The 114957-nt window shown below is 40.9% G+C and overlaps 6 protein-coding genes across 11 annotated transcripts; 4 read left to right on the top strand and 2 right to left on the bottom strand.

The window, feature by feature from the left end:
* Nucleotides 1–2364: 2364 nt before the first annotated feature.
* LOC125018395 (myelin and lymphocyte protein-like) lies at nucleotides 2365–8296 on the bottom strand. Of its 2 annotated transcripts, none has more exons than XM_047602227.1 (4): nucleotides 8140–8296; nucleotides 4222–4386; nucleotides 3495–3635; nucleotides 2365–2787 (listed from the first exon to the last, which is right to left on the bottom strand). In XM_047602227.1, the coding sequence occupies exons 1-4, from the start codon at nucleotides 8224–8226 to the stop codon at nucleotides 2713–2715; spliced, it is 468 nt and encodes a 155-aa protein (XP_047458183.1). In that variant the 5' UTR covers nucleotides 8227–8296; the 3' UTR covers nucleotides 2365–2712. The 2 variants fall into 2 exon arrangements, with proteins under 2 accessions (XP_047458183.1, XP_047458184.1); XM_047602228.1 differs by lacking the exon at nucleotides 8140–8296 and adding an exon at nucleotides 7689–8103.
* A 9360-nt stretch (nucleotides 8297–17656) lies between these two features.
* nphp1 (nephronophthisis 1) lies at nucleotides 17657–25776 on the bottom strand. Of its 2 annotated transcripts, none has more exons than XM_047602536.1 (20): nucleotides 25218–25776; nucleotides 24631–24692; nucleotides 24446–24506; nucleotides 24083–24216; nucleotides 23613–23784; nucleotides 22760–22861; nucleotides 22468–22589; nucleotides 22246–22291; nucleotides 22040–22127; nucleotides 21518–21612; nucleotides 21222–21350; nucleotides 20922–20996; nucleotides 20689–20799; nucleotides 19979–20061; nucleotides 19702–19778; nucleotides 19499–19598; nucleotides 19280–19392; nucleotides 19119–19192; nucleotides 18978–19022; nucleotides 17657–18074 (listed from the first exon to the last, which is right to left on the bottom strand). In XM_047602536.1, the coding sequence occupies exons 1-20, from the start codon at nucleotides 25281–25283 to the stop codon at nucleotides 17796–17798; spliced, it is 2034 nt and encodes a 677-aa protein (XP_047458492.1). In that variant the 5' UTR covers nucleotides 25284–25776; the 3' UTR covers nucleotides 17657–17795. The 2 variants fall into 2 exon arrangements, with proteins under 2 accessions (XP_047458492.1, XP_047458494.1); XM_047602538.1 differs by lacking the exon at nucleotides 25218–25776 and adding an exon at nucleotides 24997–25078.
* Nucleotides 25777–25993: 217 nt separating this feature from the next.
* Nucleotides 25994–28078, top strand: zgc:65997 (uncharacterized protein LOC794398 homolog). The gene is made up of 4 exons (XM_047602541.1): nucleotides 25994–26381; nucleotides 26969–27146; nucleotides 27299–27393; nucleotides 27498–28078. The coding sequence occupies exons 1-4, from the start codon at nucleotides 26055–26057 to the stop codon at nucleotides 27687–27689; spliced, it is 792 nt and encodes a 263-aa protein (XP_047458497.1). The 5' UTR covers nucleotides 25994–26054; the 3' UTR covers nucleotides 27690–28078.
* A 2001-nt stretch (nucleotides 28079–30079) lies between these two features.
* pank1a (pantothenate kinase 1a) lies at nucleotides 30080–54186 on the top strand. 2 transcript variants are annotated; one of them, XM_047602539.1, is made up of 8 exons: nucleotides 30080–30995; nucleotides 41735–41881; nucleotides 42094–42299; nucleotides 43375–43628; nucleotides 45779–45955; nucleotides 47407–47530; nucleotides 48992–49117; nucleotides 49238–54186. In XM_047602539.1, exons 1-8 carry the CDS (start codon nucleotides 30725–30727, stop codon nucleotides 49295–49297), a joined length of 1365 nt encoding a protein of 454 aa, XP_047458495.1. In that variant the 5' UTR covers nucleotides 30080–30724; the 3' UTR covers nucleotides 49298–54186. The 2 variants fall into 2 exon arrangements, with proteins under 2 accessions (XP_047458495.1, XP_047458496.1); XM_047602540.1 differs by lacking the exon at nucleotides 30080–30995 and adding an exon at nucleotides 31508–31742.
* A 1193-nt stretch (nucleotides 54187–55379) lies between these two features.
* Nucleotides 55380–64295, top strand: LOC125018415 (monocarboxylate transporter 12-B-like). Of its 3 annotated transcripts, none has more exons than XM_047602275.1 (9): nucleotides 55380–55582; nucleotides 57447–57696; nucleotides 58973–59076; nucleotides 59445–59588; nucleotides 59973–60068; nucleotides 60280–60436; nucleotides 61326–62045; nucleotides 62130–62389; nucleotides 63810–64295. In XM_047602275.1, the coding sequence occupies exons 3-9, from the start codon at nucleotides 58983–58985 to the stop codon at nucleotides 63998–64000; spliced, it is 1662 nt and encodes a 553-aa protein (XP_047458231.1). In that variant the 5' UTR covers nucleotides 55380–55582; nucleotides 57447–57696; nucleotides 58973–58982; the 3' UTR covers nucleotides 64001–64295. The 3 variants fall into 3 exon arrangements, with proteins under 3 accessions (XP_047458231.1, XP_047458229.1, XP_047458230.1); XM_047602273.1 differs by having other exon boundaries at nucleotides 55382–55582; nucleotides 57447–57662; XM_047602274.1 differs by lacking the exon at nucleotides 59973–60068 and having other exon boundaries at nucleotides 55383–55582; nucleotides 57447–57662.
* A 22303-nt stretch (nucleotides 64296–86598) lies between these two features.
* On the top strand, nucleotides 86599–112379 carry bcl2l11 (BCL2 like 11). The gene is made up of 4 exons (XM_047603684.1): nucleotides 86599–87028; nucleotides 89445–89854; nucleotides 95733–95851; nucleotides 107256–112379. The coding sequence occupies exons 1-4, from the start codon at nucleotides 86985–86987 to the stop codon at nucleotides 107415–107417; spliced, it is 735 nt and encodes a 244-aa protein (XP_047459640.1). The 5' UTR covers nucleotides 86599–86984; the 3' UTR covers nucleotides 107418–112379.
* The last annotated feature ends 2578 nt before the right edge of the window (nucleotides 112380–114957 follow it).

Below are 114957 nucleotides of genomic sequence, written 5' to 3'. Positions count from 1 at the left end.
GCTCAAATGACTGCGTGCAGTGTGAAAGGTGTAATTCTAACTGACAAAACCCACAGAGGATTGTCATCCAGCCCTGCAGCGTCCTTCGGCTCTTGTCATGTTTTAAGACGTTTCCAGACTGCGTTGTGGTTTTCGGAGTTAACATGTAACTGACTTTACCTCTGTTGCTATTACCAGATGTTTGATGGTCTGAGATCAGCAGGATCCCAGTCACTTATTTTGCAAGGGGGTCAATCCAGTCAGTGTTATACAGTATTAACTTAATAGTGTGATATATTCAGGTTTTACTGGGGGAAACAAAACATACTGTAATCATTCATTTTTTACCCACAGCTTTATTCAGTCTTGACAAATAATTTCCCCACAACATAAAATCAGTTTTTGTTTTTGTTTGATGGTGATATGTTGTTGATCATGAAACTGAACGTGTGATGTCTGAATGTCAAAATTACCTGTGAAGAGAAAATCTTCTGATTGCTTAGATTCTCACACTTCAAACCGTATTCGTATCGTACATAAAAACAACTTTGAAACTGAAAAAGGACAAATTTGTAATTGAACTGAAGCCGAACAAAGATGAATAGAGGTCATTAGTGGTATCCTAGGCTATATTAGAAATTTTAATGTGCGACCAACATTAGGCTCTACTCCTAAATGAGATGCACACTAGGGTTAAAGGTCCAGTGTGTGGGTTTTTGTGTCATCGAGAGGCGAGATTACAGATTCCAATGCAAAAATGGGAAAGGTCATCTCTAGGCTAGATCCAATTATAGTTATAGTTTGCTATCCAGTTATATCCAATATCAAACAAATTCTGATGCTGTATTTCTACCAGTAAAACCAACGTAAATCATGTACACTGGGTCTTTAATGTCTCCTTGTTGGATGCTTTTAAATTTCATTACCCATTATTATTTAAGTCTGGGTCATGTTACCGTAGAGCAGTCATGTCAAACATACGGCCTGCGGGCCGGACCCGGCCCGTTGTTTCATTTAATCCGGCCCGGCATAAATTTCTGAGTATGTCAAAAAAAGAAGCGAGTCTCTAGCTAATTTCTATTAAAAGTTATGATTTTTTAAAATAAATACAAACCAAATGCTCCCTCCGGCCGCTAGAGGGCAGTAAATGTGTAAAAGCGCTCACGTCAAGCATGCGGCACTGACACGAGTTAGTCACAGGAAATAAACATTCGCAACGTGATGTGTCCAAGTAAAAATAAACCGGTCACCATTCACCACTACTAAACAAGTTATCGGTCAACACACCCTTCCCAAAATGGCACTGTCAAAAAAAAGAAGAGTGGACACGGAGTGCAGAGTTTTCCAGGAGAAATGGACCGAGAAGTATTTATTCACAGAAGTGAATGCAAAACCAGTGTGCTTGGTACGTAATCAGCAAGTTGCAGTGTTCAAAGAGTTTAATATTCGGCGCCACTCATCATAAAGACAAGTATGTCATATTAAAGACAATTAATATTGTGCAGTATATTCTCAACTTCAGTAGGCCCAGCCTAGTAGTTTGATCTGATGTAGTCTAATCCTATTGCCCATGCACTGCTATAACTTTTTTATTTATTTTATTTTATTTTGTATTTCTTTTTTCATTTATTTCAAAGCAGTATGACAATTAAGGCGAAAATATTTTTTTATAGCTCCCACTTGAGTTTGTTTGTGTGGTGAGTTGGTTCAGGTGTAAAACTGCATTCACTCAACTGTTAAAATAAACCAGTTGTTAACACATTCACGGCCAAACATGAAAAATCATTTTTTTTCCCATTGGTTTTGAATAAATGTGTTGTGCTTAGAAAAGATCCCTTGTCATCCGTGATTATAATATGTAGGGTAGGCTACAAATGTAGGCTGAATGATAAAGCATAGTACTGAAAAACAAAGCTAAATATTTGGAGTTGACATTCTTTTGCTGATCCGGCCCACCTGAGAACAGAAAGTCTGGATCCGGCCCCAGAGCCAAACTGAGTTTGACATGCCTGCCGTAGAGTGAAGACATCCCTGCCTCTGCTGTTTTAGCTTAAATAATTGTTTTTGCGTAGCTTCACGTAGCTTCGTGTAATCAATAAACATTTTCTAGTGACATATCTTTTAATATACATTAAAACTACTTTCTCTAACCAGTCAGATGGTTAGTGTTGTATTGTCTAGATTTTTCCTAAAATAAATGTATGCCACCGCATCAAAGCAATGGCAGTGAAGAATGAATTTACTCTGAAAGATTCAGCAACATTGTTCTTGTTTCTGTGGATATTCTTCAGAATATGCGGCATGTTAGTCCCAGAGAAAACTTGTTAGTGTGTTATTGATATAAGGTACAATGCACAGTGATTTAATTACTTATTTACACTCATCCACCGTCTTTATATCACATTTAATTCTGACAAATACAGTCTTAAACATCGTTACATTGCATACATTTACTCTACCACACCACGGCATCTCTGATTAACAAAAAAGAATAAACTGTCTTGCAGCGTTTTGCAGTCTTTACTTTACAGGACCAACATTTATCAAGCACATGCTTGTTTTCCTCTCGTTAATATGTGTCAAGTTGGGCACTTTGGTTCAAAGGTCGTTCTCGCTGACATGAAAATAAAAAGGTTAAACAACTAAGAACAAAATATTCTGGGATCAGTCAATTGAGAGCATGTCTGATTTCTTCTTATTTTAATCTTCTCTCTCTGTGCTGAGTGTTTTATTTTAGGACCTCTTCCATCGAATGCCAGAGAAAATGGTGTGAAGGAAGTAGAGCAGTGTGGCCAGATAGGACATCACCTGAAAACAGACAGACAGAAAAGGATGTTATGTTATACTGAAATGAGGATGTCTCCTTTTTCTTATTTTGACTAATAATTGCTCATGTATTGCACTTTACCACAATTTTACATCACTTAGACTTTACTGTCCCATCCCCACTATCTGCCATACTTTATTCTTCTACTCCATAATAGGATCTACTGTCAATTATCTGTTTTTCACCGGCAAAAGAAATATTTGTTTAAATAGTGAAACAAAATGTGGTGGGAAAATTTCAGACCTTTTTGACATATTTCTGATTGATCGCTTGTTCCGATTTCTTTCAAGATCAAGATTGTCAGATTTGTGGTTCTTTTCACTCATTTTAGGAAAGAAATACAATGGCCATAGTCAGATAAAACTGTACATCCACCCTTATTGGATATATCAATAAAAGGCTTCTCACACTGTACTTGAAGGTGATAGAAACACAGAAAATACTCGTACTGTAATACTTGTACTGACATAGTTTCTAGAAAAATACATAAACAACTATATAGTAGATGAGATGAGATATTTTCTCAAACCCAAGCATGAACTAGTAGGTGTTGATGTGAATGGTTGGTTGTCTCTGCCTTGTCCCCAATGCCTACTAGAATAAGCTCCAGCCCCTCACAACCCTCTACATGGATGGATGGATGGTCTAAATGGAAGTTTCACTTCTTCTTTGTGTGTGTTTTACATACCACTGCAGAAATGTCCAGTCGGTAGATTTTGAGTAATTCGTCAGATATAGATGCAAAATTGGCAGTACGAAAGGTGATATAGGCCAGAATCACCGAGGCACTGAGGTAGAAAACAGATGCTACAAAATGATAGGCCACATCCTGCAACAGAAGAGATGATGGGGATCAATACTGGAGAAAAAAAAAATATTTTAAGAAATTATGACAGAGATGTGAGAGATCTACCTCTTTGCCAAAGAGCAAACAAACACAGTTCACAAGATTTCAAAACTATTTCACACTTCATGACTAGAAACATGAACTCTGCTTAAAGATTGATGCTAAAGCTACACATCCCATCCAAAATGTCAGCAGCTAAGCACAAATTAAGAAAGATTCTTTCATGTTGGGTACGTAAAAAGTTATTATTTGATAATATTTAAAACTTCTTGCCCAAATGTGGAGTATTTGTAAATTACAGCAAACAATTAGATTATAGAGAGTGTGCTTCCAATATCGACTATATTTATTCAACAGAATGATTTGAACTAAGATCTATGTCTATGCATTTTAATTTGGTCCCATCCCAACCAAGCAGAAGAGTGGAAGCTGAAATGTATTACTCCTGAATTTGAGTTACATGTACAACTAAATCATCTGGGGAGGATGTTTGCACACATCTGGCCTTTGTTCTATTATCTCATCATTAATCCAAATAATCAGTCATTAGCTGGTGGGTGTGTCTCACCAGGCCGGGCCAGATGCTGCTCTGATTGGCTCCGCAGAGGAAGAAGAAGAACCAGAGCGTCGTCCCTATGAAGCAGAAGACGGACACAAACATCACCCAGCCCAGCGGGTTGGTGTCGGGGATTTTAGTCGAGGCCACAAGGATCCACACCAAACCTCCGAACACCTGCAACGTCACACAGGAGAAGGTAGAAGAGGCTGGTGAGAGTGATGCATAGTCTTAAAAACCCAGTTCTAGCATCAACAAAGCTACTTCTGATGTGAAAAGAATAACATATACATATTGTTGTTTTACTTGCCACAAGCTAATACCAGAAGACGGGCACATACACTGGAAGTGACTAGCCGCTATCTGGCAACAAGACACCATGAAATGTTTTTGTAGTTGTAGCGATGATGGAAGGAAAAATCTTTGACGATATAAAGTGTGCAGCTGCCGGGTTCAACTAATCTCAATGCGATTGAGGCAATAACCATTGAGATCATCTGATACGTTTACCACAGGGAAACACCATGCACAAGTTTGGTTCCTACCACTTCATTAACCATGCAGACAGTGCGGGCGTGGCGGGTTAGCCAAATGTACTGGCAGCATTGATGTTAGGTTCAAAAAGCAAGGAAGAGCTAGTATATTTACTGTTCCACTTGCTTCACAAACATTTGGGGTTGGGGAAACATTTTGGAAATATGCAAAAGGGCTACCATGGCAACCAGCAACCTGGAATGTCCATTTGGGACAGTCTTTATTAAAATCTAAGAGTTTTTAAAACGAAAAGCATTTCCATGAAGGCGAAATTCAATTTTAAGACAGATGATAGACAATTTTAAGGCTAAACTGACTAAAAATATGGCTATTGTCCAGGCTTCAGTATGGTTCTCCTGCTTTATATGAAGGCCCTATGAAAGAAGGTTTGGCATAATGCATTCCCCAACCTCAACCATCTCAACTTAACGCCTAACCCTAACCCTAACCCTAACTTAATTGTAACCTTTAACCTAAAACTGAGTTTTAACTCTCAAGCAGCCTCGTAAAGAAGTGAGGACCAGCCAAAATCTCCTCACTTTGCACAAATGTCCCCAGTCTGATTGTGTAAAACTTAAACTGGTCCTCGGAAAGATAGCTGTACAAGTACACATACACACACACACAATATTGTTGCACTTTTGTGCATTGTCTCAGACTTTCTCTCTCCTCCTTTGACAAACATTGAGCTTGAAAGAGTGTGTGGTATTTAGATACAGCACAAACCTCCAGCATTTGATAAGAGGCTCTTTGAAACATTTTATTGTAATGTTTTATCGTTTAGTTTTTATTGTGCAATAAAACCGTTTTTTCTTGGCATCATGAGACATGTTTCGACCTGTTACTACTGGAATCCATAAAGCTGCTTCAGTTTGGAAGGCGTTGGTAATGTGCACTCACTCACACTCACTCTGACACAGAGTGCTTTTCTCACCATGACGAGCGAGGCGAAAAAGGCCTATTGTGTCCTTCCTTTTAAGTTGAAGGTTTCACACAAGCAATCTGGGCGTTTCAATCAGCCAATCAGCATTATGTTGTCGAGTATCAGGTGTGTAGGAGTAAAACCGGAGCAAACACCTGCTGGGAAAAACTTTGGATCCAAACTAGCAAGTTTGCTTTCTGGAGGGGAGATTGCTTTTATCATGGGAAAGTAAAAAGGGAATTCCATTTTAATTTTTATACTGTTAGAAGAAGATTTTGAGGGTAACTGTCTAAGAGTATAAGAAGAACGTGACCATGTCTTCTACCTTGTAAATTCAACAGGATAAAGTAATATAATAAGATTTTTTTTTCTTCTGCATAATGTCGTTTGTGGAATCAGCTTTCAATCAGCTGTGTAAACACTCTGAGTTCACAGCATGGTCAGTCTATTCACAATCTAACCACTATGCATTTTTCTTAGCACAGCGACCAACATTCAGCCTGTCCAAGAAGAATGTGCCACGCCCAGCAGCTCAAATCTAGCATTAACATTCAAAGAATAAGAGAGGCGTTTTCCCTCTTTCTTTTTTTTAATGTGGCTTAAAGAAAAAATATGCCTTTTCATGTGAGGAATACATATCTGACAGTAATGAAAGATGCAGTTGAAACAACCTGAGGCACACGAGCGCCATGAGGAGCAAAGGAGAACCCCCCGGGGCACCCGACCATTGCTGTGAACGCAATGCGTCACAGCATACAAATTTAAGCGGCCACGTGAAGGGATATCGGCAAATATTGCACAACTCTTATCGCTACAGCTCCATATCAGACTTATCTGTCTCCCATGCTGGAGAAACATTATCTGATTGTATCAATTCCATACCAAATAAAAGGGAATGTAGCCTGCAAGCCATTCTACAATCTACTGTATCCCTGGAGTGTCAAATACTCTCAGTCCTGACATGTTCCCACTGAAATGGATTCCAGCAGTCACAGCAAGAAGTTTAAAAAACTATTATTACATCTTCCAGTGATCCAGAATCTTGATGATCCACAGGTTCAGAGCAGGTGTCGGGTTTCCACTACACAGCTAAATATGATACTTTTGGCAGCAATAGAACCCTGGTTGCATATATGTGGACACTAGTACTCTGTTAATAATCAAAATAAAAGCTCTGTCAGAATTAAACGTGAACCATGTCACCACAACAGTCTACGCAAACTGGACTGAAAAGAAGGACTCATGGGGTGGTGTAAACATTTTAGAGTCCATTCAGTCAGAAAAGTGATATAACGTAATATCAGCGCTTGATTGTTACTCTCCAGTTGGAATGAATCCAGTCCTTCTGCTCATACTTACCCCATGTGGAGTAAAAATCAGTTAATATGTTGAGTTTTTTTAATGGGACTGAAACAACCAGTGTTAAACAATGAATGAAGCTGGAACTGATGTGGGCAGTAATGCTGCAACCAATTTACACAAAACACCTAGTGTAAAACATGGCTTGTTTAGACATTAACATTTTCATAACTGTCATCTTGTAAACATTCACTTTTATTCTGGGACAATGAACATTTGAAAAGTTGCCAAGCCCTACTTTCTTTTTCTTTTTTTTATGATAGCAATGGTTTAGATTCACACCATGCATTTACATTCCTGAGATTATTTCATGAATAGGTGCGAGCCAGCGGATAAAGCCTGTGTGCTGTGGGCTGGTTTTTATTTACACCTCGCTCTGCAACTAAACCTGTGTGACAACTGGGGTTTTCAACCACGGATACAGCCTTCCAACTTCCTTAAACAGAAAATAAAACAAAAATACCAATTAAGCGCGGCACTTATGGAGTTGGTGACAAATTTAAAAGGGATTTAGTTCATATTATTAAATTAATGCAAAATGTTTTAGATATTAAAACTTTTTTTCATTATTTTGTGTTATTGCAAATAGCTTCATTGGCTCCAATGCCCACAAAGGTGGCATTTGTCCAGGAAGATGTCAGTAATAATCATAAAGTATAATCACCTTCATGGCAGTTAGCGATAAGATTTAGTAGACATGTAGGACTGGATAGCACAGGTGTTCCCAAAAAGTGCCTGCATGTTTTTCTTCTTCTTTTTTTTTCTTTCTTTTTTTTCTTTCTAAAAATCAGTCCCATCAACCCTTCTAATCTTCATGGATCATCAGCTGGCCCCGTCCCTGTGTGTTTGCTCCACTTGTTCAAAAAAGGCAGATTCTTATCTGAGCAGAGACTCACCGCAGCGGAGCAGTGATGAGGAGACGGAGACATGAAAAAGGAAACAAGATCGTAGTCTAAATGGTGCTGACCTGAGTGGTTAGATAATGCACTAGAAGCAGATGGGCAGCTTAAATAAGGAATAAGGTCCTCTGGGTCACTGCAGGAGTCTAAAACCAAGACATGTCTCAAGAAAGCGAGATGGAGGAAACTCCCAAAAGGAACAAATGAGAAACTCACAAATTCAGGGAGGAAGAACAAGTCAGGAACGGTGGAGAAGATCTTGCCACCCGATGGCAGAACATCACCGGTGCTGGTGGAAGCCATAGTCCCAAACGGTGTGTGTGTATATGTGTGTGATTTCCTGTAGAATGAGATGCCCAACCAGGTGTAATCGGCTTTTTAAAGGTCATCTTTCTCTCTCCTCCCTCTATCTTTATTCCACTCCACCTCCACATCTATTCCTCCCAAACTACCAGTTTGACGAGTGTTTCTTGGCTTTGTTTGTGATGATGTCTCATGTGTCTGTGTGGGGTTTGTGCCCTGCCATGTGCAGTTTTTGTGCCCGCATAAGTTTAAAGTGTTTGTGTGTGTGTCTATAGATGGCAATGCCCTCATTTACATATATACAAATAAAAACGCTGGCGAGGCAACTGCTGCAGAGCCTGTGTAGGATTTAAATAAGTTGATAGCCATCATAATTCAGTACCGCCTCCAAGGTTAGTGTTAATATCTTTATTTAATGGCAGTTAATGGCATCAATGTTTTTTATACTTGCTTATAGTTGTAGACAGACACAAGACACAGAAACAAGCATGTAAAAATACTTCTACAACTGAAACTACTCAAGTGTTGCCCACAGTATGTTGGCATCATTCTTTAAGTTCCCCACTGAAGTCTGCAATTTTTCAACTTTGATGAAAGTCTCTATGTCCTTCAAACACTAGCTGGGTTTACATGGAGCCAAATATTCCGATTACAATCGGTTTAGAAGCCCAGACCGAATGAAAATGCTCCATATACACACCTCAATTGGAATAGATGAACTTTCATTCGGTTTCACAGCAGTAGAATATTCCTTTTCCCGAACCGATCGAAAAGTCGTGTAAAAGGTGAATCGGAACGAAGTCAGAGAAAATAGGAATATCGAACTGTTCAAAAAGGTCCATCAAAAATTCACTGAAGCCGAGATAGACCGAAGCGCCGAACAAATTTGGAACCACTGGGAAACCTTGAAGACCGGCTACAATAAGGCTAACACAATAGGAAGCTGTTGCTTTAATGATGAAACTGTAAAAACAATAGCAACTCCTATGCTGATTAGACGAGAGACCTCCATCTTTGATCAGTTTGATCACGTGACTTTTTCATCAATCTGTACATGTCACACGTCTGTGAAACGGCCGTTGCGATTAAAAGCAGATGTACATTTAAACATCAGATCGGAATAGATCACCTCACGTGTAATCAGCTGATCTGACACCTTCAACTGGAATGAGTTTAATCGGGATGAGAACAAAGTAAACCTGGCTAATAGTGACTGGGAGTGAGCAGACATGGGGCTAATAAACGTTTAACAATAGTTTTTTTTGCGTGGAGATGCTGATAAGAGTGCGGTGTCAGTATGGCTTAGGTTGGGGTGTAGGGTACACTGTGGGGTACATCACAGAGAATGGCGTGAGACACGTGTAGTATGTAGTATGGCTTAAGGTAAGGCGCGGGGTGCAGTGTATTCGTACGAGGAGACTTTATGTGTATGTGTTTGCAGGAGGATCCCACTGAACTGCCTTCCTGATGTTTTATGTGAGGCTAAAGTAAGGCTAAAATATAGACCAGGTAAAGAGGGAAGATGTGTTTGGTTTGTCAAAGTACACATGTGACTGAAAGAGAAGAGACGAGGCTTCGGGACGGCAAGAGGATGGGCTGGGAAATGACAAATAGGGACACACCAGCAGGTAAAGTGGTTTGGAAATGAAACACTGAGCAAACACGGAGGGAAAGAAAGAGACTGGGAGCGGCTGGGAATTTATTTATGACCTGTTGCACCATAGTTTTCCACCTGACAACATAAAAGAAACAATCCATTCAACTCTTTCCAGAATATAGGAGGGCATCGTTTAAACTGAGGTATAATGCGTTAACTAGTGCTAGGCGGATTTTGTGATCTTTGCACCTAGTAGTTAACCAGCTGCCCAGTTTAGTGTCATATTTACTTTTCATGCAGGAACGAGTTTCACTTCTTTTCATTTAAATCTTGCGACAAAAACTGTTCCTACACTTTGTTTCATCTAAAATCAACAATCAGTCAGGTGTAAGTCACCGTGTGTGTGAGAGCAAAGTAGCCTTTGTTTTCACCTCGGAGAGTGTCCAACTGCCAAACACAGCGTGATGGTTTCCAAGCTGAGGGATTAAAAGTCCGCACAGCATACGAAACCTATTGTGTGGGTCGAGCTCTTCCAGCCTCTTTATCGCTGACTCAATTCACTGGACCCGCTTTGTTGTTGGAAAATAAATGACAACGCGCGCGCACACATGCACGTGCACACACACAGAATTTTCATCAATGTGTGTATCACGTGGGTGTCTTTATGGTTACGCTTTATAATAAGTCAAATATTATATAATAAAGGGCAGTTCATCATAAAAAGTGCCGTGAGATATTTGACACCACCCATTCCATTCATGTGATCACAGCTTCAAGATTTCAGTGTGTCGTACTAACAATGGAGCTTTTAATTAGCTTAGGTTCTGGAATTTAATTTTGTATTACATGAGAATTTCTAAGCAGCAGAGAGACAAAGAGGGCTGTTTATTGGGAAATACTGTTTATTTTAGTGCTAATGATGCATTTAGCTAGTTATTTAATTGTAATATTGTGCAGCGAGTCAGAAGAATAGTTTTTTCTGTGTGTAACTGGGGGGTGCTTCTTTCACTGACAGAATCATGCTTCGTTTGAGTCAACCTTTTGATCTGTTGGCCTCTGCTGAGGTCACTAAAGTGTGTCGCTGCTAAACTAAGGGTCAGGGACACCAGCAAGTGTAGATGGAGCTCCATGGTGATCTGGTCCAGTCAAACTAACGTGACCACAGAGAGAGAAATTTCCAGAACCATACAGGTCATTGAAGCTATTATTTGTTATTTCATCTCAAGTAGAGGAGGCAGGGCATTTTCCATTCATCCTGCCGGTGGCATTGTTTGCTTCTTCAGTTGTATTTGGAAGGATACGCTAGCAGTCATCTCTGTCAAATATGTTCTCCTGCATGTTTTATAGCATACAGACACAACCATCAACAGCATTCTCACATAAGAGGCTGAGAGCTGGAATATTGGGTACCAGCTGCATAAGGTTAGGTTCATGTTAACTATGTATGTGTAAGAAAACGGTAGAACCTTTTCTGTCAGACTGCCTGGGCAGACCGTGTGCAGTGGGTTGAGCTGACCTTTTACACCAAAGAGCAATGACAGTGAACCAAAACCGAACCAAAACAATCAGCCAAAAGATGCTGTAAAGCAGCTTTAACATGAAAACACCCTTCGCTTCAATATAAACGTTCAAATGTGTTTTCTCACCTTGTGATTTCTGTCTCCAACTGCTGTATTCATTGTAAATCTAATATTGTAAAATATATCATGGTAGTGTCTCTAAATACCTATGCTGTATTTAAATACAAGGACGTCTGATGAGTGTTTGTCTTGAAAGACACTTGCACGCTAAAAGTGATCCTTCAGGTTGAAAGCAAGTTAAACGACCAGTCTCCGTTGAGAGTTTTTTTCCCTCATAGTTTCGATGTGAGTCAGCACCAATAATAATGTGGTCTGTTGATTTTGTGACAAACACGCCAAAGTTCCACTCTTAAAACTCTTTAAATTCTCCCGCTGAGCTGTAATGGTTTACGTTATCTTGTGGCATAGTGAAAAGTGAGACTTGTAAGACTCGTAGGCCTGTCTTAACGGCGAGACAAACACGGTCACAACAAAGCAAGCTGTGTTACTAGAGACACACCTTGGATTAGCTGCTCCGTTATGGATCTAGTTGCAGGTGCAGGCGCACACGCGCACGCACACACACGCACGCACGCACCCACGCACGCACCCACGCACGCACACACACACGCACTCACACACACACACACACACACACACACACACACACACACACAAACACTTCCATGGGAAGCCCTGCCAGCTCTGTTGAAGGACAATAGATATTTGTTAGTGTCAGGTGCACTTACACACACACACATACTAGGAATGCGCAAAACCAAAATATTGCCATAAAAGACTGGTGATGGAAACACCTGCATTTTGAAAATATCTGTCAAATATCGTTAAAGCACTTTTACGGTCTCGTGGGGGGGGGTTGTCAGATGTATCGATATAACAGTTTATCCCAAAAGTGCAACGGAAACACCTTTTCCGAAATTCCCATTCGCTGGCGTCACTGGAGAATTATGGTATATTGGTATATCAAGATGAGACCTAACAGGAGTTACATCTCATTCACAAAAAGCATTTCAATGGAAACACGTTCAAAGCGCAATTGTACTTTATTGAAATTTCCGAAACATCACTTTTGTTTTGCTAGTGACACATACACAGACAAGGATGAGGAATGCACTGTGTTTTGTATCCTGAATGACAAAACTATTCATGTTTTTAATTTTCTATAAGGATCTGATTTGTTATAAAGGGTTACTGGAGCCTATCCCAGCTGGCATCGGGCGAGAGGCAGGGTACACCCTGGACAAGTCGCCAGCCTATCACAGGGCTAACACTGAGACATACAACCATTCACACCCACACCTAAGGTCAATTTAGAGTCACCAATCAGCCTAACGGGCATGTCTTTGGAGGTGGGAGGAAGCTTTACAGTAACATAACTCTGTGCTTTGTCATTACCTACTGTCATTTCAGTTCAGCATCAACATCCACTACTTTGACCTTATGACATGAATTTAGGGTGTTTAAATTTCTAACCAACAACTCTAATGACTGACATTAGCTAACGTTAGCCTCATCGTGATTACGTGTTTGCCGCAAACGTACTCATATTGACAATCAAGGTCCCAATCAGGCTTTCCATCTGAAGCCATACATTTCTATGGTTTTTATCCTACTTTTTTGAGGGGAGCAGAGTTTTATCTTTGAAATGGTTTGAAGAACAATACAGAACACAGCAACTTCTCCTCTGTTTCCACCCATAAGGGGGCGTGGCCTTTTCAATGACGTGGGGTTACTCTCTTCCGTCCCATGGTCAATCATGCTTACAGCCTGGAATTTAACAATACTATCATAAAAACATCTCCTACCTACTTTTATTATTCACGACAACTGTATGGGCGAGAATTTTTATATAACTGACTTTACAGAAAATCAAGGGTGTGGCTGTCTCAACTGTGGATGTCTGTGATGTCCCAGCTTGTTAACTGCCCCACCTACCTCACCTCCACTTGAGCTCTGACTCTTTGCCCATTTTTGAATCAACTGTAAGTTAGGCGCTGTCAAAACCGCACTTCAGGAATCTTGTAGGTGGTGTTAATAGGATTTGTTCGTCTTTATATGCAGCCAGCAAATTTGGGCACAAACTCCTTATGACTTTCTACAAAACATTGTGCATTTGAACTGCTTTCATGCATAAGTGACCAATCCATAACTCAACCCACAAAGTCCATTAGAAAATGTACCAGAAAGTGAGTAGCACTGCACTGAGAAGATGCAACAATAAGGCCCAGTTCAAAGGTCATACAGTATATCCAATAAAACTTTAAGTATCACAGTACTGAAACAACTCTGGTTACTATATTACACTATGGTAAATTTCAAAATAAAGCATCATCATTGTATATGATTAGATCAGATTTGTGTTGACCTGCAACAGTCAGAAGTATTTTACACTTCTAGGGTCTTTTCTGGATCAACTTTCCAGCCGATTACATCTTCACTGGAAATTCCCACCCTCCTGCTCAGCTTGCGTCCCTTCATCTACTTCTTCCTCCTTCTCAGATACAATTGTTGTCCCGGGGCACAAAGGGAATGGGATGAGAACGTCTCAAGTGTTTCCAGTCAATAATAGTCATGTCTAGATTTAGGAGATCTGCAGAGGGTTGGCCTTTCAGCACTCTCTTCACATAAATAACTTCTTTGGGAGAAATAATACAGGCTGAAGATTTCAAGGTTGTTGCACACTTTTTAAATCTTAAACTGAAAAGTATCTCATGGTTTCATCAGCTGTGTAAGATAAGTCTGTATCACATCCACGGGCTAGTGCTTGTTTGCTGGTGTTAGCCAGCGTTCCCTATAAAGCAATTTATCTATAGACTACAATTATTAAAAAAAAAAAAAAAAAAAAACGTCCGTAGAGCACTATCACTTTTTATTATAACATTTTATTGTTTTGTGTCACAGGTACAATCTAAAGTCTAAGGACAGAGCCAGTGGGAGTGTCACCTAACCCAGAAGGTAGAAACTATTATTTAAATTCTATGTAAATAGATTTTATTTTTAGTATCTGTCGTTTCTTTTTCCTGTTTGTTAACGTTTACTTTTCCAAAGTGGTTGAACTCCTCTTTGCTTGGCATACTGTGACTATAGTATGTTTATCATTACTGGTAGTCTTTTTTATCCCTGCTGATAGATCACTAATGAAAGTAGAGTTTTTGTTTTGCAAAAAGATTTCTTCTGTCGCTGATTATCTGGTTATTGTGTAACCTATCTGGTGGTTTGGATATATTAAGCAGCAAATTCACATTTTATGCTCAGAGTTGATTTGAAAACAGGAAAAATGGACATCTAGAAGGATTTGAGTGACTTTGACCAGGGCCAGATTGTAATGACTAGACGACTGGGATAGAGCGTCTCTAAAACTACTGCTCTTGTGGGGTGTTTCCGGTCTGCAGTGGTCAGTATCTGTCAAACATGGTCCAAGGAAGTAAACTAAGTGAACCAGCCAGGAGCAAAGGCTGCCTGGTGTGGTCCCATAAAGTGTATCTCAGCGGAAAAAGTTTTGAACCGGTTCTGACAGAAAGGTTTCACAACACATGGCAGTTTCTTTTCACTGGTGTGGTGTGGGCGTGGACCAGTCAGGCTGAGCCTTATATCAGAGAGAGTCTGGCCAACTCAAATCATGGGCACCATGTTAGGTACCTCGGAGGGAAGATTCTACAGTGTAACCCTATGGGGCAGATGTGCTATGTTGAAATAAATTACTTATTTTCACCATTAACAAGCCTATAAATGTTATTGCCAACATCTGTCAATATGTAAAAGGCCCTCACTCCTCAATATCCCAGCGTCTACTGACTTTAAATATCTTAAATGAGCCTGTAAAATGCTTTGTAGCCCAATCACCTCATCAGTCTCAGTCTCTGTTCATCCATCGCTGTTAAAAGTTGGAAATTACTCCGAAAATATTATAAATATTAATATAAATACTCAGAAATAGTGAAAATTAAACTAGTCTTACTGTTATGCAGTATTATCATCAGTATTATAATTATAACATTAGCACGCTAGCCATAATAACTTATTGGTAATCCAGGTAAAGTTATGTCAGTTGAATTTATCTATCTACATTGACGTAAATTACACGCACATGTGGGTTTCACAGTATATATGATGGCAGCTGCTATTTTTCTAAGCTTTCAACTAGCTAGTATAAGGCTAGCATAATGCTTGGTTAACTTCAAACTTAATTCATTTGTAAAGCGGTGTTGGGCGGACGGTGTTCATGTGGTGTTACACGTCAAAGTAAAACCAGCAGAAATGCCAGGAACTGTGTTTCCAGGAACTATGTTACGTCATAATGAAATCACCTCAAACTGTGGGACTGGCGGTAATGCTAATGGCCGGAGTCTTGTTGCATTTGATCGGCAACCCTGTCAGTAGTTTACTCATGAGTTTATACAACACTGCACGTGTGTAAGTAAATCCACTATTTACTATTACATTTATCAGATTTTATTCTTTATCAGCTTTGCCTCAAGACTTTATTGATTCACAGTGCAAGGAAAAAGTAGAACTAGACTAGATGCCAACATGAAACCACAAAATAATCTTGGCTCCCATCTGAGTTTCCTCCTCCTTTGTCTGCGGCTGCTCTCAGTTATTCTACCATTGCCCTGATGTTGATCCAGCTTTTTCAACACAAAACAAGCCTGTCAGCCGCAGTCGCCACGGCAACAGTGCTGGAATGTGGAAAGACAGGAAGTGCAATACGATTCACCTGCAGCCTTCTGCGGCAAATAAAGACCAGGTGTGTTTTTCTGTGCATGCTCAGGATGACCATTTCAAGTCCTGGACTGGGGACACTGAGGCGTGCTAGGAGGCCGTTTGACACGGGTTGAGTTGTGGTTTAGTTGTGTGTTAGTGGTGAAGGGTGTTAGTATGTAATAAATAAATGAGTTTTGCAGTTACTTTGGCTTTGGTTTATTGCCCCGAGTTAGATGAAAAGGTGAACTTGGCTGTGTCCATACATGCAAATATGACTCACTAACGGTCTGTCTTATTTGTTTAATCCATACAAAGACAAGGGATGGGCCAGTTTAAGTGGCTGAATGTGTTGCGGGTACATGATGTGCCCAAAGGACAAATTTTTGTCATGTTTATGACATCACTTAAAATTCTTATGTGATGAATAAAACCCCAGATTCAGAAGGAATCAAGTGTCTCTCTAATGTTCTGGCCATCCACTCACAGGTTTCACAACATATTTCTACATAACAGTGGTTGTTATGTAGGGACTTAATTGTCACTTGAAACTGCAGCTCTCTCTCTTTCTGTTCTGAGGCAACCTCCCGCTGCTCCTGTCCTTTTATACCCGCCTAAAAAAAACCCACGGGAGGCTAATTATTAACTCTTTACACTGTTCTGGTGTCCTGTAACTCTACACTCTCTACACACACAGACTGATGTTGAAGTAATGGGTGGAGGTGACTGACACAGCTCACTGATCGCTCTGATGACTGGGTTGAAAAGGCAGCATGTGCCCAAGTTAACAATACAACCGGGTTTATTACTAAATGAAAACATGTGAACAGTGTTGCTATTATTGCCAAGATTGATAGTCATCTTTTGTGACAAAATGTTTTGTGTTTAAGAGGAGCAAAGTGGCCGCAGAAAATAAATAAAAGCCTTTCTTTAACAGCCATTCCAGGAATCTAATAGAAGCAATTAGCCAGTTCATTCATTTACATGAACAATATCTCTCCAACCTCTCCATCTTGTCCACGTTCAGGAGGAGGTGGTTTGCCTGGGACCACTCCACAAAATCCAGGATCAGTGTCCTATACTGCACCTCCTGCATCTCTGACACACTCAACCACTGCAGAGTCATCAGAGAACTTCTGCAGGTGGCGTGACTCAGCACTGTATTGGAAATCAGAGGTGTTAAGAGTGAACCGGAAAAGAGACTATGACTATAACTGTTTCCACAAATGAAACATTGACACGGTTAATGAGAACTAAAAACTTCCTATTGAATGGATTTTTAAATGTTTACACCACACCGCTCAATCCACTTGGAACGGAAGTTGAGGTGGTTAAATGAGACATTTTTATTGTTATTATTAATGTAGTTCCAGTGTCCATGTAACAGGTCTCATATAAAAACAGAAAATACAAAAAGATGTTGTTCTGAGTCGTCTGTGTCTGTGCCACAGATCACTGTTGTGTAAAACCTAGTAGAAACACATATGTGAGCCCCAAGGTTGCAGAGGCGACAAAGAACAATGGACTCTTGGACAGAGGAATCAGACACGAATGCTGGGTTTGGTCTTTTAATGGACAAACATAATGAATATTGGCATCTTTATCATTTACGCATTATAGAAATCTTCCAAACGTGTATTCATGGCATACATAAGAATCTGAAATTTTTTATGAATTACATTTAACTCATGTCACCGTGCCACTCTGAGAAGGTCAAAGGTCAACTCTGCGACGTCAAAAGCGAGGTGTGTGTGTGCGGGGTCGGCAAAGATCTCCGGACCTCCTGATTGGCCGGTAGTGTGCTGGTTGTGTTTGAGAGCTTCCAAGGTGGCGTAGATGACTCTGGCCCGCTGCTCCTCCGAGGCAGGGTCTGCCCAGCGGTGTCCGGGCAGCGAGGGCGAGTGGAGGAGGAAGTAGACGGATGACATGTAGACTTTACCAAACTCCTGCTTCAGATAGGACAGGTCTCTCTGCAAACACACAGGGAGGAAAGTTTATAGTCACTTCTCAGCAGCAACTCATTTTCTGATCGTTCATACTGAGAGCGCCCTCTGCAGGCCTGTGCTGATATTACATGCACAACTTTCCCACTAGTCATTGATAGCACCCTCTCCTTCACTGCCCATATCAATAACATCACCCGGTCTGCATACTTTCATCTCATCTCACAATATCAACTGCCTCAACGCCCTTGTCACATCCCGTCTTGATTAATATAATGCACTTCTTCATGGTCTACCATAGAAATCCCTCAATAAACTACAATTAGTCCAAAATTCAGCTGCTCGTGTCATTTCCAGAACCCCGTCCACACAGCACATCTCTCCCGTCCTCAAACAGCTTCATTGGCTTCCGGTCCACCTCTGCATTGAGTTCAAGATCCTGCCCCTCACCGAACTCCTCCATACCTACACACCTTCCCGCACACTCAGGACCTCCTGTGCTTCACTCCTCTTTACCCCTCCTGCCCACTTTGCCACAGTGAGAATGAGATCTTTTAGCTGCACTGCCCCTTCGGCTCTGGAACACAGTCCCACAGCACATCCACACTCTAACATGTCAACCTTCTAATCACATCTCAAAACACACCTGTTCAGACTGGCCTACCACCCCAACATGTTGCTTTCTCTTTCGTTGTTCACTGTTGCTTATTGTTTTATTGTTGTCTTTTATTATTGTTGTTGTTTTATTGCTTCATTTTTGTTTTATTGTTTTACTATGTGTTTTTAACTTTTTTATTGTAAGGTGACCTTGTGAGTCCTGAAAGGCGCCGATAAATAAAATGCAGTATTATTATTATTATCATTATTACTCTAGTCTTCAAACTAAAATGTAGTATTTGTGTTATGGGGGTGTCTAGTTGACACACAGACCTTCTGTGCTCTGCTCATGTTGCTCTCAGCATCCAGCCAGGCACTCTGAAAGAAAACACATTTATTTCAATATATTATTTCTATAATGATACAGGAATAAATGACAGTTCGAGATAACTCAGTGACACCCTGCATTTTTACCCTGAGAGCGTCCAGCAGGTCAGTCTGCTCCAACAGTACAGGAAAGGTTGAGAGTATAGGACTGCATATCAGATCTGAAACAGGCAGAATTTTTTATTTTTATTTTTGAACAGCCATGAATATTATCAGTGCTGATGAAATGCAGTGAAGCTGTGTGTTACCGGCATTCTGCATGGTGGGTCTGTCCATGAGCAGAGTGTCGGCGAGCAGCTGCCTGTGCAGAGCCAGCAGGTGGACACAGCTAAGGCAGTGCAGTAGAGTATCTGGAAGGATACTGGAGAGGAAGACACACTTGTTACAAAGCAAATGGGCAAATAAATCTAAAACTGAAACTGAATTTGACCTCATGATGCGACCAAGCTTCTCACTCATCCTCCCACCTGAGCTGCGTTCTGGTTCGACTGTTCACCGACTTCAGTTTGACGATCAGTTTGGGATGCCGCCTGGCCTGGAGCATCTGCTGGAAAACACTGGCTGGAGCTGAGAGGAGAGGAGAGACTGAGTGTAACCTTTCCCATTTAAGTAAAGCGGACCTTTTCATGTACATCTATGTAAATGTCTTCAGTCTTTTGTGTCTTCTTACATCCTCTAGTGGCTGATGCTTCCAACGCTACGTCCCTCTCATAAGGCGTGCCTCCGTTCACTGGCAGCTCATAGGTCCTACACACATCACGTTACATTAGTTTTTTCATATGGGACATAGTTAAAGAAGACAGTGGGTAACCAAATATTTAAAATGTGTAATTTCATATTTAAAGGTGGCTCTAACTGTGTGTATGTCTATTTTACATCATAAAAGGTGGAGTCTGATTGTACAAATACACACATAATGCCTGCAAGTCTATTGTTTTGGTTTGTACCTGTTTGAGAGTGAATTCCCAGTATCATCAGTCAGTTTGAGGAAAGCCCAGCCACAGCTCAGGTCTCCTCTCTCACCTGTTGACTAAAACACACACACAGGATCAGACATACGTGCTTAACAGTTACTCTCTGGCTTAGCAGTAATGGTCCGCTTCTACATTTTTTCTAGAATGACAACGTTAAGAAATGACTTTCTACCAAAAAGCTAAAGCTAAAAGGCAAAGACAAAGCTACTGGACGACTTCAGATGGCTCCTTGAGTTCTAAATGATTGGTGGGGAGTTAAGGTTTTATTAAGAATATTTATGTTTGGTTCCTTTCTGATACTCGCATGAGTATCTATTCAAGACAGGTCGTTCACCTGCAATTAAAAGAGGTTATTAGGATCGTCTTTTCCACAATTACAGGATCTCTAACAACTCATTATCTAATTCAAGATTCAAGATCACTGTATTGATCCAGGAGAGAAATTGTTTTGTCCAAGTGTCTCAAGATAACAGAGAACATAAATGTGACCAGACACAAACATAAGACTACAAGTCAAGGAGAAAAAATAGAAAAAGATAAAAAATAAAATTGCTGTTGAGTTGCCTTTGTTCTGCTTTGCCTTTTTAGATATAACATGACCTCCGTGAAAGAATCTACACAAAGTGTTTCCTAGTTCACATGTTTCATCCTGTGTCGTGAGTACTTCTGCAGTGTGTCCTTACGATCCGTATAAAAGTGACTCCTAGTTCAAAGAGGATACCGAAGTCGGGGGATGTAGAGTTACAGCGTAGGAAACAGTCTCCATCCATGAGGGTGGGCAGGATACCTGTCATCTAAAGGAAACACACTGGATTTCAGACTCCAGCCATTCCAGCTTTGATTCAGAACCAAAAAAAGTCAGGAATTCGGTGTTGACAGTGTTATAAACTTAAGAGCCAGCAGTTCCTCCTCATACCCTCGGAGAGAAGCTCCAGGTCTTGGGGCTCTTGGGGTTGTAAGCTGCCCTCACTGTGTGGATGTTACTCAAAACCTGGAACATGAAAGAAAATTAATAGAAACAGTGAGTGGAATTTCATCACATGCCAATCAACTAAGCTAACAAACCAAAGGTGATCAAGCAAATGAATGGGCTTCTTTAATATAACCACAAAGAGAAACACAACTGTACAGCAGCACTAACTGAAATGTACTATTAGACTTGAGGAGGGTATTTACAGTAAGGCAAGAGGCTGCCAGAGATCGGACCGGAGTATACCTGAGTTCCATCAAAGGCACAGAGGCGGACGTGTCTGCTGAGGACTTGAACTCCAACCCCGGGAGTAGGAATCATCCTGCAGCTCCACAATGTGAAACAAACACAGGTTTGGACCTGACGGGCACGAACCTAAACAGGAAATCACAAGTTTCACAGAAATCTGCCACATTATATACCTTTCATGTATACAGTCACTGGACACTATATTAGGTACATCAGTTCAAAACATGTACACACATATATATATATACACGCACACACACACACACGCACAATATATAGAGGAGCATGCTCACCCTGCCAGTGTCTGCGTCAAGGAAGAGGTCTTTAAAGGAGAGCTGTGATTGGCTGAGCTCAGGCTGAATATAGTGACTTCCTCTATATGTTACACCTGGAAAAAAAAACACTTTATTGATGGTATAGAGGCGATTTCAGAGGGCAAGATAACGCAAAACCATAAACCACAAAACTATAAAAATAGAAATAAAATGGGAAAAGTAAATTATCAAAAAAAAGCTAATGGACATTATGAGCATCATAATCATGAGTATTGTACTGACAACTCAAAAAGGAGTACTGCACCAAAACAACAACTAATATTATGGCACAGAATGAAAGGGGAAATAAGTGCATTCCCTGAGATACAGATAGATAGATCAGGTCATTTAAATTCAAATGTGGCAGCCTTAGTTAATCAACCTGTATTATTATTGCTGTGTTTGTCTGTAATCAGTGGACCCATTTACTGAAAGCTGTCAGTGAGAATATGTGTGTTTCTGTTTTATAGTGAACACCTGCGTGCCACAATCTTCACTGACCTTCCTCCACCAGCAGTTTATTGAGAGTTGATGGTCTGAATCCTGAAGGAATAGCTCCCATGGCGGACAGCACATCTGTTGCATCAATCTGGCACACACACACACGTGGTGGAGAAACATCAATGTTTTTTATTAATACACAGTTTAAAATGTGTATGTATTACTGTAGTTGCTGATAGGAACAACATAGTACAGGAGAGTTTTACCTCAGTCAGAGCCTTTCTGACGGTAGACCAGTTAGAATGTGAAGCACTGGAGAGGACAGAGAAAAACCACACAGATAAAATTAAAACATATAATTAAATTACTTTCAAATGAATGATATTTGTACAATGTATCAAGAATTTTTTTAACTAATCTGAGGGGGGCCACGTCCAAGAACATGTGGAGGATTAATGTAATGACATTTAGACAGTACTATACTGAACCTCTGTTTGTCTCGGTCATTGGTCAGCTCTGCGCTATCCTGATCCTCTTCCTCCTCCGACTCCTCGTCCTCATCGTCCTCATCTTCATCTTCACTGTCTTCATCGTCAAGACCAGAGCCAATCTAACACATTACAGTAACATTTTAAATGAAGCACACGATGAATGCATATTTAGTACTTAGAAGAACTTTTCCGTGAACAGTTACTGGTACAAAATGGTAAAAAGATTCAACTGAATTTTGCTTTCAAAGATCCACATTTTAAAGTGAGATATTTATCCAAATGCTTGTACCTTTAGGAAGGTTTTGGGAACGACTCCTCTGTTGCCTTTAGTGTCCTGAGCCAGCCACCATCCATCTGCTGACTTCCTGATAACCCTCAACACCTCCCCTCTCTGAAAAAGTAGGCACAGAAGCAAAAACTTCCCATTAGTTACATTTGGCTTTTTAGTTACTTTTTAAGATTCAGTGAAATTAAACTACACTTAAGACTAATGGGTCAGATGGTACTTCCTTTAAACATATATGTTACAAATTACATTTTGTGCTATTCCAATAATGAAACATTTATATAGAAACAACTCAAAAATACCCACATCACATGTCTGACAGCTGAACAGTTCATTGCTTTATATGATGACCAATAAAGCTTTTGATGTGTTGCCAAGATCTATTAAATTATACCACACAAAATAAATAAAGTAAAGCTAAATATAAATACACAGGTAGTTGAAAAGCTCCAATACTTGTCCTCATTAGACTTTTCACAATTACGATCCACCTGGAAGAGTGTGGACCATGGATTTCGAAAGCTAGGGCGCCATCTTGTGTTTGAATCAAACACCACTTTTAAGAGTAAAAATAGTACATGTTCATACAGTCCAATGAACAGCTGATAAATTTGTCATATATAATGTTATATGATAGTTTAGTAGATGCAGGAAACAGTGAACAGAGCCTGAAATCTCTTGTGACTTTTAGTTTCCTTAACCTTCAGTATTCAGTCACATTTAAAGAGCATGAGCCCCGGTTGAACCCCAGTTAAAATATAAGGAAGCCACATGGTAAGAACTACAATAGCTTCTATAGACTGACAGTTACCCAGTCTGTGCTTTATCTTTGTCTCTGAAACAGGAAGTACTTCACCCGAACAGACAGATCTCCTTCCTGCTCTCCTTTGAAATCGCTGAGGGCGGTGTAGATGCGAGAGTCTGACTGAGGAGGTGGCTTCACAGCTTTCTTTTCATCTTCATCAGAATCATCATCACTGTTGTCTTCATCATCATCTTCATCAACGCTATCTTCGCGTGAAACATCGCTGTGGATCAGAGCATAGAAACATAAAAAATTAAATTTAAGTTCGGGGTGAGATGTCAAACTTAGGGGTTTTATTTTCATTTTGCTGCCTTAAAACAATGAACTTAAAAATTCAGATGTACTTATGATCAACAATGTAGACTGAACACATGCAAATATTCTCTGCACAGAGACAAGATCTATCTATCTGAAATGTATCTGTAGTGTAGCAAAAGTGAGCTGCAGCGGCAGGAAATGTCAAAATAATCCATAATGTTTTTTTCTTTTTCTCTGCAGTGAACAGATGTACACATACTGACCCTGCTGTGGCGCTTGGCCCTGGTGGTGAAAGCTGCAGAGAGAGCGTGTTCAGACGCTCCATAATGTTTTGAAGCCGTCTCTCCTCTTCCTGTTTCCTCTGATCATAGTTCCCCACCGGAGCCAGCTCATCAGCCTGGCAAATCAAGCAACGACAGAACAATACACTATACACAAAGATTAGACTGATGTATTGCTGGTTAATGAGAGTATTTTAGAGTATTTTATCTGCAGCATTGAGTTGATTTTCTTATATTCAGTTTGAACTATATACTCAATACTATTCCATTATGGATGGCCCCAAATAAAAAACTGTACAAAACAAAAACTTTTTACCAAGTTTTTACCAACATCAGAACACAAACCTTTGTCAGCTTCTTAATTGTCTTAACCATCTTCTCTGCCGACATTTGCAGTTCTTGACATCTGATGGGAAGAAACCATTTAAACTTAAACCACTTAAAACAACTTAAAGGAGAGGAACAAAAGCAGCTGTTATTCAGCTGGAGTTACAGTAAGGTAAGCTAGTTAAGGAAGCAGTGCTGTTTACCTCCGAAATGTGTCTTCGGTGGATCCGACCTGGCTCTCCACATCTTTCACTAAACTTTCCACCTGTGTGAGAGGAAAAGTAGAGGAAAACGAGAATTGTTTAGAACGTAAATATGTTTTTTTTTTCTTTTTCCCCCTATAGTGCTTCACTGATTGTAGCTTACAGCCTTGCCTTCGTTCAAAATCGGTTGTTATAATGTTTCACTTCTTTCTGACTGTGTACATCATAATAAAGGCCATAAGACCTTTTAGTGCACTCCAGAAAACCCGGCAACAACTTAATTAACCAAAAATCATTTATGTTCAACATATTCTCGGGGTTTACCAGTACTTTGCTAAGTGAATCTATCGAAGTACAATTGCTTACAGACATTTATGCTAAATCAAGTCACGCCATGTTCAGGTCCAAGCCTTGGGATTACTGCTTTTCGAAAGTGGTCGGTTAGTGGACGAACCGGTATAGCAGGTGGGAAAACGTGCATAATCATCTAATTTGTGTTTGACATCCACTCTTGAATTGTTTGCTTTGGTTTAGTCATAGCTGAATTTACATATGACTGTACTCGCAGGCGTCATTGTTTACCGGACCTGTTTTTTGATTTCGTCCACTTCTCTCTGGGCGAGCTGCAGAGGCCCTCTTCTTTTTAGTGGCATGTTTGTCGCTGTTTATTAATCACATGTGCTAGCAGTTAGCCTAGCCTGCTAGCCGACGCTACATTTCCACTGGTCGCTAGGCAACCGCCTTCTTCTTCTTCTTTTTGATTCAACCGTCTACAACCTCGTTCGGTGACATTTTGTTTGATTAGTAGTTGTAAATATCGTTTATAGTTATGCGTTTAAATTTTTTTTGTATTCATAAAATAATTCAAAATACGTGAATACAAACACTATTCGGTCTGTCTTTTCCTGCAAATACTTGCCGTTGACATTAAACTACCGCCACCTATTGGGATGGAGGAGGGAGTTGTAAGAAAAATAATTAAATGTTTAATTAAATTACTACAGTCACAAGTATATTCATTGCTTCATCGCCCAGTGACCGAGGGAAAGTCATATTTTATTTCGCCGGAAAAAAAAGATCGGGCCAATACACTGGATTATCTAATATTATGCAAGCTTGTTCAAAGTTGTGTAAGTCCCTTTAGAATGACGTGCAGGGGGCGCACTTACTTGTTGTGAAACGTGCTACCTTCAAGTACCCACTGTTACATTTCCCATCAAATTTATGTTTTTAAAATATATGCATGGTGTAGTAGTAGTTTAGCAATGGAATACAAAATAATACTCAAAATAGTTTACAGGCATTGTGAAGGGCACTTGTCTTTAAACATCCGTGCGGGTTTCTAACTCTTAACTGGGGGTGTTACTACCCTTTTAGAAGGACTTGAAGGCAGCAAACACTTCTTGTTATGTCATTTTTCTACTATGGCTGCCTCCATCGCTCTCATTCAAGGGGCCAGTAGAGGACTGGGGCTTGAATTCTGCAAAAATATATTAAAAAATAAATCACTCGCTTCTGTCATAGCGACATGCCGAAACCCTGACGGGGCGGCAGAGCTGCGGGGCCTGGCCGGCCAACACCCGGGCAGACTGACGGTCCTCCAGCTGGATGTGAACCATGAGGAGGACATCCGCGAAGCTGCGGAGCGGGTGAAGAAGAGCTTCGGTCGGCTGGATCTAATCGTCAACTCCTCTGCGATGCTTCACCCCTCAGGGAAAGGAGAGACTAGCCTGAGGGATGTTTCTGCACAGGTAAAGAGTACTTTGAATTTATTTTAGAAGCTGTTATCCAGAAGAGCTAGAAAACTGAGCAGGCTTCGAAGTGTTCTCCAGTGTCAAATCAAATTTATGTAATTTAATTGAGCCATGTGCGGATCGGTCACAAGATTAAAACAGACACAGACAGTAGAAGTAAATAAAGTTGACCATCTTGTGACAATTCAGTGTTTTGCTGGGAAATTTCTGGACCTGTCGTTCATGTGGATGTTACTTAGACACGTAGCACCCACCTAGACCAGACCAGGCACCCCCACCCCATGTTGCTTGACATCTTTCAGCAACACAGAAAAAATGCAGCAGACACACTTTACTCTTCCATAAAATTTTGATTCATACTGTCCTGGGGGTCTCAAACCGTTCTGAAGTCTAGGTAACTACGGTGACCTTTGTTGATGTTCTTTAGAGTCAAAAGGATCACAAATTATAATTAATATCAATTTAGTTTCTTTTTACACTCGACTGATTATTAATTCTCCTCACAAGGCTCCACCAGACAGCTTCCATGCCGTGAACTTGATTAAACTGTTAATCGTCATTGTTCAACCTATTGTTTGTTTCAGGGTATCATGTCAACCCTGATGACCAACACTGTGGGGCCCCTGGTCATGGCCAAGTATTTTACCCCCCTCCTTCAAAAGGGAGGTGGTGGCTTTGGTCAACAGCCTGCAGAAAAAGCCAAGCAGCACAGCGGCATCATCGTCAACATCACAGCCAAAGTGGGATCCATAGGAGACAACGGTATGTATTGTGTTACTGAAACACTTTCTATGCACATATTTTAGGTAACCTACACCACTGCGGCAGACTTAAGCAGAGAACGGGCAGATTTACAAAATGCTAATGCTAGCACATACAATTTCCCTCTTTTGACCTCCAACCTCACCTCCCAGGTCTTGGTGGTTGGTACAGCTACAGAATGTCTAAAGCAGCTCTCAACATGGCCACCAGGAATTTGTCAATAGAGCTGGGCCGCAGTCGTCCCAAGGTAAGTGCTATTTCAGGTAGCCCCTGTCGCTCTTCTGGACTGTCTTCATCACGAATGTGTCTTTGAACTCATTTAAAGCCATTTCCATTCGCTTCTGTTTCCAGGTGGTGTGCGTGTCCCTGCATCCAGGAACAGTCGACACAAGCCTCTCCCGGCCTTATCATAAGAATGTGCCAAAAGACAAATTGTTCAGCACTGAACACTCTGTGAACTGTCTGATGAGCATCGTAGACACTCTGAGTATCGAAAAGACTGGAAAGGCATACAACTGGGACGGGGCTGAACTACCGTGGTAGAACTACTACTCTACTAGCTGTGCTGAGACTGTGCTGAGATAAACTGGACATTACACTGAAAAATCTCTGGACTTGTGTTGTACAGGACCTTCCCACTGAGTCACAGACTAAATAATCAAAGACAACTCAGGGTTGAAATCGACTTTTATGTTGCTCATGATGTCATCACATCAAGACCTTATGAGGCCTTAAGATATGATGCAATTGTAACTATGCTTTTGATCTAATGTTTTGCCTTACTGTTGGCTTATTTTGGTTATATGAAAAATTTAATATCACACTAATCTGGATGATTTTGTTTTGAATTTGTTTTTTACAGTATTAATTATTCATGCAGAGTGGTTTATATTAAAGAGTATAAATTAATTACATAAACCTTGGCAAGATAACCGTACCTGTGGTTATACTCAACACCCAGATTTTCTGTCGTCTGTGAGAAGAGCTTTCTCATAAGGATAAGACAGAGGATCTTAAAACACAAGTCCAGAAAGCAGAAAACCTTTACCATCCATGTTGATGTCCAACATGAGAGGCTCCCCACTCTACTTTACCACAGTGTTCGTTTTGCTGCATGTCTGAAGAATGCAAAGCAACATCAGCATGGGTGAGAGATATTTTAGAAGCAAAGAGTTATGAACAGAGGAAAAATACTCAGAGTTGCCTAGCAGCCAGTGACACAGGAAACATTGGACAGATAACAGGTAACAGGTGCTAACAAAGGAGGGTTAGCCTTAAGCAAAGATATCAGAGCAACTTTCTCTTACCATTGTTTGCAAACAGCTTTTGGAAAACCTAGAATAATGTGCAAAAAGTGATTTTTTAAATATGAAAAACAACACCTGCATATGTGATTTCAGAAACAGTTGCAGATGATAATTATTTTGCTCTGGAAGCCTGTGCAACAAGAAAGACTGAAAGAATGGATTATATAAAAGAGCAGCAAATTCTGTATGCAAATACCGTAAAAAAAAACACCATTAACTACTTGCAATGCAAGCTGAACCTTTTTTGAACCTAAGTAAGATATTTTTAAAATCAATCAGAGAAAGGTCCTTAGTTTGTTATAAAGTACAAATACCAAAGTTGCACAAGATTTAATACGTGTTTCTTTTTTGTTTTAGAACGGTGAAATAATTGGTTAGCACGTCAACATTTGAGGAAAAGGACATTTTAATATAGTACTGCAACAAGGATATAACTTCCACCAGGTTCCAGTGGTACAAGCAAAGTTAATCAGAGCACTTTAGATGATTTCATGCAAGAAAATAAACCCACAAGCCTTACCTCCACAAAAACTAGGATATTTTTCTTTAAGCAGCAGCACGTACGTATGTACATATGTATGTATGTAAACATGTATGTACATACGTATGTTTGTATATGAGTGTGTTATGTTTGTGCAAGCCACACACTAAGTGAGTGGGCTATTTAGCTAAGTAATGTCTGAACTCAATCCTGTTTGGGGCTTCTTATACAACATTTACCTGACTCCTACCCAGTCTATTCTGTTAGGCTTATATTAAAATGTTTGGGTTGCAAACAGTTAAAATATATCAATTAATATCAATTAATATACCTGACTCATACCCCACCAAATCATATAACCTACGGTCATTCCTCACATTTAGTCCTGTCATGATATATGTGAGATGTTTGGCCAGAAGATGGCACCCTTTCAATATTATGTTAAAACCGATTGGCATCAACAGTCCAGATTCTCCAACAGTTACATAATGGCATTTTTCACCTGTAGTAAGATGGTCTTATAGGGGTAATAATGGTGATCTTATAACATGCAGTAATATATCAGTGATTGAACCCGCGTTTGCATTGCAACTATTAGCTACAAACGTTTCAAGTGAAGAAAAAAACAACTTTATTTACTTTACAATAATGAACTGCTATTGGTGTGTTATACTTATGTTTTATGGTATTGCAAAAGGGGCTTACAAGTCATTCCTGGTTTCTTTTTACTGACAATTATTTAATAGCTTAAACTGTGGTATGTATAGGCTCAGAAAGAAAGAAAGATCTGATTGTTTTGATTTATCAAGCTGAGATTGGTGTTTGACCTTTGTATCTTGGCTGCGTTTGATAACGCTGTGCTTGTTATCTAATGCTCTGTTTTCACTTTACACCAGGCATCTCTTTAAATATTAATATCTATTTAAAAAAACATAGCTTCATTGTAGCTATATATGACATTTTAACACATATATTTTATTTGATTTCGCCTGTGGCCAAGATTTGAGATTTTAAATGCTCTTCTGCTTAACAGGCGATTTGTTATCAGAGGATATTCCTTAAAAGGACCCAATATCTGCCTGTGTTTTTGTCCGTTACTAGAGGGTTACTACAGTTCATGTTCCCGGCTGGTGTATTGACTGGCAGCTCTGTGCGCACATCACGCGTGGAGAGGACTGCGGGGAATGAGAATGACAGCGACGCTATAAAAGCGACCCTCAGCTGCACGGACCAGAGCCGTAGACGGTGATATCCCAGCGGGGAAGCCGCCGCTGCTCCGTTGCAACAGACACGGGACGAGCCCATTCTTGCATCTCTTTCTGAACAAGTGTTGGACTACGGTGTCTTTTTTTCTACTGCAGAGGAGAGAAAACCGGTCTGAGGAGGTGAACGGGTTCGGGCCTCGAATGGAGGAGGAGTGACGTCGCAGTCCATGAACACACACACACATATACATACACACAGACCCACAGGCTGCTGCTGCTGCGCCTGCCAGGATCTCAATGAGGGGAAATGACCGCGAGTGACCTCAACGGAAACACTGTATTTTAACGAGTGTTCGCCCCTTTTTATTTTAAACGGCATTGCGGTTTAAAATGTGCGCCACCATTTAGCTTGGTATTGTAGGGTGAAAGGGGGGTATAATAAGGCGTTAGCCGGTCGCACAGCTGTCTTATTAGCTTAGCTTGCTAATATTAGCTAGCTAAGCTAAAGTAGCTTGGTTACTGTTGCTGGCGGCCGGGCTGTTTCCTGCTGATGCTAAATTAGGCTAGGCTAGGCTAGCTGCTGCCATGGATAAAGCCAAGTCAATGATGGACAAGAAAGGAGCGTCGGGACCTTTTCATGTCAACAATGGGCAGAGCCAGAGGGGGTTTCTCGGCCACGTCGTCGTGGCCGCTAACGGCAGCGGCAGTGCATTCGGCACGGGGTCCGGACCCAACAGCAGCTCGCTAGAAAACATGCACCACCTGCACCGCGGAGAAGATGCGGAGTGCAACGGGTCCCCGGCCAAGAGGTGCAGGCTACGGAGGAGGACGGAGTCCATCAGACGGCATAGACCCCGTAAGTAAAGCCGAGTTATTTTGACCGCTGTTGTTCAACAATTCACGATCATTGCTCTTGGCATGATTTTTCTCATGGTGTGTTTCTTGGTTGACACAAACCGGGTTAACCCTGCAGCTACTGTGCAATACCAGTTAGTCGGGGTTTGCACAAACGTTTTTTTTGTAATACAAGGGAAACCACCTCTGACACCCAGTATTCACCGCCTCCTCGTGTACTTATTTTATTATAATTTAGTGATTACTCTATGTTCCAGAAAACAATATTGTCTCTCCAGATCTCCTGTTTTTGATCAGGCTCGTCTGTCCAATCTACTAGCCTGCCGTCGTCAGGGAGACCCCCTTTTGTTTTTATGCACCCTCAAGTTGCATTTGGAGCGCTGTGATTGGTCGTTCTCTGGTGGTGAAAAAGCTCCTGATAAGTGGGCTTGGCTTGCCTCAGCCAATCAGCGCTCGCCTCTTGGCTACAGTAAGACGTGTGAATGGGCCGGAGCCCCGCCCCCTTATTTACCGAGCCTTTCGGATGATGTGAGGCTCGTCCTGTTAAAGTTTGCGGTATTAACGAAGAATGTGTGAAAGTGTCGTTTTCTTCGCTGAGTGAAGTGTGTTCTGACATCCAGGACTCTTCGAGCCTCTGTATTTTTTTCTCCGTTAAGATTGTGTAATATATATATTTTTTTTTTACTCACCTGTGACTGAGAGCCGATATTTCACCTTATTATGAAGCTTATAAGTGAAAAGAAACCAGGTAAGTCTGGTTTGGTTTCATTGTATTAAGGTTATAGAATGAATTTAAATCTGTTAAGTCATCAGGGCTCATTCCATAACTTGGTGTCAGGCTGGTGAAAACGTCTCTTAGTTTTTACTGATTACCATCATAGTTTATCGTTTGAGTCGGGCAGCTTACTGAGAGTGTTGCTCATTTAAATCACCTCTTTGAATGTGCTGTTTAAAGTCCTACTGCTGCAGACAGCTGACTGCTGTGAGGTGTGACTCTTCCATCCCTCTCTGATGTTTAGTTGTGGCAGTGAGTGTAAAACTTGTTCCTGTGTCTATGGAGATGCAGTAGAGATGTTTGCTGAGAGATCAGCTACAGGCCTAAGAATTGGTTTCCAGATCACTCAGCATTCCTCCATTCTTTCCATCACAACATTGTTAAGGCAAAGTGCGAGAGAAAGGAAAGGGCGAGGGCAGAATTCTTTCCCTGAAAAACTGTTCAGCGAAGACAATTTAGCAGTTGTAATGCAGAGAAAAGCATGTCACAGTATAATCAATATAGTTTAGGTTTGCAAGTGACAACGTTTAATACTTAAGTATTGTAAATATTGTAATCCATGTCAGTTGTTGCTTGTCACATAATGGTTTGCATTTTGCTGTTTCTGGAGCAGTTTATCATTTACCACTACCATAAACTTTGGGTCTCATAGATTATTATTAATACCATTAGACTGCAACCTTTGCTTAATTTGTTTTATGTGATGACTATTTGTTCAGTGAATGGCATGATTTATTCACTGGAAGCATCAAATTCAGCCTGTAAAAAGGAGCAACCTGTAGAAAAGAAACAGTGTTTGCAGTGCAGGTGAGTTCAGTGTTAGCCACCAGCTGTTTTCTTTAACTGGATTGTAAAATTAGTTTAAAGCTGGTATCAGTGGTCTAAAAACACAAAATACACATTGCATTATGATAAAGCAGAATTACTTCTTTTGCTCACAAAGACTCATTGAAAGACACTACAGTATGTACTGTGGATTCTGTATCTGTGACTGTGATGAGATGATTCACTTCAGTTTTACCAAAGCATTGTAAAGCTAGATAAAACACGAATACCACCATGATAAAATTTCACTGTACGCAAGCCTAATGTTTGTTTCTTACATTGTGACCTATGATGAAGAATTGACTAATTATTGGATAAATGAGATGCTGTAGGGATCAGCAGGAAGACAGCAATGCGTTGCTATTTTTCTGACATGCTGAATAGCAAGAGAAATAAAGCCCATACACCACAATTTGTCTAAATTACGTAAGGGCAACTCTCATCAGTAAACTTATGAAATGTCTAAGCAGAGGTCCTCAGCTTTATGGTAGCGTTATCCTTGGATGAAGGCTAGTCGTCCCCATAAACCCGGATAACAGACTGAGCTATTCTGCCCTGGGGACCCTTTCGTTCTCAGACTTTTTCCCTAGACAGGGTTTGAGGTTTTTTGGGAAGTAGGGTTATTTAGGGTAACCTGCCTGTCGCACCCCTTGTTTGAGACAGGAGTAACTTTGTTTTTGCAAAAACAATTTGTGCAAATTAACTTTTTATTCATAACGTTCTTCTAGGATATTATTATATTTTTGAGACACCTTTTCCTGTCTTGATTGACATCAAAATGATAGTATGAAGTCATTTTGGAGAATTTTTATAACAGAGCAAAAATGTACCAATAATTATACTGCATACTCTTCAAATCATAGTATCATGTCTTATTCAATATAATCTTGGTCATCCATCATAGGGAATTCACCAATAGTAATGGAGCAAGACAAGAAACCTATATTTTTTATTATCATATTCTATGAGCTTCTTTTTGTGTGTCTGTGTTGAACTACTGTTGCAGCCCACTACTTGTGTGTCCATGTGTCAATGGGACACGTGTCTTTGAAGGAGCAGTATTGCACCATTGCATCTGCTGTGTGGGGTCACCTTAAGTTACAAACAGCTCAGCAGTGTTAGGAACCTATATTTTTGTTGATGTTTAGCTTTTAGAGCCATTGCAGCTCACGAGTTAGATGAAAATATACACTACCAGTCAAAGGTTTGGACACACCTTCTCATTCAGTTCAGTGAGTGGGTGAAAGTGGGTTCGAACGTTTGACTGGTAGTATACATATTTATAATACCGTAACAGAATTGTTAAACCGCACTGGAATTTGCACTACAGATAAATTGAGCTGATAGTGTACGCAGTGTTTTTGCATACAGCGTTATAGTGATTTTAGACTGGAATCGTACGTCTGACTTCTGTACTGTAGATCGACACAGATGTTTACATACGTCTTTGGAGAAGCGTAACTCTTGCATTAGGCGACAGCTACCCAAAACAACACCAATATGTTTAATTTGCAAGGCCACCAGTGGATTTTGCTATGGTAGAAAAATGAGTGCTCGTAAAAGCCGTCTGATGCCCGAATGCAGTGTTTGGTCTCAGCTTTTTAGATGTGACTCAGTGTTTTGACTCAGTTACAGATAATAGAATGAACAAAAACATACTTGGAAATAGGATAGATTTCATAGTAACACAGGTGTTGTGAGTGTGCTTGGCTGTACAAGGTTGGTTTCGGTGGGGGTGGAGGGGTCACCAAATTCAAATTAAGACCACAATTGAAACTGAGTGGATGTTTCTGAGTTAAACTGTTTTTTTTTTTATTTAAAGAGAGGATCTTTCAATTAAGTACTATGACACACCCAGTTTCCAGCTCGTTTGGTTCAACCTTTACAACCTGTTAAATTAGTAAACGAATAACTCCCATAAAGAAGACACATGTTTGCCAAAAGGGTCTGTCTGGTCTTGTCAATGTTCTACTACTGTTCTTTGTGGCGTTAACAAGTATCAGTAAGGCTTTAGGCAATTTGAGGAGGGGGAGATTCGGTCAGAGATCATGTAAATTAAGATGAAGGGAACTGTACAGTCCACCCAAAGACCGGCCAAAACCTCTCCTCCTAGCTGAAACTGTGCAATCCTGAATCTGTTTAGTATTCCTGAGAAACTAAAAAGACCTCACATTCTTTCTTCCTCTTGAATCTTTCTTATTTTTAGTAGACACAATAAACTTGATGCCAACTTCTTCTTATAATGCCATTCACATAATTTCATCATAAACGTAGATATAGTAGCAGTAGCTGCATTGCCAGTGCTAGCTGCAGGTATTAATGTAATTGATATATTGGTCATAGCCATTTTTCATGATTTTAGGGATTTTTCATATTGCTTTTGTCTGGACCAAAATGTGCCAGCAGGCACATAAGTTGTGCACCTCAATGAAAGGAAATATCTCGTCACACCAGTAGTGGCGATAGTCTGTAATTGTCTTTCGAAACCTGAAGAGCTACAAACCGTTAAACAGAACTAGCCTCTTGTTGAGAATGCTGATTAGTTGGTCTACAGTTTATTCATTTTATATGAAAATATTGTTGTGTATTATTTCTAAAATATTTAAATTGTGCACTGGTTCACTGATAAGCAGTCAGTGTGATCCCTGAACAACTCGCTCTAGTTCCAGTTGTCTGACCGGTGTCAGCGGTGTGAGCGACACAGCCAAAACTAGAGCCGCAGATACTCATCAATGACCCGACACCTGCCAACAGGGACCATCAGTTTGGTGTGTCACGGCCTTTAAGTGCAGGACTTGGAACGAGGGAATACTTGGCAATGAATTGATCGTTACAACAGTAGTACTGCCATTAGTACTGTATTAATAATAAGAACTGTGTTTGTTAAGTAAAACTGACACACACACACCAGAACAGGGAAGGACAAGAATGACGAAACCCTGAATCAGGACAAAACCTCCTGTGATGTTATACTTTGCAGTGTACTGTGTTTCAGCTCCCTGCTGGTGCATTTTTTTGTCTTATCAAAGAACAGGACAGCTAAACTTGAATGGAAACGCTGCTCTTCACTCTTTGCAGTGACACACACACTAGGCCTTTCTTAGAAACCTAGGGTTGAACCTCAGAAAAATTCAAAACTCAAAAGGACGATTGTGTCTGATGTCCTGTTGGAACAGTTATCATAGTGAAAAAATGTATTTATTAGAGCTTCAGAACTGTAATTAAAGTCACACTATGCCCTCATACAACTATGTCTTCCATGCGGGCATGCAGTGTGAGGCAGGTGTGTGTAAGGCCAAAGACCTTTCACCTACATGAAAACAAATCACACTCCAACCCTGCTCCTTGCCACACTGACCTTTGGCTGTGTGTTTGTGCAATGTGTGTCTCTGATTTTTAAATAGAAAAGTGGGCACTTAGGATAACTGTAGGACACACTTGAAAGGGGGAAATATGATTTTATTTTATACTTTTCCCTTTTTTATAGAAGAAAGTTTAAGGATTGAGGTTTCTTCAGTTGTGCATACAGTGTTTGCCTCCAGGCAGCAACACTCAAGAGGATTTAAATGCCTTGGTGAACTTAAGGTTGACTGCTAAATGAGTTTCTGCTTGTTTTTGTTGTTGAACATATATCTGTAAGTGCAGCCATATTTCCTCACATCAGTGACAGCGAACCAGAAATGTTTCCTCCGGCGTCATGTTTTGTTTTGTTTTTTTTTTATATACAATTTCTTATCTTGCACACTGGGAAGATTTATTAATGCTGCTAGGAAGTTAGCAGGCTGTTCATTATTATTTGCTAAGCTAATTTCTCCCAGGACAGCATCCGTTCAGAGGAACTGAGACACCGAGGACAAAGCAATTACAGCCCAGTAATGCATTTTTCATGATGTGGAAACTTTGGACCAACATAGCTAATGTTGACCCTCTTGAGTCAGGAAGGTCTCCAGAGTATTTCACAATGGGTCTAATACTGCCAAAGTACTGATAGATGGGAATGTTAGTGTCAACATAGTCCTCACATTCAGTTCAATTTCTTTGATATCCTTTCCATGATATCATTGACACATATGGTGGGAGAGATTTACCATTTTGGAAGCATTTACCAGTACTGTGCTGTACTGTACTTAAATGGTTTTTGGACATTAAATTAAATTTTCAAAAAGTCCCTGTAGAGTTCACAGCTGCATTATTAATGCATTTCTGTACATTTCCAAACTGACCAAAGAACTTTGTGCATATTCCTAGCCGTCTGACTCCAGGTGCCTGGCAATGCATCTCAGCTCTTGTATACAACAGTGTAGTGTTTTCCCCATCAGCCTTATTCTCTCTAAAACGTTTCACACAATCTTTCTTATTGTTCAGTCAGATAAGACAATGGAGGTCTTCTTCTTGCTGCCTTTAGGTCGCCATCTTGTCTTTTACTTCACATACAGTAAGTCAAACACAGCTGCATAGCAGGCCTGTTTATAAAACAGATGTAACACAGACATGTGTGGCATGTTTGCACACATTCATGGGTGTCCACATGCATTGAAGGCTGTGCAGAAGCACATGGGGTTCTTTAAGGCTTTAAACTTCGCTGGTTACATCAGGGCTGAAGGTTGAAACCTTTCCTGTACAACGACTTTTGGCATATTTATTGGATAGGAGTAGTCGTTTACTGTAATAATCTGTCCATATTTGGTCATTGATTGTGTAATTAAGTATATGGATTTCCTCCTTCCTTATAAATGTCTTCCTTATCATTACTGCTTTCAGTGTCAGGGTACTCCATTATGTCAACATCAAATCCTGACAAAGGGAAACCGAAGGAAACTTTATTTTGTAAACGCATGTTAAAGAGGTCACAGGAATGTCATAGATTCAAAATACTGTCTCCTAGCATCTCAAAATATCAATATAATATTTATGTCAGACCGATAATAATGTCAGGTAATGACATGCTCAAAATAAAGAATTTACATTGTTTTTATATTCATAAATTTTAATCTTGTCACGTGCTGGTTGCAAGTGAGTTTTGGCTGAGGCTGTGGAGGAAAGTGTGGTTGTCACTTGAGGCAGACACCGTCATGTACTTTGGCTGGCCTACTTGTTTGCAGTGTTACCTTTCATCATATCAGAGGCAGGTGTAAGGCACAACTGTGAAATGTTCCCAGCGTTTCTCAGCCTTGAGGCTCGGTACAAGCTTTGAAGGTGAAGCAGCAGACCTCATTAGAGAAACTCTTGTATATTGTCCTGATGTTCCTACTTTGTAATAAAACAGAACACTTAAAGAACCAAAGATTGATATTGTCACAGGTGTAAACTCTGAAAGCAGCCATAGAATAAAAACACAACAAATCTATTTTTGGTAATGTTGTGGACAAAAACGGTGGAAACCAGACGGAAGATGCTGCGTGTTGATCCTCCAGCGTGTGCACTCGGTCAGTCTATACAATCTATGCGCTTCACTTCCTGTTTACTGACAATAGTGCAGGTCAGTGGGTAAGAGGGGACTGAAACAAAGGGTCAAATGATGTTGTAGGTGACCCCGGCTTAAAGTAATGTAACTAACCAGTGCAGCTGCAGTACCGGCAAGTAACATTAGCTACTGTGGCGTTAGCAGTCATACACTTGGTTTAGTTACTACCAGGTACTAAAGGGGGTGTTGAAAAAAGGACTAATCTCTTTGCGATGTCTAGCAAGATTTGCTTGGTGAAACCAGGCTGCGGTGAATAAAATGAGAAATGAAACGATGGAGGAAATGGCATTTATTAAAAAGAATCTAGGCTTTTATGAATCAGTATCGCGTCTTTCCAATCAATATCGATTACATAAAATCTTTTTTTTTTAAGCCTACGCTAATGGTTTATATTGTTAGTTTTAGACTTTTTATTTATTTGATAGGGTCAAGACTGAGAGACCCCACCACTGATGAGATCTTAAGCTGTAACCCTCCTCAGAGTGTTCATCCTGTATGTATCTATATATTGTATCCACCTTTACTAGTGAGCTATCAGGTTCCCTCAGTGATCCAATAGTTTGTAACTGTCTGCGGCTCCAAACACTCTAAGTTGATACGACACATTCACTTTTCTCAATCACAGCACACAGTATCATATCAAACACGATATGATTCACAATAAACACTAGATTTAGAGTTGTGTAGCACTTGAAGGCTGTGACTCGCAGCACATGCAGTATACGCCACCACTGGGTATCCCAATAAAAGCACTTTCATTCTTATCTCTATCTAAAGGGCAGAGACAACAAGCGATCCTGACTTGTGTTCCATGAAATCTGTGTTTACAAGCGCTTCTCCCGTGACCTGGAATCCCCAAACTCAAATTTGGTGGCTCTAATCTACAGGTGGACTTTGCCTCAATAAGCCAGACAGAGTCACTGTGTTCCCTGCTGCAGTCTGTTGTGAAATTGTCCCATCTCCTGATCGTCATGCCAGGGCCACGCTGAAGGCACAAAGAAGATCAGAATGTCCACATGCTGACTTTTAGTGCCCGCTGCTCTTGTCTTCCAGTGAATCCAGTTGACCTTTTACTAAGAAAATTATCTTCAATTATCTTATTTTACTTTTTTATTCACATTTATTGGAATATTTGTAAAGAAAAAAACACTGATGGTTGCAAAAGCAGTGTTTAACATACTTTACCCGTCTCTTGATAGGCACCAGAATATTTATCACTGTTTATAATCCATGTTCTGTGTGTCATTGCAACTGCAGCATCAGAAAAAGTAAAAGAAAAATTTCTATTTTACTGTTCGAATTTCTTTTCCCATTTTCGTCTCTGTAGCTGAATTTAGAAGTTCATAATGTCTTTAAAATTCTATAATGGTGTATTTTATTTAATAGATGGTTTTAGGGCAAGATAAAAAAAAAATAAAAGTCTAACCAACACTGGAGACCTTTCAAAGACAAATATTTACATTCTATGAGTTATCACCTATCAAGTAAAACTTCTTAGTGCCATATAACTAAACCCTCGGCCTAAGTCCAGTACAAAAGTCCAGACTCTTGAACTGCTTGTTCTGTACTTATTACAGACCACCATTAAAAGGTTACGTAGCAAGAGAAGGGGAATGTCTGATGTATATAACGTCCTAAACATATATATATACACAAACACTTTTTCTTATTTAATTTTTTGTGTCTGATTTTCTGAGCTGTTTTTCTCTGGGGTTGTGTTTCCTGTGTCTTGGTTTCTCTCCACCACCATGCACTAAATACATGAATTCAACACATTCTTCACTTAAATGCTGCTTCTTTTCACAACAACAACATGTTTAAGGGAACACGTGTTGTCTTGCACAGGGCTTTCATTGTTCCAAACTGTAGACCAACTGGCTGGTCAAAATGTCTCTGCCTCTTTTAAATGTCATGCAATAAGCCAAACTTGTCATTCCCTATGTCTCACCTCCGTAAAGCTCAACTAAAAAGACTCACAAACTTTAATGTCAGAGACCGGGAGAATGCTGGGAGGTCCTTTCTGCTTTGACCCTCAGTAACCTCGCTGTGTCACCTGGACTGTTATCGCACCATCTTTTAGACGCATGCTCAGTGTTCAACCAGAACTTTGGTATTTGTTGAACCGCCAATGCAAACAGGAGCGAATCGGTGCAGGTGGTTTCTAAAAATAGCCGCGTATGCACACCTAGAAGAGAAGAATGAAAATACAGTTTGATTTGGGCATTTAGTAGCTCTGTGTCTATTCTTTAACTTTAGAATCAGTTTGACATGCTGTCTCTGGATGCAATGTGCTTTTGTTGATCCACAAATATACCACATGAACTACAAAGTGGCCCCAGTGTTCCTCTACGTTTTTCAGACAGATTGTCTAGTTAACTGGGATTCTATTTTTTTAGTTTCTCTTATATTTTGCCAGCCTTAACACTTTTTATTTATTTATTTATTTGACAGTTATAATCTTGACTAATTGTTTGGTTTTGCAGTTATGTAATAAAAATGACTAAATCGTAATAAGAGCATTGGAATGTGCCGTTTATATTCGAAAAACTGGCTGAAGTGATTACAATGTGATCTGAACTGAAGAACTGAAAATGGCAAATGTATCTGCAAGTTAAATGTATTTGTTATTTAGCAGTGTGTAATAAACATCCTGCAGTATCAGTTCTCTTCCATCCACGTTAGTCAATCTCACTTTAATTGAATTAAACCTACTGAGAGATGTAAAGCTCAAGTACACAGGAAGAGGAGCATGGCAGAATAAAAATAGAAATAAAGCGAAAGGGAAAAACAAAAACTGAGGGAGCACGAGAGGAAGATGCATGTTGAAGGTGTGGGGAGATGGAGAGGAGGAGAAAGGAAGATGGATGTTGTGTATGAGAACGCGGTCGATGCTGTGTGAGAGGAGAGGCTGAGCGAAAGAGCAAATGGGAGGCTGAGAAGAGGGGATGCTGATGGGAGGGGGGTTATCTGTTTCCATGGCAACTTTAGGTATTGTTGAGCTGTGGTGTTTTATTTTTTTTTCTATTCAGTTGTGCTGGAAGATTTTTGTGCTGAACTCAATGTTCTCACCAAGTTACTGTCAAGACCCTTCTCAGTTCATCTCCAGCCTCCTCTGTGCACCGACATCAGTGCCGCTTTACAGGCGCATGTGCACGTAGGATGTGAGTTCATACCAGACATACGCTCACTTGCCTTTCATTAGGTACACCTGTAAAAACAGTCTGCACGAAATGTTGGCGTCATTTATGGTATTTTGTTTTAAATTACTGAGAGGCTGGTTTGTGGTATTCTTGTATTGTATTATAACAACACATGTTGGTATTATTTTGACAAACTCTTTATAGTCAGTGGACTTGGATAAATAACAGAAACAGAAACCAATTTGGTTGGTTGAGTGCATTTATAGAAAAGGGAACTGAATTTTAATATGATGCTCACTAGAAGGACCTCGCATATTTGTAACCAAGCTTAATTTTTTCTCTCGTACTCTTCTTATTGTACGACCTCATTGCATCCACAGTATATTTATAGTTATCTTACAGCAGGTTTAGCTCTGTAACTTTTTAATGCACCAAGTGAATAGTCTGTTTTAAACATGCAGATTTGTCATGCTGATCTGTCTGATGTCTTGCTTTTTAAAAGCAAATGGGTTCATTACAGTCTCTTTTCCTCTCAGCCTTCCCCTGGTTTGGTATGGACATCGGTGGAACCCTGGTCAAGCTGGTGTACTTTGAGCCAGTCGACATAACTGCAGAGGAAGAACAAGAAGAAGTGGAAAACCTCAAGTCCATTCGCCGCTACCTCACCTCAAATGTGGCCTATGGTATGTCTGTTCACACACACATATGCGCATATAAACTGTAAACGTTTCTGCTCTGGGCTTTAGGTAAACAAAACGACACGTATTTAAGCCAGATAAGTCCTGAAGCTACAGCTCACCACATACATAGTCCTTATGTCGTGTTAAAGTGAAACCACAACACCAGTCAGGCCAGAAACCTATATTTTAAAAACCACTATTGGTTGCTCTGTCAGGTAAAACGGGCGTCCGTGATGTCCACCTGGAGCTGAGGAACTTGACCATGTGCGGCAGGACGGGGAACCTGCACTTCATCCGCTTCCCAACGCAGGCCATGCCCCGTTTTATTCAGATGGGACGCGACAAGAACTTCTCTAGTCTGCACACAACACTCTGCGCCACAGGAGGAGGAGCGTACAAGTTTGAGAATGACTTCAGAACGGTGAGTGTACGACCAGACAACAAGTGTGTTTAGTACAAAGTAGAAACCTTTGTTGAACGTCTGGTTGCAACAGTCAACTGCTTAATATATTAGCTGATTGTGCTAAAACTACTCTGCAATTGTGTAAAAAAAAAAAAATTATTACTCCTAAAACTACTTTAACAAATGTGTTGACATTTGACTATAAAATAAACAGTCAGGAAAACAATTCTGACTGTAAATTGATGCTTAAAACAGTCATTCTTTGGAGCCACAGTTACTGCGATACTTATCAGGCCTCGTAGACATCTCGGTTTCATTTACGGTAAACAGCGTTATATATCTTAACAGTCAATCTAATTTGAGCTAACATTCCTTTCTGACTCGCAAGTACCTTAACGCATTTGTCTGGTGTTTTTCCAGACGCTTAACCCTTTGGTTATTGGTGCTTTTTATATCTGTCACTACCTGAGTTCATTGACCATGTCTTGTGGTGCAGTAGGATCAATGAACTCTCTTGGCACTGCAGCATTACAGTTCAGTTAATGGAGATCAGATCTGCCACATGTTTGGTTCTGTGTCAGATAGGCAGGTACCTAAGTCTACTATAGTTCCATACCCCACGCTGTAGTTTATGTCATAGCTTGTCAGGCAACTCCTCAGAAATGTAACTCCACGCTGCAGAGATTCAGACTAAAACAGCAGTAATTGATCTGAAATGAAAAATTCTTCCCTCTTCTGTCTCTTACCCATCTTCTAGGAGTTCTTCTCTCTTCCGTGTGTTGCAGTGATTTAAGTAAAAGTAACTGTTTAATATTTATTATCTCTATCTGATTAGACGGAGACTAGCGTTTTAGCAGCGTAATTACAGATCGAGGCCAACGCACCAGCAGAAGTTTGCTTACACCGATATAGGCTTAGACGGATTGTGGGAGTGTAAACCAAGCTTTAGATATTAATTTTTAGCTTTACAAACTGACAAATCAGTTCATCCAAGGGATATTTTAATCTTCACCATAAGCTGTTTAAATCCCAGTGTTTAGCAGCTAAAATGTTGTCTTCTCAATTTGTTAAGCCTCCTCATTTTGTGCCGCAGATGGCCGACCTGGAGCTGCTGAAGCTGGATGAGCTGGACTGCCTGATCCGTGGCCTGCTGTTCGTCGACCGGATGGGCTTCAACGGACACCCGGAGTGCTACTACTTCCAGAACCCCTCAGACACTCAGAGCTGTGTGAAGAAGCCCTGCACGCTGGACAATCCCTTCCCTATGCTGCTGGTCAACATCGGCTCCGGGGTCTCCATACTGGCCGTGTACTCTGAGGACAACTACAAACGGGTGACTGGGACCAGGTGAGGGGGATACACACCTATTTATATTTATATTATCACACATCAATTAACAGCAGCAAAGTCACGGGAAGAGGGTTCATTATTCAGTCTCAAGATCAGGATGGGAGGGAAGGAGTGTTTGTCAAAGAGTGAAATAAGAGTGTTTGTTAAGTTCTGACTGCAGTTTGATGGAAGCAAAGTTTCCAAATTGAGCCAAACTTGTTTCTAAGAAAGCTTTCTTGAGCATGAACAGTTAAAATATACAAGAAATATAGAAACTACAGGTGCAGAGAGACAGTTCAGTCCGTGAGATGTGTGATGTAGTTGTTTGTAGAGAGTGTTCATAATGTGAATGAGGTGGAGGATATGGTAATTCCCCAAACTTATGGAGAAACTAAATACGGACCCTCTACCTATATAATACTCGGCCAGTGTCTAATCAAGCAAAGATTTTGTAACCCCCCTGCAATTTAAAGAACAGTTGAGCAACATGCTGTGCAAGTACAGGACATTTTTAGGTTATAAATAACAAAAAATAGAACAATACAAAGTATGTACAAATGACTATGTCCTCAAAAAACAGACAAACAAAAAAAAAGTTTCAACTTTAAACACTGTCCGTGGGTGATGTAAACTTGACTGTATGAGTAGATTAAAGTGCAAGTGTAAACAGTAGTTCCAAGGGTTATATATTTACACGTTATTACAGTGGTACTTTGGGTAATAAATGTAAAGAGATACATCTGTGGTGTGTCAGGTTGTATCTAGTGTCCTTCCATCTGACTGAGCTGTCTGGTGTTGGTTGCAGAGGATGCTCTGGTCCTTTCTCCTGCAGCGCTGGCTGTACAGTGTGCAAATAAAAGGCACTAGCTGATGTTGACTTAGATCTGTGCGTGAGGAGGAACAAGTGTTAAGCAAATGAAGGTAAAAAATGAGGATGTTAAAAAAAAAAATGGAAAAAAACAGCATTCACAGTAAAGTGCCATCCACACTTTTATTTTTTTAAACCAGAGCTCATTTCACCTTCGCAACCAACCAGAAAAAAAGGTATCATATTATAGTCCTTTCATTTTTCCCTACAAATCAAGCAGAATCAAAAATATACACATTTCACTTGAAGTCAAATAAAGCTACAGTAACCACCAGTGACCAGACTCTGAAATGAAGGTGTTAACTGAAACACTGGGGTGAAAGGAATTACACAAAAAGTTTTCAAGATTGGGAAACGGGTGCTGGCGAGAATGGTGGATGATTTCCACAGATACATTTTACAGCATGTTGCCACTCTGACCCAGGTTTTCTTCAAATCTAAAAAACATGTTTCATCATCAAGAGTTCTGAACATGACGTAACAAAGGTGAAGGTGTAGCTCCTCTGCCTGAACTAGTTGTTTGAATTCCAGCAGTAGCATCTATTATCACCTCGTGTACCTTCGTACTTATGTAACAGTTGTACTAGATGTGATTAGACAAGAACAGTCCCTCCCAGACATGCTGAGAACCTGTTGTTGAAGAGAAAGATTTCATTTAAAAGTTGACCAGTTTCTTAATCTCTAAAACTAGTCCAACCAACCAAACGGCCATTCTGTGCATGAGGTGTCATACTGCACCACCACTCATTTACTTCCTTGTACTGTAAATGGTGCGTCTTGTACCGGCTGTTCACCATGACGTCAGTGTGTGTTTACTTGTGCAGCTATATTTGTGAGGGCCAGTCTGAGTGTTAGATCCATCAGAGTGAGGACATTTTGGATAATGTGGCTGGATAATGGCTGCCTTAGAGTTTGACTGTGTTTCTCCTCCCTTAACATCCAGATGTTTAGTATTTTGTCACGTTTTACAGTTGAAAATGACCAATGTGACATTTTACGTGATGTGTGTTAAACTGATAAACCAGGAAGTGAAGCATTCTTGGAGTTTGAGGATCAGATCTGCATTGTCATTGTCTTCTGTCACTCTTTATTCATATATTTATTTATTTATTGCAGGCAGAAAACAATCACTGCTGTTTATTTTTCTCTCCTTCCCTTTTGCTCCCACCTACTCATTCCTGCCTCGTTTTGTTTTTCCTGATAGTCTTCCCCACTCTCAACTTTTCCAAAGCCTTTTTAACCTCGTCAGCATATTTTTTCTAGTATTGTGTGTTTTAACCTCTCTTCCTCTCACCTACAGTCTGGGAGGTGGTACATTCCTGGGCCTTTGCTGTCTGCTGACGGGCTGCGAGACGTTCGAGGAGGCGCTGGAAATGGCCAGCAAGGGCGACTCTACAAACGTGGACAAACTGGTCAAAGATATCTACGGGGGAGACTATGAGCGCTTCGGGCTACAGGGCTCTGCAGTGGCGTCCAGGTGAGTGTGACAGTGTGGTAATGGTAATTCATTAAAAGATTGTTGTTATAAGGTCATTTATAGACAAAGATAACGATAAAAGATAAAGATGAAAGATAAAAAAAAAAAAAAAACTCTTTGCCAGACATGGCTGTGATCGGTCATTCTTTCTATTGATTAGATCATTGTTTTGTCAAGACTGCCTCCTAATCATTGTTGACTTAAATAATAATAATAAAGTCACACCCAGTTCTTTAAAGCTAATGCAGCTGATAACCTACTTTTAAACAGAAAAGGAAATGGAAAGGAGAGTGATGCACATAGAGGGTAGAGTACTGTAGTCAAACCTTTAGCTCAAGTTAATCAGTGGACACTGATTTTATCACTGAACCATCACCAACATGCTTATATTTTACTTCTCAAACTGTGAAACTCAATTTTTTTGACAATAAAAGACACAAAAGCGTTCACCCAGGAGTTAACTTTCTTTTGTCTCGTACACATGGGCGACATATATTAATGATAAAATTAGTTAAAAAGCTGAATATTCACCACATCACCTGTCTGCATGAATGCTGCAGGGTGACTCAAAGCATGGTATCACGAAAACAAGCAACGCCACAATGCGTTTCCTTCTTAGGGCGGCTGGGCTCAGCCTTCAAGAGATGATTAGGAGCTCAGACTTTGGGAGGGATCTTGGAGTAGAAAGGCCAGTTGAAGTGGTTTGTGAATCTGGTTCAATTCAATTCAGTTTTATCTATGTAGTGTCAATAACAATACAAATGGTATGAAGACGCTTAACAGAAGCCAGAGCCATCTTTTGAGGATGCTTCCTGGGCGCCTGTTGAAGAGTTAACATCTTAATTGTTGAATGCCTTAGGATTGCTTATGTGGATCCAGAATGCATCGCAAGGGAGAGGGATGTCTGGAATATCATGCTTAGCCTGTTATTAGAGGACAAAAAAGGAAGGATGGTTGTTCATGGTTGACTTGGGAAATAGTATGAGAACCCTAGAGTGACACATCTGTATTCATTACCCCTCATCAAAGGAAATCCCAACATAATGGTCAAACTGTGTTGACGGAGTTAAGAACAAAATACAAGGACTCCTTATGCTGACATGCATGAAATACTGGATGAAATGAGCAATACTTGCTAATCTGGGTTTAGCATATATGTAATAAACCTACTGCAGCTCTGGGCTCAAAGGTTGATCCATAAAGCAAAGCAAAACAACAGATTCTGTCCCAGTGGTCAGAGTGTAACCAGTGTTTCTCGCTGTGGTGTTCCATTCTGTCTTTTACTGAATCCAAATGCACACACGGTGACAAACAGGACTTGTTTTCTGTTGCTTCCGTCGTTTCTTTTGTTTATTTTCTTTCGACTGTTGAAGAATTCGTCACTCTACGAGGAATGCGTGTCTGTGTTTATATGTAAACTGACAGCTTTTGTGTTACGTGTTGTCTTACAGTTTTGGTCACATGATGAGCAAAGAGAAGCGAGACAGCATCAGTAAGGAAGACCTGGCCCGAGCCACGCTGGTCACCATCACTAATAACATAGGATCCATAGCACGCATGTGTGCTGTCAATGAGGTACAGTCTGCACACCCTGTTATGTAATGACAAACACATAAGGTTCTTGACCTGGGAGTATACGCTGGTGTTGAAATGCTTAGAAACACAGACAGTGCCGGCTTAAACTAGTCCGCATATCAGAAATCCACCAACACCTCACCTGGAGCTTTTTCAGCCAATCAACGCGACCCAAACAAGGTTTTATTTAAGCAGCCTCAACAGCTATTTGTTTCCTCCCAGTTCATGTCCAAGCTGTCATAGGTTTTAAATAACCCACAATGAGCTGTCAGGCAGTTTGGGATTGTGGGTGGTACCAAAACAGTTTATTAACTTAGAAGATTTCAGTGGGAAGTGTATGCAGGCGCTCGATTTGAAACGGTCTCACTCAGATTTCCTGGATCAGCCCGAGTCTTTCTGTGTGCTGTGAGCTTCTTTACAGTGTTGCCTTGTGGCATGGCGATCAAGCAGCATTGTACAGGGCTATCACTGCACGCAGAGCTGCAGCCAAGACAACCAGGCCCACCGACTGTAGGATTAAAGTGGGCCTTTCTGTACAAAGCTAAACGCTTTCCTGAAGGGTTTAAGGATTAAAAAGCAGACGGAAGGACATCACTGAGCTATGAACAAATAAAGAAACACGCAGGAAGGGACCTCATGTCTATTAGATACACAAGTTGAGCTAAGACTTTACACCCATAGTCCCTTGTTCTGAAGTGAACTTCTGTCTCTCGTTAAACAGAAAATTATTTAAAAAACATTTTTAAATTCATTGTAGCGAGGATTTATTTATCTATTTATTCTATCTATGATTTATCTATCTTGAAAATATTTTATTGTATCTATTTACGTAGATTAATCATTTTATACTTATTCAGAAATCCAAATGCCGATCTGATCTGGTTATTTCTTTGAAATATATTTAAGGAAATTCAATTATTACTGAGTTATGACAGAAAAATGAGAAAGTCATAACTGAGTTCAGCACTTCTCAGAATTGACCAGACTTAAATTAAAGGTTTTCAGTTTATGGTGCACAATTTTGTGAACATTCAGACAGTATCAGATGTAATAGTTACTGTGGTTACCTTAATAGTACTGCATAGGATACTGGGTAACCAGTTTATTGGCTCCCCAGCACCATCTTGTGGTGTGAACATTGTGTTGCACTTTTTGGAAAACAACATTCGGAGCTATTTAAATGACTAGCAAACAATATTATGCCTTTCATATTTCCATTTCCTTTTTTCTTCATTTTGGTCTTTATCAATCAACCTGTAGGTGGATCAGAGGAAATAAAAGGAGAGAGAAATATAAAAAATAAGGTTAACTCATGTCCATGGATTAAAACAAACCAAAAACATTGCGGTTCATAATCAGTTTCCATTAGTATTTGAGTAATGAGTATGTTGTTGTTTAGTTGTCACACCCATGAAAGGTTTTTGAATTGTCTGAATGTTTGTACGTCTCTCTGCATACCAGAAAATCGAGCGCGTGGTGTTTGTGGGGAACTTCCTTCGTATCAACACGGTGTCCACAAAACTGCTTGCTTACGCCATGGACTTCTGGTCTAAAGGACAACTGAGAGCGCTCTTCCTGGAACATGAGGTGAGCACTTGTCTAAAAGCTGTAGTTTAATATGATGGAATGAAATTGCGTTCAGAAACCTGCAACACTTGTCTTAAAACCCTCGCAGCATGTATTTACATGTTTGTATTTTTGCTCCAGGGTTATTTTGGCGCTGTGGGTGCGCTGATGGAGCTGCTCAAGACAACAGACGACCTGTGAAGGAAACCTTGTCACGACATCATCAACGGTCGACGAGACGAGGTCCCCCCTGAACGCTGTGATGTCACCAACTGTCAATGCTGTGACGTCACTGACTTTTTGACGCTGCTGAGCGGTCCCATTCACAGAGACCACTAAAGGAACACTAAAAGAAAGAGAGAGAAAGGCAGAAACTCAGAAAAGCCATTTTAATAATTTAACATTGTAAATATTGATAACCTCTAACATCCCTCTCCTAGATTTTTCCCTATCATAGAGGTTTTAATATTGTAATCTTTAATTTATGGTTTCCTGTAATCAGGTGCGTTGATTCCTGTAATCAGCCCTGCATCAGGAAGCAGAGACTTTATTTTTGTGTATTTTTAGTTTTTTTTTGTTTATTTTTTTTGTTTTGTTTTGTTTTGTTTTTTTTTTTTTGTTTTTGTGTGAATAGCTACTGTAGCATTAGGTCCTGGGGATGGTAGCGTGCCGGGTGACTATTTGTGCAACGGGATAAAACGTCTGCACAGAAAAGAAGTAATTTTTTACCACCAGCGACTCAAGGACATACTTTTTCTGTGACCACAGAAACATCAGTAGAGGGTCAGGACGTAGTTCGTGCTTGCACAAAGCGTTGCCCGCCATGCTACAGTCTTCTAAGGAGTGCACTGAAGCCAAATCCTGTTGAGATTCATATAATACCTGCCTCCTTCAGCTCACATGGGAAAAACCAGTCTTTCTTTTGCTCCGCTACATTTGGCCTTTGCTTTTTTTTTTCTCTCTCCTCCGTCTGCCTGCTCATACACAACACTAACACCACCATGTTGCCACGCACGCCCAACCTGCTGAGTTTAGAGCTCGGTGACGGGACCAAGGCATTGTCCTCCGGCAGATTGGAGTGCATTGTTGATTTCTGTTGACTGGCATCACTACAGCCACGGTGTTGCGGTTTGCAGTCCTTTGCTATCTGATTGTGTCCTTTTCCTCCTTCCCTCTGACTATTGTGCCACCCTGCTGCCTTGCTCGGATGTTGCAGTGTGATTTGATGAAGCGTGACGAAAGGAACAGCATCTCAGCTGTTGATGCAGAAGGATGGTGTCACCTTTTAAGAGAGCGTGAGGTTCAAGATGCTTTTGCCTAGTGTCACGGCTAATGCAAAATGCACTAATTACGCCACTTGTAGAATACGTTCACCTACTGTCACCTACAGATATCGTTGGTGGTTGTTCTCTAAGTTCAGTATCCCCCATCCCCCACAACTTTACCCCAATGGAAGTTACTTTTCAAATACTCTTTGCTTCATTTCAAACCTGGAATGTGCCCAAGTCCACATAGCTTCAGTTAAAGGGCACCGGGTGAGAAGTAACCACACTTATGCAAACATAGGTGTCTGAAAGGACACTGGACAGGGAGATGGCCTCATGTATTCAGTTTGCATGCCTCTACCTAAGAACAATGTGCCAGGGAAGCCTTGCCTGTTTCTCCACACTAGCATGTGCACCCCAGACAAAATGAAACCAGTTTTTAAAATAATCTATAAACAGGATAAAAATACTTGAAAGTAGCATGTGTGTCTGCTAGTACGGTCTTATTTTAGAGACGCCATGGCCTTTTTAAAGGAACCTGTTCCGCAGCAATGCTGGGGATTGTAAGTTACATGCACGTCTCATCTTATAAGAAATGTGTTTTACTATGCGTAGCAACGACAGGCTGTCAAGAGGCTTCATTCTCAATAGGCTTTCGACTCATCGTAATTGTAGAATTATTCAGTCATAGCATTTTTAGAGAAACACGGACCACAAGTGTATTTCTTCCTGTAAGGTCTTCACATGTTCCCTTCCCAGCCTGGACCTTTGCCGCCTTTCATTTCTTTTTGTTGTCAGAGCAGCCGAGCTTCACAGCTGTTCAGTGTGTCTTCGGTACCGCTGTCTGCATGCCTTCACTTCCTGCAGAGAAACTGCTCTTTCCCCAGTTTGCAGTTATTCTTAAGTCACCCGTACCTCCAAATCATCACCTACAACAGTTCATCTGTATTACATCGGGGAAACATGTCAGCAAGTATTTTAAAGGTCTTATTGACGAAATGGAGCTGCTGCTTGTTGTTATCTCTGCTTCGAACATACACACATACACACATACACTTTGACCCTGACTAAACATGTTTGTTGTTTTCATGGTTAATTTGAAAAAAACACATGGGGCACTTGGGTTGTTTCACCACTGACTTCTTATCAGCTCATTTAAATGTATTTTCTGTGTGTGGCTGAATCACCATTTAGTGGTCATGAAAGGTTCGTGTTGTTTTTCTGCTTCATTAACCACCCATCGGCTTAAATGACACCAATGTTACGAGTGTTAAAGTGCAGTTTGAGTCATCTCATTCCACACTGACACAAACTCTGTTTTTCTGTTTTTACTTGCCTTGCTCCAGCTCATGTTTGGATGACAATAGTGACCTCAACCTGTCAGGTGCCACTCCGCTTCTTTGAAATCAAGCTGGTGTTGGTTTAATCTTGTGCCACCCCCTTCTTTTAATCTCAAAAAGCCCAATCGGTTGCCTTCAGTGCGTACGTGTGTGTACGTGTGTGTTATCCTGGTTGCATCATGTTTGTGCCCTTCAGTTTCCTGTGTATTTGTCACCTGCTGAACGTCCTCTCTGTGTTTTTGTCTGGTTCGCATTCTTGCTTTGCTGTTTTGTGTGTTTTGCCATGGTACTGTAACAGAATATTCAGTGGCCCCATGTGTGTCTTAGCACAAAAACACCGTTAATTTCCTATACTGCAGTGGTTTTCACCATTCTACATCTTTTCCAACCTCTTTTCTTTTTCTTTCTTCTTTTATTTTGTTTGTTTTGGGGAACATTGTTTTTAATGTACTGTATGTTCTTTTAATATTTTTATTCTGCTTTTTTTTTTTTTTGTGGCCAGTGATTAGTAATAATGTGAGTTTCTTTTTATTGTTTTGGTTGGCACAACAGAACCTGTGTGATTGCTCCCAGAAATCCCTTAGATTTAGCCCCTGTTCAGCTGCAGCGCTCTTTTCAAACATTTACAACCTTTTTTTTTTTTTTTAAGCCTGCAGTGCATTTAATCAGTGGAGTTTGCATAATCTGTATTAACCTGTTTAAAAACAGATTAACACATTGTCACGTATTAGTGGATATCAGCAGTGTATCTCTTTACAGTCTACTGCTTGCTGCTCGGCTCAGGCCTAGTGTCAATTCTACCTTTTATTGACATTTTAATATGAAACATGGCCTCTGCAGAACTTAGAGGTGATGGTCATTTAAAGTGTACCTGTATGTCTCCACTGACTGTATAATTGCAGGTTATAACCTAATTATCATGTTACACTAATCTAAGACTGTTCAAGCCAGTGTTACAAACTGTCCATGAGTTCAGACACTTGTATTATTTTCAACCTAACTAACTGTCGCTGTTGCTGTAGTATCACCATTTGAGTCAGACTCCAAATAAGACACGAAACCTGACAGTGAAAGCAGCATTTCTGTATGTTAAGTACTTCCTGTCACTCTAGCAGATACAATGTGAAACGAGAATTCAGTCCTTTAAGTATATTAACTTCTACGCAGTGGGGTTTGACACTAGACATCAGCGTGGGCGTGTGTTTGCTTTAAAAGTGGTCTGAGTTGTTATTTTAGTGTTTGCTGTTAAACAATAACTAACACTTTTGGGGTTTGGGGTTCATTTCCTTTTGGGACCATTTATGTATGTGTTTCTCTGTACTGTAAGGAGCTTCGGGGCAAATATGTCATCCATGGTGAAATCTAACCTACAAGCTATGCAGTAACTCAACCATCGATCTCCTCGTCCCTTTCAGACTCTCATCTTCCCTGTCAGAGTTGATTTGACTTGTTTGTAAATGTGTTTTAAAAAAAAATAATAATGATGTTTGAATCTCGATGGAGAGTGTTTCTCCTCCTGGAGTTTCTGTCCTGCTGATTCTGCTGTTAACACTTTTGTAAGGTGGATGCACATAACAGGATGTTTTGGACATGATTATTCACCAGAAGGTGTGATATGTGAAACGTGTACACACTGAGGCACAGTTATTCTTGGTGGATAAATGTGCTAGAGCTTTGTGACTCATCAAATCGTACGAGTTACTGTGACCCGTTGATCTCAATCTTGTCACGCATCCTGTTACCTGAGCGCATCCAGCCTTCAGAACAGTCTTCTGGAATGCTTGGCAGGCAGGACAGACCTTTTCACCCTTGTGTATTTGATTGTAAAGAGATTTTTGTAAATAATAATAATAATAATATGATATATTCTACACCAGCAATCTGTCTGTTGAAAACGTCGTTGTAACTGTTCAGGGCCAGGTTTCCCTTGCACGATTCGGCACTGTATTCAATCCCAACGCAGACTGAAGACGCATCGAGACAAACCACTTTTGTCACCTTTAACAGTAATATTACAAGAGCTGTGATAAACGGTGTTAGTAAATACTTTTAGAAGACTGTTTTAGTCTACATGTGGTATATGGTTTATGAGATTCCTCATTAGATGCATTTTCCGATAGCTTTCTGTGATTGTCTAAAGTTTATGCCATCCATTGTAAGTTCATGTGCTACCGATACTTCTCTCTGAACGGTGGCTCGTTGAACCAGACCTTTCCTCTGAGTTGTTTGGATGCTCTTGGTGGCCACAGTCTGGATGCATATTTTCTGTCTGCTGGGTTTCAGTGCCGGTGGTTCGTTCGGTTGACGTTTTGGGAAGCCCAGTGCTGGTTGTTAGCGTCAGTTCTGCTGCTGCTTTTAACTTTGGTTTGAAAAAAGAAAGGGTTGAAAAGAAAAGAAAAAAAAGGCTCCTAGCCTTGTGCAATGTGTATGTACTGAAGTGAAGACATTTTTCTCTGAAAAGGAATTAAACTAAAACTGGATGAGATGTGTGTCTGAATGTTTTTTTATTCACTTGCATATGGAGAGAAAGAACGGGCAAGAACAGAAGCAGAGAAATGTGTAGTAAATGAGATGAAGTATAAAATGTCTTTACTTACTAAAGTCATAATTTATTCTTGCACTTAGTTGAGATAAGTTTTAGTTATATTCACTGTTGCTTTGGAGCTACAAGGTAATTATTTAAAATCTTAATTTGTAAATAAAGGCTACCACTAAATAGATAATGGTCCACAAAAGCTTCAGCCATTTTAGCAGCAGCTAACTTTCACCAGATAGCCTTGTAGCTAACATGCTGTAGCTAAAAGTGTTTATTGCTAATACTTTTACTGTGGCTCTGTGAATCTGGCCAGTTTAGTTTGTTTCAGTTAGCTTCAGTTGAGACTTGAGGCCAGAGGAGATGACAGTTAGCTTAGGTACTCTGCTAGGTGGCTAGCTCTTTAATGGCAACTATATGGAATAACAATTACAAAATCTTTTTTTTTTTTTTTTTTTTTTTTTACAGAGAAAGCTAATTTCAACTGTTACTTTGCTTGGTATAAAGTGAAAGAAAAACTTATAGGTGTTTCTAATCAATGTTAAAAAGAAACTTATAGCTTTATGTTAGCTTCAGCTAGGTTTTTTTTTTCTTTAGTCGCTGTGCTAGCCAGCCTTGATATACCACTGACCTCTGAACTACAGAAAAACAAGTGTAAATTGACACTGGTTTGCTCTTTTTAAGCGATAAACGATGAGAAAATATTATCCAACTGATCTGAGTTCTCTGTTAGCTCTTAGTTTTCTGTTATGTTCAGCTAGTTGATTATAAATATACCTGCTCAACTGAAAATGAAAGGAAGGAAAATAAAACAATGAAAAAATAAATAAAAGAAGCAAGATAGATAGATAGATGGATGTTGTACCTAATTATCTGCCAACTTTAACATAGTACTTTTTTCTGTTACAGGATAGGACAGAAGCATTATCTTTACTACAGGAAATAAAATATGTACATATTCATGTACACACCCATCTTGTGGCTGACATGCAGTGTTCTGTTATGGGATCGTTTTACAGCACAGTGATAAAAAAACACACCATCAAGTTAAACAAAGTAAAACAAAACAACAAAAAAAAACCTTACCATTGAGAAACACTTACCATATCTGTGGGAGTATTTAGGGACCTCTCCTCCTCCGCTGCCTGCTCTGGCTCCTCCTGCCTCTCCTCATATCTTCAGCCTGCTCACTCTGTTGTGTTGCAGAGCACCTTCACGGTGTTTGCAGTGGAGGCAGTGACAAGAGAACTTTCTAACATTTAGTTTTATTCATGACATTTCTTTGTGTTTCTGATGAAGACCTAAGCTATGTAGCAGTAACACAGAGGAGCAGAGACTGGAGCCTGATGTAAGTAAAAACACTTTAACATAATTTTTTTCTGTTCTTTTTTTTAAATCTTGTTCAGCTTGAACTGAACAGTCTGTCTCTCTTTCTCTGTCTACATTTTACTTTTCCATCAGTTTATTCTGTTCAGACTAATCTTATTTAGTATACTGAGTCTTACAACATCCCTACACTGCAAAAGCCTACAAAATATTTGTAAATTTGCATGTAAATCTTGGAGACTGGAGAACCAGGTTTAGGGCTTTCATATACATTTTCAAATGAATGAAACGTTAAATTAAACGTGAATCAATGAATCTGTTGCAAAGTCTTCTGTTTTCAACTTTACCTTTCGGTAATGGTCCGTTCTGTGACGTCCTCATGCTGTCACTAAACACACATGCAAACTAACAACTTGTTAGTTTAAGAGGTAAACCAGAGCAACACTTGACAAAGCAAAATAAACTGGACAGAAACCTTTGGACGGACACACGAGAGTAGAGGGACAGATAGCACAGCTCTTCATATTTGCCCCTTTTTATGTTTAAAATAATATTTGCAGTGGAATTATTTGTAAATTCAAATCGGGTTCAGCTCTTTATTCTAGCTTTTTTTTTTTTTTTTTTTTTTTTTAGCAACATGCTGCTAAATTCCAGCCTAGTAGCTGAAATGGAAAAACAGCTCAGCTGGTGCGAAAGCCTAAGCTTTTCAAATGTTAACGTACACATGCATATAAATGGGAACGGCCTGCTTCGCTGTTGCTGGCTCACACCGAGACAAGCTCGACACTTTGAAGGGGGTGGAATGAGAGCAAAGAGGTTCTAACGGCCAACACCAAACACAGGAAAATGTGGCTGCATTTTTATACGTGAAGATGAGGCTGTATCAGTATAAATTGAATTTGCCAACAGGATATATATATACATACGAGAAAGTAACATTCACACATGCCTCACCACCATAAACATGGTCTTCACTCACCATTAGAGCTGTTTTATTTGACTCCTTTGACTAGCTTCCCCTCAGGGAGTTGGCTGCTGTTGTTAACTGAAAAATGTGGCTGTGAGCTCTGTGGTTTTACTCTGAGGGCATTCAGAGAGACTAAAGCCCAGTGGTCAAAATCATCTAGTTGAGAAATAAGGAAACACACATCACACATGCAGGTTAAATCACATTTTATACCGCAGGTAGTGTTAAGCTAACTCTTTGTTGACCCACTTAAAAGAGGACAGTAAAAAGGTCTGAGTAACAACAACTGCAAGAGCAAGAGTTTGCTTTCTGAGATGGAAATAAGAGGACAGGGGAGAGCTGTTATTCAGTGGCTGTTCCGGTTGCTGCTTGATGCCAGTAGTTTGTCTTTCTGTGTGACACAAGGAATCATACCAAACTCAAGCCGTATATCTTTGTCTGCATCCACCGACATAAAGTGCTCACGCTGTTGTCCAGGTGTCCTGATCCCATATGGAGGAGTTGGAATCACTTTAGTGGCACCCTTGTTTTATGACTGAAAATGGACTTTGTTCCATTGAGTCTCGGCTGCACTTAGTGAACTGTTAGTGTTGTCAACAGTGGTGTTCATGTTCGTTTCGCACTGTGTTAACGTTGCCACTGTAAGCATTTTTTTAAGTTTTAATCAGAAATCAGAAACCTGCCATGTATTGACAGGATAATGCTGGTATACTTCCATTACTGATGCTAAATGTGCTGCCACCGTCTTCTTTTGCACTGGATATACAGTAACACGCACGTTTCTTTGCGCATATCTGTACATAATACTCGGGCATGCACTTGCAGATGCATGTTACAACAAAGCCTCAAACTAATTGGCAGCGAATTAACTCGGTAAGGTGCTGGTGTTCATAATTTCATTTATTTTCTGTTTTCTCAGTGGCCGAGGAGGAAGAGGAGGAGGACGACGAAGGAACCCAAAGAAAGGGGATAAGGCTCGTTAAGGTTCCTGAATGGCCAGAGCGATGGCAGTTTCCGAGGAGGAGAGGATTAAAGGAGGCAGACGGCTGAAGACGACCCTGCCTGAAGGCGGCTGGGGTTGGATGATTGTCGCCAGTTGTTTCCTCGCCACCATCTGCATCCGCGCAGTAACCAGGTGAAGAGTGTGTCATGCGTGTTTCTCTCTAGAGGTGTGAAATTCTTCATTATCCTGACAAATTACATACACCCACACAGTACATCTACACATCTACAGACTTGCTGAGGTTTTCCCAGAGTTTGAGGAGCAACAGATTTGGTCTGTTTTTAATGAAAGAGCAAATACATGAGATTTTTACCCGCTGGATTAAAACATGTTCTCAGTTGTGGTCATTAACTTAACGCCTATGTGTTCTTACTTGGCACCAGTTCATTCCATCTCAGCTCAAAGTTTTAACATAACCCAGCGGCCACCTTTTGTTTTTCCATTAAGACTTCCAGCTGAGATGTTTCCATGTTCCCGGCTTTGCGCAAGCAACACGTTGCCTCCACTTCTGAGCCGACATCTGGCATTTTACTTGCCTTAAAGGCGTTTACATTTACACACAACAGTTGGCTTCATAACTGATTGTACCTGTATGTATTTAACTCCTAATTTGAGTCTATTTCTCAAAATCCTGATCTGTAAAAAAGAAAATCTGTAATGCTAGCTGTCCCATGAAGTAGAGACATGGAGTATTTCAGAAATGTAATGAAGATCATTCCACCAATTTACTCACTGTGATTTTATAGTTTGAAATAATAATTGCGATAATCGATTTCAGACAAAAGTTACTTGCATATGTGACTGCTGCTGGTGTCTTTTCATTACAAATGACAAAAATTGTTCTTTTGTCGATTCAAAGAGAGCTTCCCCACCATGGAGGAGATAATTCCACTTGCATATTCAACCCTCATAAAGCCACATTTTCCTTGATAGTTGACAATATCTTTGATGTTAAACTTGTGAAGTTGCAGAACAGATCACATCAACTTTTACTTTATGTTGTGGTTGGCCTTTGCCAGCAGCATTTAACATAGTTCAAGACAGAACAATACCGTTACTGGCACCTTACCTGTGCTGTGTCTGCAAACAGATCAAGAAAAGACAACGGGGTATCAGATGAAGATGAAAAGCACACTGATAAATGATAAGGAGAGTTATTACTTTACTGTATCAGTGGTGTTTTGTTCTTTCATCTGGCCACTCCACCCTGGCCCATGTTATCTGCAATTATATAACTTACAATGAGAGTCATAACAAAACAGGTCATGAAGTGCAGATCAGTCAGACTGCTGGATCCAAATGACAGCCATCAACCGACTGCACTGACGCAGGGAATCCTCACCTGCAGACCAATATCTTTTCTCTTTCTCTTCCTCTGCCTCATTAAAGTATATTAAATCCAACTAAATCCAAACCTTCTCTGCTCTGGTCCCTGCATCCAGATGTGTTTCCATGTTCTTCGTGGAGTTCCAGATGCACTTCGAGAAGGACTACTCCACCACCGCCTGGATCCACAGTCTGATCGACTCCACCACCATGCTTTGTGGTAAGATCGACTTCTGCACTAGCATCTGCGAGTCTGGCAGTGCCGCTGCTAGACCAGATTTTAAAAAATGATTGCTACTTGGACATGTTGGTAAAAAAAAAAGCAAGCGGGCAGATGCAAAACAAAAACTGCTATCAAAGGCATTCAGCAAGTTAAAAATTGTTTACGTCTGTGTGATGTTCAGACAGTTAGAGAGTGTGAAATGAAGGTCGCAATAAAAAGCAATAAAAACCTATAGTCAGATATGAAGGAACACCAGTGGTATTGCACCATATGCACATTGCTTTAGTCTGTTTTATAGTTCATTCCTCAACACCACAGGAGATTAGAAACACCCTCTGTGCAACCTTTTGTCTTTCTGTTTGCAGCTCCTCTGGGCAGTTTCCTTGGCAACCGTCTGTCCTGCAGAGCTACGGTGGTTCTGGGAGGACTGCTGTCGTCAGCTGGCCTGATCCTCAGCTCGTTCGCTACCAGCCTGGAGTACCTCTACACTTCTATGGGTGTCCTCACAGGTACACAAGCACAGTAACTTTTCAAAATACCTGGATGATTTATTAGCATCATCTGTCCTTGCATGCTTCATTAGCCCTGATTCCATAGACACAATAAAGAGTTCAGTGATGGACCAAAGACAAACATGCATCATATTTGAGTGGTTCACACAAAGTTTCAGCAACTTCAGTGTCTTGAGATTTGTTAATTTCTGACGACAGTTCTGTTGTGGAGAAGTTGTTCGTAGCTACTGTTAGTCCATTTGGACAAAAGCATCTTCATGTGTAGTAGGGAATGTCTGCATGTTGTTAAATCCTTTTGACACCCCAGAAACTACTGCTCAGATTTGGCAATACTTGGCAAGCTCTTGCCAAACTCCAAACCCCTTTATCCATCCTCAACAGGTCTCGGCTTTGCTCTCAGCTACACACCAGCCATAGCGATGGTTGGGAGGTACTTCAATGAGAGGAAAGCTCTGGCCTATGGCATCGCCCTGTCTGGTAGTGACATCTTTACTTACCTGCTCTTTTGTTCTCTTGTCATCTACACCTCATCTTCCCACCGCTTCTCCTCACTCCTCCCCTTTCCTTCTTACTAACTTCATTTGCTGCACTTTTCTCTAGTCTGTTTTTACGTTCCCCTCCCAGTTTCTCCCTTCTCCTCTGCCTGCCTCGTTTCGTTCCATCAAATTCAATTTCACCTCATCCTTAGGCAGTGGCATCGGGACTTTCCTCCTGGCTCCTGCAGTCCAGCTGCTCATAGAGTATTACACCTGGAGAGGAGCTCTGCTCATCCTCGGAGGCTTTGTTTCCAACTTGTGTGTTTGTGGCGTTCTGATGAGGCCGCTGGAAACAAGAGGAGGTGAAAGGTGAGTCCTTATCCTCTTTGATTTGAAGCCAGAGTAAAATTCTGTTCATTCCTGACTATGCAATTTGTTCTTAGTCAAGCTCAGCAGTTAATGGCTGACCAGTCACATATTCTCCAAAGAGAATCAATTAAGTGAAATTTAAATGAAATTTTAAATATTGCTGCCTGAGGCTCCTGAGATTGTGCAATAGTTATATGATGTTTTAATATGGGATGTATGCAAAATGTATACAGCCTCCTAGGATGTGGCACTAGACACATTTACCTACATAGGACATCAAGCATATTAACACTAAATACTGCAAAGAAATATAACTTGATTTGATAACTTGATGACTGGATTTAAAAATGTTGAGATGCCACCACTTGCTCTTGAGCAAACCCAAAATTAACAAATGGCTTCAAACTTAAGATACATTTAATATAGAATTAAACAGAGATTAGCATGGTTAGCACTGTGCTGATGAATGAAGTAACTATTTATTCTACTCTACTCTATATGAATCTTTGCAATATTTTTTTTCCCAAACTCTGTGTCTGTGGAGACATTCTGCGGTAGCTATAGATGAGAATGAAACAGAAATCTTTGAGACCAAGTGGAGGTCCCTAGGCAACAAATGGAAACAACAAAAAGGAACTACTTCTGTTCATTAATGGTTTTGATTGAATTTGGATCAAACAAACATGTCAAGATGAATTTAGTACAATCCACAAGTGCTGATTAGTGGAGTTTTTGACTGTATTACTTAGATTCCAGTTTATAGGCTAAGCTAAGCTACGCTAATGGTTTCATGGCATAAGGTTGACAATTAATGTAGAGAAAGAGAGTGGTATTGATCTTGAATTGAAGAAATAAAATAGACCTAAATGATTTCTATTCTCTACTGAAGGACATGGGAGAACAAGATGGCAAACCTGGAGAAAGACTGCATAACGACAACGTTGGACACCACTAAAGAAACATCCACCGATTGCAGCCAAGTCGAGACAAAGCAGCTAGGGATAAACAACTTGAAGGACACTCAGGGGCTCCTCATAACCAATGGAATATTTAAAAACTTTAGATTTGACACAGATAAATTGAGTCAGGGGAATATGGCACTGCTACCAAACCCAAGGCAGCCTGATCCAGATCTGAAGCTGGCTGAATGCATTTTATTCAGCAACAAGCTAACAAAGACAGTGTTGGGGGAGATCGAATTTTCAGCTCTATCCAACAGTAGCACGACTGACAACTTGAAATTGATGGAAAACACAAAACCCAATAAGTTAGCAGATGTAGATGCAAAGATAGACGACTCTGGACCGACAGATGATTCTCATAAAACCATTCCTCCACAAACTTTACTGAAGACAAGACCTTCATCCAGAGGTCAATGTTTTTGCCTGGAGTCCATGGAGGAGTTTGGCTTTCTTGTGATACCCAACTTCCTGATTCTGTCTGTGTCCTTCCTGTTTCTGGCGTACGGCTGCAGCGCTCCAGTAGTTTACCTGGTTCCTTACGCCCTCAGTGTCGGCGTGGAGCATCAGCACGCTGCTTTCCTCATGTCCATATTTGGTGTCAGCAGCATTGTTGGTAATATTACTTTCGGATGGATCACAGACAGGAAGTAAGTACGGGTGTGTTTTGGTTTGTTAAATAAATGTTGGTATTGAATTTAAACCTCATATTGATTGGGTTTCCTTGCCCCTAGATGTCTGAAGAAGTACCGCATGCTGAGCTACATGGCGGCGATATGCATGGAGGGCCTCTGCTGTGTGTTCATGCCCTTCCTCCACTCCTTCTCCCTGCTGGTGCTGTTTTCCGTACTCTACGGGTATTTTGATGGTGCATATGTTGCTCTAATGCCAGTTGTTATCTCTGACACTGTGGGCTCCACCTATCTCACCTCTGCTCTGGGTGTGGTCTACTTCCTGCATGGCATCCCCTACCTCATCAGCCCACCAATTGGAGGTAAGGCTTCGTGAATTTACTGCTGCTTTGTTTCAGTCTGCATGTTGTTGTTTTTTAATCAGATGGTATTTGAAGTCCCTCTCATTAAAAAAAAAAAAAAATTGACTTACATATTCTTAAGAAAATGATCATAATGCCACTTAAACATTCTCGTGCCCTCCAAATTTTTTTTTTTTTTACATTATTTCCACATCAGTCCTGAAAGGTTGACAGAGAGAACCCAATTAAACAAAAGGAAGAAAAATATTGTAGTTTGAGGTCGTTTTTTCAGGACAATAGCCCAGTAACATATAGAGGGTGCCAAGGTAAGTGCACCTCTAGGATTACTAATTCATTTCAAGAACGAAAGAGTCTATCAGTTCAAAAGCTCTTCAAAGAGAACATTTCTATGCTGAACTTTATGTTGACAAGACAGAAGCCTATTGGGAATATATGGTTAGATGAGACCATAGTAGAATTTTTTGGTATACTGTATATAGTATGATTTATTCATGTCTGGAAATTAACCTCATTCCATCCATGAAATATTGTGTTGGTAATGTACTTGTCTGGGTCTACATCTTGGCCATCTTTTGATGCACGTGGCCCAGGACGGCACGCCATCCCCAATTACACAAGCCAACTCTAAAAGAAAATGTCAGGACATTTGTCTGTTTTCTGAACCTTTAGAAAACTGGATCATGCAACAAAGAGAATGGTTAAGGAAGAAGAAAATGAATGTTTCAGAATGGCCAAGTTGAATATTATGTGAGGAAACCCACCAACATCACAGAACTGAAATGGTTTTGTACTGAATGGGCTAAAACTCCTCCCAGCTGCTGTAGACAATTGATCGGCAGTTACTGGAAACTAGAGATGGGTGGATGAAGACTTGTGAAGCTTTTGGGGCTTAGAAGCTTCAAAGCTTCAAAGACAGACACTACCAATGACAATATATAAACTTCCAAATGATTCACACATCCCGTTGATTCCAGTTCCAACAAAAAACATTAAACTTGGCCGTGTCTTCAAGTCAAAGTGAAAACAGGTATTGCAGCATCATTGTTTTGGAAGAATGGCTAAAGGTTTTCTGAGAAGTTCTTATCTATGAAGCTTGGAGGAGACATCAAGCATTTTGCGTGTCCCTATGATAAATGAAGCATCCTCACTTACAGTGTCCTCACTTACAGTTTTGCATTTTGCATATGAAGCTTCAAACATCATCGGTCAGGAGATCACGGAGCTCTGATACAAGCCTCGACACAGTGCTTCGAACCGGTCTGCTTTAACAGACTGAAACAGGCTCACACCAGAGACTAGATGGTTATTAGGTGGTAGTATTTTGATACCAACGGTTCACAGTGTAGATACACTCAATTGTGTCTATACTAAGTGAAAATTGTGTTTTCCCCACTGACTTTTCTATCCTCCCTGTCTCCAGGTTGGCTAGTAGACCAGACGAGAAGCTATGCAGCGACTTTCTTCCTCAGTGGGGCTTCCTTCATCTTCAGCTCTGTGATCGTAGCATCTGCCACGTTGGTCAGACGCTGCCAGAGGTCCAACTCAGTGGCACATTTAAATCCCAGTCACAGTGCTGCTGCTGCTGCTGTACTTCAGCAGGGCATCATATGATCACATACGGGGTGCCAATGTAGATAAAGAATATAATTATGCGTGGAACAGTGGCCAGTAGAAACAAAGTTCTCAGAACTTGTGCCTCTATGTTGTGCCTCTATTAAGAGGTCGCTGCTCAATGTGGATAGCGAATAGTGTTCAAGTGTACAAGCTGTTAACACCAATTTAATTTGATTTCTGTTTCACTTTACGAATTTTAATAGTTTATTGAAAATATATTCTTTGTTTAAACTTTTTTTTTTTTTTTTTAAATTTTTAACTTTGGTCCAGCAATAAAATTGTTTTACTACTAGTGTTGCCCTGTATTGTTGACCTGATTCTGTTATGGTGATGCTGTCTTTGTTTATTGCGTGATAGTCCTACAACCAGGTGGCACTTCCTTGTTTTGGTGGCCATAAGGAAGTGCAAGAGAAATGTTTCTCTTTCGTAGAATGTTTAGTGTTAGGGCTAAATCTATGTGTGTGGTAAATATGAACGCTGATGTCAACAAACAGTATTTCAGTGAGAACATATAATTCCTCAACCCTCTGTAGCTTTCAGTATATATATAAGCAACAAAAATATATCAGTGTTATAATGCATTAAAAATTGCAAAGAAATCCATAACATCCATAACAAAAAATCACAAAGAAGATTTTTGTATTGTACTTTTTTTTTTTTTTTTTTACCTATTGCCACTCTACAATTACATCTGCCCTCTCCCTTACGTAACTCTGAGGAAGAAAAAATAGATACATCGGTGGCAAACAGATTTTTTGATATTTTCAGAATTCCTGGTGGAAATAAATTAAGGTGAACACCTTTTCTAGAGTGGGCATTAATCCTTTCAGAAGCCCCTAACTTAGGACAGAGGTCCACGTGAAGTAGGTATTTTCAGCCACTAGGGGGCATTAGCCATGGTTTAGCATCAGCCAGCTACTCCTGGGCTGTAGGAGAGAAAAGCCGAGGAAAGCAAAACAGGACAGAATGAATAAAAGTGTACTACAAACATTTCTTCAGCTTTCTTCTTTAAATAATGTGACCACGCTTCTCAGTCTTCTGTTTAAGATACATCTAAGCTGGGCTGAGGAGCAAATCAAATCAAGCTTTTTTTTTGACATACATAAAGCTAGGTGACAGAATGAAATTGCGTTTCTCTCTGGATCGTTGCAGACTTTAGCAAAACGTCACAGATCCCAAGAGGGGTTGCTGCAGTCATCCGCGCCACCATCTTAGCACACGCCCTTTGTAGATACATAGTCAAGCGGATGTATGAACATTGGAACTACAGTCTTTTTAGTGGACCAGAAAAAATGTAAATTTTTTTGTTATTTCATTAACACAAAAATAATGTTGTTACAAAAAGTCAAGATGTGCAGGAATTTGGACCTTGACGAGTGGTAATTGTCCAAGCGTGTCTGTGAACTGTGCGTTGCCCGTTGACTCTTAACACACACACACACACATGCCTGTGCATTGGGACGAGTGTATTTGCTCAAGCGTTTGAGTTTTCTTTGATTGTGAGAACATCCCGTTCTGTGTGTTCACACCCCCGCACGGGGAGCCCTGCATTGTTCCGCTGCTGCAACCACCGTTGTGTGCGTTTTCTCTGCATCCTCAGTGGTGTGACGTGTGTTTGTGTCGTAGTCTGTGTGGTCCATTGCGTGACTGTTAGTCTGGTGTTTTATTTTTGTGTTTAACTAGTAAGAAAATAAGTCATCACACAGACATTGCACCGAATTACACCCCTTTCAGTTCTTCAAAATATGGCCTTTTGTGCATGGCAACAACAATCAACAAGTATTTGAATTCAGGGGTGATCTATGCGCATATGCTGTGAGAAAGGTTTGGTAGCACACGGTCTAGAAGAGGAGAGCACCTCAACAAAGCCTCTTGTGGTCTCTCTGTTCATGCATTCAGTGATGCTCTCTTTGAAAGTACGAAATCTGATAAGCTATGATTGTGTTTCCAGTAAACAATTTTGTGTTTAACTCTTGTCTGTCATCTGTCATCATGACTTCTGTAATGGTTTCGATCACGCATCAGATAAATCAAAGCTGAGCTGGCACAGCTTGCTATGAATGCAGTTTCCCCCTTTTTGTCTGAAAGAAGTTGGCTCAACGTCACTTTGAAAAGCAAAAAATTTGATGTGCGTTTTGTCCAAGCAATCAAGCTAGTTACAAATTGCTGATCATTGTGATGTCCGGTTCTGATGAGACAGTTGAGTTTTGGAGACGTGGTGCAGATCAGTGGACAGTGGATGATGCGTTCAGGCGCTTCAACTCCACCTTTAACTGGAACTCGCAGGCAACATGAGAAGTCTGCACAACATGTATACCTTGTGAGGCTGTGAATACCACATCTAGCACATGTATTATCAGAAAAACGTTTAGTCGACATTAAAAAAAACAAACATTTTACAGTTAAATGAGCATCTACAGGCTTAAAATTGAGAAGTATGGATTAATCAGCAGCTTATTTTAACTTCTTGGTTTGTGTAATGAAAAATCACATTTACCCAGAGCTCAGTACGAAGCCTTCAGGTCAAACTCAGATAAACAAACCAGTACAGCTCAAATGTTTTACGTGAACTGCACACGGATACACTGGAAGATACATGTGGTGTAGTGGTGTAGTGGTGCAGTGCAGCAGCCTTACTAAAGTGGGATTACTAAAGTGAAGCACAGATGACTGTACTGACCTGCATCGTTCAAGTTAATACACTCATTTACTTGTAATCCACGGCTGTTAAATCATTTCCTCAGAGAACACGACTTCCAATATGGTTACCAGAAGGTGCGTTACGTCACTTGACAGCCTCGGCAGGTGGCCTCCTTCGCTGTGTGTGTGTGTGTGTGTGTGTGTGTGTGTGTGTGTGTTTTTCAGACAGTTTCCACTGTGTAGGTGGATGCGTGGGAGGCAGGCAGAGGAGGGGTTTCCTCTGAGGTTGGCATCCCCGAACACTAAAAAAAAAAGAGGACTTCCCCTCTGCTTTTCTGTCTGTCTGATGTTCACGCTTGAATCCATTTAACTGATTAATGACTGTAGAATTTGCAGCAGAGGCTCAAAAGCTGCCAAATGTGATTTTCTTCTCCTTCAGCCCCAGTGTGCTGCAAACACACGCGTACAGCCTCTGCCTGCGTAGCGAGCACGCATGCATCAGCATCGTCGACTCAGGCTGCTCTGAGGTTATAGACTGCTGATCCACATGGGGGAGGCAGAGCCAACGTGATGCTGGAGCGCACCATTTGAACACTGCCGCCATGAGGGAGAGCGTGCTTTGAGCATACTTTTAACAGCTCTATTTGAATATGAATTGTTTCCACTGAAGTTAATGTACTGGTTCTTGCCTGCAAATAATAAAAAGGTGTACGGGAAGAAAGCCATAAATTGTGGAGATATTCAAAACATTTGGCAACTTTTGTCAGTCCAAAACCTGTGTTTACTGGCCATTAGGAATTAATGTTTAACAGTATATAAAGATTCATCGATAAGGGTCTTTCATTAACCTTTTAAAGTCATAAAGCATGGTTGAACTAAAGAACAGCACTGCTGGTGTCAGCGAACTCTCTCTCTCTCTCTCTCTCTCTCTCTCACACACACACACACACACACACACACACACACACACACACACACACACACACACACACACACACATGCACACACACACACAAGACACCTGCGTTGTTGGTTTACACTAGATTCTCCCTCTGATAAACTTTGTCATGCTGCAGCCAGGTGCATAATGCCACTGTGTGTGTGTGTGTGCGTATGTGTGTGTGTGTTTGTTACCACATCACTCACACACACTTCTCTGTGGGAAGGCAAACACTGTACAAAACACAAGACACTCCCGAGGAAGCACAGATGAAAAGGACACATGTAGACACTTCCACTGTACGTTCCCTCGTCTTATCTTTATCCGGTAGACTTTATTTGCCATCTGTTATCTCGTTCATTACTTTGTAGTATTGTAGCTGGCGTATTTACTCTGAAAAAGCTACTGTAGTCAGTACTCTGGTAGATAACAGCGCAGGATAAGCATATCACAGCAATGTTTATGTTTGAAGTATTCCTTCATGGTTTAGGCTGCAGCTTTAAGCCTGCCAATTAGTCAAAGAAACAGTTTTCTTTGTTAGTATAATTAAGCTCTGAATGATTTCTTCTGCGTATGCTGTGTAGTCCTTTGTGTAATGCATCTAAATATCCATCCGTCAAACCAACCAGTTTCTCCATCCATTCGAAGTAGGGCCGCAGTGGCGGCAGAATGAGCAGGTATTCCAGATTTCCCTCTCTCCAGGAATTATTCTTCTTCCTGATGAGGGATCTCAAGTTGTTCCCAGGCAAGACAAGATATCTAATACTTCCAGTGGACTCTTTTCAGCTCCAAGAGGAGGGAGGAAAGGTGCCAAAAAGTCATCCTGACCAGATGACTGAACCACCTTAAGTGACCTCTTTGGACGCGAAGGAGCAGCTGCTCTTCTCTGAGCTCGATCAGGGTATCCAAACTCCTTATCCAGACACCCCATGGCTTTCAATTCCATGCGGTAACTTGCATCCACACTGAAGTCTTTTCAGTCACTACCCTAAGTCCAGTTGAGTGTTGGCAGGTAGACGAGATGGTGGAAGGCTTTTCATCACAATGGTTTGATATAGTGTCTGTGTCACTGCTCCCGTCGCACCAATCCACCAAAAACCTTGAACTCCTTTGATTAGGGCAGAAACTCAGGAGGCAATTTAAACACACAATACAAAAAAGTGTCTAAATAGGATTGATATTCTCAACGTTACACAATGCATTCAGTGATATTACCCCTTCCTTAAAGATGTGCATGATTTACGGTCACACTCTCCTCTCTGTAATGATCAGGAATGACCCTTAAGTGGAGGACACACCAGCATGTACTCATGTCATGTGTCTCACCCACGAATTTATGACTCTGTAATCACCTAATCTGACACCGTGAACCTCTTATCAGACAACATGTTGTTTGAGTCATTGGACGGTCACAAGCAGAGCTTCATCTGAGGATAGTGACTGAAAGGTCCGTGCTCCAAACCGATCGCAAAAACCCAAGAATATTTGGAAGAAACGCATCTAAGATGAACATACCTCCGGCTCTAATGGAAACCCGAATCCCTGCAGGTCTGTGGGGTTTTGAAAGCATGCAAAGTTTCCCAAAGTGGTCCTGTTGACCACTCTCAACACAATTTAAAACAAAATGAACAAAAATCCTCTCACAAAAGTGATATTAATATCAGGCCTATGAAGCCACATCTGGTAACAGGTAGATATATTCACACCAGCAGGTTACTTCATCGTCACTGCTTGGGCCTGAAAGCAGCAGGAGATCATGTGGCACCTTAGATCAGCCAACATTTTCTAGTTTTGTACTGTACACATTTATCTGATGGTAAACAAGTTATCAAGTCACCACAACTGTGTGTAGTATATGTGGTGATTTCAGAATTTTAGATTTTGGAATTCAAAGCTTCAAATCTCTAATATGTCATCGGACACAAAATAAACTGTCCCGCACTCACTTTCGATCCTATGTGATTTACTAGGCCACCTTTTCCTCACACATTCGGAGATTCACATTCTATATGCTTCCACTTACACCGACGTACTTTATATCCTGAACTTTTGTTTAGTAGTTATATTGCCACGCTAAAATCTTTCTAGACTGCTAGCTCCATTTAGGACTCTCCCATCCTTTGAGACAGACAGTCCTGGACGAAAAGATCAAGAAAATATTAGTGAAGCAGCTGTGTTGTCTCTAATGGACGTGGAACCAGATGTGCATTGACCGCACTAACAAGGTATTCTTCATTCTTGAGGATTAATGATGATGTTTCTTTTGTAAAACCAAATAAAACAGCAGGTCTAACAAAGACTTGCAAAAAATTAAAAAAAAAAAAAATGTATAGATTGGGTTCATTCTTGGAGGACTCAGGGTCGCTCCAGGACACAATGGAGGGATTCTATGTCTCGCCTGGCCTGGAAGCGCCTGGGGAGCTAGTGGAAGTGGCCGGGGAGAGGGCCGTCTGGACCTCCCTGCTGAGGCTGCTGGCCCCGCCACCCGGACCAAGATAAGCAGGAGAAGACAAGATGAGATGAGACATTGTCAGATGTGTATAGAAAAATGATAATTAGATTAGTTGTATGTAACTTTAAATGGCTGTTAAATTCATTTGAATCTGGTCTCATGTCTTTATTTTACAAGTATTGAGTTATGAGTTTAGTTTTTGTAATTATCCCATTAGGGAGAATGGCTTCTTTATATGTTCTGGTGTTTCCGGATAATTTAAGGTCATGTGTTTAGGATCAGAACAGTATTTCGAACAAAGCAGCTGTTTATTGCTCATTCTGAAAAATAATTATAATAAGTCAAAATAAAACATTTAATTGGATTTTTATGTTTTCTTTTTCTTTCTTCAGAATGTGTTGCGTGCCGGCAGACAGGGGGTAACGTATTTTTCTGTGTTCCTCTGTCTCTCATTCTCCTCCCCTGTTTGTTTGTTTAGGTGTTCATTTCATAATTGGTTTCTGCCAGGAGGACCCAGCCTCATTTCCTGTTACCTGCCTTGTTAGTTATTGAGACATGTGGACCTATGCTCCCTGTTTAGATTAGTGTCAGGTGTGTAGGTGTAAGGAGTGGCCTGTAGGTGAGATGGTGGTACCCTCTACACCTCCTCACATAGGTGACTTTTGTTGACACACACTAGGATTATTGGTTGGTGTGACCCATGTATTTTTGATTAAACCTTTTTGTAGATAAGACCATCTGACCACCGTGCTTCAAGCATGTTTCAGTTAGTTTTGTTTTAGTATTAAAACAAACTTGTCAAGTTTGCCTTACACTCGACTTCCTTGTTTTTCATGTGTAGGGATGTAGCAAATGCAAAAACCTTTGAAACAGACAGGTTTGCCCGTTGTCTCCATCACCTACTGCTCAGCAAAGGGTTTTAAACCCTGTCCTTAAAACCACAAGCAGTGCAAGCCAGTAACTTGGAGGCGTAACCGAACTCTTTGTCCTTGTGCGTTGCTGAACAATCTTCACATTCAGTCACAAGGCCTCTCTGCCCCACTTTACATTTAAAGGCGACCTTTGTCACCCTCCAAAGCCAGAATGCATTAAGTGACCACTCCCGATGCGGGCAAATCTGATTTTTCTTGCATGGAGTACAGGCAGCGTGAGATTCTGCAGGCCTGTGTGGTGGGGGCTGTGTTCACAGCATTTGTGGAGATACGGCGTTGTAATCAGGTTAACGCGCCACTCAGAGCATCTCAATAAAAACAGTCATGAGAGGAACATAAATTACCTCTTCGGGCCAAGTGAGGGCACTATGTGGACGCTGTTTATGTTGGAAAACACCAGATGTTCATGGGTATTCTTAAAATAATTCTCACCAAAACGAGGTCAGGCGGCAAGGAGAAGTGGAGTGTCTGTTAAAGGAATAGAGATGATTTATATGACAAATAAAATATTAATCAATTTAAGTTGTAAATGATGGCAACTAAAACATGTATGAGAATGTTAACAACAGAAATAGGCAAAATGTGTTGTATTTATTTTGCATTGCATTTCTTTTGTTTAATATACCTACACTAAAGTGATCTGGTTGCTTTTGTGTTTTGCTGTGTTTTCCCCTAAATCCAGTGAAGCCACCATTGAGGAGACATCACCAAATCACTCTCTGGGTTATTTCTCCCCATATTCTGGTGTGTTCTTGTTCGCTGAAACCAGTGAAATGGTTTTCTAACATCTTAAGAGAGTTGGACGTGCGTTTGGACACTACATGAAGTCATTAAGAGACACGTTCTGTCCAGCTGAGATGGGTTTGCGTTGAGGAAACACCACCGCATCATTATTTCTCTGCAGATTCAGGGGAGTGATGCCTACCACCAACCGTACTCAACAACAATAATCTTTATGCAGCATTTACAGCAAAAGAGTTGAACCTGCAGGGCAGAACTTTTGTCTACACAAACACGGTATATGAGGAATACCCACGTCACTATGGTTACTCCCAGTCATCATCTCTAATGATGAAAAAAAAAGCTACAGTTGGTTAATATCTAACTCATTGTCACTGATGTGCCAACCCACTAATGTCACTGCAGAAAACATGTTTTAAACTCTGGTCCATTCTAATTAATAAACATGACAACCAAAGTACATAAAAAAAAAATAAATAAAAAAACTGAATAAAAGCAAAACACATAAAGGTTTAGAAAATAAATACATTTATCATGAAGTAATTCTAAAGTTGCTTTTCTTGTGTACGTTACTTCCCCTTTGGAACAACAGTATTTTATAACAACTATTTTTTTTTCAATGTGATTTAATTAAAATTAAAATCTGGCCTTTAACAAAAGATGAAGTGGGAATGCAGAATGAACATTCACATAAATATCTGGCGGTTAGATGAGCGAAACGCAACATTATCATTGAGTTAATAATTCCAGACGATGACTGAAGATGGGGACGGGGGTCCAGACGCACAGGTGACGGTGGAGAAGCAAATTAAGACAGCTGGACCTCTGGCGTAGACTGCTTGGAGGACCTGGGAAGGGGTGGAGATGGGGAGGGAGAGGGCTGCACGACGGACGCCTGGAGGCAGAGCTGCAATGAATGTGAGGCGCAGACGCTGTGGAGTGAATGACGCGGCGAAGTCGGGAAAGTAGATCAGTTGGATGAGAACAGTGACGCAGAAAGTGAGGATGAAGTGAGCCTGATGAGGAAGTAGAGCAGCAGGAATAGCAGTATTCACTGTAGCGGAGGGGAAACAGAGAACACACATTTTCTCTTCAAAGTCCACTCCACCAAAAATAACTTCATGAACAACTATTTTCCACTCATACAAGTGTAGCTTATTTCCACTGACAGAAAGCTCTAGAATTCAGTCATTCCAGCCTGTTCTGTCTTTAACAAGTGTGGCTGTCATGGTCATTTTTTGCAAACAACATGCTCTGGAGTAGCATCTCTAATACCACTCACTGATACTAATATATTACAGTGACTTACCAGTGTGTTATCAAATTAGGCTCATTCGTGAAGAAGGACAACCCTGTCTACAGTCACTGGCGTATTAGAAATGATTGTAATAAGCCTTGTGCACACTTTAATTTGACCTCATAATTATTTTACTGGAGACAATTCTCATATTGCGTGTTCGCGCGTACGTGTGTCTTTGTGATTTATGTCGCTGTAGGTTGGTCACGCAATTATTTTGGTTTTCTCTCACCTCCTTAAAGCCAGTCGAGGTAAAAGAAAGCCGCATACTTTTTCACACCTTTAAGACCATAACCTTTCCACTCCCTCTCCTCCGCACTCCCACATACATACACACACACACACACACACACACACACAATTTTGCAGAAAACTGCCTCGGAGGTTGAGACCGAAGAAGAAGCTGAGGAATCTGGAGAGACGGACGGAACAGAAAAGAAATGGTGCGGGTTTGGATTCTCAGTTTGACAGAGTGGACCTCCTTGTGGCCGAGTGTGTGTGTGTCGGAGGGGTACCTGCGTTTAAATATTAAAACCTCACAGTGTGTTAAAACAAACACAGATAAAAAAAAACAAGCAAGGTTGCAGCAGAAAGAAACGCAAAAAGAAAAGTTAAAGATGTGCGGCTTTGTTGTGGCAGATTTCTTCGTCTTGTAGGCTGTTGCCTTTTCTCACCTGCTGTTTTATGTTCACCACAAGAGTTTTGATTACAACTGTATTTAACTTTAAGAAAACTGCGCTTCACAGAATGACTGCCGCTCCACTAAAAAATTTGGGAGAAGGTTTTAGTGCAAAAAACAGTATTTGCCCTGTATATATTTATGTTTCACACTTAAACTTCATTGAACTTCAGTAGCTTTATGATAAAAAATGTAGCAAATTTAGCATGACACACAGAGCACAGAACGAGTACAATTTTCCGATAAATTCTTTTTGCTATGCTGTAAATCATGACAATGACCTTTTACGCTAATTTCCAGCCCTCTGCCCACTTCACATAATCCTTATTACCCCACGCTCTTTGTTTTACGACCGCAGAGTTCAGCCTCTGCTTGAAAACTGACACAAGCAGTTAATTATTAGCACTCATTAGCTCTTAAAAGCTCAACTATGGCGAAGGCTTCGCCCGTGAGCTTTTTCTTGCTCTCTAGAAAGCAAGCTAAAGCGTTTCTCATTACACAAACACAACGACTTCTCAAATACATGACAGAGTGTAAATAAAGCATATTTACCTGACATCGGTCCAGAATGGAGCGTATACATCTGCAGCAACAAAGATAAAAAAAATAAATAAAAAAATCTCTTATCGTATTGCTTGACTTAACCTTGACTTAACCGGTGTTATTTGCTCTAAATGAATGCAAAACCAAACAGACTTCAGTGTGATTTCTTAGGCGAGTCGTGCACAGAGCAGATGTCCATCTAAAGAAATTTAGGTCGATAAAAGTGTAAAAACGTTTGGTACAGTTTATGTCTGCCTCATCAGTTGAAACTGTGGCCATATTCAACACAAACATCTGACATTGTAATTGTTATTTACTGTACATGACAGAAAATAAAGATATGCCTTTAAATGGTGATGTCAACCTGGCGCATTTAGGCTTCGACTTTATTGTCATTCAGGTATACAAAACAGAACAAAATCTTGCACTGGCTCTGCACAGTAATAGTCTGGCTATGTATGAAAGTGGATACTCTCTCAGTTGTTTTAGCAGAGTACAGAATAAAACCAAGTGAACAAATTCAGCGGTGCAAGAGTAGTAGTTGTAGTGTTGACGGCGGTGCAGATAAAGTGCTCAGTAGTATTATTAATAGAGCAAATAGTGCATTTCCCATCAGGGTTGCTTTCATGGCGCAATGTTTCATGTTAACTTCGACTCTCCGTGTCACTGTTTGGGTCAGGATGATTCCTCATCTGTGGAAACTGGCACCCATAAACACAACTGACCGATCGATGGAAATTACATGCATCTGTACAGAACAGTCTGTCACTGTGTTCAGAGAGTGGGCCTCGCACATGCCTCAAAGCCGCTGCTGACAAAGATTCCTGGATGGAGAACCCCGATGCATTTACCAGAGGGGCTCATATCTGTGCGTGTTTTTGCCGAGACTCAAAAACATTCATCCAAAAATGAGGCTTAAATAGATTTTTGCCGTTCTCATGCTGTTTGGATTCCACAAAGTTCTGCAAGTAAGGTGGAGATTACAAAGTTACCCATAAAGCCGCTGTAGCTATATTAAATATTCAGATGAAATAAATGATCTGGTCTGAAGAGGTCGAATTTCTCCAAGATTGTGTAGTTTATTTAGCCCCTCCGTGTGTTTCTGCGCAGTCAACCTGAAGAGGACGTTGAAGAGGATGACTGAAAACACCTTAATAGCAAAGGTGTGTGCAGGTGTTACTGCATGTGTACAATAGGCCTACGCTGTGACTACGACTGCTGCATTGCATCAGTTTTGGTGCATATTCTCTGTTGCCTGTGTGTGTTTGTATTGTTTCGTAGAATACTGCGCTTTGTGTGTTACTGTGTCTGTGTGTGAAACCAGTTTTCCACTCGTCTTCTGTCTCGCAGGCTCGCAGAGGAAACCCTGAGCTCTCATTTTGAGTCAGCCCACTGTTCTCTGTGGAAACTTCACACACACAGGCACACACACAGGCACACACACACACACAAACACACACACACACACACACACACACACACACACACACACACACACACACACACAAACACAAACAAACAGACATGGCACATGGTGGAACATGCACTCAACATATGTGCATCTCAGAGGTTTGTTGCTAATAAAAGGTATTGATCTAAATATGAAAAACTAAAGAGGGCGATCATGCGGTGTCCCACAAAGTTTTAACTTCTGTGTTTTGTTACAAAAATACTTGCGGTCGATCGAACGCATGAAAACAAAAGGAGAACACTTCAAGAAAATGACGAGCTTTCTTCCAGAGCTGGGTTTGTTCCACATAAACCTGAAATTGTCGGATTTGCGACATGTGCTCGTCTTCCCATTAGCGAGGAGAATGAGGCTTGTGCACAGCGCAGGTCACGTGCATCACAACAGTTTCAGCAACCTGTGATCAAAGCAAATAAGTGAACTTTCCATCATCTTCAACGGCAGCTTGCCTCTTCTTCTCTGGTGTGGATACCAGTTAAAACTGCATGAGGTCAAAGGAAAGCCCCAGGCCAAGGCTCAGTTGCAAATTTTACAGCCTCGATTTCCAACTGTCATGTCACGGTGAAGGGTTTCTTGTCTATTCTGAAATATTGTTTTTGTGGTTTGTGTGGTCAGTTATTGCTTGGAGGAGGCGGCTTCGGGGAATGGGTGCAGAGGGGCGTACACTACTTGTCTGATAGCATCTTTGCTGCCAGGTTGCTGCAAATCTCTCACTTGGTTTACGCAAAACAATCCCACATCAGTGGAGATCGCAGTTGTGATACTGTACAATGAAAACACTGCACTCGTGTCCAGACCGTGTTACATGTACTACTGTGGAGGCTTTGATTGTTTTTTTACTTGTACGGCATTTGCAATAAATGAACAACTGACCAGCGATAAAGTCAGCCCCATGAAACCTTTATTAATGAGATTCCTTTCATTCATTAAAACATGTTCGTCACCGCAGCGTTAGAAGTGATGTAATAATGGAGCCAAGGCCTGTTTGAGTGGAGCCTTCCTTTAATTAAAACACTCTCCAATTATGAGGAATGACACCTGTCTTAGGTTTGGTTTCATTTCCTGTTCTCGGTTGGCAGTATTTTTATTCCTGATAAACAAAACTGCCGCTTGTCTTCATTGAAACCCTCATGTTTTGTGTAGAGAATTTAAATATTCTCTACACAAATATTGCAAATTATATTTTATATAATTTGCAATGCAAATTATGCGTAAGGTAATGTGTGAATCATACACAAATCACGTGACTCACACAGTACAGTACAAATACAAAATGCTAAATACTTTTGGTTTTTAAACCCGCTTCGAGGACATTTTGGCTCACGTGAATAATTTAATGTCTCAACGTTGTTGTATTGACTCTGTTTTTTTAATAAAAGAAGATCATCCTGATAATGACATTTTACAGTAGTAATAGTTTTTGGTGCATATCTTTTTTATCCAACCCTCTGCAGGGGAAACACCGAGTGCAACATTCTTCTGCTTCTGCTTCTTTCATCTAAATATCTACATCCTGCCTCTGAAATATCACATATTTTTTTTTCTTTTTATTCACCAGAGTCTGTGGTGGGTTTTCTCTTACACGTGCACAGGAGAGGAATGGAATTTAATGAGGCGTAGAGCAGAAGTCAGTGTTTCAGGTGAGAAAATGTCATGAGGCCATGTTGTTGAAATCAGGTGGCTCCTCCCCCCATGCGCACCCACTGTTGTCTTTGCCTGACATTTTGCTTCAGCACTGCATTATTTTGTTTTGCACGTGTAGTAAAGCGGTGTCAACACTTCTTATACGGTATATCAGTATTTACAATTTTAGCATTTGTACATTTGCTCTTTTCTTCCACTGCCTCATTTCCTGTCACTTTGCACGCACTTAAGGTTTCAGTTCATATGGTGTGTCGTCCAACCATGTCTGAAGCTGATAGAGTTTGTTGAGAATGGCCCCGCATGAATCACTTAGCTCTCTCAACAATGTATTCTTAGCCTTGATGTCATGAGTCGTACAAATGGAGATGGTCACACAGGTTCTATCTATTCTCGAAGTTCAAATAAACATCTTTTCTCAAACTCTGGCACATCTGCAGTTAGAGGAAGAATTCTGACACACTGTTAGAGGATCACTTGGTTTGGTTCCCACACACTATTTATGGCCGTCCAGGCTTTAATTTAGAGAAGGAATCGTTTGGTCCTCACAGGTTGCGTGTTTCAGTTTCAGTTTCCACTTGCTTCCATTTGAGACTGGATTAGGGCATTTTGATGGAAGATGTTACGACACCTCTGGGAGTATAAATAAGGCTGAGATGGCTGGCTGATCATTTCAGTCAGAACTGACTGTGACAGTCCAGATGTTGAGATTAAGACAACAAGTGTCAGAGTTTGTCTGAGGAAGAGATGCATGGAAGCCTACTGGTCTGAAGAGGAAGTCCTCCTACTTTTAACACTATGGCCACTGACAGGTAACATCTTGTGACAATTCAATGTTCTGATGGGAAAGTTTACGACCTGGCATCCATGTAGATGTTACTTAGACACTGAGACACCCCCACCCCATAGCGATGACACTCGTTGATGGCAGCAGTCAACCCCAGCAGGATGCAGCCTCACACAGACACACACAAAATGGTCGCTAGAACCCAAACTGATCAAGTATCTGTGGGATGCACTGGAACAAGGCTGATCCACAGAGGCCCCTCCCCTCAACCAGTAGGACCCAAAGGCCCCCACTAACAACATTCTGTTACCAGACACCACACGACACCTTCAGTAGGCCCATGTCCATTCTCTGGCTGGTGAGTCACAGTCACACAGTTTAGGAGGTACAAGACATGCACAATATTAGGACATAATGGTCATAATGTTATGGCTGATTGGCGTATGTTGAAAAATACTTGGATATTAACAAAAGGATAAAGGTAGTGAAGTTCAGGGCCATGTTTGTATGGAAAAAAACGTTTGACCAAGGTAAAAGATAAAATCCTGTTGCACCTAAAGACAAACTTTTGTTAAATATTTAGTTTCATACACGTGGACGTGTCATGTGGACAGATTTTCCTTCTCTCCTCCCTCTTTTTCTGTCTCGACCTCAAGCAGAGCAGGGGTCCTGCTCAAGGTTTGGTCCTGCTGAAAGGGAGTTTCATCTTTAGTGTCTGTCTATGGTATCTTGAGACCAAAGAGTTTATGGTACCATTTAAATCAAATTTAATTCAATTAGTGAGAAAATGATCTTTTAAGAGCTATTATGTGGTCTTATTTATGGGTTGTTAGTAACTGTGCTTTTTTTGTGAGAAAAAATAAGGTCTCATGTGAAAAGGACCCTTTGAAATGTTGGAATATATGGCATTTTTGTAGCTGACACCAACTAAATGCTAAAACCATTGACAATGTGTTCATTTGTATCACACTGCATAGCCTAAGTAACTCTATGTCTCTGCCAGTCAACACTTTCACACAGAAACTCATAAAACCAAGCAAAGCCCCTCTCAAATCCACCATTTTGAATGCATTTTTGTAGCTGCAACATTTAGTGCGTCATAAAAACATCTCAGCACAAATCAAACTAAGAGTTTATAGTGTGAGAGACATTTTTTCTCCAATTATTGAGTTAGTAGTGATATCAGCACAAAGGTGTGTGTTTGTGCACCTCACAGAGAATTTTTCCGCTCTTTGATTTGACCTCATGTGGCAGTTAAGACAAACACACACACACCAGCACTGTAGAGACCATCTATTAGAGCCACCATGTCTATTTTTCCATTTCCTCTCTTCACACTGAGCTGCTGAGGTATCTCACTAACCACGTGTTCTTCTTTTCCAATACCCAAATTTACTTTCTGCTCACAAAACGCTGCTCATTGTGTTTCTTTACCTCACATCTGTGTGAAGATTTGCATGTGCACTCTACACAAACCACCTGTTGGTTTTCTTACTGTTTTTGAGTCTCCACCGGTGTTCTCAGACTTCTGATGGTATTATATGATCTTTATCTCCTGAGTTTGCAGAATTCATAGTATGAAATTGAAGAGCCCCCCATTCATACTCATGTTCAGTTCAGCAGTTGAGAAAATGTCATCTCTAAACATCTGTTGTGGAGCTTTTGATTAAACACTTCAGATGTTTGTCTTCTATTTTTATGTCCAGTGATTTTGTTGCCAAAATGCAGGAGATAAGCAGATTGACACTGCTGCAGCTCCACTCACATGCTACTCACACTCTGTAGACCTGTGTTCCTCTTTGTGTGCTGTATATTTATACAACAGTTGCTTCATGAGTGACACGTGGGTCATATCTAAAACAAAGCTAAAACAAAGGCAGCAGGACTTTGTTTGAGTTTTCACCTCCCATCTGAGTGGCTTCTTCAGTACTCTGAGCAATGAAACGTCTTCAAGGACACTCAGGCAAGTCGAACTCTCTTTGCTTTAGCTTTGTTTTAGATATACTCTGGTCGCACGTGGGTCGTTACGAGGAAGCGCACGGCAGAGGAAAACGGTAGCATCAAGGAAGCATCTCTTGTAGCAGGCTTTGACTAACAGAAACAGTCTTGACTGAAATTACAATGAAAGACTTCAGAGGTTTAGATTCAGTGAGGCTGAATCGCTCAGTTACTGGCTCTAAAATTCCAGATGTCAGAGCTTCATTCTATCAGATAGGACATCTCTTCGTCGTGTAAATGTTGCCTCAAAGGTATTAACTGTCTCAACAGCACTGGGCAGGCTGTTGAAGCTGGTGGAAGGGGTTGGTGTTGATTACAACTTTGTAATGGCGAAAGGGGTTGGTGTTGATGACAATGTGATGATGTTGTCATCAACACTTCACTGACACGGGGCTGGCCCAATCATATTATAAAACGCCTTAACAGCTATATATAGTATATGTTCTGTTATATAGTATGTATGGTATGGTAGTGCCTGTACATTGCTGCTGCAACTGTGAAATTTCCCAGTTTGGGATGAATAAAGCATCTATCTGTTAGGATCTTCTGAGATGGACAGAAAGCATAAAGGAGGTGAAGAGAAACTGTGAACGCTTGCCATATTTGCAGACATTTTCCATGACAGGGCCTTCATCAGCTCTCGTGGCTGATGACAGTGGTGGCACAGTGTCAGTGGTGCTCACAGTGAACAGGAAGTATGGTTAACTGGACTGCTTTCACAACACTGAGGCTATGCAATGAGTGGGCTAAAGAACCCAATCCCTTGGTAAATCTGATAACAGGATACCAAGTTAGTTTGGAATATAAACGCAGGTCAAATTAGTCAACGTCCTGATCACTAGTGGCTGTTTATAAGACACTGAGTAGATGAGAAAATAAGGCTAGGTTAGTACTTTTCTGTCTTCCAGCCTGAACTAAATAGTATTGAATGTAAGAACACTTCTTAAACCCACCATTCACCAACAATAGAGTAAATGAACAATTTTCTGATTTCATTATTGGACTATTATAGTTTGTGGGGTGAGTAGCAGGCTAGCCCAAGGCTAGGCTACTTTTTGCCCAAGAAAAATGTGTCAGGCAGTTTTTATGTAGGTGGTTATGGACAATGTACAGAAATGAATCATTTTGTCTATTGCTTATGCTATGCCAATAGAGCTGTGTGCCTCTTTACAAGAAAATGCAATAATGCTATGTGTATTTGTAAATGTAAAGCCACCACTCACCAACATGAAACGTGAGTCAGGGGCAGCATTCTGATTTCGATATTAGGCTATTTATTGTTTAAGTAGCAGGCCTAGGCTAAGCTACTTTACGGGCCTGGAAAAAATGAGTTTGGGACAGTTTCTATGTAGCTTACGTGGCTAAAGACAAGGCTACAATAACACAATAACAATTTTTAAAATGACATAATTTTGTTCATTGCCATCGTTATGCCAATGCTCCTACGTCTGTTTATCAGAGAATCCAATAATTCTGTACCTGACTACATCATTATGTAAAAAAAAAAGTTGACTAATTGCATGGCTTAAGGGATGTGGTGGCCAATGCGGTTTTTGTCCCAGTCCGCCTCTGCTACAGTCTGATCATTTCCTGTCATCACTGCCAGCTATAGTGTCTGCGTTGCGTTGAATTGCATAACATGAAACATTAGACAGAGTTTCTGTCTAAGGGTCTGTGTCAATGCTGGTCTTTGAGGTCTGTCTGGTGTGTCAGGACCTGAAGGATAAACAGCTGAACGGATTTCAACCAATTCTAACAACACTACAGTAAAGCGTTTAAATAGCACAATGCAAGCCAGAAGTCGTGTGTGTGTGTGTGTGTGTGTGTGTGTGTGCACAGGAGTGTGTCTGTCAGTACTATTTGATAACAGCAAAGTGAGAACAACTGTACTATCACACTGCTGGAGGCAATCAACAAGGAGAGGACACACACACACACACACCCGCACACATCCAGGGGTGCTTGAGTATAAGAGAAAGGTTGAGAGACGAGACAAAGAAAAGACAGACAGGCAAACAGGGTCTGCATTATAGATTAGCTACAACAAGCATCACTTGACAGCATTGCTTCAAGTGAGCCTCTTGTATGTCTGCACAACTGGTTTGTTGCAAATGAATAACCAAATCCTAGTCATAGAGGTCTTGCTGTCAACTGTATGTATCTAATCAAAGCATTTCTTTCCAGGTAACAGATTTCATCTGTAAAGTTGCTTCATAAGAAAAAAAACCTCTTTGTTTCCTATAACAGGACCTACTCTAACACTGTTGTATGCTTGATCCCTATCACTCCAGTTCACTTCAGTGCACAAGAGTTTTTAAATGAAGAAGAACAAAGATTGATATCTGTGTATCCAACCCACTGTCTTCATCTCTTCGTCACCTCTGCAATAGACGTCCATTGTAGTTGAGGGACTTTTAAAAATGTATTGTTTGTGCTGGCTGACATGTTCAGTCATTTCTCACACACTCATCAAAATCATCCACAAGAAACAGTTGCAGTTTGCGTGTTTGTGTACCGTTTACTAAGAACTACGTACGGTAATCGGACGATTTTGGCAATTACTCAGCCTTCTTTTAAAAATGGGAAACTACATATTTGTAACGCTTAAAAAAAAAGATTTAGACTTTCGTGATTAATCATGGATCAACTTAGATATGTATAGTGAGACGACCTAACGCGCTGTTCAGGTTTTGTCTTTTTATTGGATTAAGAGAAACACAAGGTTATGCTTTGTGCTTTACTTTTCCTCTTGTCACATTTGACATGATCTAAATAGAGGTTTATTTTGACAATAAAACACTGCTGCATGGCTCATAATTGAGTTTCTGAGAGGTCTTCTGAGGTGATGGTCATGTAGTCTTGGTTGTTGACAAGGAAACATGTACGCCTACTTCCTGAAAAGCAGCCTTGACTTGCCGTGTACTCATAAAGGGTTTTTTTCTTCTTCACCATTTGTCTCTCTGCAAGATTTTTTTGCTTCTATTTTGAACCTCATGCATTGATCATCACTTATGTTAGCGCAACGCTAACTCTGAGTCAACTTTGAGTGTCGTGTGAGGCGAATCTGCGTGAATTAACTTTAAAATGATGCAGAAATAGCATCATTTTAAATCTCCTTCCTGTAGTGATGTAAATGCACTTAAATTAAAATTGATCCAGTTTGCAATATTTGATCTCAATCAAACAGAACTCAAGGAACCAAAAAAGTGGGTAGCTGTATAAGTGTGTGTGTGTGTGTGTGTGTTGTGGTGGGGTCTGTTTGACATGTAGCTGTGACCTCTCTCAGCATGGTGTTAGGTCTTCAGAGTCGCAGTGCTATTGTGTCCTGACCTCTCACATTACAACCAGTCAATATTATGGACACACATGCACGTTATTGGTCCAGGTGGTCAGTATTGACTTATTGGGGGAGGACGGGGTCACGCCTCAAAGCATGGGAACTAACTGGCTTTCCATTAGCACTCAATGACCGGGAGTCAATATCTGTTAAACACATGCATACACACACACACACTTTCTCAAAACCTAGATTTAATTAAATGCCAATTAAATTAATTACATTTGAAAATAGGCTGCATATTACAATAGTCATAAAGTAATTTTAATATATAATAACATATAATAACATATAATAATAACATATAATAAAAAAATTAGTCAATAAAATGAACCAAAGTGGCAACAACCAGCAGTTTAATGTTTTGTCTACAATAATACAAGACTTTGATAAGAAGCAAGTGTTCACATTTTAAAGATTTTTTCTGCTTAAAAATCTATTAACTATCTCAACTGTAGGGAGTTTCCTCTATATGCTGCACCCATTTCATCTTATCTCTTATAAGTTCACTGTTCAGTTAACGGTGTTTCCTGCCTTGTTTTACTGCTATAATGAGGCAACACATCCAATGCAGCTTTAATGACTTTATTATACTCTCATATTTCTCAGTATAGAGCTAATGTTTTGTGAACTGTCTGTGACTAGATTTTATGGACACACTGTGAAATATTTGTCAAGTCTGGTCTGAATTTATCTCCGGAGGTGACCTATGCCAGTGATGCTGTTTGCTCAGTGACATAAAATTCTCGACTTGGCAAAACAGTCTAATTTACAGCCCCTTATATTTTATTGCGCGTAACGTCGTCTGCTGCCGTGAGTAATCTGTAATTAGCTGTACGGTCCCTGAGGGCGGCTCAGTGATGCTGTCAATCTCCAGGAAGGTTTTGATCTTCCAGCGGTGTTGAGCTCCAAACATGATTTGCCTGTTTAAACAAATGTACTGACGAGTGACCGGGCAGCCATTACCGTAAAAGCTGGAAACATTTCAATGCATTTAAATGAAATCAACCATGCAGGAAAAACAACTCATCTCCCTCATCCTAATCTCCCTGTAAACTCCCAGATGCAAGAACGGTCGGTTAATTCTTCCAAGCAAGACAAGCACTTAAAAACATGATAGAATCAATACACGCTAACGCTATAGACACCAAAGGAACATGAGACGGAACATTTTATAACTTTATTGTCCACAACTCTTTTTTTTTTTGTTAGATAAAGGCTAGCATCAGTAAATGCTAACATGCTAATGCTCATCAACTTATGGACAAAACAAAAAGTACAGTTGCGACCAACAGATAATTTCAATGTTAAGTTATAAATGAAAGCATTTTAAATTGCTAAAGCTGTTATATATTGACAGGACCTGACTCAAATTCTATGATTCGACAGTTATTGAGGTATCAACTTAAGTTGCATCTTATTTTCATGAGTATCATTCTTGTCACTAAGTTTTGCCTCTGTGTTCTTGTATATTTTTAAAAGAACTTTAAAAGTACTTTTTAAAGTCCTGCAACACCTCCGATTTATCCGACAGGTGCTTCCTTGATCGCATCTTTCAGTGACTGCAAAAGCTGCCAGATTGCCCTCAACTCCTGCCTCCAGCAAATCATCTTCTCAGACGTCTTCACTCTTTTCTGCGTCCCAGTGATTTCAAGTAGCTGTTGTTTAAAGTTTTATTAGCTCCAACTCCACCAGATTTAGTTGGCAACGCTTGAAGGACACAGAGAACCTCAGTGCAGCTGACTAACCGTACTCACAGAACGATGCTGACACAGCAGAACACAACTACACAACTAACACAACTAATTCTGACAGCGGCCATGCACATAGAAGACAAAGTAGGTTCTGTGTAGAACCTTTGAAGAACTATAGACCATCATTTAACATTTCATCTCATCTTCTGCTACCGCTTATCCTCACTTGGGTCGTGGGGGTTGCCGGAGTCCATCCCAGCTGGATTATTTTGTATAGATTAAAGTCTCTCTAACCCAAATGGAATCACAGTAGTCAAGTAAACGAGCAGATATTCACAGACAATCACACACATTTTCCCACACTCTGAGGAATTGATTGCTGTTGATCTCATGTAAATGGTATGGATTGTGTCTCTCTTTCCTGTCTTTATTGATTTGTGTGTGTGCATAAGTGTTTACATGTGCGTGTGTGTGTGAGAGAGACTCCTCTCTTTGTCCTGTGCCCCTGCTGTTGTCAGGTTAATGCACATCGGACCTTCTTTTTGCGGAGATGATTGGCTGTGTGATAGATAATGTCAAGGTGTAAATATGGAATATCAGTTCATTAACAGTATTGACCTTTTTCTAAACAAATTCATTGCCAGTCATTACAATATATTGTAATGAACAACTGGACGATGTTTAGAATTTGTGAAACAACCTTTCCTGGCAAATGCTGTTGGTGTCATCCAAGCATGAACGTTTCAGCACATTTAGAGTCTTCTAAGAACTAAACTGATACCTTAGAAGTACACGAAGAGGAAGGTGACGCCCAGTAACTGAAACCTTTGAATGACAGAATGATCAGCACTACGATGACTGTAGCGGACTTCACGACTCACGGAGCAAAGAAAACCCACAAATCTGCAAGTTCACTTGTAAACTTAACCCTGGTGATAAAATTATAAGAGCATTTGTCACAGTTTGGCTCAAACGAAGGACAAAATGTGGACCCCTATTAGTCCTCGCCTGCTTTCCCAGGCACGCCGAGGGAAATCCCAGGGATAAATAGTCAGTTTATGACATCAAATTAAATGAACTGTGCAGTCAGTAAAGCAGTATTATTTGTACTGTGAACTGGAGTCAGTGATTGCTAAAACAGGAGAACACAAAGTGAATGATGGTTCAACCAAACACCAACATCTATAGGTGTCTGAGCAGTGTCTCGGGCAGGTCTCAGCCATCAGTCCTCATGAACCACCCCACACCAAATGAAGGATGTTGTTGGTCTGGAAGTCTGGGAGTTCTCACAAATTAAAGTCACTTTCTGGTGCAAATGAACATGCGTGATTTGAACACAGCTATGTGCACAGAAAGAAAATAACGGGCATCGAATGAAGAGATAGAAAAAAACATGTTTTGATGTGATATAACTTCTGTATTCACTGCCCTTTTATGACGACAGACGAGTTCCAAGAGAGGCTCTTTTAGATGAGTGGTAGGGGAGACAAGGCTTGCTGTGAAAGACAGAGGGAGATAAAGAGCCATAAATTGTAGTAAGGCACAGAGACAACAGTGAGCAAAAGAGAAACCACACCCACAAGTAGGTGGATCTTTGCATCTCAGCTAATCATATCACCAGAGCACAGCGCGTTCCAGTCTACAGTATAACACGGACGGTGGAGGAAGGGAAGCTCTGAGCAAACAAGACAGCGCTGCCCGCAGTTTCCTATTTATCCTGTGCTCCATCATTAGCCACTATTCAGCCGAAACCCTTGGATTTATTCTTACTTTTTCATTAATTTTTTAAAAGTTAGCGAGGTGCCTCATTTCGGTCTGCGGATGCTACGGTGATGCTATCGCGATGTCCCGCCACTGAGATGCGACGTCCGTCCAGGTGAGTGTGGGCGCAGGGAGCAGATGGAGGGTGCGTGTGTTTGTGCAGACAGATACTTTATGCGTGTGCGGTTTCGTTGTGCTCACCGGCTTGTCAGCTGTCACGCTGCATACAGACGCAGTTGCGCCAACCTAATGTGTTCTGGCACTGTTTTTTTTTTTTTATTAGCCAGGAAATTGATAATTACAGCTTTGCTGTGTCATTTTAATGCTTTGTCTTACTGTGACATGTCCTGTAATCTGCGTAAGAAGTATCAACTTGTGTAAAACATTGTCCCGAAAACAAAAGTAAACTACCACACCGTGATTTATTATTATTATTATTATATAATTGTAATAATAATACAACAGTCAGGGCTTACAGAGACTTTTTCCTATTATTCTGCTACTACATGGGACTGGATTAAGGTGTGCGCTTTGCAGCGATCCTCTCACTTCGGCGGCGTATTTTGGCAAAGCAGCGCGCCGGCTTCTGCTCCATTTCTTAACCCGCTGGAATGAGATCGCATTTCAACCCGGGATAAAGATTGCGCTTGGTCTAAATGACGGCCTGTCAATTCCAGTAAAAGTCGCTTTGTCTGCGAGGAGGCAGGGGATAAAGTGGGATTTATTTCCTGAATAGTGAGTGTGTGCAGTTTGTGTGACAAAGAAACGCTCAATAATAGGACGGTTTGTGCGACAATAGCTTTTTTTTTTGCTCCATAACAAAACACAAGAGCTTATTTCTGGACGTTTTACTTTGTGATCAGCGACGTGACATTTTTCATCCGCACTTTCATTTATCAGGTTATGGATTTAAGACCTTTTAAGGGTTGGCTCACCTACAGTTTTTCTTAGATTAGGATTTAGAACTCTTAGGGAGAATGGGTAATCGTAGTTGTTCATTTGCTGTAGATTATGTTGGCTAATTGTCCTGCGGGAGGCGCACACGCACTTAGTTTTGAAGATGAAAGCTGCAAAACAGACGGCACAATCCGGGCACGCACCTTCCATGTGACAGCTGCTGAACTATTTTAACATTTTTTTGGTCTTAATAGTAAAGCGAAACCTTATCGCGTAATCTGAAATGTCAGTTTTAAAAAATATATATCTGGCGAGACTGCTCTGCCGTCGCCCACAAACTACAACCTCCCTCTTCATGTTAACTCGATGACGGTGCAGAGCGGATTTCGTCAAACGTTTAGCACCTCATCAAATGCCGAGTTTGTTGGTTCGGTGGCACCGGCCCATCTCTCCGTCTGCCTTTCCCTCTTGGCAATAAGCCTTTGCGTGTCAGTAGGCAACCACTTCTCTGTGTGCCGCCTCCACGATTATCTCCCCTCCTATCGCCCCGGTCTGCACCGAAACCCACAGGAAAAGTTAACATTTTCACATGGCTGAAGGAACTGTCGCGTCCGGTTGATGGGCGCTTGTTGTGGCTTCTCGTCTGTGCGTAAAACATGCGTAAAAAGCAAAATGGTCAAGATTTCCCTTAAAAGTGTGTAAAAGTGTGTTAACGAGTAAATGGGGACTTTGGACTGGAAACCAAGGGGTTTGATTTAAGGTTATTTGGGCACCGAAGTGGGTCATTGCCGCTGGGAATCCGTGCGCTGAAGTTTTCTGGACAAACAGGAAGCGCTGCTACAAAGGATCATTTTAATGATTCCCTTTAGTAAAAGCGTCACACCGAGGGTCTAAATTTTAGGTTATTAAAAGGGGAAATGGCAAATGTTTAAGAGCTTTGTTGACGGTGCAAACCACTTTAAGTGTTCCCAAGTTGTACTTAAGCACGATTCCATAAACTCTTCGCTAACTGCGAATACGGAGAAACGTCAAATCAAACCGAAAGATTGTTTAGGTCGATTATTAAACACATCAGGCTTCCAGGCTGACTCTGTGCGTTTGTCTGTGACGCAGTAGAAGTTACTCCAGCCGCTTCCTTCATGCCGGATTATGTTTTTCCCAAAGTGAACACAAGATCTGTTGCAGTCAGCAATTTCTGTCAAACAATGAAGTCGCACCAGGCGGCCTGTTTGGACAGGAAACATGGGTAATGCCTGAACAGGAATACATTCGGTGCACTTTAACTTGTCAAATAGTCGCTACACTACTCCTAGCGCTCCTGTTCGTATCAGCTGTTGTGGGAAGTATACTAGAATATGGTAAGGTTTCAGAAAATCGGTCATTCTTGGCGCGCATTGACTTATCCTTCTAAAAAGTCAATCAGTTTCGCCGCGACTGTCTGAAATTCGTCATATTAAAGTGACAGAAATCCCACAGCTTTACAGGACAATTTGAAATCTACTGAGCCGGGACGCGTCAGTGCGCTGCGACACATGCCGCTGCAGCTCCAGATGCAGCGAATCCGTGAGGCTGTAGGCTGCTCCGTCAAAGTAATGAAAGCCCAGGCTGACGGTGCCGTTCTGTTCATCCAACAGACCACCAAATCCGACCGATGGCTCGACCGCAATAACGGCATCAGAGGGCAGCGAAGGAGATCCACAGCCCGTCGGTGCCGCTGGAGCCTCAGCGCCAACATCTCGATCGAAAAACGTCAGGGAGCGGAGCTCCACCGGAGAAGGAGAGTCGGACTCGCCGTCCTGGTGCAGACCCCGATCCAGGCTAGGCGTGTTTCACACTCGAACAATTTTCCACCTCCCTCGCCGCTCCTCCAGTGGATATTTCTCCTTTGAAAGCGACTCGCTGCCGAGCTCCCCACTCTCCCCCAGGCCAGTGACGGTCGATATAGCCACGCAGACTCCGAGTCTCACCGGCCAGGTGATGCAACACGCCCTGCAGCGTATGGCTGCGGAGCACGGCGGAGGACCGGGAACGCACCACCATCACGGTGAGCACGGGCACTTTGCATACATAACCGATGATAAACCACCAGTAGTTTGAGTGCGCGCTGGCGGAACAGTTTCTCACTGCACAGTCCTGTTGCACGTGATGGCATGACAGCCAAATCTGAAAACAAACTCAAACAACTGATTTATTATCGAAAAGTGTCCAAACTGCCCATTCGTGCACTAGTTTGCTTTATAAGAAAGTATTTCTCTATGTTGCTGCTGCAGTCTGAGGTGATGGTATAAGACATATGGGTGTTTGATTTCGTCACAATGTTTTTTTTTTTAAAAAATAAATAAATAAAAATAACATATATGTTTTTATTTGACTCTGAAATAATGTTCCCATTACTTCCTTTTGTCGCCAAGAATTGGTTTGAAGAAGCCTCTATTTCAGTGTCGAAACACAGGAGTACACAACCTGTTACAATATTAAAATCCGCTAAGTGTGAAAGTTACCCGCCTGATTCAGCCAATACAAGCTAATCTGGATGTTTTCACTGCGAAATTTGGCGGCTGCTGCTGCTGCTGTGTGGGTGTGCAGCAGAAATATGAAACCAGATAGGAGCTCAACACAAGGTCCCTGAAGCTTCCTTTATCAAAGATTCGGGGGTTTGAGCAAGAGCCCGTGTTGAGCGTTGACAGAGATAGTAAAAACATGAACAAAAACATATTCAGGATGTTTTTGTCCCCCCACCTTGCTTTCTTACTACCAGCTCTTACTCATTTTTCCACTTCTCTGAAGCATTTGCACTTTTCTCAGATGAGTAAAAAAGCCTCATTTCCCTTCACGCTCTGATTTACTGACTTCACATGTACTCATTCCATTGTAGTAGCACTCTGCTTCCTATTGAGTAATGTCTACTACCTTTGAGGCTGGAAAACGTCTTGAATCCCAACAGGATACATTTAAATCAAAAACGAAAAAAACAAGTCTCAGAGGGAAACCATTACTCACGAAGCATGCAGCTAAAAGCGTATTACACAAATAAGTAAAACCTCAACTAATCAAACCACTTAACATTAGTTGCATCCTTACTTCCAAATCCTGAATTAAGTAACTTTGACGGTCACATGCTTGCCTGTTGGAGACGAACACATGCAATCACTGTCCTCTCACCCTGAGAGCTTGAGGTTGTTATCTTTGAGGATTTGTATGTTGGATTGTTGCCTTCTGTTCACAGTTTTCAAGGAATCCTGCTGAGTCAAGTTTACAGGAAGGAAGACTGGTCTTGACTTCTGGCTCAAGCTGCAGGGCCACACCCGACAATGGTGTGTGTATGTGTTTATGGTCACACGTAGGAATGATTCAGGAATCGGCCAGCTGCAAAGCCAACGAGGACGGTTCATTTTGACATTGCAGAATGACTTCACAGCTGCACACTCGCAGCTGAAATGGTTTTGCTGTATTTCTTCAAACAGCTATCAGTGTGTTTATTTTGCAGAAGGCACCAGGCCATTATTAGACGCTTCTCATCCTCTGTTTGATGAGTATAATTGATTGTGTTTTAGCACCCCCATTAAGTTTCTTAAAAGCTTTTAGAGTGAAACATGTGAAGCCGTGTCATATGCCGGAAGAACCAGATGAGATACAAGTATGACACGTACGTCCACTATCGACATGTACATTGTTTCTGAATGAATCAAAGGTGTGGTTCTTGGGAATTTCCATCCTCTGTGATATTACCCATGGGATTTCTGACCAGCACTTTTGAAGCTCTGTGTGATAGCCCTGGGCGTCGCCATCTTAGCTACAAACCTCAGACTGCAGTCGTCAGTCGCTAATAGCAGCCGCGCCTTTAATTATGCCTAAATCAAATTTAAATGGGTAAATTATATAAAACTTGTGGTACATTTTATCAGTCTATGGGGATCGATTCAGGTTCACAGCCAGCCTCAAGTGGCTATTTGATCTGGCTTCAGCATTGGTCAGTTCACCCGTTGCCATGTTAAATTTACAGTTAATGCTCATCCCACAACCCCCGTGGGCGACGATGCGTTCGAGTGACGCTCGAACAGAGTCTCAGTGACAGTGTTTCTGGCAACGGTGACAGAGTTGTTGCTTTTGTTGGTCATAGTGTGCACGCATCATCAGTCTGGTTCTTCTGGACCCATGAGAAAATTCAAGGTTCAAACCTCGTGTCATCACAAGAACTGTCCAATCAGTGAGTCGGTGTGACATGACATTAGGAACTGGGTGCAACCCCGTGGCGTGATGGTTAGCACTGGTGCCTCCCAGCGAGATGGTCCGGGTTTGGGCCTTTCTGGGTGCAGTTTGCATGTTCTGCGTGGGTTTTCTCTGGGTACTCCGGTTTCCTCCCACCTCCAAAGACATGCTCGTTAGGCTAATTGGTGACCATAAATTGACCCTAGGTGTGAGTGTAAATGGTTGTTTGTCTCTGTGTTGGCCCTGCGATGGACCGGCGGCCTCTCCAGGGTGTACCCCTCCTCTCGGCCAGTGACAGCTGGGATAGGCTCCAGCAACTCTAGTGACATCACACAAGTCCCAAAGGTCAAGAATGAAAACAACATTAATTTATCATCCACATTTTATATTTCATTGTGTGTATTTATGCGTGCTGTTGTCTGCATTACAGAGTAAAATCAAGTTCGGTTAGTCTGAGTGAGAGTGTTTTCAGCATTACTTTAGTTCTCACAGCCTAGACCCTATTTTTATTTGTTGCTCTTTATTTTTGTCCTAAACTGAAGAAAACATGCGTGTCTGTCACCTCCAGCAACAGCTATCTAAAATAGTGCTCCAGTGTACTTGTTTCAATCAACACCTCGCCTAAAGTTGCTTATCCCGTTGCTTGGTAACAAACAAAACTGTGCCAGGAGCCTGAGATTTGTGGAAAAAGACAAAAACTAACACGCCAAATCCCCTCTTGGTGCTGGTGGACAAATGTATCCACTTTGCGATGACATTCTTCTTTCGTCCTGATTCGATTTTACTAGTTTGTTTTTTTTCGTGGTTTCAGGTGACGAAACATTCCTGCCTCTTAAAGTTATGTGGTTATATTTACGTTGAACCCTCTCCTTCGACACTACAGCTCCAACCACAAACATATCTGAGTCTGTTTTATTCTAAAGATAGTGGTGTTTTGCAAGTAAGAAGTAAAATAAAACTTCCGCGAGCCCCAGCGTATTGTTAGCTCTATGTGCTTTTTATAATAGTAGTGATTAGCTTCACTGATTGCCTTGTGTCTCTTTTATTCTCCTTGACTGCCGGCAGCCGGATGAGATAGCAGTCAAAACAGGCCGGCGCGCGCGCGTCTCTACGTGTCATTCATTAAGTACGCCAATCAAAATAGGCCCCACCGTTTAGCAGTCAAAATAGGCCTGCAGGTCCTTTGTAAAATGTAGACAGAAACCCTTTGCATCTCAATGAATGCGCTACAATCAGGAGATTGGACCGAGAGGAGATAAACACACATACGCTATCGTACGACATGTTGTACATTGTCCTCAATGCAAAAAAAAAAAAAAAAAGAAAGACAGAAAAAGACAGAAATCCCAGTTATCAAGATGGCTGGCCTGTTTGTGTGTTGGAGGATGAGATAGAGCGCAGGGGCTTAAGGAGGATCAGTTAATCATCTTGTTGTTGTTGCTCCGTGTCACAGCACTTCCTCCTCGTGCAACAAGAAGATCACACTCACAGCGCAGTCAGGTTTCTTCAGTTTGAGCGTGGAACAGTCGCCTACGATGCATTCTTTGTCTATAATTCAGTCTCTGGGCTGGCTGCGCAGACATAGATTTTGCCTGAGGCTTTGATCTTGCGTATAGGCTTCAGACAGAAATCAAAGCTGCTGAGCTGGGCGAAGCCTACTGACTGCGTGAAGTTGGGCTAATACATTATGTATTCAGGATAAACAAGAGCCTTTTTGAACTGAGCAAGTCCACGTTCTTTAATTGCATACCTTTTACCGTTAGCCAGCGCAACACTGTGAGCCACCGTCAGAAAATGAAAACTGCGCAAATACGTCAGAGTAATATATGGATCAACATATTTCTGTCTACTGAGGTCAGTTTCAAAACAATGTCCTATTACAAAAATAATCCATGTGCAATGCGTGACACAGCATTCAACTTCCTAAATGTCTGTAGAGCGTGGTTGTCAGTGCAACGCCTCTAACACGGCTGAAGCCACTGATCAAAAAATAGTAAGTTTGTTAACAAGTGACTTAGTTTCATCTGAGATTTATCAGGAAATAACTGAATATAAGAATCAGTTTGGACTTTTAGACTTTACTTTAGACTTTTACTTTAGACCGCATCCTTATCTTCTATCTGTAAATATTTGTGTAAGCCGGTTGATGAGCTCATTTCTGGTTTTGTTATTCAGCATCTCCAGAATTCAGACGTGCAACATTCAGACTTCTGAACTTGACAAGTTTAGTCAAATAACTGTTTTCGATGAGATGTTTTGTGTTACATATGCTAACACAGTCCGTGGCGCCTCTCGCAGGGCGCTGAGGTGCTCTCTCTCCCGTTATCTCCATATCTCTGAAGCGTTGGGTGCAGCGTGATGGATTTATTGCTGTATTGGCCTCTTCGATATTGGAGGATGTGAGAAATATTAAGTCTGGGTTTCATAACGGCGTGCATGAGTCATAAGCGGAGATCGGTAAGAGGTCAGAGACTTTCGTAGTCATACTCTAGTTCAGATTGAAAACACAACAGATTAACCACGAAAACACACACACACGCACATGCACGCACGCACATGCACGCTCGCCCGGTCAGCTGGTTAAGACTTTGACACGATACAGATGAATTCCTTGAATTTATCCCCCCATCTGGTCTTATTTAAGAACAGGTATGAGCAAAGATCTCGCATTAAGCATTAAGGTTTAAGGATGACTTCATTTATCATTCACTTTATTTACATCTCCTGTGGTTGATGAACTGTTATATCCCCGTGAGCATCTTTTACTACATCAAATAAACATAGATGGGTCAAATCTAACACTGAGTCACACTCTGTTTGTCTAGCTTTTTGTTTCTGCTATGTCTGTTTATTATCTGATTCCCTAAACTGTTACTGCTAATAGGATTTTGCTGTTCCGGCCATGTGTTTTTGTGCTGCTTTTGTGTTCTGTGCTCGCACTTTATTGTGCTGCATGTCACCATCATTTGTCCCATAAAAAGGATGAATCATTCAAGCTGATCTTTTTTTTTTTTTTTTTTTAGTCTAAACTGCTGGCCCAGTGATGTATAGCTTGATGTTGGTATAAGGCACAATGAATGAGCCACCATTAGGAGCACGATTTCGTAAATATTTCCACTGAGTTTAGCTCCTCTGTGGTTTTCTCTCAGTGTCACTAGTCAAATTTAAATAATCCTAGTGTTGAGGTTTCACAGTGTTTTCAAGTCTACACCCCCAACCACACATAAAGCTGCAGATCCTGTGTGATTGCGTTTTGTTATGCTACGCCCAAATGAAGCGCAGATGAGCGTGCATTCTGCCTGAGAAGCTTCCAATATGTATGAAATAAAGCTGCACGCTGGGCATAATGGTTCTCGCATACCTGCGTACACCGATCAGCCACATCATTATGACCACCGACGGGAGAAGTGAATAACACTGACCGTCCTGTGACAGTACAGTGTTCTGCTGGGAAACCTTTGGTGTGTGGATGTTGCTTAGACCAGACCCACCCACCTAGACCAGACCAGAGGTGCCACAGGACCCAAAGACCCCACTAACAACAAACTGTTGCCACAGCACACCCTCAGAAGACCCATGTCCATTCCCCGATGAGTCACGACCGTTTTAGAGGCACAATATTAGGGTCGTAACGTGGTGGTCATAATGTTATGCCTGATCGATGTATTTACATCATATAAAATTCTGTGGTTTCTTTTTACTGTCTGTTGCAGGACAGTCTCTCAACCCCTCTAGTCCGCGCCAGCGAAACGCAGGGGACATGCAGGCTGAGGCTTTGGGACGAGAGCTCCGACGCATTGGAGACGACTACAACAGGCTTCTCGTGCAACGGGTTAGTGATCACAGACATTGTGTGCATGGGTATGACATTTCTGGAGCTCTTGACCAAAGTGCTCAACATCCAACAGCAGCCGTAGAGAAGCTGATTGGCTGACAGAGTAGACGGTGGTTAGTTTGCCTTTTGTCATTACCGGGTTAAGTTATCATAGTTTGTCTAAATTAAGTCCCATTACAGTGAGAATCTAAATGTGAATGTTTAGTGAAACGACAGTGTTCTGCATGGCAACTATCAACAAAAGTGGCCCTCTGAAATGCATGTGCGTGATCTGAGAGGAGCCTGTGACCAGCTGGTAATTTCCACAGTGCTTGGGGTGACAAAAGCGAAATGACCTTTGATCAGAAAATAACCAAGCAGACAGCCTGAAGCTGCAGAAAATCCAGATGCCACAGTAACCGCTGCAGTTAAAACCCATAAAAACAAGAACACAGCCATATGATAAAAAAAAATAAAAAAAATGGAGACATCAACATCACAACAACTGCGGAGGAGCAGGAGACGGACTTGTTGAGCACAGATGGGGGAAGGAAGCTCAATTTTCCTCTGCAGCAGCCTCAGCCAGATTCCAGCAGTGGAAGAGAAAGGAAAACAAAACTTAGTGGTACAAATTGGCTGTTTAAATGTGGTGAGATCCAGAGAATCTCTTGAACTCCCCACGTTTTAAAAGTGGAGCTTATTGCTCAGCCTCAAGAGCAGCAGTTTAGCCGCTCATTCCTTAGCTGGTGGTGATCGACATGAACCTCTTTGTAAAAGCCACATTGCACCTTTGCTTTATTGCTGTGTCACCCCTGTGACCTATATTTTCTCCATACCAAAACTGCTTAAAATAAGATTAAAAAAGGACTTCAGATTTGAAAATATGAAGAAAGTGTTCTGGGAGTACGACATCGTCTGATTATTGCTTCACCAAAGAGATGATCACATTATTGTAGGGGGTGTAAATCCTCTGAATTGTGCAGTTGTAAAGCTGTTTAGCAGCAATAATACTTAATTTCCTCTTGGCTTCTGTTTCCTTGGCAACATTTCTGCATGTTGCATCATCACAGTTCTATTTACTCCTCTATCAAAGAGCTGATTGGAGCTTTGGGAAGATGGAGGGGAAAAGCTACTTTGAATTCACTTTAATCTCATCAGGAAAGTGGGTTAGAAAACAAAGTCAAGACGCTGCATGACAGGACTGTTGTATGCCGGCAAAGAGCTTAAAATGCTCCCTCAGTCTCAAAAGTCTCCCTCTGAGCAGCTTTATACTTCAGAAATATGCTTCTGGCAGTTCTACCGCTGTGGTGACTAATGAGCAGCCAAGAGGAAGAGAGTTAACCCTTCCAGTCGTCTTGCTGATGCATTTCAACCAAACCAACACACACATCCTGGGCCACTTAACCCTCAAATCCATATAGTGTTTTTGAGATCTCAATTTTAAAATTTGTCCTGGGAAACTACTAGATAGTAGTAGATATCAATACGATGTCCTTAACTTCTCTGAGAGACGTTAATTAAACAGTATTTGAACTGTGTTGCCATTGAGAGCTCATATTGTCTGAGCTGACTTTGTTGTGCTCATGCTGCACTTTTTCTTACAGGAAATCTGAATCAAACACAAGACAAAAACTAATTCCCGTGGCTATTTCTTGCCCCAAATGCATGCAAAATCAAAGGAAATGCTGTTCTGCACTAAATCTGTAACCCAGGTGCTGCATTATCAAGTTGCACTGACAGTAAGCAAATAAGTCAAGCTACATGAGCCCATCAAAAAACAAACAAACAAACAAAACAAAAAACAATCCTACATACCTTGACTTTTTTGGTAAAAAACAATGATTTTTTTTTTGTTTTGATCAGACACAAAATATAATTTAGGAAAACAGTGTGAGCAATATCAAATTCCAGTGCATCACTTCAGTGTTTGGTTTTATCATTACAATCTGTGAACATTAAGCTAGGCGTACAAGCATATGGAAATCAAGCACTCAACATTACCACTCAGCGTATCACAAAGAGCTTGATTTCCTCCACATGTGGACATCCCCGCAAGATGGAATTCAGAAAAGAGTCATGCAAGGAAAGCCCGCTGAAACCGTGAGAGGTCCACGATGAGTGTGTGACTCAACGTTTGTCACTAAGGCATGAAGAGAAGTAGTTCCACGTGTGTCTGTATCTTAGCGGCAAACCGTGGTTGCAGAAGTATCTGGGAAGTGCTTGTGCATGTGAGTTTGCTCTTTCTGAGAGAACAATGAGAAGGGAGATAAAGAGGAACGTTGTGACTTGTTCCTTGTTCTCTTGCCAGGTGTTGGTATGTCTGTGAACAAGTGCACATGTTCGGCTACACATGATTTCAAAGCCTCAAGACAAGTTTTGTTGTAGTACAGTCAAGTTGAATAAAATGATAACTGAATTTTAAGCCATCCATAACATTTATTAAACTATGTGGACACATGGCTAAGTACTTGAGGCCACAACACGTGTACACCACCTCAGAAACCCAAGTTTAATTTAATGTTGGTACAAGAATCTTATTCCAGGGTGGATTCAGTCATTTTATATCACTCTAAGAACTAAATGCCTCCCATTACTGTTCAAGCTTCATCTTCATGCATGTTGAACAGCAAGGTTTGGTTACCCATCTGAACCCCGCATGGCCAAAACGAGTGACCGCACCACTAAGCATTCGTCTAAGACCACAGATGACAACTTTGAGCGTTTCTAAACCATCACTAGTCATAGTGAGACACTACATGTGACCCAGGCTTAAGCACATTGATGAGATTTACATGCTCCAACTCAAACCTGGAAAACTGGAAATATCTATGGAAAAGAGAGTGGATCAGCCCCTTGGGAACCAACCCCGGACCTCTGTGTTCAACTTGAAAGTGGCCAGTCATCTGAACTGTCTATGGCCAACATGCGTGACCACGGCAGCAAGCAATCAGCAAAGACCACCAGCTTAGTCGTGACTCTAGATGAGCCATCGCATCACTATTCCAGACAGGGACACCCCAAGCTTTTCTCAACCTTCGCTGGGGGTCTTAGCGCGTCATCATGTGTGATGTGGCCTCAGACACATTTAGATTACATCTTCCGAGGCGGAGTGTCTGAGTTAAAGAAAATTTCAGCAAAATTCCACAAACTTGGCACGGTTGTCAAACAGGTCTAACAGGGTCAGTGAACCATATCTGGCTCCAGTGCAGCTGGGCGAGCCGGGGATGAATTTAGGGTAATTCAGGCATGTGATGTGGCTGTTTCCTGAACATCTCCGGCTGAATGCTTTGCTCCACTAAAACTTCCCCTGACATGTAATCCATTCTACCGAAGGAAAAATTAAGTTTACACTTATTTAACAGGACATATTATTACAAATTTGTGAGAAAGGGAATTGTGACTATAACACTGATCGCCACTAGGTTTTGCTGAGTCATTCTCGGTTCACAGAGGATAAAGCCAAAAACTTTGCATGACTCACATTCATGGATCACCACTGCGAAACTCAGACTTTTCTTGTTGTGCCTCAGCTGAGAAAAGCTTAACTTATTCAGTAAAACATTTTAACATTTGGGTGTCAGTTGTCAAAAAAAATATTGTACATCTTGTTATGGTTCCCGGGTGATGATCCTTTATGAACTTGATCCCCTGGATTTCTCTCAGGCATCATCATTAGATGGAGATTTGTGGTATTAAGGTTAGGTCAGGTTAAAAGGAGCATATTTATTACCAAGCGGCAGCTTCCGGCAAAGCACTGCAGTTCATCGAGTGACCACTTGAGGCTGGCTCCAAAAGGGTGCAAATCCCCATAGACCCCCATGTTAAAAAGCCCAACTTTACAGCATTATTAAACATGTTTACAGCCTGGTTCAAAAAAAGTTTTGGTCTCAATAGTTTATTTCACTGTTCATGACAACTGTATTAAGTTGAATTTTTTTCTAACTCATTTGTTGATTTTTTTTTTAATTTTGCATAATTAAGGGCGTTCCCTGTGGTAGCCTGAGCCAACAGGTAGCAGAGAGTTGGGTGGGTGGGTCTCAACATCCAACATGGCGACCGCGGGCCCAGCCACTTCAGGCTTCATTTTCAAGGTTCAGTCAATAGTATATACAGTCAGTGTTTATTACCAACCAGATACCTGCAAATAACTAATAACACAGCAATCACCAAAGAGACCCAACTAGACTTGAAGAGCAGACATTAATATTACTAAGTGAATGCTTGTCCCCTTGAATAGGTTAACATAATAATCATGTTGTTACACAAGGAATCTTAACAGTTTAACGCAAAAACTGATGCTAAATTGTGGATTTATTATGTGTGCAAGTTTCAGAGTGAGTCACAGGGATACTTCACTGCAGTCACGTTATTATCAAACCGTCATTACCTTAATGCTGAATACTGAGCTGCCAACATTTCGATACTGTTGACAGAAGTACCTTAAGGATAGGAGTCAGAGCTGCATCACTTCATGCTGTAGGGGCTTTAACGTGACTCACATCACCTGAGAAAAAAAGCTGGCACATGTACGCAGGTGTGTCCTTGTGGTTCAGTTCACTTTATTGCCTAAGAAATTAGCAAAGCACGGTTGAAAAAAAAAAACAACTTTATAATTCAAAGCATATAGTGATGATTAGTTATTTGTCTGGAAACCATGCAGGGTAATAATGATAATTTGTTTTTCAGTAGCCTCCCTCAACCTCAGTTGCTCTCTCTCTTTTTCTCTCTCTCTTTCTCTCTCTCTAGTTTCTCTCTCTCTTTCTATCTCTACCTCTGTTAAACATTTACACAATGTGTGTGTGATTATGTGCACATGTTTGTTTTCAAACATCTGCGAATGTGCTCTGTACAGTGTCCATGCCTGCTGTGTGTGTATCTGTGTGTGTGTGTGTTGTAACAGCCTTGTGTCCGTGACAGTGTAGCTTCATTATGGCTCAAACCTGTGGTTAAAGAACTCTGAGGGAGCAAAGCACAAGGTCTAATTATCCTGCCCAAACACACACACACAAACACGTTCAAATGCAGACACGCACACTAACAGAAACTCCAACACACACACACACACACACACACACGCTGTCATCTTTCAGTAAGAGGTAAAGCCCTTTGTCCCAAAGACAGAAATAACTCAGAGGAATACTGTGGACCAGTCGGGTGTCACTGTTTGTGTGTTTGAGTGGAAGACAAAGAGCAGGAGAAAGACAGGCACTTTTTAACTTTTGTTTAACCATCCTCTCGTGTCTATCAGCGGAACGCAGGACTGATTTGTTTGAAGCATTTGCCTGTTAATAGCCTGCTAGCTGAAGGACAGTTTAATCGAGCGCTTGCTTTGGATTAAAGGATTTATTCACTATTAAAGCACAGATTTCTGCTGTCAGCCCCTGGAGCTGAAGGAACTTTGTTGTCCTGTTCACAGAGTGGATAAAGTTACATCAGCGCCGGTACCGTCTTTCTGTTGTCACACAAGTAGTAACACCGAATTGTGAATAGTGTGCAACATTTTTACCTTTAAATGTTTCAAATATTTTCTAACCCTGGGCCATGATATCACAGAATTCAGCAGACCAAACTTTTGTTGTTGAAAGAGGAGCTTGGCATTCTACTTCTCCTTTTGGCTCTCGTTTTTTGTTTGTTACCCAAGTATTTGCGGCGTATTTTCACACGTACAAGATAGTACAACTCAATTTCACTCTGGAGAAACCGTGTACCACGCGCACACGACATGTAACTGTCCTTTTTAAACACGGTGCTCACATTTCACTGTGCAGAACTGAAGCTGAGATGATTTCAGGTGGATGTTCAGGACGGAGTCGTGACACCTTTTACAAGAAAGGACGCAGGACTAAACACGGAGCGGGCTAACATTTGCGGGAGTGTATTCTTGCAGTCACAACTCGGCTAGTGTTGCAAATGTTACAAGAAAGGTGATAAGTAGTAATGGTACTGATGGTAGGTGATGTGAAGCAAGACAAAAAAAATCCCCTGAAAAACATTTTAGTGTTTGGGCAGGTTTGCACTGCTCCACTTACAAGCAGAGAGGTGGTAAGAGTGGAGGAATAATACAACAAAGCTTCACTCAGTTTGTATTGTGTGTGTGTGTGTGTGCGTGTGAGTGCTTGTAAGTGTAGCCTTGTTTTGAGAGCTATTTTGAGAGGCAGCATAGTAAGTTGTGGTAACCAAATAAAATCACATGAGCTTTTTGGAACGGGCTGACTCAATGTTTCCACTGTAAGAAAAAGAACGAAGAGCAAGACGGCAGGATGAGAAATTCAAAAGCCCCTTCATGAGAAATTTGTCTGTCTGCAAAGTCTAACTGCAGATCAGCCTCTCTACCTTCAAATCGATGAGCAACTTACAGTACTTGCATTTTGCAAAACGTCCCATAGGCTTAACACTTCCTTACCTCCGGGTAGCCATATAGTGCAGCTGCATGTGCTGTACATATGCATACTATATGTGTGTTTGCTATCTGGATTAACACATCAGATGCCCGGCGGAGTTGCAGCGACGGCAGCAAAATAATTTGTGGCTGCAGGTTTTCTGAACTCATGAAAGGGGTTATTTGAGTTCAAATGTGGAAACAATTTGCCAGTGTGTGTCCAACGTGTCTGTATATGTATTTCCTTTATGTAATCCAGATTTGTGACCTTTTTTTTTTTTTTCGGGGGGCAAAATTGGCTGCATATAAGATTCTCAGCCTGCAAATTGCCAGCTGATGAGCACATCTGCTCCTGATTGTTGAGGAAAACAAACCTCTTGTTGTGACTGTGAAATATGACCAATCATTCAAATAAGGAACTAAGGGATTTAAAATCAATTGATTTACTTTGACATTAAAAACAAAAGAGATGTCTGAGATTTTCAGTATCTGGTAGCTGCGTGTCAGCTCTTTTCTCCGTACATCTGGTCCTCATGACGATCTAGCAACTTACTCAAATGAGACTGATATAGAAGATCATCTAACACCCAGAAAGGGGGTGGAGCATGAATGGAGCTGAGGCGGGGGAGTGATGCCTGTCACTCAAAGTGGCCCCGCCTTTAATCATGCATAACTTTGAGTCCTTATAAAGTGTAGTATCAATTCGTATGCTTATTGCTAATGGTGAGTTTAGCTCTGTTTTTGTACTAGGCCGTAAATTAATTTTTTAGGCTTTAACACAGTAAAGGAGATTGATTCACTTTTGGAGCCAGCCTCAAGTGGCCATTTGAGGAACTGCAGGTTTTAGCTCGGAGCTTTCCGCTGGGGTTCCACTGGTATCTGATATCTCTTTATCTGGCGCTGTCAGCAAGTCAAAATGGTTTAGATTAGCTGAAATCACCTCTTGATTTATGTTGTGTTGGTCAGTTGTAAAACTCAAACCACATGCATGGACTCAACTCCACCCAGATACATCAGGTCCTGTTGTTAATCTAATTAGCTAATTATTTTACCCTCTGAGTCAGAACATTTAATCAAATTTATGTTAAACTGATATATGTTAAACTAGGTGTCATGGACAAAATTAGTTGTATCATATACAACCATTTAAAACAATTGTACAGCAGCAGTCTGTCCTGTTTAAATGGTGTCTCTAGACTAATATGTGCATCAATCAATAACTGAAGCATGGAAAAATAAAAGAAGCTTTCAGTCTTCTGCCAACATGATCCCTTCCCTCACTCTGCAAACTGGAGAACATCTCGAGACGATTAAATCATTACCGCAGTTTTGGTGAGGTGAGGAAAGAGTGCGGAAACTCCGCCAAATTGAAAACCACAAACACTGGGTCTGTCATCCAAAGCTGCTGTGAGGAGAGACAAGTCTCTAATGTGGAATATAATGAACACCACTGCAAGCAAATTAACATTAATAACAATAATGGCAGTGTTTCCATGACAAAAAAATTATATTGATGAATTGTCTAAAGGCCAAAAGTTATGTAACATGAGAAAATAAATCACTGACGGAAAACTGCAACTGCTTTAAAGTTGTTGTTCAGGCCAGAATCCAGTGTGACTTTGTCCTCAAAACAAAGGCGGAGCTCTGATGTGTGATGCTTGCGTGCTGCCAAATGATAGAGGAGACTTAATTAATGATCATCACCAAACTCTCGATATACGATGATGGCAGACGTTCAGGTTGTGGAGCTGAAACCAAATGGCCAAAAAAAAAAAATCAACATGAGGATAGTTGGTTCTTCACTTCACTGCCAAAATCAGCAGTTCCTTGATGAGATTCAGGGAAATCAGCACTCAGCTTTAGCTTCGTCTCTCCTGCCTACACTGGCGTTTCCTCAGATGTTGATTTAGCATTAGGAAGTTCATGAGTTGATGATTGCTGGGGAAAATTCAGTGAAAGAAGAAAAAATATCAAATATCCTCTACGAATCAAGTGTTTTTCCAGATGTGGAGATTAGCACTTTTCTTTTTATTTTCAGGGTACAGTCAAAAAAGGCATTATTTGCTGGATTCCTGCTTTTTGCACCAATTAGAAAACATCTGCATAAAGTTGCACCTTAATACTCCAGGCGACTTGGACCCCTCTGTATGGGTAGATGTGAGGTCAAAACATTTACTGTCATTCTGCCTCTTCTACTTTTAATTTCTTTCTCCACTTCTTTTAATGACTCTGTGAGACTTATCACACTGGTTCTATGCAAAAACTTTGGATCGCACCTTGTTCAAATTAAAATTCTGGCAGCTCTTTGGTCATCTTGGACTTGGTCAGAAAAATATTGAAAGCAGGCTGTAATTCATTACAGGGTTAACTAGTCTTCCCCTCACCTGTTTCCTCCTCTGGCATTAGGGGTTTTTGTGGCTTTTGGCTCACTTTTCGATTGAAACCACACAGGCTTTGATACTCCTCTCTCACTCTCGTCCATAAAGATCCTGTTTTTCAGAGTGCAGCTTTGCCTGGGGCTAAAGACTTATTTTGTGCCAGTCGATGTCTGGATGGTATTGTACAGTCCATCCGGCCGCGCTGCCCTAAGCTTTGAAGGGCTTAATGCCTAAACAGGACGTCCATCTTCCAGCGGAAAAAATGATTCCCGCTTGTAAATTCCTCAGTTGTTGTTGTAAATGCTTCAATCACAGCATAAGGTTTCATTTTAAAACCTTTATTTATCGGAGCAGTAGTAGCTGAGGATGTTTTTTTTTTTGCATGTGCAACCACAGCCTTCTGCCAGGGAACTGTGTTTGTGCTTTTACTGTAATGCCAAGGCAATGCTCTTATTGGGGAGACTCTGCTGCTGCTGCCGCTGGATTAAAGCCACGGCACAGAGCTGTCAACTGTAGGGATACTGAGCAGAAAGGAAAACACCTGTTTCAGTCAATAGCCTGCCAAATGTGTCCAGTCAAATGCGGAGAGCAAATAGCAAAAGACAGCAAGCACAGCTGTAGCTGTGGTTGGTACAGTGTGTCCCAACCAAAACTACAGCAGGTTGCACAAATCGCTTGTATATGTGTCGTGGATGGGTCATACATTACATTCATACATTGCTTCATCAGGGTGGTAAATTTTGGTAAATCCATAAGGCGACCTGAAACAAAGATACTGGCCCCTCCCCCTCCAATACTACGGTGGCCCAACAGGATGATAACAGATTGGGTTTTGAAGTACTGCCAGCAGCAGTGGCAGAAATTAGTCATCAGGTTGTGATGGCATAGCCAGAGAGTACAGCACTGATGGAATACGTGTACTGCCGTGACTAAAAGGGTGTGTCGGATGTTATTGCATAGCTCTTCGCATGTAATCCAACAAGCATTTGATTCCTTTTCTTTGGCCATTTCTCTCTTTTTAAAACTGAAGTGTATTCAGCCACACTGGCATTTGTGGTCACGGCAACGAGTGCAGCATGACAATGGCATCCACACTTACTTTCTGAGTAAATGCGGTTAAAATACACGATCCAAACTAAATAAAAGAACAGTTGAAGCTAACTAGAAGAGATCAGAAGCCTTCGGACAAATACAAATACATGCTTCGAAGCACACATGTGCATTCAGACATGCACTCACACCTGGAGACGGAGAGACTCAAAAGAGAGTTGTGGCAGGATGTTGAGAACTACACTTACCTGCTTCCTGTGGATGTAAACATACAGCATGTGTGTGCCCCTTTGATTGTCAAAGATCAAGTGATCCCCGTATGTATACGTGGATGCTTGAAGTATATGATCTCACGCTCAGAACATTTCGTGAGATGACAACACACTATGCAAACGGCACCATGCAAATTATTCACGTGCACATGAAAACCCTCATGGACTTGGACGTGCTGTTCCCAGAAGTGGAAGGGTCAGCTGACGGTTGAGTTTAGGCAAATAAAAAAAAATGACGCACAATAAAAGAAAAATCACCAACTTAACTGCACAGGCAAACACAGTTAAAACTGCATGAGATAAGAGTCATTTTCTCCATAACCAGGACTAACCACCTTTACACTCAACAACTGTATGTTTAATTAAATATTGTGGTGGCAAGTAAGGGACGGGAAGCTTTCAAATATTTCAGATCTTGACGATACAATCTGAAAGCTTCAGATTCCAAACAACTTTATTAAGCCCTTGAAGGGCGATTCCATTTGGCAGCGTGCACACCACCACATGCTCATAACACAAAAGACGTAAAAAAAAAACAGAAGAAAAAAAAAGAAAACGTTGGCAGCTGTGTGCAATCCCCTATCTGTTATAATAGTTTACATGTACGAATTTGAATAGATATTCTCATTAAAAGTATGTCTCTTTATCTCTAAATGATAAAATGCATAATAACTACACAATATCCTCTATGCCGTACACAATATACCGTAATACTGTACAAATTCAGATTAATTTACATAGTTTGGTTTATCAGTCTGGCAGGAGAGTGGGAAACAAGGCAACAAGGCCCAGAAGTGTTCAAAATACTGTGACTACTTCAGGACCTGTTTTTCCCATAGAAAACTTAACTCTCTCTGTGTCTAAGTCCAATAATATTGGAGCAAATATTCACAACACCTGTTAAGACTGTTCTTATCCGTGAGGATAAACCAACAGATGAAAGACTTTGAATGAGGGACTGATAAAAACGACACAGAATCACTGGACGGACAGAAAATGAATTTAGCATTAGAGGGAGATGAATCCTCTGCTGTCCATGTTTGACCAATGCCTCTGTGTTTATATCTCTTTTAAGTTGGTTGTCAAACACTAGATATTTGAAGGAGCTGATCATTTCAGCTTCCTCCCCATCTCTGACACTCCCAGTGAGGACTTTCCTGTCACATCTAAAATCAATAATAATTTTTTTGGTTTCCTGACAGAAATTGCAAACCCCTGGTTCCTGTTGTTACTTTGCTGACTGTTAAAGGAACAGATTTTGTGTTAAATCTTGGTGTAATCATTCTTACATGCAGCATATTTTCGTGTAACCTTTCTTCCTGTCTTTATCTTTTGTTTTCCAGAGGGCAGGTGCACATAGAGAGGCTGTGATCCCACTCAACCTGCTGCCCCACATGTACCCGGAGCCCGTTGCGATGCTCTGCGTGGGCCTCCTTCTCCTTCTCTTTGGACGGATAATGTACTTGCAAGGCAGTACAAACAGCCAGGACCACTCTCAGGTTTAGCCTTTGGAAAACCCAGCAGACGTAGCAATTTTTCATAAAGATGTGTATCTGTGTGTGTGTCGTTGGATTTATCGTACCATGCATCTTTGTTTGCGGGGACTTTTTTTTTTTATCCCGCTGGACTCTCGCGTTCAAAGACTTCGGACCCTGTTTTAGGAAGGAACTCTAAAATGCTTGGATTTTTGCTTTTGCACCACTGTTTTTCCTAAATGGCCTCTGAGCTTTTGTGATGCACCCAAAGAGGCAGGATTTTGCACTCCTTTCTACAGCAGCTGCGCTCATGTCGACCTGTGGAAATACGAAATGTGCCTTGTACAGTTTCTCGTTTACTTTTTTTCGCTTCTTTTTACGTTGTTTTTATTGTACAGAGATGATTAGTCCCTGGGTGATCAACTCCGCAGACCCAGGGTGGTTAAAGTAAATGGGTCCAGTCCACAAAATTTCCCCATTTTGTTTCTTCTGACCGTTCAAGACTGCAACACTTATGGCTTTCACGTTAGAACACAGCATTCACCACAGCCATTGCCTGTGTGGGAACCAGCTGGACCAAAGTTTGCATTATAACCTGTCATTTTTGTCACACAGTGTTCCTAAACGATGGTTTTGTTACCATGAAATAGATTTCTGCTTGTGCCTACATTGTAAATTGTCAAGCATCGACTGCGTTTTTAGCCTCAGAAATGAATTGCATCCTGAAACTTTTAGTCATTTGAACGGGAATAATATTCTGAGGTGAGGTGAATATTTAGTAATTACACTCCCATATGTAATCTGGATAATTGTCCCTTTAATGGTACTTTGAGTAGCTGGATTGAGCCTGTAGGACACATTCATTTTTTTTTTCACACTCAAGTTTTTCTAATCATCTATATTTGCTCTTGGAAAATTACATAATTTATGTTTTAACCGTTTGTATCATAACTACATAACAAAATATCAAGCAGCAGTGTGTTCACAATGGATAGCATGACCTGTCAAATTCTCCTAAAAGTTCTGTAAACCCTGACTCTGTAAGAGCAAGTATGATGAGACTGATGAAACCAGCCTTCCAAGATCTCAAAATTGGTTATGCCGGCAAAGTCCTAAAAGATGACAGCGTGGAAAAGAAGCATTAACAGGTTTCTTCTTTGCTCGACATTAAAAGAAAGATTTTGCACGTTAATAACAAAGTCAGTTGTTAAATCCATTATCTAAAGCAGTAAATCGTGTCATTTCGTTCTGTCTTGTTTACTCAGCTTTCAATTTTCACACTGACAAAGTTTAATTCAAAACATTAGTCGATCAAACAGCTCCGTCTTCCACCGTTTTTTTGTCTTAGCCTCTGTTTTTATCGTTGGCAGCCGGAGTGAAAGCAGCTGGCAAGTGTTGGTTTGTTGACAAGGTCACGTTATCCGTTTATTAGCGCAGTGATTCAGACCTGGCCAAGTCTCCTCACGCCTGCCAGGTCATTAAACACTCAGAGAGATTTCTGGACAGCAACCAAAATCTGAATAATGTAGAGTCAATGTGAGTAACTCGGCAAACAATGGTGATGCAGATTCAAATAAGTGCATTTATTCTAATCTTTGAACTCTTAATACTCAGTGAGACCGTTATTAGGTCTTTGTTTAGGATCCCTAAAACGAGTGACTTGCACCTAATTAAAACTGAACTAGAATAGTGGTGTTGCAAAATCATCATCATTTATGCAAAAAAAAAAGAAGAAAAAAAATGTGTGCTCTTTTGTATAAACACATATATGGATGTTGGTATTTGAATATACTGTGCTGGACAACAATTATGCAAGGTTTGACCCAAGCACTTTGTCAACTGTGTGCTACGCTTTATTGGAGGTGGGGAGGATATACATTAACCAAATTAACACATCACTAAAGTATTTTACTGAACTGAAACGTTTCCCCAGACGTTCTTGAATTGGTTCAAAGAAAATATGGCCACAGGGGACAGTAATGTCCTCATTTGCTCATTAAAAGACACAAGGCAAAGAAGAGTCCTTCCCATACACAAGTCACGTGAAGGTTTCCCAAAGTTTTTCAAATGGTATATTTCGCGTCTGGTGAAAAACAAGAATATGAAAGCTCCCCTGTTAAACTTCTCCACCTCCATTAAAGAGCAGCACGGCCACTTTCTTGAACTTTTCTGTTGAGTCACCTTTTTTTTTTTTTTTTTTTTTTTAATCAGTGGGCTCCGTAAACACTGACCAAAGAGATTTGTGCACAACTCTTGCTTTCTGGGTTGGTTTGAATGGTACAAGTCAAATGTTTCCAAATTTAGTGTTGCTGATAGTGTCTGTTATACCCTGACTGGAATGAAATGTAAACCGTTGTTTAGTGACAACAGTGTCAGAAAAGCCCCTTAAAGCAGTTTGACTGAGGATCTGAATGAGTTCAATATCAGGAATAAAGCTTCGCTCTTCCATGGATGTTTGAAATGAAAGTCTGTGTAGGCAGCGCTGCAGATGCGCTGCGTCTGTTACAAGTGTTCGATTTAATCTTCCAAAACAAAGTGATTTCATCACTGTTGCACTCTCCTTGTGAGGTTAACCAGACGAGAACAGAAGTAACACAGTCAATAATGAAATGTATGTTAGCGTGCTCGGGTGTTCGCCCGGTTGCATCAAAACCAATACTGATTTAAGTGTGAATTAATCGATCTTAGATAACCCTTTCAGCTCCCATGTCATCTACGCAATCTCATGTTTCAGTAGAGTTAAATCAGTTGTTTAGCTTCATTTTCAGACATCCACCAATCATTGAATTTGTTCCAGACTGTCTAGTCAGTCGTTGCTGACATTGTAGAGCTGTGGGGGATTACTGATTTTGTACAGGAAACCCTAAAATCCACCAGTGACGGCAATGGCATGTGAATGTTGAGGACATAAGTCATGCAGTTCACATAAGTTCTGATTGTTGTCATTCAACTACACAAACGGCACTAGTGAGTAAAGGCTCACACTCCCTATCCAAGGCTACTATGTTCACTTCAACAACAAAGCTCCATTAGCGTTGTATGTGCCCCCTTCTGCACCACAATCCAAAGTGTGAAGCTTAGATTAAAAGACTCTCAGAATTTAATTATGACTGCGCTGTATCACACTACTTTCTGTTTCTTGTTGTGTTTGCTCATTCGTTCCTGGTTGAGGTATGATCATGTAACTACTCAGATTACTGACACGGAGCTTCGTCTTCCTTTTCGCCAAATCTAGCCACTTTGCTTTTCCTCCACTGTGACACTGAGAGCGCTGTGACTGCACGTAGATTTGCGATATTGTGCCATGTGAAACCTACGACCTCATTTTGAAGTACTGTATTACAGCAGGAGTGTGAGAGGAGAGCATGGCAGGGAGGAAACCGAAACATGAATTACCGACTTCTGAAACTGATATGGAAACCTGGTGATGTGCAGATTCTTCGCCTGTCACTTGAAGGTGTCGGAGCACACAACACTCGCGTGACATTCAGGGTTCTACTGAATCGCATCGACACTGCTGGGGCTGCTTTGACAAAATTCGCCGCCGATTTATGTCTTGTTCGGGCTGTTTAAGATCAGTAGAAAAGGAACATCGTTAAATGGCTTAGATTTACAGTCATGTGAAAAAGAACGCTGGAAATGGTTGGCTTTTGTTACATATTTGGGAAAGCTAACCTTTGATCCTCTTTGATACCAATTCCTACTGATAAAGGTGGTCTACCTGAACACCACCACAAAGAAAATTAGCTTTTTAATCACTTACTCAACAAAAATATTCCTATATTATTTTACAGAAAAAGTAGACTTTTGGTGTTAGCATCAGACCCTAGCATTACCCACATTCAGCAGATGTAACATCTTGTAGGTGTCCATGCAAAATCCTGTCAGTTGCAAGATGTTTGAGGGGTTTTCTTGTATTTATTGCCTAGGCTCATTATCATGTTGAAAGGCCCAATTTTCCTTCAACTGTAGCTTTTCAGAGAGGAGGCCTCACACTCCTTCATGGAGAAATTATGTTTGAATCAGTGTCTGCAAGCTGCCCAGTCCGCGAGGCAGCGAAGCAACCCCAAACAATAACATTTCCACCACCATGCTTCACAGTTGGTTTGAGGTTCTTCTCCTGAAAAGCTGTCTTTGGTCTGTACACAAAACATGTCTAGTCTTATTGTGGCCAAACAACTCTATCTTTGACTCGTGTGTCCAGAGTTCAAAATTCCTAAAGGACAGGTCTGGAGAGCAAAGGCTTTCTCCTCTCATGCCTCCCATGCTGGTCAAATTTGTGCAATGGCTTTCCGATTGTAGATGCAAGCACTTTAACAGTTTTGTGAGTTATCTGCAGATCCTGTCATGAACATTTGGGGTTTTTGGAGACTTTTTCTTGTCTTTTTCTTTTTTTTACAGTTTCTAAATTAGCAAGGACGGCTGGTTTAAAGCTGTTAACAGGGTCGACAATGTTAGAGAGCTTTTTAGTTCTTGACACCACATCAAAAGCCTTGACAATGGCAGACTCAACAAGGTTTCAACCACTGGCACCAAATCTGGAACTTGAGATTGAATGTGTGACAAATGTACTTACCCTTTTAATTTTTATATACAAGTATATCATACAAATGACCACAAAATATCAGTTTTATGTATCATGTCTCAAATGTTGCTTTGTCCACCTATATCAGAAAAGCCATAAATACTACCGACTGTTAGCATTCACGTGACTGTTAACAGGAAATAGAGCGAGTTTTTCATTGGAATTGTTAAATAGATAACACGTCACAGCGAATGTGACTTGTTGCGCTTTTGCTGAAAATGCTGTATAGAAATGCATCTGGATTTGGTGTCTGTTTGCGAAGCAAACTAATGTGTACGGCTCCAAAAGACCCAGTACAACTGTAGCAACGTGTGTTTTCTTTGTTTATATTGTAACTGTACACTGAAAATATTGTAATTAAGCCGTTTGAATTGCTTGTAATAAAGCTTTTACATTTTTTCATCAAACCGAATAACTGATTCATTGTGGGATGGTAAGATTTATTTATTAAAATGTTTACTGATAATCTTTCTCTACTTTAATCAGTTGTATTCAATGAACTATAAAGAGTCTGAAAATTAGTTTTAGTTAAGAAAACAAATTAAAGCAAAATTAAATTTAACCAAGGACTGAAAATCAGCTTCTTAGTTCAGTTCAGGTCAGTGAACTGTGTTAATGTTAAAGTTCATTTAGGTGAAATGAAGAATGAAGACAGTTTTCCCCCCTTATTTGAAAAGCTATTTTTTTCCTCTTGTCATCTAGCATGTGTGTGTGTGTGTGTGTATGCAAGTGTGTGTGTGTGTGTGTGTGTGTGTGCTCGTGTGTGTGAGCCTGTGCGCGTGCTCATCTGCAGGACACGGAAAGTACGGTGTCTTCCACAACTTGGCACAAACACATGCTCGGATAATTATATGCCTCCCGCGCACAAACGCACATGCACGCACACAACTCATTAACACACATACACTCACATCACACACAAATGCCTCGTGCGTACACACAAACACACAGGCATTCATACACGTGTGTGTGAGTCAGAGCAGCAGTCCAGCAGGGTGTATTCTTCCATCTGCAGAGAAAGAGAAGTAACAATTTTAACCCTTTGTGGTTTTAAGGTGAGAGAGCAAACTGACTATACATTTACTTTCGTACAGCGGGTTTGCTTTTTGTAGAACTAAAAGTAAAATGTAAGATCTGCTCGCAGCTCTTTATGTGGTCTACACTATTTAGAGGTTCAACGTGCACTTAGGGTTATAGTCCAGAATATTATTGTCATTATACACACATTATACATTTGCTTAAACCCTTAAACCACAGCTACTCGTGTTGTACATTGTGTTCCTCATTGAGTGAGTGGTTGAAACAATGTCCACCAGGAAAGCATACTATGAAGAACGATGATAATCAGCCAACAGCTAAACAGATCTCTCAGTTGAGATTCTCAAAGGACTTTACTTTCTTTCCTTTTCTAATATTCTACTGCTTGTATGCTGTGACCTCACAGTACTTGTTATTGTAAGCCTGGATTACCAACCAGGAAAACTGGCTCCGTTCAGTTCTAGGTTCAAGATTTGTAGATTAGCCACCGTCTCTGTAGTTTAATTTTTATCTAGGCAAGGAGATCAAATCACTGCTCTTACGCACCTGGGCGCGTGGAGCGGTACCTGAACGCCTCGCTGTGCGCAATGTTGGTTTGGGATGTTTTCACAAGGAAGTAACATACTGTCACCAGTAAGAAGCGCCACCGATAAAAGTTACAGACAATGGCTCCATATGTTCAGATCATTCTGAAGATTAAAGCAGCGACGGGTTTTGTTTCCTTTGAACTTCATTTTCAGACCAATATCAACAGACATAATAAGGGCCTTGATGTGGGTTATTGATTCACTATCTCAAACCTTTGGCTCAGTTTTAGAGAAAGAAAATGTGTTAAAATAAAATAAGTTGTCGCGCTGTATGTTGCCCATGCCTAAAAACAATGGCTTTATATATGACTGGACAGGAAAATCCAACTCTGGACAGTGGCACATTAAAAAAAATAAAAATAAAAACACTCACAATTCCTGTATTCTTAAAAACAAAGAAAGAGTTAACTGGATAATCACACCAGTTGTTGAAACCAGATACAAGCAAACTGTATAAAAGAGCTAAATGTCATGTATTTGTGACAATATTGGATTGTTGCCTGATACAGGATATCGTCAGGCATTACAAATTCTTGATATCCCTGTCTCAGAATTTCAAATCAGAGGCTATTTGTATTTTCATCCTGGGTTACTCGTAATTATGGCTTATACTACACGACACGAACCCGGCATGAATGCTTCTCAGAAATAACAATCTAGCAGTACATTTGAAATTTATTTTAATGATCATCTTTCAGTGCTGTTGAGCAACACCGTGATTAAGTAGGAAGTACTTTTAAACATGGCAGCACTTTGTGGTTTTCAGTGGTTTGATTGGAACCGACATCTGTCTCCTCCAAAACTACCGCCGCATGCTGTGTAAAAGACAGCAGGAACCAGGTGTGCGCATAGTTTCCTCACTGTTACCTTTTGGTCTCTGCTTCTCACCGCCTCACTCGCGCGCGCACACACACACAGACACAGAGTAACGTCTCAGTCGGCTGCAGGTTCACTGCGTTGGGGCCAAGAAGAGCCATATTCAGGATGCTGTGGTCAGAGACCTCCAGTCTATTCTCTTCCTCTATTGAGTGCTGTGCGTGTGAAATGTGAGCCGCAGGAAAATCTTTCACAGTGTGTACACAATCCATGATGTGCATGAAACAGTCCTGCATAGACATGTGCACGCAGACAGGTTCTATCAGCTAATAAATGTACTCACTGTGAAGAAGATTCTTCCTTATTTTTCTAAGGCTGTTTGATGTTGAATTGTAGTATCAAATAATACAAATAAAGCAATGTCTACAGATGGCAGATGACTATAGCGAAGTGAATTGCACAGCATTTCCGTACAAGTGAAAAGTAGCAAATTAAAAGGACAGGCTCAAGTAAATTAAAATAATAGGACGAGTATATAAAAGGA

The sequence above is a fragment of the Mugil cephalus genome, chromosome 13, assembly GCF_022458985.1.
Source record: "Mugil cephalus isolate CIBA_MC_2020 chromosome 13, CIBA_Mcephalus_1.1, whole genome shotgun sequence".
NCBI lineage: Eukaryota > Metazoa > Chordata > Actinopteri > Mugiliformes > Mugilidae > Mugil > Mugil cephalus.
The sequence above is the reverse complement of the archived record's forward strand: the minus strand, read 5'-3'. Positions and strand labels throughout refer to the sequence as shown.

Bases quoted from the DNA above. Each gene is read 5' to 3' on its own strand.
- LOC125018395 (XM_047602227.1), bottom strand. From the start codon at position 8,226: ATGGCTTCCACCAGCACCGGTGATGTTCTGCCATCGGGTGGCAAGATC. The intron at 3,636-4,221 runs GTGAGACACACC...CTTCTGTTGCAG, and splicing joins GCAGCATCTGGCCCGGCCTG to GATGTGGCCTATCATTTTGT. The intron at 2,788-3,494 runs GTATGTAAAACA...GTCTGTTTTCAG, and splicing joins GACTGGACATTTCTGCAGTG to GTGATGTCCTATCTGGCCAC.
- nphp1 (XM_047602536.1), bottom strand. From the start codon at position 25,283: ATGCCACTAAAAAGAAGAGGGCCTCTGCAGCTCGCCCAGAGAGAAGTG. The intron at 20,800-20,921 runs GTATGAGGAGGA...TGTTTCCTTTAG, and splicing joins CCTGGAGCTTCTCTCCGAGG to ATGACAGGTATCCTGCCCAC. The intron at 19,393-19,498 runs GTGGGAGGATGA...CTTCCTCTCCAG, and splicing joins CGAACCAGAACGCAGCTCAG to TATCCTTCCAGATACTCTAC.
- zgc:65997 (XM_047602541.1), top strand. From the start codon at position 26,055: ATGGCTGCCTCCATCGCTCTCATTCAAGGGGCCAGTAGAGGACTGGGG. The intron at 27,147-27,298 runs GTATGTATTGTG...CTCACCTCCCAG, and splicing joins GGGATCCATAGGAGACAACG to GTCTTGGTGGTTGGTACAGC. The intron at 27,394-27,497 runs GTAAGTGCTATT...TTCTGTTTCCAG, and splicing joins TGGGCCGCAGTCGTCCCAAG to GTGGTGTGCGTGTCCCTGCA.
- pank1a (XM_047602539.1), top strand. From the start codon at position 30,725: ATGGATAAAGCCAAGTCAATGATGGACAAGAAAGGAGCGTCGGGACCT. The intron at 30,996-41,734 runs GTAAGTAAAGCC...TTTTCCTCTCAG, and splicing joins CATCAGACGGCATAGACCCC to CCTTCCCCTGGTTTGGTATG. The intron at 49,118-49,237 runs GTGAGCACTTGT...TTTTTGCTCCAG, and splicing joins CGCTCTTCCTGGAACATGAG to GGTTATTTTGGCGCTGTGGG.
- LOC125018415 (XM_047602273.1), top strand. From the start codon at position 57,520: ATGGCCAGAGCGATGGCAGTTTCCGAGGAGGAGAGGATTAAAGGAGGC. The intron at 57,663-58,972 runs GTGAAGAGTGTG...CCCTGCATCCAG, and splicing joins TGCATCCGCGCAGTAACCAG to ATGTGTTTCCATGTTCTTCG. The intron at 59,589-59,972 runs GTACACAAGCAC...CATCCTCAACAG, and splicing joins TTCTATGGGTGTCCTCACAG to GTCTCGGCTTTGCTCTCAGC.
- bcl2l11 (XM_047603684.1), top strand. From the start codon at position 86,985: ATGCTATCGCGATGTCCCGCCACTGAGATGCGACGTCCGTCCAG. The intron at 87,029-89,444 runs GTGAGTGTGGGC...TTCATCCAACAG, and splicing joins GAGATGCGACGTCCGTCCAG to ACCACCAAATCCGACCGATG. The intron at 95,852-107,255 runs GTTAGTGATCAC...TTTGTTTTCCAG, and splicing joins ACAGGCTTCTCGTGCAACGG to AGGGCAGGTGCACATAGAGA.